Raw genomic sequence first — 121,896 nt, forward strand, 5'->3', positions numbered from 1 at the left:
TCAACTGTAATCCTGCCTCTTCAGGAGTCTCTGTGCTCAAAACAAAGCCTGTCTTACCAAAAGGCCATACAACTTTAAGCTCAAGCTAAATAATAAATCTTGTTTCCAAAAGCTGTTTTTGTTTTCATTTTTGGAAGCTAGTAGGAGCATTGATTTTTCACATCCACAGAAATCATGATGTCTGGATGCTTGGATTCTTCTCCCCCGAGTTATGGATGTGATTCCAAATAAGATGTCTTGTTTGAATTTCCACAAGAAGGAGATATTTGGAAGCACAGAGACAGGGAGCACTAGGCATTCAGAGTGCATTATATTGTTCCATATTGCTTTCATCTCCATAACATTTTAAGTTTTAAGTTGAAGACTCAAATATATATATATGGGCTGGGGATGTAACTCAGTGGTTGGTCCAGCACCTATCTAGCATGCACAAGTTCTTGGGTTCAATCCTCACAGCACACAAAAATAAAATAATGAGATGAAAAAACAGTTTGGGTTGACTATGCCACAAGACAATGCACAATGCCTTTAACTTTTTTCTAAAACTTTTCTTTAATTTTTCCTCACGTTTTTTTACCCACAAAAGAGATGCAGGTACTTTAAGAGTGTATTTCTGGAAAACTACATTTGAGCTGCAGCCAAGACGAAGGCATTGCTAAGGGACTCCGTTACCCTGGGATACTAATTAACTCCAAATATTGCATATAAATTAAGCCAGCAGCTACTGAAAGAAACAGCTTACAGAAGAGAAAAAAATTAAAGATGTTTAAAAGACTAATATTGTCTTTGACTATAGGAAAAGACATCAGGAGTAAGGAAGAGTCACTTTTCTCTTCACCCCAGCCTTCTATTCTTCTTCTAGTAGCTTCCATCTTTTCTCTTGACTTTGGTTTTCCTTTCTCCACTACGGCAGGTGTTACACATTGGACAGCATGACTAAGAAAAGGTCTCTTCCCAGAGGGCCCTTCTTTCTCTTGTCTCTCTTTCTTATGGTAAAAATGATTAATGTGAGCTCTGCCTCTTAAAATTTTAAGTGCACAATACAGTATATTGTAAACTATAGGCACTATATTACAGGTCTCTAGAAGCTATTTATTTTGCACAATTTAAACTTTATACCACCTAACTAACACCTCCCCATTTTTCCCTCCCCCAGTTCCTGGCTACCGCTGTTCTACCTCTGCTTCTATGAGTTTGAATATTTTAGATATCTCATATAATTAGAATCATGCAGTATTTATCCTGTGACTAGCTTATTTCACCTAGCATGCTGTTCTCTAAGTTCATCCACATTATTAATAGTTTTCCTTCCTTTAAGACTAAATCATAGTCAATTTATATCTATACCACCTTTCCTTTATCCAGATGTTTAAACCAGTTGGTACAGAAATCTACTATGATATAGGTCAGTTCTTATTTTAATAGATGGGTGTCCCAAAAAGGGCTGCAGAGACACTTCTGCTTCTGCCTACACTCGCATGAATGTCATCCTCATGGAAAAACAAAACTAAGTGTCTATTATTGTGACTTCATTATACTAGAGTTTGAACATTCAACAAGTTAACGCTACAGATTGAGTAGTCCCAGACATTAGTGACCATCAGTGTCACCCATGTGTTGTTGCTAAATTAAGTAAAACTATTGCATATTTGCTATAAATAAGAATACAGACAGCAATGCCCCCCATGCCTACTTACTCAACCTGAGGAACACTTACAATAAGAGGTTGCTTTCAGAAAAAGAGAACATCCCTTCTGCAATATCAGGATGGCTCTGCTCATGAAATTACAAATCACTTTTAAGTGTCATGGTTCTGAATGATATTTTTTAAAATCCAACCTTTAGCACTCTGTCAATGGCTAACTTCTATTTGTTTCTACAAAACTTTTCATTTCTATCAGTTTCACACATTGGCTTACCTCTCTGGACAAAAAGTTGAAATTACTGAAGGAAGCCTTCTTGTGAACCATTTATCATTCAAGAATGGATTCTAGGAAATTTTTTGCTATTAGTTCCTTAGTGATGATACTTAAATTTATATGGAAGGAAAGAACTTGTGTAAAAGAGAAATTAGTAAGGCATCATTCATCAATCATTCAACAAAGACAGAAGCACAAATGCTCCTTCACCAAGCAGCTATTTCCTTACACTCTGGGTTTTAAAGAAGGATTCTACAATGTTACTGTTCCCTCTGAAGTATGTAAAAAGAGCACATGTCACATGGTTTTAAGTCCAAGAAAATTCTCATGCTGATTCTTCCTGGATATAACTTTGGATAACTGGTTCACGTCTCTGCTTCAGTTCCATCTTTGGTCAAATGAAAACAGTAGCTTTGTGGAATGCCTGTAACTAGCTTGACATAGTAGAACAGGCTCATTGAATACAACCAAGTTCTCCATAGTAATATTACTGTTACTAACCTTTATCCTTCCATGAAATGAGTCAATCTCTACCCCAAAATTCAACTAACTACAAGTCCCAAATGCCCAAATTCAAATAGGGTAATTTTAATATCCTATTTTTGGTATAGGGTAGGGAATCATATTCCAAAGGAAATGAAAAATGATCTGAACAGTTATTTTATCATTCCCATGATGAGATGTCCTGAGAGAAGCTGGTTTCCCATGAGTTCCATTGTATACCAGGGATCTGGGTGCTGGGCCTGCTTTTACCACAGAATGTATGTTTTTCTAATAAGGCCAAAAAGTACCAATGGTGGTCCACTCTCTCCATGGCCAATACCACAGATGTGGAAAAGAAATACTCTGAATTATTCATAGTAGCAGTCATGCAAGCACAGAGCCAAATGGCAGAGATTTCTTCCTCATTTCTTTTTGGCAAAGTCAAATAGTACACAAAAAGAATATCTCATAATGATAAACATGTAAGATGTTCTTGGACTTAATGACACTATTTAAGAGAGCAAACATACATTAAAAGTCAATTTAATGTATTACTTCTGGTGCATTTTTTTTCCTTGCCAAGAATAAGAATAAAACAGAAGATGAAAACAATAAAACTAGGAAACTGGAGTACACAAAGCTAGATACGTACAAATCTACATGTACTCCTAATGGGCTGAGATCTTATTCATTCTCAGCTGACGCTGGTTTTGATACAAATGCAGGATGTACCATAGCCCCCAAGCCTACAATCTCAGGTAGGCAGAGTGTGATTATGAGAAGTTATTCTTTGTTAAGATTTCAATTTCAAAGTCGAGCATGCCTTGGTGGCTACAATCATCACACTTAATGCAAGTAATCCAAGTCAAGGAAAAGACAGTGGAAAAATACAAAATATTTACCCTACCTAATCCAGCTATTTCTACTGAACAACATTATGCTGTGTATTTATAAATTGTAGCCCATTGTTACAGGAAGTTCACTACAGAATAACCAAACACTGTGTGTTACATTTAGTTTACAGCATGCCTTTTCTGCTCAGTGCAAGAAAAATCTACTACCCAGCAGGTACTAGAACTGACAGCCTGATAGCAGCAATGCAATAAGAAGTTGTTGTTTTTCCTTCTCCTCCTCCTCCTCCTCCTCCTCCTCCTCCTCCTTCTTCTTCTTCTTCTTTTTTCCCCCAAAATAAAAATAAAATTACAACATCATTGAATGTCCCAATTAAACCCAAGTCCAATTCAAAATTCATCTTCAGAGCTGTCAGCTAAGAGCATTACTCGATCTTGCATGCTGTTGAATTCTCTCTGCTAGAGAAAGAAAACAGAAACACATTAAACTCTTTCTGCCACAGAACAAAGCTGAGAAACAGACCCACTTTAAAAGACACACTAACCAATGAAGCGAGGCAGCAGCTGCAGCAGCTAATCCAAATCACTGGGCACGTCAACACCGTTCATCAACACCATTCGTGCACCATTAAACCCTATGTACTTTATTAAGCAAATTAGATAAGCAAAGAATGTTCTGAAACTGATTAGGTTTTGCTCTCGTTGGTTCCATACCTTTCTTTTATGCCTTTTGAAGCCATTTCTCCTTTGGCGATTCATAACCTTAATGCTGTAGAGTGCCCCCAAGATGAACAAGGCTCCAGCTATCCCCACCCCTACAGGAACCAGCATTCCAGACATGTAGCCAGCCTGCGTAGAAAAAGAAACACACATCAGGATGCTGAACAGACCACGGCCCTGGGTTCCTCATTTCTGCTGATGGCAGCAGGATTTTAGAGGCTTTGAGTTCTCTGCTCCGTTATCAAATAAAACAGAATCTAGGGGGAAAAAAGTGCTTTCTAAAGAGAAGGCAACAGAGAGAGGTATGACTATTTGGGGATATTTCAAATAGTTAGAAGTGAAGTATTGAAATCAGTCAGCCAGATCTAGTGGCCCCTCCAGCCATGTGCTTATGCACATTTGTCAACATCAATGACAGAAATATAATTTGTATTAAAGATGGATAAAGGGAGCTTCTGAGAATGCCAGGACTATTAAAATGCTATAAATTGGAAACAGCCTGAGTGGAGCTTCAAGGGGGTTGGAGTGTCCTCTGGAATACTGTGTTCCTTGGAGGGTAAAAGAAGGGCCTTGGCAGCAATGATATTCTTTCTCTCTCTCTCCCTCCCTCCCTCCCTCCCTTCGCATTACAGCAAGAAAGGAAAGCTCAAAGTGCTTGTAAGTGAGCAGAATGTGAGAGTGGCTGGAAACAACAGGGAAGAAAAGAACCTGCCGAGGAAAGGAGGGGTGTGAGATGTTACAGAAAAGGCAAAAAGGGACGAGGAGAAAGCATGTACGTAAGATGGATGGATTCACTTCTATGAATGGGATAATCTGCCCAGTGGACAAGACTGATGCACAGGGTGGGGAGAGAATTCTGAGTGTTCCCAGCCCCAGAGAAAGGCAGTGGCAGAAGGGGCACAAAGATCCCTGCCAACAGCATTGACACCTCCAAAAGATCCTGGAGGTATCAAACCTATGCATGTCCCAAGACCATCAAGAGTTACTCTAGATACTTTGGTTCTAAAAGAACAGAGAGATCCCCATATATCCCTGGGCTTGAGTAAATAGCTCAGGATCCACCCATGCTCAGGGCAAGCCCATCATAATACAGAGGACCCCTGCATGATGGCCAATAAAACACCCATGGGCTACGGGTATGTACTAACCTACAGAGCCTTCATGGGAAAACCCAGATGTGAGTTTGTTTCCCTAGAAGCCTATCTAAACAAAATATATAAGTAAATTTTTTTGCTGGGCACAGTGGAACATGCCTATAATCCCAACAGCTCGGGAGGCTAAGGCAAGAGATCTAGAGCTCAAAGCCAGCATCAGCAACTTAGCAAGGCACTAAATAACTCAGTGAGACCCTGTCTCTAAATAAAATACAATATAGGGCTGGGGATGTGGCTCAGTGATTGAGTGCCTCTTAGTTCAATCCATGGTACCCCCCAAAATTTTTTTTTAAACTAAAATAAGTACTTTAGGTAAGTCTTACGTGGAGGAGGGGGATATATTCAATTATCTATTTCTTTAATTTTTAATATAGCACAAACTATTTTTATTATCTTTCAGTATAAGCAAAAAACAGAGAGATGCACAGAATAAAATTTTCCTAAAGGACTGGTCTGTGCCATTGGGACCCTTTCCTAACATTTCTAGCTACGAATCCAAGGTAGACAAGCGCCTCTTCTTGTGCTCAGCCAATTCCCTCACTGGTTCTGCCTTTCAAAGTCTTAAGTTAGGACAAAATATGGAAATTTTTCCATTAATTTGAGAACAATAGCATTTTTTCACCAGCATACTAAGTATCTTTCCTCAAGAAACAAAGCCCAGTCAGTTTTCAACAAATTAATATGCTTTGTAGAAGCCCAAACTTTTTCCAAAATTCTTCCAGATCCGCTTAAGGCTTATTTAAAACACTCTGTAATTTTCCATGTAGGAAAACACTGGACAAAAGAAAACTTGGGGTGCTCTCACCAGAAATGTGAGAAACCCAGTCGACTAGACTTTTCAGGGCTATGCATTCAGAGAACGATATTCGGCTTTTTGGAAGGTCAACTTGAGCAACCCCTGCATGGGTCTCCACCAGCTATGGAACTTAACCCCACTCCACCAACATGAACACTCCAAAACACACCACTCCTTATTCTTATTGACACATTTGGACTTCTTGTTTCTAGAGTTTTAAATCATGCAGATTCTACAAGAATTCACTGAATCTCTCTTTTTTGTACTCCCTGCTTTATTTTTCTTTTTTTCTTTTCTGGTAACATCTGCCTTGCTTTCAAATGACAAGAAAATTACAAGATGGAAGCAAAGCAATCCATTGTCTTCAAATATAATTCAAGTGTTTTTTGAAAACTAATAAGAGGAAGCAAGCTCTTCTTTTAGAATTGCCTCTGATTTTATTTCTTTAAAAATGAAGATTAATAAGATGGCATATACACATGTTTTAAGTTATAAATTGTGACTAGTACCTTCTGTTTGTTCAAAATTATTAGATGTGTATGCGACTCCAGAAATGACACCCTGGGAGGGATGCAATTCCTCGGAGGGATTATTTCAACCAAGAAGGCATCACCTGAATCTAATCACAAGAAAAACAGCCAATAAACCTAAAATGAAGAATATTCTATTTTTTTTAAAAAAGGACTGTTCTTTTAAAATACCAGAATCATGAAAGATAAAATATGTCTACAAAATGTTTCAGATGAAAGAAAACTAAAGAAACATGACAATTAAATATGTTATATAATCCAAGACTAAATCTTGTACTGGAGGAGAAAAAAATGCTTTCATACAGGCATTTAGAATCTATTGAAAAAACTGAAATGTAGATGCCAGATGACATATAAGTACTATATCACTGACACAGGGAATGAAGCTAATAACCGAGCTAAGATTGACTAGCAAAATATTTCTATTCTTAGGAACTGAGGTATTTAATAGTAAATAGATCATGATATAAGTAACTTGTCCTTAAATGGTTCACAAAAAAGGGTGTGGGTGCCACAGGTGATAAATCAAATGTGGAAAATATCAACAATAGGTGTACCTAAATAAAAGGTGGTAGGGATGTTCTTTGTACTATTCTTCCTCTTGTAGCTTGCCCACAAATTTTAAATTATTTCCAAATCAAGTTTAAATTATTTTAAGTAGATTATAGTCAAAATATGACTAGAAATACTTGTTTTTATTTATTTGGCTTTGGGATTTGGGGTTTCTTATTTGAAGTTTATGAGAAAAGCATCCTCCCTTCTTAGGCAAATAGATTTGTTGAGGAATTTCCATTGTCAAGAAAGCTCTAAGAAAACCAGATGATACATGGTACTGCTGTGTCTAGCCTGCTAGATTGGGACAGTGCCCTTAGGATTTGGATGCAACTGTGGTTCTCCAACTTGAGCATGCAGTAGCATCACCTGTCAGACTTGCTAAAACACAGATTGTTGGGCCCTATTCCCAGGATTTCTGACATAGAGGGTCTAGGGTGGGTCTGAGAATTTGCATATCTAAGAAGCTCCCACATGATGCTGGTGCCACTGGTCCAGACCACACAGAAGAATCACTGCTCTGAAGTCTCATCTGGGACGTTCATCTTCTGAATGCCTTTCTAAAGCTAGAAGAAACAGAACGGTCTTGGTGACATCCACAACAGGGCTGATATTTATTACACAATTAAAATAGATATTGCGTCTTCAGTTTTGAAAATGCCATTTATATGTTGAAAAGATACATCAATAGGTAGCCAAGGTAGATTTGTCTAACGAGCATCATTAACTTGGATATTTAACCCAAAAGGTTAAGGTTATTGAGTGTTATTGTCCCTCGATGTTCATTTTTCTTCTTCTATCCCTATAAGGTTTCCAATTTGGGACTTGGTACAAAATAAAGATACTGTTCTTTGGCTTCCATGAAGCTTGGTATGGCCAGGTGATAAACTTCACCAAGAAGATATGTTCATGGCATGGGCAAATTCCAAGACATGTTCTTTTAAAAGGGAGCTGAATTCCATCTAGAGACAAGATGTTGCTGAAGGAAACAAAGACATTGGAAGGGTTGGCCTCAATTCCCATGCAAATTTTTTAGCCTGATACACAAATAAATGTCAACCACTTCTTTCTATTATCAATGGACATTTTTGGTGGTATTGTGGGAACTGGATTAGGGTTTCCCTCTTGGCACCAGAAGCACTGGGGCTAGTGTTTTGTTTTGGTTTAGATAGCCTTGTGTAGAAGTAACTCTTCTAAAGAGAACAATGCTTATTTGTACATTCTAGAATGTTCCAGATCCACTAAAAAAAAAAAAAAAAAAAAAAAAAAGACCGATGTTCTAGTGAATTTAGACTCATTGAATTCTGGCCCTCAATGCTCATACCCTAATTTGTAACCATAGGGCTCTATTTTCCTGAAATGCTGAAAAATACAGCATTTACTTCATTGTCAGTGTTTCCTAATGAGACTGGTTACATCAACTGTGGCTCATTCTCACTGTGCAACAAAGCACATCTGTCACTAATGATGTAGTCAGAAATACTTGATTGCATGGGATATATACAATGAACTCATTGCAAGTTAAAACTATAAAGATTAGAAAACTGTATGTACAGCATGTTGTAAAAAGAACACACACACAAATGTATTTAAAAATGTCTGGAGGAATATAGCAAAATGTTAATAAATAATGATCATCTTAAAGTAGTATTCTCTTTTATTTTCCTTCTCTTAAAATTTCTAAAATAACATGTTATTTTTTTAATATTTTTGGATATTGATGGAACTGTATTCTATTCATTTATTTATATGTGGTGCTGAGAATCAAACCCAGTGCCTCACACATGCTAGGCAAGCACTCTACCATTGAGCCACAACCCCAGTCCCATAAGCATGTTATTTTAATGTAAAAACTTTGTAATATAAATTTTTAAAGGAGGGAAGACCCTTTATCCACCGTCCTTTAAGAATGACAGAGAGCCTTAATTTGTCCTTTTAAGAAGGAAGGAGTAAGTTGGGCCCAGTGGTACCCACCTGTAATCGCAGCAGAGGATGAAGTAGGAGATCAAGAGTTCAAAGCCAGCCTCAGCAAAATCGAGGCATTAAGTAACTCAGTGAGACCTTATATCTAATAAAATACAAAACAAGGCTGGGATGTGGCTCAGTGGTCTAGTGCCCCTGAGTTCAATTCCCGGTTCAAAAAAAAAAAAAGAAGTAGTATTGTTAACCTCCCTTTTTTCTTTTTATTTCTAGCTAGAATATGTACATAGCCAAATTGGAACTGCCACCCAAGAACATAAGGTGACCTTGGGAATGAAGGTCAGAAACAGTGAAGCATCAGACAGCAGCAGCTTGAGTCCCTGTTGCTATGTCAATCCAAATTTAACCTTTGATTATTATCTCCAGATTAATAAATAAGAAACAAACATCTGTCTTGGCTAAGCTGTTGTCCTAACTCATAGCTGATCTAAGTCCTAAATAATATGGAAAGACTAAACAACAACAAAAGGGGCAATTCAGAACTTTTGAAAACACCACCCTTTCTAGAGCCCAGTTAACTAATAGAGAATCAATACTGGAACAATTGATAAAGCTTAAACAAGAGGGTGTTCTGGCTTGGCTGAAGAGCCAAGTTAAATACATAGTTTAGAATTCAGTTCTAAGGAATTCTGAGACTTTCATTAAAGAGATAATAGTTATGCCCTCAAATTCTGCAGATGATGACTTAGAAGACTTTTGTGGATGGTAGATGAAGAAGGGAGGAAGGAGATGCATACATTGTATATACATATGAATGGACACATCAGATAAGCAATGAATATTTCAAGTATGTAAGACAGAGGGATATGGGGAAGATCAGAATGAGTCCATCCAAAAAGAAATAAAAAGAGAAAGATACAGACATTAAATATGACCACCATTGTTGGAGGCTTAAATTTTCTTCTTCCAATTTTTTAAATTAAGACATAATAAAGAAATGCTAGAGAATAAATTGAAGAGAGCTGGAGAAACTTCAAAATAAGCCAGAAAACAAGGGGCCACATATCAAATTGTTTCTCTTGATGAAAAGGGTCAGCAAGAAAGTGCCAGTCTTTGGAGTCAAGATAAGAATAAAGGGTTCATAGGAAGAAACAATAGAAACTTTATCTCTAAAGTTGCATAGATTTTGAAAGTTAAATACACACACACACACACACACACACACACACACACACACGCGCGTATTAAATTTTGCAATATCAAATTTCAAAGTGGGTTACATACCAAAATTAATTTCTTGGTTGTTTGTTTTGTTTTGTTTTTGTTTTTATTTGCTTGGTCCCTACCCCTGCCACCATACTCAGGAATTGAATCTAGGGGTACTTAACACTAAGCCACATCCCCAGCCCTTTTTAAATTTTTTTTTTTTTTTGAGACAGGGTCTCACTAACTCACTTAGAGCCTCACTAAGTTGCTGAGACTGGCTTTTGTCCTTTTTTATAGCTCCGAGGGATATTTTCTATAGAAAAAAACTGGTATTTGGATTCCTAGCCTGTTTACTAGTCTTTGAATCATATTTCCCCCTGAACAATAACAAGAAGTGCTACCAATATAAATATGTCCAATTCTACACTTTTGAATTTTTCTTCACCCAAATCATGCTCAGTCTGTACAACTGGATCCATTACAAATAATAAACTGGTCTCCCCTAATCTCAGCAGCCTTAAAGTTTTCAACATCATTTTTAACATAAACAAACACATAACAGTCTCACCTCAAAAGCTATGTATATGTAAATTATACTGAAAAACAGAAACATAATAGTGAGAATTAACCTAGTTATATCATTTTAATCGCAACTGAATATTTTTTCTCCTTTAACATTGAGTATAGCAAAATAAATAGCAGAATTTAAATATGGGGAAATGAATCAAATAATAAAAATATATGAAATGCCACAAATGAAAATATATTGAGACTAGAGAACTGGAGGTAACTCAATATCTGATATTGTAAGGATTTCCATTTAACCAAAACCCCCAGTTAAGTCTGAGCTGGGCTATGATAATAGAATCTGACAGAGGCTACACCAAGGAATTCAAGACTCTATCAATATTTTTATGAGCAATTCCAGTTTAAAATTAAGAAGTAATCAAAAGTGAAAACTTGGAGAGCATTGAAAATCAAAAGAAAATGAAAATATGAACCTGGAAAGAAGTTTAATATTGTCAATCTCCATGTCAGCAGAATTGATACAAGGTAGGAAAATATTTTTCCATAGTTGGCCATCCAGACAGGTCAGCTTATTAACACTTGATGAGAAGCAGCACTATAATAAACTACACATACAAAGTAGATTCTTGTCACGTCACACTGGGACAGTAAAGGCCAAACCAAATTGGATTACATTGCTGAAACTCCCTAGAAGAAACTCTACCTGGATTATGTCAAGAATATTATTCAGCTGAACATACAAACCAAGGTATATTCTTATCCCCTTATAAAGACACCTTCAAAGACTAAGGTGTCTCCTGTGTTCTACAGGAAGGAAACTGAAGGAAGGTTCTTTCCTGCTGGGTACCTGGAGGAGGCCTTGTATCTCTGGAATCAAATAAGGAAGCTCTCAGATCTTTTGTTTCACAAAACCTTGTGCCCTTCTAGATAAGTCAAGAAAGAAGAGATTTTTCTTACCTTATCTTTTAGTTTCTCCATCCAGCTTCTCACTAGGAAAAAATAAGAGATTAAAATGTTACTGGCTGTCTTTTACTTAGATTTCATAGTATTCAGTTAATTGGACACACTGAAGGGATTTGGGGTCTAAAATACAATATGTCAACAATAGTAACATAATGACAATAATGGTCTTATTTTTATGCCCACTTATTTAGAAATACAGCAGAGAAAACAACCCTTCAGTCATTATTAAGTGAACAAAGATTTTTGCTTGCTAAATAGTTTTTCTAGTATTAATGACTACTTTGAGTTTGGGGATGTCTGGAGAAAGAGAAAGGAAGTCACCTTTACAGTATCACGTTCACTTTTTTCTCTGACAATTTTCCTTTAGCCTTATTTCTTATCTTTCTTTGTTTTTAAGCTCTAAGATAATGTGGCACTTGGATCAATGTCAGAGAACAGAAGATATGGGACAACCAGGGTGGCCTGGCTGTGGCTCCAAAGAGTCAAAACTACAGTCGCAGTTGAAGATGCAAGAATCTGATCAAAGGCAAGAACAAGAAGTATTTCTGAAACACATGCAGCTTGTGAACTGTACCATGCTATGGCAACATAACCACTATGACTAATAAGAATAATAATCAAGTAATATTTATGAAAGCCAACTGGAAAGAACTGCATCAACTATGAAATTATACGCAGATCATAATTACAATATGGATCATAATTACAAAATATGGATGCCAAAAGTAGAAAGAAGCACCGATCAAAATAAAGACGTGTTGAAACAGCCATGTTAAGGGTGGTTTGAGGTGGAAACCTTTTAAACTTAATTGCCTTCAATATTAAAATAATGTTCCAACACTGAATAAATGTTCATTTTTTGAAATATTTTTATTAGCAAGGATTCATTTTTAAAGCATCAAAAAAGAGGAAAAAGACAAACACATCTTCATTTTTACCTTTATTATCAAGAAAGAGAATTTAGTTTAAAATTTTTTCAGATATCCTTGAACTTTCTTTCATCTCTGGGACCTTTCCTTATAGAACCAGATAGTAAATACCTTAGGTTTTATGTGCATATCGTCTGTCACAACTACTCAGTTCTGTTGCTGTAGTATGAAAGCAGACATAGATGTTATATAAATAAATGGGTCTGGCTATGTTCCAGTAAACTTTATTTATAGATAATGAAATTCAAATTTCATGTAATTTTTATCTGTCATGAACATTTTTCTTTGGTTTTTCTCAACCCTATTAAAATGTAAAAAGCTCTCTTTGCTCACCAACCATATAAAACAGTAGACAAGCTAGAGTTGCCCATGGATCATCATTTGCTGGCCGTGGCATAGACATAGTCAACTGAAGAAGCTGGCATCTCCATTTACAATGTGACTCCAGTAATATCACATCTGACACTACTTACAGCAGCTGACTCGTGTATACGGCTTTGTACCTTACCGTCTATCGCATCATTTGACCAGCAAACTGACAAGCATGAGAGTCAGGTAAGACTATGCTCAGGGAAAATAAGTGGAAATTGAGGCTCAGAAAAGCTAAGAGAATCATACACAGTTATTGTTTTAGACACCTTTGCATCGCTGTGATTAAATACCTGACAAGAACTACTGAAAAGAGGAAAAATTTATTTCAACTCCTGGAATCAGAGGTCTCATTCTATATGCGGCAGACTCCATTGCTCTGGGCCCAAGGTGAGGCAGAACATGGGGGCGGGGGGCATGGCAGAGAGAACTGTCTCCTCAAGGCAGCAAGGAAACAGAGAGAGAGAGGTGGGAAGGGGCCACGAGGAAGAGCACCCTCCCAGGGCACACCCCCAGGGACCTACCTCCTCCAGCCATACCCACCTGCCTACAGTAACCCCAGTCGGACCATTCAAACTGATCAGGTTACAGCTTTCAATCTAACAATTTTACCTCTGAATAGTCCTGTATTAACACACGAGCTCTTGGGGGATACCTTATACCAAATCATAACAGTTACCCAGTGAATAGTCACTGAAACTCAAGCCTGACTTAACAATCCAGGAGCAAGACTTCCCTACTACCCATTCCTTTGGGTGCTAACATCACTCTTGCCCGCTCTCAGTTTGAAAATGTGGACAAACCTTTGGCTCTTCCCCTTCCCCCCGTTCTTGGCTTCAATCTCTCTGGTAAAGGTCCTGGTCAAGACCTCTCAGCCTTTTCCTTCCCTCACAACTCCACAGGTCACAACTGGGATTCAGACAAAGAGGACGGTGATCAATCAGGATCAGATCAGGGTCATGGGAAGGACAGAAGGAGCAAGTCCCTGGAGATTCCTGGAGTGGGTCCAAGAAGAAATGAAGCCCACCACTGATTCACTGAATGACTTTGGAGGAACCAGTGAACTTGTGGACCCTTAGCTTCCTCACATACGAAATGGAGATGGCAACAGATGTCTTGAAACATTGTTGTGAAAATCAAAAATAACGTGCAAACTTTAGTACAGAACTTGACACAGAATGGTAGGAAAACAAAAATAAGAATTCTAGGGCAGGAAGGAAAGAAGAAAGACATATTAGTATTAGGTTAATATACCTCAGTTATGCCCAAGACATATTTAAATTCAAACAAGAGGATATTTCCAATTCATTCAGCCATTCAACAAATACTTGTTATGCACAATGTGTTCGACCAGGCACTGTGCTCTACCCTGGATCAGTAGAAATTAAGGGACCTAGTTCCAGGGAGGAAAGGGTTAGGCCATCAAGTCAGTGATGAGAGTGGATGACAAGAAGAAACGAAGGAACTGAAAGAGTGAGGGATAGAGCAAGAAAGACAACTATTGGGATTCAAGGCAGAACCCCAACCTCAAGCAAGATGTTTGGGATCAGGGAGTAGGGTGGTTATTACAAAGGGAAGGTGAGAGCAGGCTTGCTGGTATGAGCATGTGCTGATGTGGAGGAGCCAAGCTGGGGCAGGCTGACTCACTACAAGGATAGAGTAGGACAAGGGTGCCCAGAGAAGAGCAAAGGAGGCACAGATAATCAGGGTCTGGGCTCATCAAAACAGGCCTGTCCTGGAAACTGCCCATATTCAGCTTCTTAGAGTCAATTTCATGGAGTCTTGCTTTGGATGATTCTCTAAGGAAATAATTCTCCACTGGGGACAAGAAGGCACATCAGAACAGGAAGTTCCTAGGTGTCCAGGTAATTTGAAAGAGGATGTTCAATGGATCTAATTCTGTAATTTGTAATAGAGAAAAAGAAAAACCAGGCAAAATCTTCTTGGCTGGCGAGAGGGGTAAAGCACAGAGGATAGTGAGCAAGTATTTTCATAGATATGGATCTAAAAAGATTGAGAAGCACAATTCTTAGAATATGATTAGAGAAATGACTAATTAGAGATTAGAGATTGGTTGTATTTCCCCAACTAAGAATGTGAGGCCCCTGGGACCATGCCTTGCCCTTCTCGGGTATCTTCCAGGGTCCTCAGCATAATATGGATACTCAAGTGCTTAATAAACATTTTTTCTTTTTTCAACAATATTAATCGCTTTTAAGTGAGTTCACAATATTTGTGTAATCATGATATCTTTCATAAGGATTCTGTAAACTGTCTACAGCAAAATGTGCAAGGCAGAATAAAAATTAAGCTTAAAAAATGATCATTTTAAACTTAAGGAATATAAATTGATGAAGGAGTACAAAGGCAAGGAGAGAGAAAGTCGGGAAAAAAAGAAGAGAAAATCAGAAAGAAAAATGTTCAATTAAAAGACAATTATTTATAAAGAGGAGAGCCAACAACTGTGTTTTGCTTTTTAAAAAGAGTAAAAAACATCACATGGGTGAAAAGAGTATAAATTGAAATAGCTTTTTAGAGATGTGAAAGTAAGGGGAAGATTTGCAATCAATATCATAAAAGACTTTTACAAAGTTTATATATATTTATTTAAAGCTCCTGTTATAAGTGAATCTCAAACAATCAATCATGGGTATGCACAAAAATTTTGTTTAAATGATATTCACTGCAAGTTTTATAGTAGGAAGGAGAATATAAACAAATGATATCAATATCCAACAACAGAGGATTAGTTTAAAAACTCAAGGGGAAACAAAACCTTAGGCTATGAAATAGCCTAAGAGTGAAATAGTATATGAAAATAAAATTATTTTGAAGTTGATCATGGGGTTGGGAATGTAGCTCACTGACAGAGGGCTTATCTAGCATGTGGGAGACTTTGGGCTCAATCCCTAGCACAGAAAAAAAAATGAAGAAGCTGGTCAGGAATACTATAGATGTGATTCCCAAAAAATCAACTTCTATGACAAAACAAGAAAAGAAAACAAAATTATTTCAAAATAATTAAGAGCCCAAGTTTGTAGATAAAACTGTGTGGGTTGGGCTGTGGCTTAGTGGTAGAGTATGTGTGCTTGGTACATGTGAAGTCCTGGGTAAAATTCCCAGCACAAAAAAAAAAAAGTTATGTGTATAATTAGAATAATGCACTTCAAACTATTAACTGAATTAAATAACAGTAGTAGAATTATGAGTGATTTTTCTTTCATCCCTTATATTTTTAGGATGTGCCAAATTACATATGATTTCTTACTATTTTTAAATTAAGAGGAACACATTTCTTTAAAACTCACAAAATTCTGTAAAATTCTGCAAACTGAAGTTAGTAGTAGACTGCTGATAGAGAGGAACACAAGAAATTGAGCCCTTTCCACTTGGCTAATTCCTTAGCCCACAGCTATAGATTCTAATCCCACTGGTTCTGGCTTATTTTCTTTCTTGAAATTTTATCTAATGCAAATTCAAAAAGACCAATATAATGAGGTCTCTGGCCTCCTTCAAATAGGGAAGTTACACTGAAAAAAAGGTAGGCACCGATAAAGGTTACACTCAACAAGTCCAAAGCTAATATCACGCTCAGTGGTGAAGTGAAGGCTTTTCCTCTAAGATTAAGCAAGAGTAAGACGAGGGTGCCCACTCTTGCCCTTTCTATTCTACTTAGTACTGGAAGTCCTAGCCAGAATAATTAGGCAAAAAAAAAAAGAAATTAAAAATATGCATCTTGGAAAGAAATAAGTCAAATGGGAAAATAATAAGTTTAAAATACATTATCCTATCTATAGAAAATCCTAAAAATTCCACACCAAAAAAAAATCCTTAGAACTTATAAATGGATTCAGTAAAGTTACAAGATAAAAAAAATCAACATTTAAAAATCCATAGCATTGCTACATGGTAACCAAAAACTACCTGAAAAAGAAATCAAAGGAACAATCCCATTTACAATAGCTATAAAAAAATAAAAAAATACTTAGGAATAAATTTAACCTAGGAGGTAAAAGTTCTGTTTACTGAAAGAAATGAGAGAAGACACAAATAAATGGAAAGATATCCTGTATTAGTGGGTTGGAAGAATTTTAATATTGCTATAATGTTCAAACAGCCCAAAGTAATCCATAGATTCACTGCAATCACTATCAAAATTCCAATAACAATGTTCACAGACATAGAAAAAGAATCATAAAAGAATACAAAGACCCTGAATAACTAAAGCAATCTTGAGCAAAAATAACAAACCCAGAGGGATCACACTATCTGACTTCAAAATATGCTACATTCATAGTGATCAGAACAGCATAGTAGTGACATTAAAACAGACCCAAGGGACAACAGGACAAACAAGAGAGCACATAAAACAGTCCACACATATTTGGTCAACTGATTTTCAACAAAAGTGCCAAGAACACACAATGGGAGTAAGGATAGTCTCTTCAAAAAAAATGGCATTGGGAAAACAGTATATCCCCATGTAGAAAAATGAAATTAGACTCTCTTCTAACACTAATTCAAAATGGGTTAAAGACTTAATCATTTGACCCAGTTATCCCACTCCTTGGTTTATACCCAAAGGACTTAAAAATCAGCATACTGTAGCGATGCAGCCACATGTATGTTTATAGCAGCTCAATTCACAATAGCCAAGCTATGGAACCAATCTAGGTGCCCTTCAACAGATGAATGGATAAAGAAAATGTAGTATATATACACAATGGACTATTACTCAGCTATAAAGAAGAATGAAATTATGGCATTTGCCAGTAAATGGATGGAAGTGGAAAGTATCAAGCTAAGTGAAATAAGCTAGTCCCAAAAAACCAAAGGCCAAATGTTCTCTCTGATACATGGATCTAACCCACAACAAGGGAGGGTAGGAAGAGGAAAAATAGAAAGAAGTTCATTGGTTTAGACAAAGGGGAATGAAGGGAAAGGAGTGCAGATGGGAGTAGGAAAAATAGTAGAATGAATCAGACACAAATTTCCTATCCTCATATATGAATACACAACCAGTGTAATTCCACATCATGTACAACCACAAGAACGGGATCCTAAGTGGAATGGGTTTTACTCCATGTTATGTTTAATGTGCCAAAATAAACTCTACTGTTATTTATATCTAAAAACAATAAATAATAAAAAACTTTAAAAGACTTAAACTTAAGACTTAAATTGTAAAACTACTGGAATAAAAAACAAAGGGGGAAAGCTTAATGACACTGTGCTGGGCAATGAATTATTTTTTTAAATATGACTCCAAAAAGCATAAGTAACAAAAGCAAAAACAGACTAATGAGATTCTACCAAACTCTAAAGTTTCTGTACAGCCAAGGAAACAGCTAACAGAGTAAAAAAGACAATCTAGAGAAAGGGAGAAAACATTTGTAAAACATTTATCTAGTAAAGGGTAAATATCTAAAACATATAAGAAGCTCAACTCAAGAGCAAGAACATAAATAACCCAACCTAAAAATGGACAAAAGACCTGAATAGACATTTCTCAAAAGAAAACATACATAGGCCAACAGGTATATGGAGAAAAAATGTTCAACATCACTAATTTCATTAGTCCATTACTTTACCAGTTCCTATAACAAAATGTCTGAGGCTGGTAGCTTAGGTAGAGAAGGGGGAAGCAGGGAGAGAAGGGTGTGTGTGTGTGTGTGTGTGTGTGTGTGTGTGTGTGTGTGTGTCTTATATGTCTATCTCAATCAAAGAGAATAAACAGGATTTTTGAGGTCCATTTTAGCCCACAAATTTTTCTGACTCAGTCCTACTTGCCAGGGTTGCAGCACACAGATCAGCACTGGGCACCAATCCATTGAATGGCAGAAGTCCTGGGGGAGACTCAAAACTCAGGATGAACAACACTGAAGATACTGAGCATGGGGTCAGAGACACAGTGCTGCTGTCAACAAGAAGACAGTGCAAAAACAGGAAGAGATTCCGAAGGAGATGATCGGAAGGTTTATTTCAAATACGTGGAGTTTAAAGAACCTGCACTATATCCTTATAAGTGTGTTTGTTGGTGGCTTAGATGTGGATATGAAGAAACATAGGCTGAAGACTAAGGTTTAAGAGTCACCTGCATATTGATGGAAACTGAAGTTTCCATCAGTCACCCTAGTATGCAAAGTGTATATTAGCTAGGATTCTCCAGAGAAGCAAAACCAACAGGTTACACACAAACAAAGAGGGATGGAAAGTTGTGAGGGATTGGCTTACCTGATTCTGAAGGCAGAGACATCCCAAGATCTGTCATCTGCAAGCTGGAGACCCAGGAGAACCAATGGTTTAAATCCAGTCTAGTCCAAAGACCTAAGAACCAGGAGGTTCCATGGTATAGTTCAGTCTGAAAACCCCTACAGGCTTGGGTCCCAGGAAAAGCTTGCAGTCTGCTGGGCAGGAGAAATTCCCCCTTACTCAGCACTTTTGTGCTATCCGGGCTTTCAACAGATTGGATCAGAGCCACCCACTTTAGGGAGAGCAATCTGATTCACCCAGTTTATGATTTGAATATTAATCTTATCCAAAAACACCCTAACAGAAAGTCCCAGAATAATGCTTAAATGTCTGAGTACTCTGTGGCCCAGTCAAGCTGACACATAAAATTAATCATCCATCACACAGTGAGACTGCAGACGGTCAAGGTCATGATCCTAAGGAATCTCAACATGTAAAGGCTAAGCAGAAGAGAAAGGGCCAGATGAGACCAGGAAGAAATAGTCAGAGAGATGCAGAACCCTGTACTGTTTACATGAAATAACCCAGCAGAGTTCATTTCAAATATTTATGAAGATGTTTTCATATCTCATTGATGAAATGAAAGACAAATAGGTTACAGGCAGCAGAAGCAGACATCTTTGAGGGTGCCATTACTCTGGCAACCCCATCAGGCAAACACACCAGCTTTCCTCACTCCTGAAGGGCATCCTCATTCTCAAGAGAATCTTCAGTCATATCGAGTCCCAGAAATAATCCACTCAATGTTGCCCCCTTTATTGGTTTTCCCAAATAATCCCTTGCAGCCAAACTCTGTCTCAGGAAGTCCTTTTAGGGAGAACTCAAACCAAGACAATAGTCTAATTCTGCCACCATATAGGCAGGCTAGCCTATAATGAATTTCATCCATTTGTGCATTAATACAAACTATTAAAGTGAAAAGAACAGAGGTAAGGAAAGCAGGCATGCTGGCCAAGTTCAAGGTAGTGGCCATCTCCATGTATCTAAATTAATTCCAACTGAAAATCCTCAGGCTACTCGTATTTTTAAAATATATCCTTTCCATGTAGCATTGCGTAAAATATACTTCATAGTTAGGTTCATTTAGCTCACGTTCAATTTTGCAAGGGTTATAAATATAGTCTTTTTAATCAAATTTTCAATATCACATCTTTCAATGACGGAGGAAACTTCATTTTTATCTTGGTCCATGGAAAGGTGTATATTCTGCCTAAATTAAAAATGAAGTATCAGAAATAGTTCTTTGTTCAAAGCATATGTAACTAAATTCCAATTAGAGTCATTTCTACAGTGTCAAGAAATAAATGAAGACCAGCTCTTTTTCTTCCTTGTTATTTAACCGTAAGTGACCTTTCTAATGCAAGAAACAAATAAAGCTTTTTCCAACTTACATAACACACCAAAGAATAAAACTACCAAGTTTTAAGTAGTACATGCATGTTTTTTAGAAAACATTGAGTTTATATAGCTGTGAGTTGTTCTCTAATGATGCTAAATTTACCTGCTTTAAAAATCACACCAAACCACTTTCTATAATCATTTGCTCTTCACATAATTACAGAACAGCAAAATGCCGATGAATAGAGGGACCTATTTCTTTGCATAGGGCTAAGTGAGCACTAATTGTGCATCCAAGAAGCAATTAATTCTGAAGGCCCTGAACTGATATTTACAGGAAAGGTTGCAAAGAGCCCAGATACCCTAATCTCTGCTTTCAAGTAATATTAGGAATGTCTGTCTTTACTGCAAGCTGAAGAATGATACTGGGCACCTACAAGAAACAGGCAGAGAAAATGTCTTACAAGCAACAGCATGTCCTGCCAGCATCACTTATTAATGCTACTGGTACTGACAAACTATAAGGCATATTGTCACAACTCTTGTGATGAGCAGGCTGCCACAAACTTCATATGGAAATAATATGATACACAAATAAAAAAGGAAGTATCCCTTGGTGTGTCTTCCTATCTCTTCCCAAAAGAGAGTCATACAACATTGCTTATTGCTTACTCTGTTTACCAGAGGATTCTGTCTTTTGGAGGAGGATGGGTGCTGGTAATTTAACCCAGTGGTGCTTTACCACTAAGCTACATCCCCAGACTTTTATTTATTTATTTATTTATTCGTTCATTCATTCATTCATTTATTTTTACTGTGAGACAGAGTCTTGCTAAATTGCTGAGGCTAGCCTCAAACTTACAATCCTCCTACCTCAGCCTTTAGCATCACTGAGATTATAGATATATGCCATCACAGGCAACTTGCCTAAGATATTCTGAAAGCTCTAATGAGCATTGGGGTTTCAAATCTTTTCACCACGGAACAGAAGAGGGATATTCAAAAACTTGAAATTCTCCTTCTCAGGAGATCTCACTTCACATTTGCACTACCTGATCTTCAGTCCATTAGAAAAAAGAGAAAATACTCAGGCTTACGTGTTTTTATTTATTCATTTATTTATTTGAATTGACATATAATAACTGTATATTGTTATGGTTTGGATGTAAGCTGTCCCCCAAAAGCTCCCATGTGAGACAAACACCCCATATCCATATTCAGATAAGGATTTAGCAACCATAAAGTCCATCAACCCTACAGATAGTCCCTCTCATTCTCAATTTTATGTAAACTGATCAACCACTTTAGCTTCAAGACAGGGGCCCCAAACCCTTCTTCCCTATCTGAATTTGGGGTTCCCACTGATAAAAGCCAGAGCTTATCACAGGACTGAGGTCAAGAAAAGACAGGCTAGTGACTCTATTTTTTTAATCATATATTTCTTATTCTAATTTGTTACATATGACAGCAGAATGCATTACAACTCATATTATACATATAGAGCACAATTTTTCATATCTGGTTATACACAAAGTAGAGTCACACCATTCATGTCTTCATACATGTACTTAGGGTAATGATATCCATCTCATTCCACCATCCTTCCTACCCACATGGCCCCTTCCATTTCCCTCCCTCCCCTCTGCTCTATCTAGAGTTCATCTAATCCTTCCAAGCTCCTCCCCACTAACCACATTATGAATCAGCATCCTTATATAAAAGAAAACATTTGGCACTTGGTTTTTTTGTTTGGCTAACTTCACATAGCATTATATTCTCCAGCTCCACTCATTTACCTACAAATGCCATAATATTATTCTCTTTTAATGCTGTATAGAATTACATTGTGTATATATACCACATTTTCTCTATCCATTCATCAACTGAAGGACATCTAGGTTGGTTCCACAATTTGGGTATTGTGAATTGTGCTGCTATAAACATTGATATGGCTGTGTCCCTGTAGTATGCTGTTTTTAAGTCCTTTGGGTATAGACCAAGGAGTGGGATAGCTGGGTGGTCCATTCCAAGTTTTCCAAGTAATCTCCATACCACTTTCCATATTGGCAGCACCATTTTTCAGTTCCACCAGCAATGTATGAGTGTGCCTTTTTCCCCACATTCTCGTCAACACTTATTGTTTGTATTCTCAATAACTGCCTTTCTGACTGGAGTGAGATGAACTTAGGAGTAGTTTTGATTTGCATTTCTCTAATTGCTAGAGATGTTGAACACTTTTTCATATATTTGTTGATTGATTGTATATCCTCTTCTGAGAAGTGTCTGTTCAGTTCCTTGGCCCATTTATTGATTGGGTTATTTGATTTTTTGGTGTTAAGATTTTTTAGTTCTTCATATATCCTAGAGATTAGTGCTGTATCTGATGTACCTGTGGTAAAAATTTGCTCCCAAAATGTAGACTCTCAATTTACCTCACTGATGTTTCTTTTGCTGAGAAGAGGCTTTTTAGTTTAAATCCATCCCATTTATTGACAAATCCTCTAAAAGGGAAATAAGGAAACTACCCCATTTACAATAGCCTCAAAAAAAATAATAAAATACTTGAGAATCAACTTAATGAAAGAGGTGAAAGTCCTCTACAATGAAAACTACAGAACGCTACAGAAAGAGATTAAAGAAGACCTTAGAAGATAGAAAGATCTCCCTTGTTCTTGGATAGGCAGAATAAGTATTGTCCAAAAGTGACCTTGTTTTTTTTTTTTTAAGAGAGTGAGAGAGGAGAGAGTGAGAGAGGAGAGAGAGAGAGAATTTTTAATATTTATTTTTTAGTTCTCGGCGGACACAACATCTTTGTTGGTATGTGGTGCTGAGGATCGAACCCGGGCCGCGCGCATACCAGGCGAGCGCGCTACCGCTTGAGCCACATCCCCAGCCCCAAAAGTGACCTTGTTTTTGCCGGTGGCCCTTATTCAGAGTTTCTGACATTATTCTACTTAATGAAATGAAGTTCACACTTCCCTTGTGCTCTGACACAGTCAACAGATGAAATCAATTAGAAGTGGAGCACTGAATGAGTACTAAAGTGGTTTTCAAGGCAGCTTCGGAGTTTGTTTGCCAAAGTTCCACTTACCTGTTCAAAAGTCTTCACTCCCAAAATAATGGGCAAATACCAAGCTGTACCCTCAAGAGAAATTAAAGTAAATCTTTGGCTAAGAACACCTGAGCATTGATGATTAGAAAGTAGAAAGTTTCAGTTACAAAAGACAAATAAGTTCTAAAGAACTTCCATTACAGCAGAGTGCTTCTAGCTAACAATATTAAACATTTAAAATTCATTAAAAAGTATATTTTTAGGTGTACCACTTGATGTTTTGATGTATGTATACATTCTGAAATGACTGCCATAAGCCAATTAATGTCATTAACATACCTATATGATTATCATTGTGTATGCATGTGTATTGAGAAGATTTAGGTTCTGTTCATTAAGAAAGCAGATCTTATATTCTTACCACAAAACATAATCATAATATTAAAGGGGATGGGAGAGAATTTTAGGAGGAGATGGATTTGTTTATATGATAGTCATTATGGTTTCATAGAATTGTTTACATTAAATGTTTACAGATTTTAATATGTAAAACAACAACAACAACACCTGAGCATTACAGTCAATATACTTGTTATGGTGTGGATATAGAAAAGTCCCCCTGAAAAATCTCATATTTTGGAAACATGATCCCCATTACAAAAAGGTTCACAGGTTGGGCTTTCAAGCAATAATGAGATCTGTAACATCAGTGGATTAATCCATTTGGTGGATTAATAATTTGAATGGAGTACTGGGTGGTAACCGGAGACAGGTCAGGCACAACTAGAGGAAGTAGTTCACTGCAGGTGTGTCCTAGGGGATTATATCTTGTCTCTGGCTCCTTGCATGTCCTTTCTTCTTTCTGTCTCTCTCCCCCTCTCTCCTTCCCAGCTTCTGTGAGCTGAGCAGCTTTTCTCCACCATGCTCTTCCGCCATGATGTTCTGCCTCACTTCAGGCCCAGATTAATGGAGTTGGCCAGCCACAGACTGCACCTCTGAAACCATGAGCCCAAAATAAACTTTTCCTCTTTTTCTAAACTGTTCTGATCAGGTATTTAGGTCACCATGGTAAAAAGTTAACAAAATACTCAAGGGAAGAACTACTTCTGCCATCTAAACCAATTACCTGAAAGTTTGCTTGAGTGCTTGACCCTGAGGGAAAAGCCTGCCAGACTACTACAGAGAACAGGTGAATAATCCCACATTTTAATTCCTTAAACAAGCTTTTCACATGCTCCCTGGTAGTAGCTGTTTGATACTGAGGAGTAGAGACAATTTCAATTTCCTTATTTCTTGGTCACTTCAAGCATACTTCCACTTTGCCAGGTTCTTGAGAAGCTACCCTCCTATTTCTTACGTTTATTTAGTTTCCCTTCCATTTATTTTCTCCAGTGATCTGTAATTTTTCCTGAGAACTTATATTTTCAATGGAGGTGGGGTTTTTGCTTAGATATCTTGTACACTCTGAATTACATAAGGGGCACTTCAAACGAACAGTTACTAATTTGCTTGTGCTGAGCCCACCAGGACTTTCACCGTCTGGAACAGGATCACATGCTCATTTCTGAGCAGGGAATTCTTGCATCATGAAGACAAGCCTAGGGCTTCAGTGTCTCTTTTTCACTCCCACTCAGAAGGTATTTCCACTGATATTTCTCTGGTTTTGTATGTGTTGGGTATTACTTTTCTAGACCCCCTTTCACTGAGGAGCAGTTTTTCCAGAATGCCTTCTTCATGCATGGGTTTCAGTTCCTGACTCTTGCCCTCCACCGGCCCAAGGCCATGTCTCTTGAGCCCATGTTGGTGTTAAACTTCACCCCTCATCCCAACATCTGTATTGGGTCCATTGTGCCCTCTCCCAGACACCATGCATCAGCTCAAGAGGCTACTGCTTGGGCTTCATGTTGCCTCTCTGGCAATAACAGACTTCCTTTCAAGATCATTTGTATATTTGAAAATTTTGTTATCATTTTCCAGCATTTCTCCATATTTGTAGTGGGAGGTAGAAGTGCATACTCAGTCCACCACTCTGCTGGAACTATAAACCCAAGTTAAACTTCTAACCAGCTATTTTTTATTTACTGAGGTAAAATTCATATAATATGAAATTGACCATTTTAAAGTGTACAATCAATGACATTTAGCACATTCAAAACATTATGCAACCATTACTTCTAACTAGTTCCAAAATATTTTTATCAAACCAAAAGGAAACACCATACCCACCAGCAATCACTCTCCACTCTCACCTTTCCCCAGTGCCTGGAAATCACTATCTTGCTTTCTGTCTCTATGGATTTATCTATTCTGAAAAGTCATATAAATTAAATTATAAAACATGTGACCTTTTATGTCTGGCTTCCTTCACTTAGCATAATATTTTCATGGTTCACCCACCTTGTTGCATTTAAACAAATGTCCGATGAGTATATAAAAACATGCTGAACATCATCTATTATTAGAGAAATGCAAATCAAACCAAAGTGACATACCACTTCACACCCACTAGGAGGGTCATTTTTTAAAAAGAACAGAAAAAACTACAAAGTGAGGATGTAGAGAAATTAGAACACTCATATGTGGCTGGTGGAAATGTAAATGAATACAACCACGGTGGAAAATAATTTGGCAGCTCCTCAAAAGTTCAACATAAAACTGGGCTGGGGGACTGGGTATGTGGCTCAAGCGGTAGCGTGCTTGCCTGGCATGCGTGCAGCCCGGGTTCGATCCTCAGCACCACATACAAACAAAGATGTTGTGTCCGCCGAGAACTAAAAAATAAATATTAAAATTCTCTCTCTCTCTCTCTCTCTCTCTCTCTCTCTCTCTCTCTCTCTCTCTTTCTCTCAAAAAAAAAAAAACTATCATAACGTAGCAATTCTACTGTTAGGCATGTACCCAAAAGAACTGAACAGGTCCTCAAATACTTATACCAAATATTAATAGCAGTATTATTCACAGTAGCCAAAAGGAAGAAACAACCCAAATTTCCATCCATTGATGAAGAGATAGAGAGAGACATAGACATACAGCAGAGCACTAATCAGCCATAAAAAGAAATGAGCCACCAATATATGCTACAACATAGATTAACCTTGAAAATATTATCCTAAGTGAAAGACAGAGTGCTAAGTGACATTAGATGGGATGAAGAATTACGTGGGCCCTCCTGGGAGCTGCATAGGTGTCACTGGGTGGGAAAGAGTAGACTCATATTCCATTTGCACTCATATTCCAATTGCAAATGGAAAACTGAATTCCATACTCAACTGGTCATGCCTCAGTCTCCACATCCCACCCACCTGCTGTGCTCCCTGTACAGCTAATCCCACTGCTCAACATCACAGCCAAGTCAGCCTGCTACATGGCTGGAGAATGCAAGTGCTCTGATAAAGTGTTTTTTTCTCTGGAGCAATTATAAAAAGTCAACTGCTAGTCAAAAATTTAAAAGAGGAACCAAAAGCAAAGTTATACATACATTTCTCTTTTTTTCCAATTTGTTTTTTGTGATAAAACATACAAAACATAAAATTTACCATCATAACAGCTTTAAAAAGTGTACGGTTCAGTGGAATTAACACATTCATAATGTTGTTAACCATGCCACCTTCCATCTCCAGAACTCTTTCCCATTTTGTAAAATGGAAACTCTTTACTCACTAAACAGCAACTCTCCATTCTCCCTCCTCCCATTCCTGGGAAAACACCATTCTGTTCTCCGCCGCAATAATATTGACTACTCCAAGTATCTCATATTAGTGGAATCATACAGTATTTCTCTTTTCATGACTGCCTTATTTCACTTAGCATAATATCTTCAAGACATATCCATGTTGTAGCGTATGTCAGTATCTCCTCCCCTTTTTAAAGTTGAATAATATTTTACTGTATGTATATACTCCATTTTGCTTATTCATTCATCCATCGGTGGACACTGGGATTGCTGCCACAAATTAACTATATGGTGAATAATACCACCAGAAAGCACTAGCATCAAATATCTCTTCATGACCTGACTTTCAAATCTTTAGGGTATATACCCAGAAATGGAACCAGGTTTCATATCTGATTTGTTTCCACTCAATTAGAAGAAAAATTCAACAATGCAACCAACGCTTACTGAGCCTCTAATAGGTTATCAGGTACTGTGTTAGAAAATATCTATAAAGCCTTAAATATTTATGAATTAAAATGAATACTACAGTTATGTTTGAAAGGAAGGAAGAGAAATTGAATTGTATTTTTTTCCAGCAGACATAATTAAATCCCAAAACTCTAAGCATCGATTAGACACTAGAAATAAAATCTGATTATCCCACAGACCTATTTTCATAGAAACATTTTTTATGAATTGCCCAACTGTGCATGTGGCCCTGAGGTAGCCGCCAACCGAAACAGATTTGTTTTTACCCAGTAACAAACAAACCTTGAACCTATTTATAAGTTTCCTGTGAAGAAGCAGCCAGAGATTTTTCATTTAGCTGGCAATATAACCACCTACATTATTAATGATAAGCTCATTTTCTTCTTAATGTAGAAGGCTAAAGGCCATTAGCACTGTCGTCGGGGAGCCGCTCTGGAAATACTTGCCCTTAAGTCCTGAGCAAGAGATACTGAACCATTATTGCGCCCCTGCAATAACTTGGGCTTTACCTCCACTCTTGGATAGTGAGGTGTGACTCCAGGAGTAGGTGGAGTTGAGTTACACTCATTTGTTCCTTTGTAATCCTATCCCTTGCCTCATTTGAATGGCTTCTCCCCAATAAAACCAGGTTCAAGGCATGTTATTGCCTGTCTTGCCTCCTTTATGGGAGCTGGGTCAGAGGAGATGTCACAGAACCCATAGAAAAAGGTATTTCTCTGTCTCTGTGATTATTTTGTGCCAGCCCAGTTCACCTGGAGTGACCCTGACTGGTTTAGCTGTGTGTCAGGACACACTGTATCAAGTTACAAATGTACACTAAGAGAACCCAACCAAAAAGCCACTTCCTCCATGGTTCAATATTATAGAGAAATATTCTTCCAAGATCTGTGTGAGATTTTATGTTTATACAGGGGTATTTGAGGTAGACGTCAACAAACCACAGCTCCTACGAACATTTCAACTCTGAGAAAGATGTTTGCAAAAGTTTAATGCAAATTATGACAGACTTATACACTGAAATGCAGGACTCACTCACTCACAGAGGGAGAGGAAAAACAAAAAAACTACCTCCAATAGAAATCAGACAAAAATAACAAAGAGCTCCTGCTGTTGTTTTCTCCTACCTGGAGCTTCCTAACTAGGCTTCATCATTTTTCACCTTAGTACCATGTAGTGTTATGTTTATATTTAAAGGCAATCTGATCACATCACTTCCTGCTTAAAATCCCTTCAAAAGCTTCCCATTGACCTTAGAGAAAGGTCTCAACTACTTCACTTGATTTGCAAGGAAGTCCCTGCATGCTTGCAGTTCTTAAAATGAGCTCTGTCAGAGCTGGGGCTGTAGCTCAGTGGTAGAGCGCTTGCTTTGCACATGTGAGGCACTGGGTTCTATCCTCAGCACCACATAAAAATAAATAAAGATAATGTGTCCATTTACAGCTAAAAAAAATATTTTTTAAAAAAAATGAGCTATGTCTTACCTCTAAACCTTCACACTAATTCTATCTTCTGTCACCCACCCCCTGTTCTCCCAACTCACTCCTACTTCTCCCCACCCACCTCCTAGATCCATCACTGTATCTGTGCAGTATCCACACCATGCTTCCCTGGGACTGTACCAGGCAGTGACTGAGCATGGCAGGGCACTGTGCAAGCCCATTCCCTTGGCTGAAGAACTCAATCAACCTGGACAAAACGTTCTCAGAACTGAACTATCGTCTGAGACTTTTCCAACTGTGTGAGAAATGGGCAAGTTGTCAGAAGCAAAATGGACTCATTCATGTCAACGGTAACAAAAAACAAAAAAACCCACCAGGAGGATAAGTTGAGGAGGTTGTAAAGGAAGGGTTCTTGCGTATTGATTGCCTGTTAGTAACAATCATAACAGGCTGCCAGAGCCACAGGCTTGCACAAAGGCCACCACAATCTTACGCAAGGACACAAGGACACCTTCCCAGAAACTATCCATTCATCCCTGGACTGAGGTCACTCTTGTTATCTGTGGCCAAAGATTATTGTTTCAAAATAGCTGATGTAATTTTCCTTGTTTTTGTCTTGCTTCTCAGAGGAACGGATCTAATACAATCCCTTTTAATCAAAGACAGAGGGAAGCTTATTGACCTGATTATTCTGAAGATGCGTATAACATACCACATTTAGGTTACCAACATTCACCATCGGATTTCAGAAAAGGGCTTTGCAGTGTATTTTGCTGTGTTGGTGGTGGTCATGGCTGTTGTTTGGGGGTTGTTTGTTGTTTGTTTGTTTTTGAGACGGAGTCCTCAGTACATTTGCCCAGACCAGTCTCAAACTCGTGAGGGATCCTTCTCACCTCAGCGTTGCAAGTAGCTGGGACGACATATGTGCACCACCATGGCTTTTTAGAGAATTTTTTTTTTTTTAAATCTTTCCCATTAACTCTTTGTTAACTAAAGGAAGGTCCAAAAATGGTTAAGGCCAAGGATTAGGCTCCCTGAACAGATAACAATGGTTTGTAAAACTGAAAGAAGAGACTGAGACTCCAGCCAGCACAAAGACTGTTTAAGCAACATGATCTGAAGGATGCACAGTCACCCTATCAGAATATCCTACTTCTCACTCCTTAGAGCCCCTTGGACTCATTGCCACCACGGCTTATGAAATGAACGTGTAAGAACCTGTCCTATGCAACAGAGAAGGAGCAACATACCAGGTGGCTAGGTGCAGCAGCCCTGCAGAGATGACACTGAGAGAATGGGGACTGTGACAAGCACAATTTAAGGCGGGGAGAGGGAAAAAGACTCTTTACAGCACAGAGCACTTCCCCTCCCCACTCTCCACTCTCCCCACAAGGGATTTCAGGTATAATAACAACATTTTCAACATTTTTAAAGTAAGACTACAATCAAAATGGGGAATAAGAACAGCAATAATAGAAGTGTAAATAAGTACAGAAGAATCATATAAGAAATAAGCACCCACAGCAAAGTTTCTAAAGCTCACCAGAGTCAATAGGACTAATGGGGAAAAAATGTGCTCTTGTACCCCAAGTTGAAACTTGGAACACATTTTTTCCACCAGGACCTCCTCTGACACATTGGTTAAATTGCACAGAACCTTTTGTAGAAATTCTACTTAGGGTACTTTTTGAGCTAAATCAGTTGCTAAGGGCTGCCCCAGAAACCTCACCATGATATATAACATAGTATCTAAGGGGTAATATCCTCTGTGTTTCAGATCAGTTTTGGGGGAAAAAAATATTCAGAAATATAAAACCATTCTTGTTTTCTTCTAAAGTAAAAAATAAATATGGTGAGGCTGGGGCAGGGGCTCAGTGGTAGTGCACTTGCCTAGATGTGTGAGGCACTGGGCTCCATTCTCAGCACCACATATAAATAAATAAATAATAAAGGTCTATCAACAACTAAAAAAATTTTTTTAAAAAAAGAATGAATGAATTCCATGCCCAACACTGGAATAACTTGTTCCACTCATTTGTTATAAAAGAAAGAAAGAAACATGGTAGTATGGGTTGGATTGTGTCTCCCAAAAAATACATTGATGTCCTGACCACCCGCACCTCAGAATGGGACTTAGTTGGAATCAGGGTGGTTTCAGTTAAATTAAAATTAAGTCATCCTGGGGTAGGATGGGTTCTTGATCCAATATGACAGATGTCCACATAAGAACAGAAAGACACAGAGAATACCACATGAAACACAGACACACAGGGAGAAAACAGACTTGTGGCGAGGAAGGTAGAGATAGGTGCCAGTCATCTACATGGAGTACCAAGGACTGCCAGAAACAGCCAGAAGTTAAGAAAAAAAATCATGAAATATATACTTCCTCAGGGCCATAAGAGAACCAACTCTGCTGATTCCTTGACTTTTACTTTTGGCCACGAGAACTGTGAAGGAATAAATTTCTGATTTTAAGCCACCTAGGACTGGGGATGTGGCTCAGTGGTAAAGCACTTGTCTAGCCACCTGGCTTGTGATATTTGGTTATGGAAGCCCAAGGAAAGTAATACAATGAGCACAGGGCCCCTTACCATGGGACCCAGACTTCCTGCCTCTGTTAAAACCAAGTGCCTGGTTTATAAATTGCATGGCAATGTGCCAGGTTTCACAGGGCTTGACTCCATGCCAGAGATGGATGGACACCTTTGCTACCACATCCCTGGTCGCAGAAATCAACCTGCTGATACACTGTAATGACCTGAGCCACCTCAATGTTCCTATGGAACAATTTGTATGCTGAGATGGTCTAGTCCAATTCTGGCCTCATGTATTACATTTAAATTGCACTTTTCTTCCAAGAACACTTATAAAAATTGTCTCATTAGTTCTCTCTCCTCCTTCGTGTAGCAAGAAATGGACAAGTACTATTAGCTCAATTTTGAAGATGAAGACATGAATCCTAAGATGCCAGGACTATGAAGAACATATCAAGAGTTTGTCTCCAAAGAGGCCCAAACCTGTAGCTGAGCAAGATCACTTTAGCAACTCAGTAAAAATAGAAGCAAAGGCCTAGCTCAGTAGCTCCAGGGTAGAACCCAAGAGTCTACATTTTTAACAAAGTCCCACAAGGAATTTTTTTATAAACTGAATAGCACATTCACAAACTGGCATTTGAGAACCACAGGATGGTTTAGTCTTTCTCAAGTTTGAGAAATACATAGACAGACCCTTTATACAAGCTACAAAGTCTTATGGCCCTCTACTACTAACAAATTATTTTTATTATAATGTTACCTAAATAAATACTACCCTAAGCCTAGATTTTTTTAAAACCACCAATCCTGATAACTCTTTTATATGACAATAAAACAATTGCATAAATTAAGTAGAAGCCAAATAAACTTCAAATTTATTACAGGACACTGTCATTATGTGGCTCCTGTGCTGATGGCTGCAGAACTGGTCTCTGACAGTGTAGAGCCTCAGACCACAGGTGCTGGAGAAGACCCCACTCCTCTCTCCAAGAATCACAGCTAGGCCTGCCTCCACACTGCCTGCCTCGATGGCATGGCCTTCACTGCATAAGAATGCCATCATTAACACAATGCAAATGCAAGTTTGCTCATCACAAGGTACGCTCAGCTATAAAGAGTCAGCTAAATGATCTAAAATAAGCTTATCCTGATGTGTTAACATTTTCATCCAAATGTGAGCACAAGATCTAAAATTTCTCACAGTAAACTTGTGTATCCCCTTTTCATAAACATTGATCTCATCCATCTGCCTTATTTCAGACAGAGACAGAATTCAGCGGGTATGGGTTTTAATTTCTTGTAATGGTTAACACAAATAATGCTACATAGAGTACTGTGTAGCAGACATACTGTCCTACACTCTTCACCTGGATGAACCTGTTTACCCTTCATATCAACCACATAAGGTAGGTCTAACCGTTGCTTCCATCATACAGATCACAGCCATGGGGCAAGAGAGGTCAAGCAACTTACCCAAGATCACAGAGCTTGTAAGGGGCAGATGTGGCCCTTGAACCTAGGAAGACTGACTCCAGAGCTTGTGCTCTTGACTACATATAGTTTGGGGTGGGGAGTTATATGCATTAAGATTAATGGTGGTGTTTGACTTGCCTCTACTCCAACAAGTAGGAATCTGAGGCAAAGGATCCAGGCTGCCATTAGCTGCAATGATTAGAACCTTGGGTGAACAGTGGAAGGTGACACTACATACAAATAGGGAGAAAGATCCCTGGGGACTCACCAAGGACCCAAGTAAAAAAGCCAGGGGACACACCCAATCAGGCATCCATCCAGAAAAGCTAAATAAAATGAAGAATCTAGATAGATGTCCAGAGAAGAAAACAAGGAATCTAGATGTGTGAGCAGGTCTGAAGCAGAGTGAGGCAGAACTTAGAATTATTCTCTAGGCAGAAAAGGAAAATTCCTGCAGGTTTCAGTCTGACAAGGAGGAAGCTATTAAAGTTACCAGTTTAGCTCCAGTAGAATCCTGCAAAAAGGAACTTGAGTCAGCTGACTGTGAACTTGCCCGTGTTGCCCAAGAGGACCCTTCCCAAGAGAGATAAAGGTGACAGTAGGCTTTCTGCAGAGTTATAGTCACAAAAGCTCGTAACACAAAAAAAAAACAAAAAACAAGGCTCTCTTCTCAAAGATAATTGCCACTTTCATCTTGTCATCTCCCAGGCATATAGTGAACTTTACTAACTTACATGTTCTTCTTCCATTCTAAAAATATGAAGGCATCAAGCTGCATCAAGTTGATCCAGACTCAATCACAGATGAAGCAGGAAGATTAAATGGCTGTGTTGCTTTGATGAATGGCATGTTTTAAAAAAAAAAAAAAAAAAAAAAAAAAAAAACCCTTTTTGGACATAAAATTATCAAGAGGCTGACAAAAGTTAAAACTGGGTTTGTGTGGTGATAGGAGACAGTCCTGTAATACTGACCAGTATAGCTTCTTTTGCCCTTCAAATCACCGGATGTTCACCTTGGCAGTCAGCACTTAATGCCTGTCTGCTTCTGGAGAGAGCTGGGCACTTTTTCTAATAGAAAGGCAATTTTTTTTTAAGAGAACAACAACAAAATAACAACATCAATGAAGAAGAGAGAAAAACATTCAAATGCAGCTTGAAAATGCTTTGTGCCCATATCTAAACCTTTGATTTCATAAATAAGAAAATCAATCCACTGAACTTTTTGATCAAAATAGCATTAAGCCTCACTGATGAGAGGGAAAGAAACTTAAGCAAAATCAAAGAAAAACTGTGCTACAGAGAATATATGATCTTTCACTGCTGCAAGATATGCTTGCTTCTGAATTATGAAAAATGTCATAATCATAGATACTGAGTTTTCTATTGTTTTATAAGAACCTCTCTCCTCCTATCAGCAGTAGTTTCACAGATGCTAGTTTGGGCACCAAGAGCAGGCAGCATAAAACTTAGGTTATAAAGTAGAAGCAAAGAGACAGACCCAGAAGAATCAGATGTTTTGAACCTGGTCGGTCTACATTAAGTTCTCTGTGGTGATTCAAGTCAATCATTGGGTAAACTTCCTCAGTGACCAGACCCTTGCTGGAAAACAGATACAGAGATGATGAAGACCCAGTTCTTGCCTTCAAGGCAAAGTCCTGGTGAGAATTAATAAAAGACAAAGTGGTGAAGCACCCATGATGACAAAGGTGGCCATCACAAAATAAAATTAATGAAGACATTAATTAAGAAGGACTTTTACCCGGGCTGGGGTTGTGGCTCAGCTGTAAAGCTCTCATTTAGCACGTGTGAAGCCCTAGGTTCGATCCTCAGCACCACATAAAAATAAATAAATAAAGTTATTGTGTCCAACTACAATTAAAAAAAAAAAAAACAATGCATTTTATCTGATCATAATGGAATGAAACTGGAAATCAATGATAAAAGAAGGAAGGGAAAATCCTACATCACATGGAAAATGAACAATATGTTACTGAATGATCAATGGGTTACAGAAGACATAAAGGAGGAAATAAAAAAGTTCTTAGAGACAAATGAAAATACAGACACAACATATCGGAATCTATGGGACAGGACACAATGAAAGCAGTTTTAAGAGGGAAATTCATCGCCTGGAGGTCATTCCTCAAAAAAAGAAAAAACCAACAAATAAATGAGCTCACACTTCATCTCAAAGCCCTAGAAAAGGAAGAGCAAAACAACAGCAAATGTAGCAGAAGGCAAGAAATAATTAAAATCAGAGCGGAAATCAATGAAATTGAAACAAAAGAAATTATTGAAAAAATTAACAAAACTAAAAGTTGGTTCTTCGAAAAAATAAATAGGATTGACAGACCTTTAGCCATGCTAACGAAGAGAAGAAGAGAGAGAACTCAAATTACTAACATACGGGATGAAAAAGGCAATATCACAACAGATACTACAGAAATACAGAAGACAATTAGAAATTACTTTGAAAACCTATATTCCAATAAAATAGAAGATAGTGAAGACATCGATAAATTTCTTAAGTCATATGATTTGCCCAGACTGAGTCAGGAGGATACACACAATTTGAACAGACCAATATCAATGGATAAAATTGAAGAAGCAATCAAAAGACTACCAACCAAGAAAAGCCCAGGACTGGATGGGTATACAGCGGAGTTTTACAAAACCTTTAAAGAAGAATTAATACCAATACTTTTCAAGTTATTTCAGGAAATAGAAAAAGAGGGAGCTCTTCCAAATTCATTCTATGAGGCCAACATCACCCTGATTCCCAAACCAGACAAAGACACTTCAGAGAAAGAAAACTACAGACCAATATCTCTAATGAACTTGGATGCAAAAATTCTCAATAAAATCCTGGCGAATCGAATACAAAAACACATCAAAAAAATTGTGCACCATGATCAAGTAGGATTCATCCCTGGGATGCAAGGATGGTTCAATATACGGAAATCAATAAATGTTATTCCCCACATCAATAGACTTAAAGATAAGAACCATATGATCATCTCCATAGACGCAGAGAAAGCATTCGACAAAGTACAGCATCCCTTTATGTTCAAAACACTAGAAAAACTAGGGATAACAGGAACTTACCTTGACATTGTAAAAGCTATCTATGCTAAGCATCAGGCTAGCATCATTCTGAATGGACAAAAGTTGAAGGCATTCCCTCTAAAATCTGGAACAAGACAGGGATGCCCTCTATCACCACTTCTATTTCATTTAGTCCATGAAATACTAGCCAGAGCAATTAGACAGACAAAAGAAATTAAAGGCATAAAAATAGGAAAAGAAGAACTTAAATTATCACTATTTGCGGACGACATGATTCTATACCTAGAAGACCCAAAAGGGTCTACAAAGAAACTACTAGAACTAATAAATGATTTCAGCAAAGTGGCAGGATATAAAATCAACACGCATAAATCAAAGGCATTTCTGTATATCAGCGACAAAACTTCTGAAACGGAAATGAGGAAAAACACTCCATTCACAATATCCTCAAAAAAAATAAAATACTTGGGAATCAACCTAACAAAAGACGTGAAAGATTTATACAATGAAAACTACAGAACCCTAAAGAGAGAAGTAGAAGAAGATCTTAGAAGATGGAAAAATATACCCTGTTCATGGATAGGCAGAACTAACATCATCAAAATGGCAATATTACCAAAAGTTCTCTATAGGTTTAATGCAATGCCAATCAAAATCCCAATGGCATTTCTTGTAGAAATAGATAAAGCAATCATGAAATTCATATGGAAAAATAAAAGACCCAGAATAGCAAAAGCAATTCTAAGCAGGAAGTGTGAATCAGGCGGTATAGCGATACCAGATTTCAAACTGTATTACAGAGCAATAGTGACAAAAACAGCATGGTACTGGTACCAAAACAGGCGGGTGGACCAATGGTATAGAATAGAGGACACAGAGACTAATCCACAAAGTTACAACTATCTTATATTTGATAAAGGGGCTAAAAGCATGCAATGGAGGAAGGATAGCATCTTCAACAAATGGTGTTGGGAAAACTGGAAATCCATATGCAACAAAATGAAACTGAATCCCCTCCTCTTGCCATGCACAAAAGTCAACTCAAAGTGGATCAAGGAGCTAGATATCAAATCAGAGACTCTGCGTCTGATAGAAGAAAAAGTTGGCTCCGATCTACATATTGTGGGGTCGGGCTCCAAATTCCTTAATAGGACACCCATAGCACAAGAGTTAATAACAAGAATCAACAAATGGGACTTACTTAAACTAAAAAGTTTTTTCTCAGCAAGAGAAACAATAAGAGAGGTAAATAGGGAGCCTACATCCTGGGAACAAATTTTTACTCCTCACACTTCAGATAGAGCCCTAATATCCAGAGTATACAAAGAACTCAAAAAATTAGACAATAAGATAACAAATAACCCAATCAACAAATGGGCCAAGGACCTGAACAGACACTTCTCAGAGGAGGACATACAATCAATCAACAAGTACATGAAAAAATGCTCACCATCTCTAGCAGTCAGAGAAATGCAAATCAAAACCACCCTAAGATACCATCTCACTCCAGTAAGATTGGCAGCCACTATGAAGTCAAACAACAACAAGTGCTGGAGAGGTTGTGGAGAAAAGGGTACACTTGTACATTGCTGGTGGGACTGAAAATTGGTGAGGCCAATTTGGAAAGCAGTTTGGAGATTCCTGGGAAAGCTGGGAATGGAACCACCATTTGACCCTACTATTGCCCTTCTCAGACTATTCCCTGAAGACCTTAAAAGAGCATGCTACAGGGATACTGCCACATCGATGTTCATAGCAGCACAATTCACAATAGCTAGACTGTGGAACCAACCCAGATGCCCTTCAATAGATGAATGTATAAAAAAAAATGTGGCATTTATACACCATGGAATATTACGCAGCACTAAAAAATGACAAAATCATGGAATTTGCAGGGAAATGGATGGCATTAGAGCAGATTATGCTTAGTGAAGCTAGCCAATCCCTAAAAAACAAATACCAAATGTCTTCTTTGATATAATGAGAGCAACTGTGAACAGAGTAGGGAGGAAGAGCAGGAAGAAAACATTAACTTTAAACAGAGACATGAGATGGGAGGGAAAGAGAGAGAAAAGGGAAATTGCATGGAAATGAAGGGAGACCCTCATTGCTATACAAAATTACATATAAGAGGTTGTGAGGGGAATGGGAAAATAAACAAGGAGAGAAATGAATTACAGTAGATGGGGTAGAGAGAGAAGATGTGAGGGAAGCGGAGGGGGGATAGTAGGGGATAGGAAAGGTAGCAGAATACAACAGTTACTAATAGGGCATTATGTAAAATTGTGGATGTGTAACCGACGTGATTCTGCAATTTGCATTTGGGGTAAAATTGGGAGTTCATAACCCACTTCAATCTAATGTATGAAATATGATATGTCAAGAGCTTTGTAATGTTGTGAACAACCAATAAAAAAATTTAAAAAAAAAACACTTGGGCAGAGATATTAATAACCTAGAGGGTGCTGGAGAGTAAGCTCTCCTTTCTAACAATACAGGCATGCCCACCGAGGCTCAGAAAAAGAGCAAGTCTTCTTTAATAAGTCTCAAGTGTTGGATCCTGATCCCAAATGCTATTTTGTTCCTCCTATGATTCAATGTTCCTAAAGCTCACAGCACGAATGATCTATCCAGAAGCATTTTGGTAAAAGGTAAAGGACTTTCCTCCATGTAGGTTCTCATATAGAGAATCGAAATAATGGAGTCAAGCCTGGATTTCTAGTAATTTGTCTACTGTGCACCACTCAGGTCCACTGTGACTGTTATGATTTGGATAATAAGTGTTTCCCAAAAGCTTCTAGGCCAAGCAGAAATGTTCAAATGTGAAATGAGTGGCTCGTGAGACCTGTAACCTAATCAATCAGTCCTAGTTTGAATGGACTGACAGGTGGTAACTGTAGGCAGAGGCAGCGAGGCTGAAGGAGTGAGTCTCTGGAGGAGTGTCCTGGAAAGGTACATCTTCCCTGCTTCTGCCCTCCCCCTCCCTCCCTCCCTCCCCCCCCTCTCCCTCCCTCCCCCCCTCCTCTCTCTCTCTCCCCCCATCCTGGCTGCCATGAGCTGAGCAGCTTTCCTCCACCATGCCCTTCTACCACGGTATTCTGCCTCACTGTGCTTTTATATTTCAGGTTAAAAACACATCATACTTACTATCTTAACCATTTTTAAATGTACCATTCAATAATATTGAACATATTCATATTATTGTGTAGCAAAAGATCTCAGGAACTTTTTTATCTTATTATTGAATATCACTAAACAAATCTCCAATTTCTCCTACCCCTAGTTGCTGGCCAACACCTTTCCTTATTTGCAAGGAGGGGAGTGTCTGCCATTAAGCTCCTCCACATCCTAATGACACCAATCTTATGTGACATTATGTCACAAATAGGAATGAAAAGAAATGAAAGTTATGGTAGGTAATTTTTAAAATATTCCTTAATTGTTATTCTTTTTGCACTTTAAAGTCAGACATAATTTCTTTCAGGAATGCAACTCTCTGATCAGACACCCAAATAACATCTAAAAATTGATTTGGGGAAGGGGGTTATTGAATATGTATTTAGTCCTATGTTCCTGCCAGTGACCACCAGCAATGTAATATCTGTGACAACTTTGTAGGTAAAAATGTGGCTTGAAGAGAAGGACTGAAGGATGATGGTGAAACTGACCAAGTCAATTTCTAGGTCCAGTTGATGATTTCAGAAAATATCAAATTCTTCAAACAATATCTCCACAGGAAATAAATTCATATACTCTCAGCAACTTCAAGATGCCTGGGATGGGCCAGGCCAGAAAATCTTGACAAATGTCACAAATCTTTGACCTAAGAGCCACTCTTAGAAAGGGTTGCACTCATTCTAATGTCCACACATCATAGAATGCCACTGGCCAAGCCAAGACTCCTGAATGTCCCACTTATTCAACTTCCAGCCCAGCTAAAACTACAACAGGGATGGTTCTGTCAAAGAAAACAAGTACTTGATACAGCTACAAAATAAGCAATGTGCTCATACACAGAAACTTCACAGAGTAGAGATCACTCTTCAGCCTCTCTGGAACTTTTGATAAAATGGGTCATCATTTGTGACACTAAACCATCCTTGTCCTTTTTAGTCCAGGGAATGATCTCTGGATTTAACTTCTATTTCTTCAAGCTCAGAGGTGTTTATGAACTCCCTCTCTTGGCTGCAGGTTCCTCCAGACTCCATTCTGGGTCTCCAAACTTCACTGTACTTCAGAGGTACAAGGTGACAGTGGCCTACTGCTTCCGCCAACTGAATTTCATCTAGCACTCTTTAAAAGATATTTTAGGCTTGCTTATCTAGTCAACAGCTCAAAATTAAACACTCAAAAGAAAGAGAGATAATTTTAGCATATTCTAAGCCTGGATGTTGGGAACAATTTTAACCTCACTATTCTGTTCCAGGCTACCACAAAGTTCTGATAAATTACCCAAAGGTCCTCTGCTTCCTGAACTTCCCCGATTCCCTGCCCTAATTGCTCTGACCTTACTCCAATCCCTGATCCTCCCTTACCTGTATTAATCCAGGATTGGTAACCTCTCTCTAGCCCAGAATCCAAGGCTCCTCTTCTTCATCTGGAACCACCTGAAATTTTCCACCTACCCAGACACAAACCCCAAGCTCCAGTGAGACCAGGGACTATGCCCACTGCACTCCCACAGCTGTTCCTCTCATTCTCATTTCCTCCACCACTCCTTTACTCATTATTGCACCACCTGACATGTACTGCATGCTTACTGGGTACCGGTTCTGTGCTAAGCATTTCACACTCATCTTGTGCAGTCTTGCCATCAACTCATTTACAACTGTCTTGCTGTCACTGTTTTACTATGGGGGAAGCTGAAATAGTGTGGGTTCCTGGGGCATTTCTGCAAATACTTGATCTGAGCTGTCTCTTGCATTCAGAGCACTTTATCAAAGCATGTTCAGCTCTGTTTGTTTGTCTGCCTCTCAGGTATATTCTCTCAGCCAACCACATCCGCCATCTTGAAACTCTCCTTTCCATTGGCTCTGGTGACACCAGACTTCCCTCACCTTCCTGGCTGTTCCTCCTCAGCCTTCTTTGGGGATCTGGCCGCTTCTCTACTTCACCTCAGAATTACTAAAGTTCCTCAGGGTCCAGTTCCAGGTCTTATCCTTCTCCCTCTAAACCTCCCCAGATATTATCATTTATTTCCACAGCATTGGTTACCATTCCATGCTAATGACCACAAAACCAACAGCTCCAATCCTGCCTTTCCCCTAAGCTCCAGACATGTCTCTCCTTCAGCATCTCTCAGCTACCTCAAACTCAACACACCTTTAGTTGAATTCAGGATCCCTCCCTCACCCCGCCCCTATTTTTACCCAACTCAAGTTCTAGCCTTTCTTTCCTCATCTCAAAAAACACCACCAATCCCCAGCTGCATCAGCCAGAAACCTCAAAGTCACCTCTAACACTTCCCTTCTCTCCCTTCCAGATCCAATTAGCCACCCAGACTTTTTGATTCTACCTCTTAAATTCCTCTTGAATCCATCTACTTTTCTCCCTGTCCCAATAAATGCCATCTTTCCTATTGTCCAGTGTACTGAGACAAGCTCCTTTCCCCTGGCTTCCCTGCATCTGTTCACTCAATTTCCACTCTTTATATAGCATCTTTACAAAACAGCTTGCAGCCAGAATGCTCCTTGAAAACTCAAATAGCACATCAGAACATGTGCTATTCGGGCTAGGGATGTGGCCCAGTGGTAGAGCACTTCCCCAGCACAACCTTAACACTTTCTTCCACACCACAAAAAAAAAAAAAAAAAAAGGAGTGGGGAGGGACTTTATGCTATCTTATCCTATTCCACAGCATCAACCCAGATGCTATTTCATGGTATTCCACTACTCATGACAGAAAGTTCCAAATCCATAACTTGCACAGCCAAGTGTTGCAAAGTGTGGTCCCTATTGGTTTCACAGTCTCCATGTCACTTCCTGTTGGCTCCAAATATCATGGCCTTCTTTGAAGTCCTCAAATGCTTCTTTCTTCCCCGAGTTTTTACACATCTGTTCCTTTTGCCTGGAATCCTCCCTCCTCAGCTCAGGCTGCCTCTTCCCTACACATCTCAGTTCACAAACACATGCCCCAGGGAAGCCATCTCTGATCCTCATCAGGACAGGATCCCTGCTATAAGATCTCTGGCCACCCTACTTTTTTCCTTTCTGTACTTATCAGAACTACAATTTAAAGACTGGTGAATGCTTCATTAATGCCTGTTCCCTTCTCTCCCACTAAGATGTAGCATCCCAATCACTATGTCTCGGAGCATATGCAATTTTGTCTCTAGCACTGTGTGATTCTCACCCAAGTTTCTGTAACTTTTGTTAATGAAGAATATTTACATGTGCTGTAGATTGCATCAATCCCATCTCCATCCTGTTGTGACAGCCATGCATGTGTCTATATGTCATGTTTTTTCATTTCTCTATACTACATAGTGTTTATAAAATGTTATCATATGCTGAATTTTAAGCTCTGGAGAGCCAAAAAGAATTTGCTTCTTTAAGTAGAGTTAGGATGTTGAGAAACCAAGCCATAGTGCTGTCACTACCTTTCAAAAACCTATGCAGGCTTTATGCCACTATTCCCCTTTTACAGGCAAGCAAACTAAGATACAGAAAAGCAAAATAACTTGCACAGCAAATGGGGAAGCCATAAATCAAACCCTGATATGTCGAACTCAGAACTCCAGGTGAGATAAGAGCTTACAAATGAAAACAAAGCCAGTCTGTGGCTCCATCCTGATATGGAGGATGGAACCAAGCAAGTTTGCTATAAAATGACCACATACCCCTCCATTTCACTTCTCCATGGTGATTGGGAGCATGTAGATGGTATGGCATTACCAAAACCACTTTCCATTCCTCTCGATTCCTATGTTGGCACACTGAATGAGAAATGCTTTGAAACCATATTGAAATACACAATAAAGAGCTAGACACCTGCAAGTTCATACCTTTATGACTTCCTGACTACATAACACCCAAGGACATTCTTTTTCCTAAAGCAAGTATATGGAAACGTGACTTGCTGGTAAAACTCATAATGCCTGTCGTCTTCCATAGAATGTGTATGTGATGATTTGAACACAAAACACTGCACTGAAAATTGAGATACAAAATAGAATTTTTCATGCTGTACCACTTAAGTCCTTTAATATTGTAAGGTTTTGGTCCAAGGCAACCAAATATGTTCATTATTTCTACTTGTCCTGGATCAGACATGGAGTCACACTTTGCCTTGGGCCAGGACAATAAAGGCATAGAACATGCTGCCCCTGCTAAGAAGACAGAGTGATATAAGGCTTCATGACTTCACTCTAAGCGGTGACAGAGCTGTCATGAGTCCTGAGGAATGTTCAAGCCATGTGGTAATGCCTACTTTCATAGTCTTCACCCGAGACAGCAAAATAAAGCACTAAGAAAAAATATTTCCAATTCAATCCTATATGGGGCCACATTTCCTCCTGTGCATTGGTTCTGATAGAGAAAGCCACAAGATATGCCCCAGGCCACAAAGAGGTATGTATCCTCTCCCTTCTGCTTGTATCAAAACAGCATTTCAATCATTCCTTTATCAAATAGTTTTAAAGATTTATGAAGTACATAAAAGTGTGCTAAATTCATGGGAGAAGATGAAATAAAATAAACGGGGCTCTTTTCTGGGTTTCAGAATCTTATAATCTTAAAAGGATCATGTATGCAAATAACTTTAATATGAAGCAACATAATCACCTCATATTTTAATTAACTAGTAGCAGAACATCTCTAAAAGGTCATGTTAATGAGGAACATTCTTTATAACACTGCTCAAAACTTGGTCCATAGATCAGCAGCATCAGGCATCATCTGGAAACCTGTTAAATGCAAAATTTCAGTCACCACTCCTCACCTACTAACTTAGAATCCGCGTTTTAATCGGATCCCAAATGATTCAAATGCTCAATAAAGTTTAGAGAAGCACTGCTCTGCATTATTTGGTACTCAGTCACTGCCCACCAGTAACAAACTTGATGCAAGCCGACTTCAAAATAGGAACTCAGATTTTTATAAAAATAAATGCTTAATATGCTGTTTTTAAAGTGAGTCTCTGAGGGATTTGTTTTAGGATTTAATGTGCAAAATATAATTCAAAAGCTCAACAAATACATGGACCTGCATTTTAATATCCTGTAAGTACTCAGACCCTTGCCTGAAATGCTAAAGGATTTTAAAATACAGTGCTATTCATAGAGGTGAGAATATTTTCATTTAAAGCTTAGTACGTATTAAGTTGACCTTGCAGAAGCTACTGGAGGAGATGGAAACTTTTGTTCAGAATTTAACTTGATGATAAAAAAAAAAAAACTTGTAGAGTGAATGTCACCAGAAGGAACTAAGATGGGATTCCTTCCAGCCTAAGAGCTGCTGAGTCATAGAATAATGAAATGTGAGCACAGAAAAGACCTTAGAGGTTATTTTCTCAGTTCTGCTTCACTCCCAAGAAAATCATTCCACAGTACTTTGTATCTAGGGTATCTTTTGCCAATGAGCTCCAAACGATTCACATTTATCAATCAACCAATCAAGCAACCTATGGATATTATTTGGGCTTCTGATAGCTGCAAATGTTGTGATATACTTGTTTCTTTACAAACCTCGTAGTTTAATGAAGTGAAATAAAATTCCCAGGAAATAAAGTAGTATTAGTAATGTCCCAAGAGAAACTTTAGGAGAAAGAAAACCTTGAGATGAGGTGGTCAGGGAGGGCTGGGAGTTTGGCTGTCCCACAGCTTCCTTCATTCTAAGGAAAATGTGGCGCAAGGAGGGAGGTGCTTTTGCCATCATCATGATGTGAGTCTCTGGCTAAACTAGAATCAGAAAGCAGGGTCCTGCGTGATTGTTTCTACCCTGCCACACGGCCCCCTGTCAGTGCCAGCTTTCTAGAGTTAGGCTCAAAAGCAAATTCTGCCAGTTGTCCACTGAAACCCATCCTCCCCTTCTTCTACAGCAGCAGAACCAGGTTCTGGTCATATGTTGCCCACCTGAACTAGTTTGCTTTTCATTTGTAGTTTGGTGTGCAAATCAAGTTGTCACCAGTAAAACTGAAGTGATTAGTGACCTCAGAGCCATGCCTTAAGAAAACGGGTATGTCTCCTTCACTCCCTTTCCCCTTCCAACAATCTGCACCCCTGACATCAACAATGCCCCAGTGAAGAGCAGAACAATGTAAGAAGGACCCTGGATCCCTCAATGGAGCAGAGCCACCTACCAACCTGGAATGCTTACCTTAGACATCTACATGAAAAAGAAACAAACTCGTCAAGGGTCTCAAACCAATAGCGTGGATGACCGATATAATATAAGCAAAGTGGGGTTAAATAAATTCTCTGAGAGATGTAATAAGAAGGCTCATGCATTCCTACTTTATAAGAAGTATCACTCTGCATTGACTCCTTTACCTACCTCAGTGCCTTGTACGTATGAGTGGAAACCAACTTTTATTGGGCACTTAGGTGCCAATTTGTTAAGCAACTTACATACACATTAAATTATTTAATCCTCACAAGAATTCTATGAACTATTATCTTAATTTGCAGATGAGAAAAGAATGAAGCTTAGAAGGATAAATTGATTAAATCATATAATTAGTGTTGAGTAGAATTCAAACCTAGGTCTGATGGCTCTAATGCCAGTGGTCTTTTATAAAATGCATATTCCATTATGTGTGTGTGTGTGTGTGTGTGTGTGTGTGTGTGTGTGTTGAATAGGGATCAAGTGAATGAAGCAAGTGGGGTGGTTAGATGTGATGACCAGCACCCTGACCAGAGACAAAAAAAACTAGGACTCTCACAGGTTATATAACAACTCTGGGAAGCTATTTAGCTTCTCAAGGCCTATGTGTCTTCCAGAGTAAAATGGGTTACCTGAACCAGATGATTTTAAAAGGCACAGCTCTAACAGTCTGCAGCAAAGGTACAAAGACCCAGCTGTACTCACTCTCTGCCACTTTTTCAACCACTCTTTTACCCTCAAATCAGTCAAAGGGAAGACCTTGTTAGGGAAATAAGGATTGTTCTGCATTGAAGGAAGAGCATAGTACAGAAGTTCAAACACAACATAAAACAACCATCGTACATCCCCAAATTCAAAAGCATTGAGTTCCAGAGTGACAGGCTAATTACCATTTCTCCTGTTCTAATCTAATTCTTTATTTTGCTTCAATAAAATAAGACAGAATGAAAAGGTAGAAAAGTCAGCTCTTTTTTATATCATTCTTCATTGCAAGCTTGCTAATATTAAAGCAGTCAAATTTTAAAAGTAAGTACACCAATGCTACATCATAAGTCACAGTAAGGAAAGAAGGGTGTTAGGAAGTGTCTTAGGGATACAAGAAAGAGGAGGCTGATTCCTATAGCAGAAATCTTTCAATGTTGAGTAATGATGAACAAAGGTAGGGTAGAGAGTTGAACATATGATCTGTCTTAGAGACACAAAGAACCTGTAGGGTGAAAGAAATCATCATAAGAGCCACATTAACACAGGTCAAGGCTGAGCATCTCCAAAACCAGTAGAACACTGCGTGAAGTATTTAAATGGCCTTTCTGGTGTTTTGTGTCTCCCAAGGTACATATAAACCTAAAGTCACACTCTTAGTGGATATGCCAAATGCCAGATGCTAGGCCACTTTGCCAAACGCTTTGCCCAACCCTAGACAGTGGTACCACTGTAGAAAGGGGGCAAAACGTCAGAAGAGACCGGAAAAGGATACTAAATCTCATCACACAATGAGCTCTAATTTTAAAATTAACGTTTACGACCAGGCTTTTGCATTAAGTATGCATTCCCATGATCTAGGGAATGTAGATTCAAAATGCCTATTCGGCAGCTGCCTGCAGATACGGTTCCAAATGGACTATTGGAAATAGCTCAAGTAATGCTTTACACTAATCATCTCAAAAGAACCCTATAAATACCAATTTGCATCACATCGCTCATCAAAAAATATACCACTGAAAACCCTCTGAAGCAATAACTCTCTACATAGGGCATTTATGGGGAATTAATGAACAACTGGAGTCCATGGACTTTGACCAAAGCCAGCAGTTATTAAAGCACAGGAAAAATTTTTATACTCTGGTTCATTTTTCCAAAGGTAGCATCCTTTGATGTGTACAGAATATAAAACTCTAGAGGCATCACCATATGTGAGCTCCCTGGTATTTCTGAACAGACTGGTGGACTCTCTTGTGACTATAGCTCCAGATTCCAAGCAATTGAAAAGCTAAGTAATAGGATCTGTCAGGGGGATGTTTACAGGGGTAAGCCATGTTGTCAACACAGAGAAAATAAAGTGAGATTCAGACAAAACGAAAAATAAACCCACCCTCTAACCTGCAAAAAAAGGAAAAGTGCTTTCAATATCTTCATATTAAATCAACTGAAGACTTGTTTACAGACTCTAACAATGGTTGATTTTAATCATTATTGAATTTGGTTTTGAATCTTATTAACATGAGGACAATTTCTTAACTTCCACTTTTCCCCAGCTATAGTTTATTCTCTCTCTCATTTGCCTGCCTACATGGAAAAAAAAAAGTGAGTAATTTATCTCTAGACGCTCCTAAACAGGGTAGTAAAAGTAGCATTAATGAGTCAGCTTTGCTGTTGTTTCCTCATAACTCTTTGTCACAAGTGGAGAATAGCTTGCTCTTCACTTTGTGCCCCGCTGCATTAACACGTCTCTTTAACACCATGGAAACTTGTGGAAGGCAATCTGTTCCCGATTCTAATATACAATTTATACCATCAGCCAAAACTGTTTAAGATCCAGTATGGGTATCAAGATTTTGAAAATCTCTTGAACCCTTTATCACTAATAATTTTCCAAAACTAGTTGGGATCCTGGATGCTGCAGCATCTGTGAGTCCTAGATCCAGATATTGCTGATAAACTAGGAATCTATGACATGGATCTTGCAGATTATCACTAGAGAACTGGGCTCACTGAATCTCTGTTGAGATATGTAAAACTAAGACAACCACAAGGAGTATTTCTAAATCAGTATTATTTACAAAATACCTCTGGCTGGAAAAGGCCACTACTCTTCAGAGGCAATCAAAACCAGAGGGAAAGGGTATCTCTGAGATGCTTGGATTGGCATAGGGCTTTTCACACAGTAGGTACAGTGACTGCACATATGGAAGATGTTTTCATGGTTCCCAAACTGCCTCTGTGTGTTTCTCTAATGTTCACGAACTATAATGAACTTAGTATCTGTTGGAGGCATCCACCCTGTCACTCATCTCTCTGGGTCTCCCCAGCGAGGATCACTGATGCATCCTTGGTCTACCTTAGTTCTCAAGCTAATGGTGACAGAGGCAGCCTGTAATAATAGTCCCTGCCTGAGCCCCCTGGTTCAGTTCAGTAAGGCTTAGAATTAAATCACATCCCAGATTCTATGTTGGGCTACCACCCCATGAGGCTTCTTCTTACCTAGCCTGTCCAGAGCCTGCTTAGGGAAGAGTCCACCCCATCATTCTAACCCTTGAACCCAAGGCCTGTGATGGTTCAGTCCAGAGGAGCCAGATTCTACTCAATTGCCCCCTCTAGGACCAGAGACTTGAAACCTCAGTTCACTGGTCAGTTCTTGAAAGTCTACCTGGTTTATGCCAGTTCCTCCTCCAGGGTGTGACTATGGAACCCCACCCACCAGAATCCAAATCCCATACCTATAACTGATGTCATGGGTTCTAGAGGGAGGATTTTTAAAGATAAAGATGGGAAAGATGATTTACATGCTCTCTTACAATAACATTTTACTAAATATCAGTAGGCGGGACGTGGTCCTTTCCAAATAAGCAGAAAATTTGATTATCTGCATCCCAAGAAAGGCTTGCCAGGCCAGGCACATAATTTTTTCACATTCTGCTTTGATCTAATAAGGTGGAGCAGGATACAGTTTCAGGGCTTTTGCCAGGAACATTCTGGTACTGTCATCCATCACAACTTCTCTAGCTCACATCTGCCCTGATCAATAAGAAGGCAAAATCAATGCCCATGTCAAGCTGCTCCTTTAACTCTCAATCACACACACTGACAGAGGCAAACAGTTACACAAATACTAAAACTAACAAACAGAAACTTTCCACTTGACTGCAATTTGATCTGATTTTTTATTTATATTTTTCTTGGGCAATTTTAAAAATTAGTTCGTAATCTCTTCTTTTATATCAAATGGAAGTAATAGTACAGAGAACTAGCTTGAAAATAGCCAGATTTGCAACAAAAAAAAAAAAAGAGAGAACCAACCTAAAAGTGATGTAGATAATGCAAACATTTTTATCTAAGAATTAGCTATACTTCATAGGAACAATAGGTGGATCCAACACTCCAAGTATTGGCATTAAAATTTTGCCTTAAATAACTCCACCACAAGATTATCATATTAAAAAATTGCCACTTACAATATTTATAAATTCGGTAACTTTCCCCAAAATGTTAGTTTAATTATTACCCATCCCTCTTTACCCAGTTTAGCAATATTATCCTAAACATGCAAATTTAGCCAAACTTGAAATAGAAACACCTAGAAAGCATGAGCAGACAGTAGTTGTTAAAGCATTTCTAATGCATGATTCACCCCTGTTCCTTAAATTCTCAATCACTGGATTCGCTACAGGTCTGGAAGCAGAGAACGACTTTCAGTTGAAGAAGAAAACAACATTACCAAGGACTCAGGATGTTCTTAAAACACACACACAACTATTTATACAAATGGATGCTGTTCTATTTCAATACAAAAGTCTATGACTATTCTAATAATATTGATAATACTCAAAACTTTTTGAAAAACTCCTTTCCTGCAATTACCACCAGAATGTGTAAATTTTTTTTTTAAATTCATTCATTAGATTACATAAAAACTCATAAGAATTTATCAAATTATTTTTAGTACCTGCCTTGTATGTGATATTTTTCTGTATGTCATTAATTTTTTGAAAGATTCAAAAATAATTCTGAGCAAAATTAGATAAATGATACCATTGAGGAAGCAGGGTAATGATATTTGGGATAAAAATAGTGTTTCACAAAACATACATTCTTAGCTAGAACACAATTCATTCATCATATATCAAATACAACCCGAACACAGTTCATTCATCATGCATCAAATACAGCCCCTCCATGTTTTCAGAATTTCTTCAGAGTAAGTCCGGCTGACATTGAACACTGTAGGATGATTCCTAGTAAACAATACCATTGATTTAAGAAAATCCACCTGCAAGTGTTGCCCGTTTGTGTGATTGCAGCCTTTCTATTCCCAAGAGCCCCAACCCTCCAGGAGGCTCTTCAAATCATCCATGTAGGTTAAGCCCACCAGGTATCACCATTTATTGTCTTCCCCAGAGACCATCGCTTTTTTTTTTCCAGTTTCCTTTGAAAAATTGTGAGTCTCTGTGGTTCTATATATCATTGTAAACAAGAGACAGCACCGAGCTCCTCTTGCTCACATTTTCCTAATTTGCTCTTTTTTATAAGGTTAATTTTAATTTACACATTAGAGTTACGCATACTTATGGGGCATAATGTGATGTTCCAACACATGAATATGATCAGGTGAATTAGGATCCATCACCTCAAATATTTATCATTTCTTTGTGGTATTCATTTCTTTGAGAACATTCAAAATCCTCTCTTGTAGCAATGATTTATTGTTAACTGTAGTTATCTTACTGTGGTATAGAACATCCTAATGTACTTTTTAATGTAGGATACAAATGCCAGTTCTGTGAACAGATATGAGTAACTGGTGATCCATTTAGGGAGCAATATGGATCCATGTTATCCCTACTCCCTTATATCATGCCCTCCAATAATCCCCTCCTCTTGAGAGTAGACAGGATCAGTGATTTGCCTCTAGCCAACAGAATATGGCAAAGATGATGAAATATCACCTCCATGACTATGTTGCATTAGACTGTGATGTCGGCCTTGCCAAAGACTCTCTTGCTCTCTTCAATGAATCAAGCAGCTATGTGGTGAGCTGCCTTATGCTAGGGCCCACATGGCAAGGAACTGAAGGTAGCCTCCAGCCAACAGGAACCTGATACCCTTAGTCCCACCGCCTGGCAAGAAACTGATTCTGCCAATGACTATGTGAGGTTGGAGGCAGATCCTCTCCACTCAAGTCCTGGGATGAGCCTCAGGATGAACCTCAAAGCTGAGATCCTGAAGGAGAGGATGAGGGTAAACTATATCCTTAATATGATTTCATTTCCAGAGGGTTTTTTTTTTGTCATGTTATCAGTCTGCTTGCTCATTTACTTTCCATAAAATGATCACTAATTATTGGAAACTCCCAGTACAATTTTACAACTCTGTACATTTAGTAGTCAGTCCCAGTAATGGTATCTCTGCATGGTATCTCATACATGTTTATACGGGTATAAACATGTCACATCAAAGATATATTCACGTATACTGCACATTCACACACCAGTTTAGAAAGCCAAGCCAATTGTAAACAGTTACTAAGCGAGTAAGAGAGACTCCAGAATAGATAAATCCACAGAATGCAATCTAGTGGCTTCCAGAGTTGGTACAGGGAAGGATGGGGAGTGACTTCCTAACAGGTATGGGTTTCCTTTGTGATGATGTGAACACCTTAGAACTAGATAAAGTGGCCGTAACAAAACATTGTGCATATATTAAATGCCACTGATTGGACATTTTCAATTGGCTAAATTTTTTGTCAGGTAAACTTTATCTCTATAAAAAAATTAATGTAAAAGAATGAGAGTAAACAGGGAGAAGTAGGCACCAGGAAGACATGAAGGCTCTGAAGAGTTCAGAGTAATATTTCTAAACTATAAGGGAACCATAAAGGAAGTTGAGTCTGGCAACATTTTCATAAGGAAAATCAAAGACAACCATATGCTAGTACATACTACTTCCAAGACCCATGTTTCAAGAAGGTCACTGATTATAAAATTTACCATCAATATGAAATTTATATTATGTTACATTATAATTACATTAAAATCACACACTGACTGCAAGGCGTATCCATGGTTTTAGAAACATTAAAATACAAAAATCACTTGTATTTGAATCCAAGGAAAACACTATCACAAATAAAATAAGCACGGCTACTAAGAATGTAGCAGGTACATTTTACTTGACTCATCTACTGTGAAACTTACAGTGTGGCTGATACAAAATGGAAGGAATATAATGTGAACTAGGGGAAAATGAGTAGGAAAAAAAAAGACTGGGAACTAAAGACTATTTGTTTCCTGCGGGTAGAAGGATTGTGAATGAATTTTCCCATCTTCTTCAGACACCCTTGAACCCTGGCAGTATGGGGTTTCCTCTCCTCTCACCGGCTTAGTGCTTTCCCATCTTCCCTGGGAAGGAAGAGGCTCTTCTAGCCTCAGATATCAACACTGTGCTGTGAGAGGTGAACACTACAGCAATGGAGAGGTTTACCTGTCTAGGTAGACACTTTGGTCCTGAAACCTTCATTCACTTATTCAACAAAACTTTACTGCGGCTCTGTTACATAGCAAGGCCTTGTTCTAAACCCCCAAAGAGACAACTTCGAATACACAAAGTCTCTGCGCTCGTGGAGCTTCTGATCCAGAGGGGAAGAAAGGAGCTGCTCAATTAAGAAATGAAAAACAGGGCTTTGTGGATAGTTCATAAGACCATGGGGTGAGGCTGGAGCTCCCATGGTTAAGTGGTACAAGAGGAGCAGGAGAAAGAAATCAAGAAAGAAGAACTGAAGGCAAATGGTAGCCAAATGCCTGGACCATTCCCTGGCCTCTGAGTGACTTTGTGGTCTGTTCCACATAAGACCTACCCAGCTGTCCTAGGCATAATGCCAGGATTATACACTTTATACATTTTATACATTTTTGTTGTTGTTGTTGTTTTGAGTGTATACTGCTTCATAGCCAGAATAAATAAATAAACAAAATTGGGGAAATTGACTAATAACAGCTGCACTATTTATTCCCTTTAGCCAAAAGCAAGTGTTTTTAGGAGGAAACCAGTCATTGTGGGCAAAAATAATCGCCTTATGAAAAATATATATAATATTTTAAAATTCCAAGGAAAGCTGAAATTTCACTTCAAGGAAAAGAGACAGAAAGAATAAGTAACAGAGAGTACCACATTTTTCTTTGGACAATGCTAGCTTTTTCTGAATGTTAATGGGTGGTATGCTATCAAAACATCATTCAAGAATCCCAAATGCTTTGTTTTCTTTCTTCTTTTTTTTTTTCTATTCAGGATGATAGTAGATGTGACACAGGAAGCAAGAATATGAGGCAAGCAGATACTGAAAAAAAAAAGATATTATAAAAGCTTTTAGTTGTTTTTATTATTCACATTCCTGAAAATGGCTGTCTTAAAATGGATTATAAGTCAACTTTCCACATTTAAAAATGATGGAGTGGATTATCAGTAAATCCCTCCCCCCACACACCCCACAAAAAAGCTTTAGCTGCTGATGTCTTTGCATTAAAGGACGCATTAATGTTTGCACTTTAAACTATCCATATTGACTACTTCTCACCGACTAGAGGAATTGCTTACACTTGAGGCATACTGTAGTCATGAAAGATGCTTCTCTCCACTTCTTGAAACACCACAGCACCATACCTGTCACAATTAGATAGAATCAGTCTTGTGGTGCTCAGCTGAAACGAAGACATTTTGCTGGCCTTAATGATGCCTGTCTGACAATGAATCCATCAGGGAGTAAGCCTAATGATTTGTTATTGAGGGACAAAGAAATGGATTGTAGATTTCAGAGAACTAAGAAAAGAGACAAGTTATGTTGAGCAATCTACCCTTGTTTCTCAGCCAGCAAGCAAAAATGTTACAAGGGAAGTGTTCCAACTCTTAAATTTGAAGCAATATAGTCAAAATAAAGTTATCAACTTTCACATCTTAAAAAGACTCCTAAAGATCTAGTCCAAAGATTCCCCTGGGCATCAGTTCAGAACACACTTGAAGATATCAAAGACTCACCTGGAAGATAAACACTCCAGTTGAAACCCAAGTTTCTTTCTTCCACAATTACTGACATTTCCACTGTTATGAAAAATATTGCAATAATCCTGTTTATCCATACATGACTGCAGCATATATTTGTCCATTTATTTTACAGTCCTTTACAACTGTTTACTGAGCCCCTAAAATGTGCTATAAATGATGAGAGGTCATAGGGAACACAAAGCTAAGTAAGGCATGAATTCCCTGCCTTCCTGTAGCTCACAAGCTTATAACAAAGGAAGATATTGAAAATTACAACACTGCAAGCAAAGGACTGTAGAAATGTAAACAGGGAAGTAATCAACTCATAAAAATTCTCCCAAATTAGATGACCTTTGCATCAGGTATATAAGCATGAGCAGGTGTTCCACAGACAGGCAAGGGAGAAGGGGGAAAGGTAATTCCAGACAGAGACCTAGACAGGCAAATCTTGGCCACAAACAACACTCGGGATGGGAAATGCATTCCACAATCCATGCTTGGGATGGGAAGAGTACCGTATGACAGAGATACAAAGTGCACACAGAGCAGGAGAGGAGAGAGCAGAAAGTAAGATATACAGGAAGGTGGATTTGAAGCCAAAATATGCACAACTTCAAAGCCATATGAAGGAAATTCATTTTGTCCTATAAATAAAGGAGGTGGTGGGGCTGGAGATGTGGCTCAAGTGGTAGCGCGCTCGCCTGCCATACATGAGGCACTGGGTTCGATCCTCAGCACCACATAAAAATAAAATAAAGATATTGTGTCCACCTAAAACTAAAAAATAAATATAAATAAATAAATGAGGTGGTCAACACAAGTTTTAATTTAAAGGGGGGCCACCCTGTCCTATTGGAATTGATGTCTCTCAGCACCTCTTCACACTATGAATACTGATTGCGTCAAGTTTCTGCTCCTCAACAGACATAATCAGATTTCTGTTTCAGAAAGATATCTCTAAAGACAGTATGAAGAAAAAACTAAAAGTGGAAGAGACTACAAGAAAGAAGCCCAGTAAAGAAGCTCTTGCAATATCTAGGCAAGATCGAGGCTAGCCTAGGGCAGGAAGGAGAGCAAAGAAGGGCAAGTTCAGTAGTCTCAGAGGAGACAGAATGCGTGGGACTTAGCTGCTGACTGGATATGGAAATTCAGTGAAACCCAGAGGAATTAGATATGACACCCAGATTTCTAACTGAGACAATGAGTGTTACCAAACAGCTTAGTGCTCTTATCAGCTCAAAGAGGAGGAGGAAATTAATAGGATCTAGAACACAGGTGGAACGGTTGACTTAGACAGGTGTGTTAGGTCACCTATCTGTAAGCCAAAAAGGAAGGCGAACCCAGAAACACAGGAGCTAAGTGCAGAGAAAATTAAAGGGGTTTCTACATGCTGGACACAGATCATCCCAATGCTCCTTTATGTAAACGAAAACCACTAAAGGCTTCAAGGGATTCAGCAAGTTACTTAACACCACAGGGTAGTTAACCGCAAAGTCAGAGAGGTCAAGAAGTTTTCCCTAGGGTTCCTCCATGTTACAATGCTTCTTTTCGCAAATTAGAGCAGCACCTAACACTTCCAATTTTCTGAGCACAGACGTGGAAGGAGAAATATGTTCATGAATTAACAGACACTGTGCAGTTAAGCCATTTGGTTTTCTGAATATCTAGCTCTTGGCAATTTATTTTGTAACCTGGTACATGTAAATATTTATTTTCTTTATTCCAAGGAAAATAGCTGGAAAGATCATACTAACCTTGAGACCATGGTTTTTATAGTGAAATAAATAAATGATCTTTCCATGAATTAAATAGAGGCAAAAATAGAACTCAAGAGTTAAGTTTTAAAATAAAATGATAACAGTCATAATAATATAAGGAATTTATTTTTGGAATGTCTTAACTGAAAAAAAGAAACAAAGAAAGTTGTTACTGAGTCACCAGAATGTCTTTCTGCTATCTATACAATACACATTTTTTGATCTCCTAAAAGATAGGCATTTAGATGTTCTAACTTGGTTTACTCATCCAAAATAATCAATATTTGGAATTATTTAATAAATTGAATTTAGGGTTTCAAAAGATAATAAATGATTCACTGGAGATACAGAAAACTCTGAACAGAATAACTTCATGTTTCTTAACATATATTTCTTTATTATCTGCTTAAAATATCCAAGTTCTAAAGCAATGGCCAGTCCTTTCCTGCCAGCCAGGTCACCTGCTTCCAGTTGTGTTTCAGGCTGACTTTGAGTCCCTGATGGAACCTGCAGTGTTTTTTGTTTTGTTTTAATCTGAACACCTCAGTGATGAGTGAATATAAAAACAAAGGAAAAACAGGCTGCTTCCAACATTCAATTTTATCAAAAAGTCTTTGTCAAAGTATTTCTCATATAAAAGACCGAAATCGGTTTTCATTATCTCAAGAAAGAGGTAATTAGACAGTAATATAAACCATGATTAGTTTTTTAGCTACTTCCAACTATCTAAGTAATACCAAGAGGAGGGTATTCGTTATGCAACTCAAATAGTGCTGATGACAAAGGAGATCAATTGTACCCGGACAAGAAGCAGTGAGAACTTAAGTGAACTGAAGGAATCCTGACCCCATAATTCCAATTGTGCCTTGATACATGACGAGGGCACCGTCTCAAACACCATTTTATCTAAGAGATCATCCCTGACCCCTCGAATCCGTCAGGTCCCTTGTCATCTTCTATTTCATCTAGTACATTCCCTAGGTGTATACCAATCTCTCTGTAATTACTTCTCTTTGAGGTATCACCTCTTTCATTGCTGGTCTCCCCATCAGAGAGGAAACTCCAAAAGACACACTGTCTCTACTGGTCATTACTATAAACCCAAAGCCTGGCAAGTGCCTCAAACACTGTTAGATGGCTGGTAAGCATTTATTGAATGCATCATTTGAAGAATGAACGGATGGATGAAATGGGATGGTTTTCCAGAATTGGCTTTTTTTTTCCCTGAAAAGACTTGTCTATTATTATAACTATGTTGTTTGCTTGTTTTTGAAGTAAATAATAGTAAGAAGGATTTGAGCCGGAGGAGGGGAAGAAATCTAGAGGACCAATGGGTCATTTTAAGCTCCTGGTGTTCCTTCCTTTTTCCTCCACTGGAGCTTTCCGGGGGTTTTAGTTGGCTGCAGCGACACCTACTGCTGAGCTGGAGGAAGTGCCACCTTTTCACTTGCTGGTTGCAGATGCGACCTGAAACAAGACCCCAGGGTGCTCAGAAATCACCTGGTCACTACCCATGATTCTTACAGCTATCTCAATTTTACAGAGAGAATACTTCAGTGTTCATTTCATTAGAATATTCCACAGCAAGTTAGGGACAGAGCCTTAAATAACAACTCCTGGCTACAGTGCCCCGACTTGGAGCCTTGCTGAATGATGATAGGGGATAACGATCACATCAACTTGCCTTGCTAGAGGAATGCACTAGTCAGTAATGCAGCTCCTTTTTATCAGAATATCACCACTATGACTAAATTTGACTTCGTGATATTCCCACCTCTTTGGGAACTCGCCCCATAAAAATGTGGCAACTGCAAACTAAACAAATAGTGAGAAGAATAAAAAATGAAAAAAGAACAAGAAACCTAGAATAGTGTAAGAAAACATCTTATGACATTTTGCCAAAATAATACAACACTGTTTGTTTGCTAGTACCCCTCATTCACTTGAGTAGTCACTCGGGCTGGAGGTGTAGCTCAGTGGCAGGGCATTTGCCTGGCATGTGTGAGGCCCTGGGTTCCATTACCAGAAAGAAGGAGTAGGGAAAGGGAGCAGCAGAGGCAGAGGAAAAAGGAAAGAGAAGGAGAAGTCATCACCCTGCATTAGCCACATCACTGAAGCCAATTAAAGCCAATTTTCTGGTCATGCTGTAGAGTGTAAAAGTTCCTAAAGGCAACATTGATTGTGATTACAAACACACCCCAAGCTACTGTTGCCTGTCAGGTTGTTTTGTCATTAATACCCATTCTGGTGTGTTAACATTCATGTTTAATGCCTTGGAATTCTGAAGCAGTTATTGTCCTAACAAACAATCCACTGATACTTCCTCCCAGCTCTCACTGCTTTATCAGAAGAAATGGGCTCATTTACTTCATCAGAAAAAGAAAGAAAGAAAGAAAGAAAATCTTTCCAAAGCTGCAATCTATGTTTAAACAGACATTTGGTTCAATTTTTGTTTAGAAGACATAATGCTGTGATTATTACTAGATCAATGGAATTTTCTGTTTCAGTTGATCAAAAACAAAAGATGTTAAAAACGAAGAAAACAACCTGGAAGCCCCAATCTCCTGTTTCTGCTTGCTGGCCATGACCTTGGAGCAAGTTATAAACCACCTTGAGCCTCATTTTCCTCAGCAGCAAAATGGGAACACTAATTACTCTTTCCTTATCTCAATGTTAGGCTTGTTGAGGAAACAAAGAAAGTAATATGAGTTAAAACACTTAGTGAATTACAAAAGGATCAGACAAATTTTAAAAAGTATTATTTCAAAATCAAACCAGTAAGGGGGGGTTATTATAGTTGCATCTCTGTTGATAAATCAAGAAGCACAATATTTAAAAGGTTAAGTTCAAGACACAGCAATAGAAATGCAGAGTTGAAGAATGCAGAGAAACTGGACCTGATTGTGACTTAAACTTTTGCTTCAGATGAAACATCTGTCGGGGTTTAATGGGGGAACAACCTACATCTCCCAACTGGCAGGTCATGCTCACTTCAGACACTATGATCCACCCCAGTGAGGGAGGGCTTCCACCCTACTCAGTGTGGGTTTTCTCTGTTCTGGAATATGGTCATATGCCATTTCTGCACACTTCAAACTGCTCAGAGGTGCAGTTAGAAATCTTGAAATAAAATCTTCAGGGAAAGAGCAATAAATCACAGATTATTTCAACTGGAGAGGAAAAAAACTTTGGAAAATCCATAGTAGAATGGCTACAGATGTCATTCAATTCCACTGAAGACCAAAACGTGAAGGAAAGCAGTAGTGTGCTAGTAAATACTTAGCAAAAAGCTCTCCTGTGGAAAGGTGTAACGGTGTGTGTGTGTGCATACCTGCACATGCATTCTTGTGTATGTCACATATATTACTGATAAAAGATATTGTAACATACAATGTGCAAGCAACAACAATTTCGATACTCTTTACTGCAAATTCCATAAAGCCAACTGATTTTCACAGAATGCTCTCATTGGTCTTTGATAAATTTCCTATCTATAACTAATACAGCTGCAATTCATCTGTAATTTGAAAAGCAGAGCTGTATCCCAATCACTACCTCTTCCAATAAATTTACTAATATTAAATCTCACATGTGATCCACTAACGTATTCTTTATTCTGATACAAAGCATGATTATTAAACTGAAGACCCTCCCAGTCTCACTACTAGACATAACACAATTTTTTGTTGTTTAATTGGCATTAAGATTTTCTCCATCACCTTGAGTATATACAACCAATCAAACAGTAAATTAAGCCCTGATTTGTAGTAGTTACACATTTCTGTTGTGTTAATACTCCCACCATGACTAATTTCCAGCTATCAAAATATATTAAAATAATTATAAGTAAAGAGTTTTGAGAGTGTTTGTATTTTTAATATAGTTTATTTAGTTTGTAAATTAATATAATTTGACTTTTAATAATAGCTGTATTTAACAACAGGCTTTTAAAATTGGCTCTTGCAATTCTATTATGTGCTGGCTTCAGCACAGTACTAGAAAGAACTCGCAAAACTATAAGAGGGATTTGGGTTCATATATTAAGAGCAGTATTTTCACGATTTAATAAACATGGGTTGAAATCTGACATTAACTGAATATGTGATCTCAAGCTTCAATTCCATTTGTAAAATGGAGAAAATATCAGCCATATCTTAGCATTACTGTGAGGCTAAAACCAGGTTTTCCATGTTATCATCATAGTTAATACCTGGTACATATTAAACACAAAAGAGGAAACATATATTTTAAAGTTTGTGTTATCATTTTCATTGTTATTGAAAATTTTATTCTTTATTAAGCAGTGTAATGAGTTTCCAGGGCATCAGTTCAAATCCTCTCCTCCTAACTTTATGGAAATGGAAGAGATACCCAAAGCCTGGAAGACATTGAAAGAAGTCAGGGGTTGAGTATCCTCCTAGGTCTTAGAGTCATTATCATGAGTTTTTCCCGAATCACCTGATATCTATTTTGATTTAAAGCCATTCAACCATCCTGTTCCTTCCTATTAGTTCATTGACCATTTTCACTTCAAAAAGGAACTCTAATTTATACCTGTTTTTAAAACCAGAAGAAAAAAATCCAGAATTGACTTACTACAGCAGCAGATCCCAAACTTGCTTAAGACGGTCATCCATATCTTAGAGAAAATCAGCTGATCTACTCAAACACGCTGAATTGTACATTTTACAGCAGTGAATATTATGATATACAAACTCTAGCTCAGTAAGACAGTTTCCTTTTAAAAGAAGAAAAAAAAAGAGAACAATGCTTTGGAAAATGGAAGAGGGACAAAAGTGGTCTTGGGGGCCCAAACCTGGAGGGGCTGAGATGGAGGAGGGTTGACAATGGGACTCTGGACATTTGAAAGCTGGTCCTCATAAGACTAACAAAAAAAGGACAAGGGCCACCACCTGTTAAGAGTGGACCTGTTGAGTTAGGAGTGTAACTCAGTGGTAGAGCACTTACCCAACATGTACAAGGTCCCAGGTTCAATCCTCAGAACCCTGACACCACTAAATAAATAAATAAATAAAAGAAATGGAGTAGATCTGGCAAAGGGGAACTTGAAGCAGTTCTTGGGTACCCACAGTTATTTGGGAGCGAGTAGCTGCTGACTGCCTGCTGACTTGCTGTCCTGCCAAAAGTCCCATTGTTGAACTCAGGATTGGGCCACTGGATCCTCCGAACAAGGGCCACTGAACTTTATTTACCCCAATTCCCCACCCTCTGTCCAAAACCAGCAGCAGTGATGTCTGTCCACGTTGTCATGCTTGGTCCCCTCAGAATATCCTACTGGGCTCTGCATACCACAGCCAATGCCCCCAGACTAGTCTTAAGCCCAGTGAGGGGCCACAGACACCTGGATGTAATGTTCATTTTTGGCCATGCAGGGCCAAGGGAGGCTGAAAAAAAACAGTGAAGGCCCCTGATTTGAATATTCTAAAGAGTGAGAACTGATACAGCCACATCTCAGATAAAGTGAGAAATTAAACAGGTCAAGGGCAAGAATGAATACAGTGGCCTCCAAGAATACTCTGTATGGGTAAATGCTGTTTTCCTAACTTACAGAAAAGGAAATGAGGCTCAGAGACATTCAACTACATTCAGAAGTTCCCTGAGCTAACAAGTGATATAACCAGGATTCGAGTCCATGTTTTCTTGACTCCGCTGCTCCCGTCTGCACTGCCTCCTCCTGAAACTCAAATTTCTCCCAAAACCACATTAGTACTTAAAATTCCACCTGTTGCTTCCCTATCAGGCCCATCTGTAGTTGTATTATCAGAACAGAAACTACCAGTCATGAGTCATGAATCCACTTTGAGGTAATGAGTAGAGACTGTACTCTTCTTTTAGCTTTCTGATTCTTGCTTTGCATTCCAGAGTGGTTTAGCCAGCTTTTTCACTGCTGTGACTAAAAGTTCTGACCAGAACAACTTTAAGGGAGGGAAAGTTTATTTGGGAGCTCACAGTTTCAGAGGCTCAACCCACAGACAGCAGACTCCATTCCTCAGGATTTGAGGTAAGGTTGAACACCATGGCAGAAGAGTATGGCAAAGGGAAGCAGCTCATATGATGATCAGAAAGCAGAGAAAGAGAGAGAGAGAGAAAGAGAGAGAGAGAGAGCTCTCCACTTAATAAATTCAAATATGTACCCCAAAGCCACAACCCCAATGTCCCACCTCCTCCAGCCACATCCCACCTGCCTTCAGTTACCACTCAATCCCATCCAGGGATTAATTCACTGAGTGGGTTAAGGCTCTCATAACCCAATCATTTCTTATCTGAACCTTCTTGCATTGTCTCACACATGAGCTTTTGAGGGACACCTCACATCCAAACCATAACACAGAGGAATGGTTACGTAAAACCATGGCTACATTCCTGCCTGCCCTAGGCTAAAATGGATATCACCTCCTACAGTTCACCTGCCAATTCTACCTTGATTACATCTTTAGTTCCTCTCATGTCCTTGATCTTCAGAAATTAAAGCCATGATCAGGGCAAGGTAAGAAGGAGCTGCATGGGAGCTGCACTGGTCCATGGCTGGTGTTTTTATCACAGTTGCGTGTGGCCACTGGGAACAACATGGGTCCTGCACCAGTTTAGTGATCATATCTTCCAAAGAATTGCTCATATCCCCACATGCCAAGAATTAGGGCACCTCACTTCTGATTCTATGTTCACCCTCATCTAATGCTTTCTCTCTGGTCTCAACCTATAAGACCATGTGCTATTTCTGAGATGCAGCCACTGCCGCAAAAATGTCCTTGGTAGCACATCTGCCACACTGGAACAAAGACACCCTTCAACAGGGATTTTTATCTCCTCTAACAGCTTCCTGTAATTATTCTACATGTTCAAACAACAAAATATAGAAGTCATCTAGTGGGGTAGGGGAAGAACCTTAGAGGCTAAAATGTAAAAAGTAGTCAACAGCCTTCTCCATGGCATGAAGAAGTAATATCAGAAAAGTGAAAAACATTCATCAATTATTTGTGTCATCTCAATGTCAGACAATTAGCATAAATCTCCTCACACTGAACTAGGCACATTGGGAAAAAAAGAAGGAAATGCAAAGATTTTTAAATAGAGCTTATTTAAAAATCTTATTATTGTCGGATTTTTAAATAGAGCTTACGACAGAGTCACATCCCAACAAACCCACCAAAAATGGAAAATATCATGAGTTGAAAATCCACTGAATCCACCTAACCGACAAAACAACCTAGCACAATGACACAGCACACTGCAGAGTTTCCCTCATGATCCTGAGGCTGACTAGTAGCTGCGGCCACTGCCACTGGCCAGCATCAGAAGGGAGTAAGGTACCTCCTATCAGTAGCCCGGAAAAAGATCAAACTTCAGAATTCCAAGTATGTTTCTGCTGAATGAGCATTGTCCTCACACCACTGGAAAGTCAAAAAATCTTAAGCAGTCAGAAGTCAGGAACCGTGTGTGGTTTGGCCATTACATTCCCAAGAACGTGCTAAGTTTTCAATTTTACTTTTGGAAGTAGATTCTTTTTTCTTAAGTACAATCTCCCTGGGAACTCCCACTATATAAAATCTGCTTGAGGAAGTACTGGGTAAAGGAATGGAGACCCAGCAGCTTGCCCTGCTCCTATCCAACAATGGCTCTTTGCCCCTCTCTGCCTGGTAAAATCTACCTAACCTTTAAGGTCTTGGGTGGGCTTCTGCTTCACTCTGTACTTATATCTCTTGTACATTGCACTTGTAACAGCTGCTACATTACAGGAGTAGACAGGGTCCTGTAGGATGTGCAATAACTGCCCTTTTTCAAGTTAGGGAAACTGAGGCTCAGAGAATTTTAAAACTGACTAAGGGTCAATGGCAGTAAAGCAAAGGTTTGAGTTCAGGACTTTCTGACTCCAGATTCTGGGCTCTCAGGTGCCATCCTACATGTTGTTTCTAATGCTTTTCCTCAGTTGAAATTACCTCAGTTTTCCTCAGCTGAAATTACCAATTCACCCTTGGGTACTCTCAGAACATTGTTTTTTCAAGGCATATATCACATCCTGCTTCATATTATAGATTTTTTCCCCATGACTCATAAACTCCTGGAGAGTGGGCTCTGTGCTCTGTTCATCACTCGTGATCTAACAATAATTTATAAATAGCTGAGTTTTTCCCAGTTTCCTGGGGTTGGTCTTCCTTGAGGAAGCACACCTGGGTGCAGACCCCAGAAAATGCTAAGGGCTCACAAGTTTTCAGGTAAGCCATATTTACCACCTCACCACCTGCCTCCACCACCTGCCTTTCCACAGTCCAGGTGGGATAGAGTGACTAATTCTCACAGAATTTAAGGAGAAGAAAAATGAATCCACTCCAAGCTGAAGACGTCTGGGTAGCCTTCCCCAAGTTCTCTCTGTCTCCTACCTCCTGGCTGAATGCAGAGGAAGTAGCCAGGTTGCAGAGACCCAAAAAGATGGTAGAGATACTTGGTGGAAGGATAAGTCAGGGACAGAAGATTGCAAAGAGGGCAAGAAATAAATCTATTAAACCACAAAGACTTAGGAATTATTTGTTATAGCAACTAGCCTGCCCTGACAGATACATTCTGACTTATTCAAAGTATATTACTCAACTTTTTTAGTTAGTAAGCTATTCTTTCACAATATAAATGCTTCCAAACAAATTCAGACCATAATATATTCTTACTTTAGCATGTAAGAAAAAAAAATGAACTTTGGAATAAAGAAAAGAGATTACTGAATATCCTTTCAATAGAGTGCTGGAGAATTATCTAACTCCATTAGGACTCTGCAACTGTCATTGTTTTTGAACTATGTGACAGCTCTTCAAGTTGCAGATAACTGATAGCAGAACACTAATTCTCTGGACAAGCAAATTCAATATCCAGTGGAAGGACAGTCCTTGCCCTTTGGGGAAAAAAGTTAGCCTTGCATCCATCTATAAATTCATTTCAACCATTCTTGACTCCACATAAATTTATGTCTCTTTGATGTCTCCTCTGAACCAGCTGGGGTCAACTGGTTCCTTCATTAATCAATGAGTTGGAAAAAAATCTTTAACACGTGTTCATGTTACATTGGTATGAGACTCATGATTGTATCTTCTTTTAAAATTCATCTTTTAACAGCATGAATTATTGATGGTCCCTCAAAAAGTCATTAAATCAAGATCTTAAAGAATGAGCATTTTGATACAGTGAGAGAGATTAAGGGTGAATCCTCTTCAGATCCCAGGCAGTCCTGGGTAAGTATGACGAAGGTTCTGAAGAATGAAGCCAGTGGCACATATCTGTAATTCCAGCGACTCAGGGGACTGAGATAGAAGGATCACGAGTTTGAAGCCAACCTCAGCAACTCAGTGAGACCCTGTCTCAAAATAAAAAGGCTTCGGATGTAGCTCAGTGGTAAGTTCCCTGAGTTCAATCCCCAGTACAAAATAAAATAAAGAATGCAAAGGGACAAGGATAATGGAGGAAAAGAACAAAGGAAAGATGGCATGGTTCCACTGAAAACAGACTTTCCAGAATCAGAATTTTTCCTGTGGTTTTCCCCTTCTCCATTTTATTAGTGGATAACCTCCTCTGTGGTTTCCGTGGCTCAGCCGGAACAGTCAGACTCTGCACCTAACTCTGTGCATGGCCCATCTGCTGCCCATGTGGCAGGGCTCAGAATCTCAAGGCTTGGTCCTGTGGGATGCACAATACTTTATCAGGCTGGGGGTAAACAAACACAGGTGGTAGTTCACCCAGTGCCCAGGGCTGATTTCTCATCAAACCTTCTGCAATTGTAAGTTGCTGACATTACTTTTGTGTTTACCCCCAAGGATTCATCAAATCCATCCTGTTCCAAATAGTTGCTAACTCTCTTTCAAGAAAAGCAGCTTGAAAAATTCAAATCCCATTACTTCAGAAAGATTTCTGCCCTGTGGGAAAACTTAAGAGATGGAAGGTATAAATCAAAATCTCCTTGGTTGTAAGCACTCTTGCATTTTAAGTTTCCTCCCTTGGTCTTGATAATCTGTGCATTTGTAAGCTATTTTTAAAGATTTTTCACATGAACCAAACTGGTACCCTTTGTTGATCACAGATCTATATTTCGTGCTAACAACAATAACAACTAAAAAAGCAGATGGGCTCTGAGTTGGAAAAGCTGAATCCTGTGGTTATTAATTTTCAAATGCTGAAATGAAATGAACAAGTTCATTGGCTGACTTCAACCTCACCAGATCACTGAGCTTGGCTCTAAGGCTTTAGCATCCTTTCTTGTGGTGTTAATTGGAAATAGAGGAAATTACTTAGTTCCTCTAAGATCTGAATTGCATAAGTGAAGTGCATTCTTTCTCTGATCCAGGCTAAGTAAACCAAATATTATTTGGGAAACTAAAGATTCTTAATACAGTGGACCCACAACATTTCATTAATCACCTTAATTAGCATCATGTAATCTCAAATGACAGGTAAGGACACTGTTTCAACTACTTTCTCAATTTTGACTTAACACAATGGAAAGCTTTTTAACATCTTTGTTTGTTTACCTTGTATTTTAAAGAGAATAATTTGTACTTAGTTTTTTTTTCCTTTTCTGAAAATTGTCCCACTTCTCCTAATATTTCTTCTTGTTTAATTGCCAGAAGAGCCTACTAGATGTTTTCACATTTCAATAATTGCCCAACTGATCTTACAAGTGCATCCTGATGACAAAGAAATTAGTTCACAGCACTCTCCGTAGGTGTAATGTACCATATTAAAGTTTTTATTAACTGTAGCTGATGAAGAGATTATTTTCTGGCTTAATTCCAAGACTCCTGTTGTAGCTCTCCAAAGAAAAAGCAACTGCTGATTTTCACATAAAAAAAATGCATTTTTACAATTCTCTAGTTCAATATAATTTAATTATGAAAATACAGATAAGGGCTTCAGCTTCTAGAAAACATCAAATATGTTATTTCATATAGACCGTTAAAAGAAATAAAACCAAGATGCATGTTTTGGAGAAGAGATATTTGGATTTAAATTTCCAGAGAGATTTTCCTGATAAGCAAGTCCAAATTTATTTTTAGGAAAACTCTGATACAAAAAAACAATAACTAAAACTAAAAACTAAAAAAAAAAAAAAAAAAGAACCAATATCTAGAGACGGGTTGTAGCTCAGTGGCAGAGCACTTGCCTAGCATGTGTGAGGCACTGGGTTCGATCCTTAGCACCACATAAAAATAAACAAATAAAATAAAGGTATGCTGTCCATCTATAACAACAAAACACTTTTTTAAGAACCAATGACTAGAAACTCCTATAAGAAGATACAAAAAGAGAAAATTTCTCAAACCAGGACCCTAAAGCACTTCTGCTGTGGCTGGAAGTGAGATACAAAAAGCCAACATGGTTCTCTGAATTAGAGAAGCAATGAGCCAGTGCTAGAGAAAACCAGCTTTAATAAATGCCTCCCTTCTGTTGAGGTGATGCTATGGCTGTTTCCATTCTTTGATAGGAGAGATCAAAGGCCTTGTCTCTATAAAGTCACCTAATTAACCATCTGGGATTTTTGAACACAATCTGTCCCTCTGAGAATGAAATCTTCTGATTTTTTCATCTTGGACTCAGGCTAAGATAATGAAAGTAGCTGGCTCTACACTTCCAAAATCTGATCATTTCTACAGTATAGAATCTCTCAAAGTTCAGTCTAAAAAAAATCTAAAATGTTAGATTATATTCTGGAAAAATCTAGCCTCAAAATGCTCTCCAAGTTGTGCTCCATTTGTGCACAACATGTCAAAATGCATTCTGCTGTCATGTATAACTAATTACAACAAATAAAAAATGCTATCCAAGATTTATGACTTGAAGCATGTTATAATTAGTGGTAGTAGATGTTAAAAGCACTGTTAGTTGAGTGCTGTAGAGAAAACCAGAGAAAGTTAAAAGCAGGTAAGTTTCTGCTGACACAGGACACTTAGGCTCTGTGTCAGTTATAAGATTGTGAAAAATCCTGAATATCTGATCATTTACCATTTTAATCGTGAAAAATTCTGAATATCTGATCATTTACCATTTTTTCACAAATCAAACTGGTGTCATCTATGACACCATATCACCCCCCAGGTGGCCATTCAGGAAAGATGCAGTGAAGCATCTCTCCAACGCCCCCCCCCCCCCCGTTAAGAAAATGAACCCAAAGTCGTTGGATTTTAGATGTTTCAGGCCCAGAATAGCCACCAGTTGGATGAGAACCCCTTCTTAACCAATCATCAGCACTCAGTGCTGGGTACTAGGTGCTGTGATGTTCCCAAAAATACAAGGAGCAAGACGAAATAGTGCAGTGAATGGAAGTTAAATAATACTGACAATCACTTCTGGAGGACTCAGTGTGATTTAGGGGTTCCAGGGAAGGTCTCAGCCCCAGATCCGGATGTAGATAGATGAAAAAGGAAAAAGGGTATTCCAAGAAAGAAGAGTTCGTGAGAGGGGAAAATGTGGAGCTGGGAATGTCCAGCACAGGTTCTGTTGATAATGACCATGGCCCAATAAAGGCAGAGGTCTGACAACAACTGAGAGAAACAAGGCAGGAAAATATGGAGGTCTTGGCATATATCAGTAGTATATAAAAGAGATAAAGATGCTTTAAGAAATACTCTGATCTTTGAACTGCTAAATCCCCAAGTTACCTGATCTATATCTCTGATTCCTTGCTTGAACATTGAATCTCTCCTTTGCTTTTGATGTAGTGTTTTACTTTGTACCCTAAACCCTTTGAATTTCAAAAAGAGCTCTGGCATGCTTGAGCCAGCTGACCATTGCTTCAGAGGCTCATAAAGAACCTGCTGCTATAGTACTGTTATTGTAAACCATGAGAGTCAGGAGTCCCATTGGTCCAAAGGGCATTATTTTAATAACCAAGCCCCATTTCCTTCAAGATCCACACCTGAGGAAGCTGGTTGAATGCTCTGGATTCACCACATTGTGCAGGCCGGTCATTGTGGCCGCCACCACACCACAGCAGCACTCAACTATTTTGTGGATTGTCCCCATTCGCATTTGAGACTTCAAATTAACTTTGGGTTCATTTTCTCAAAAGAAAACTTAAGGAGGAGAAGAGGGAACTGGTGGTATTTCACAGCTTGATTTGGGCAAAGGGAAGAGCGTTTGTGTTAACGATCTGAGTTATGCCTCTGATTTTGGGAATCAATGAATTCCAAGTTCTGTCTGCCTGAGATTCTTGGTGAGAAAGTCCTACCAAAGAGTTATGAAAAATCAAGTGTCAGAGACTGGGATTGTGGCTCAGTGGTAGGGCGCTCGCCTAGCTTGTTCAAGGTGCTGGGTTCAATCCTCAGCACCACATAAAAATAAATAAATAAAATAAAGGTATTGTGTCCAACTTAACTTAAAAAAAAAAAAAGACCAAGTGTCAGGGGTCTAGGGTTGTAGCTCAGTGGTAGAGCACTTGCCTTGCACGTGTGAGCACTGGGTTCAATCCTCAGCACCACATAATAGAACAAATAAATAAAGTTATTAATTCCAACTACAACTAAAAATATTTTTTTAAAAAAATCAAGTATCAGCCTTCAAAAAGAAAAATTCAGCACAACCCACAAAATTATCCATGCCATCAATTCTTTCCTCTTTCCAAACACTATAACATGTTCTGTGTTGAAGGAAAACTGTAGTTTGATTATAACCAATATCCTGAAGTGGTCATCAGAAGTCTTGTGAATATTAAAATGCAAAAAAGGAATAGAGGGCATTAAGTCTGTGTATATTTGCCTTGGTTTTCTTTGGGCTTGGCCTGCTGGCTCACACACACTTGCTTGTACACTTCCCCTCCCCCTCTCCCCTTCCCCCTTTCTCTCTGCCTCTCAGTCTCTGTCTCTTTCTGACTTTCAGTTCTAACAAACCTCTCTGTTTGTAGTTCTCAGTACACACCTGTGAGCACAGTTGGGAATAAGCAGCAGGAAGGCCATTCATTTTGTGTATCTACCCTATTTATAACCTACCTCATGCTAAAGAGAAGACTTAGAGCTTTGAACAAAAATAGCTACAACACAACAGGATAAAAATAAAGAAATGGAAAACTTATAAAATAGTGTGTTGAAACCCTGAGTTTATTGAATCTTTTACCACAGACATACTGATGGATTTTCTCCCCTAGAAATCCCCAATTACTACTAATCTACAAGTAACCCACAGTTTAGATGGAAAGATTTATGAAGAAACATTATCTTGGATTTAAAAGGCACCCTTCTCTACAGACCTAGTTTCCCTTGTGTGTTCATCCTCATGAAACTGTGAGAGGCAATGATAATTATGTCTACTTTCAACTCTGGCACCAGCGTATCTTGCCTAATGTGAAAAAAAAGATTTCTGCACCCGAGTCTTCTGCTTCTCCCATTAGAAAAAAAAAATAATTCAATTCTTTCCAAAGCAAGAGTAAAAGGTGGTTGGGGATGTGGCTCAAGTGGTAGCGTGCTCGTCTGGCATGCGTGAGGCACTGGGTTCGATCCTCAGCACCACATAAAAATAAAGATATTGTGTCCACCTAAAAAAACTAAAAAATAGATATATTTTTAAAAAAAGAAAGAAAGAGTAAAAGGCATTGCCCTCTAATCCAGAAATCTAGATGAGCACCATCTCCAGGTCAGGAAGGACAACCAGGCATCTGGCAGATGCCTACCCAAGGAAACTAATATTCTCATCCCCCACACAAATGCTTGGGTACAAACCTCCACAGTTCACTTTGAGGGGTCTATAATGTGATCTGAGAAAATTAAAGCCTGAATATTGACTTAAGTTTGATATTTATGTGACTGGAATTTTTTAAGATATGCTTATCAAATGATCATTAAAAGCAATATAAGTCTTTAGTATTAGGGATTCCATTCATAGTATACACAAACACTTCTAAATTTTCTTCTCCTATCCCCTACATGAACAGAAGCTACCTCCCCCACCAAGCGGATAATCAGTATATTTCCTCTAAAACAATTATCCTGCAGGGGTAGAAACCAGCTATCAGTATCTTTTACAGCTCTTCAGGTGAGTCCAACATGCAGCCAAGACTGACAACCACTGGTTTGGAAGCTTTGGCCAGTGAGCCACTTCTCCTTGTGCCAGTAAAACTAGACTAAGGTTCTTTTCCTCCCTCTATTCCACATACATATTTAATTAAGTTAGTCCTGGCAGCCTCTTGAACAACCTTTGAAGTCCCAGTTCAACACATCCAAAATTATGGGCTTGATCTGGAATGGCCCCAAAGCCTCATATGTTTGGGGTGGTGGGGGGGGCGCCTTTGGGAAGTGATTAGGTCATGAGAGATCTGATGTCATCCGTGGATTACTCCACTGATGGCTGAATGGACTACTGGGGGGCGAAGCCTCATAAGAGGAAATAGGGATTTATCTTCTCCCCAGGCCCTCGGTGCCCTCTCTTCAGTTGCTCAGCTGCCATGGCCTTCCACCACGATGGTCTGTCTCTCCTCAGACCCAAAGCAGTGGAGCTGGCTGACCACGGACTAAATCCTCCGATATTGTGAGCCAAAATAAATTTTTTCTCCTCTAGATTGTTCTTGTCAGGTATTTTGGTAACAGCAACAAGAAGCTGACTAACACAATATGATACATCAAAATACACTGGCATGTGCTGCAGTGAGGAGTTGTTTCAAACCTCACACTTCCCACTCTCTTTTGAAAAGCCTCTTTTCCTTGCTGCTGCAGCTCATGTTGCACTATGTTAAAGTATTCAGTTTTAGCTACATGTTCAATGTTTTGAACTAATAAGATGGAGAAGAATGAGAAGGAGAATGATGGCATATTCTAGGGTAAGACTCTGATTTCTACAGTCATGTCCCCATTTTGGGTGCAGTTCATTCCACCTTGCTAATAATTCAAAACACATTTATCTTATGTTCTTCTCCCTTTCTGCTTGCTAAATTCTCAGGTAACGAAGCTGATGAATTAATTGCTTGTAGAGTATTAACAAATGATAATACCTTAATGAGTTATCCTACCCAGAAAGCAGTTCTGTATTTCTCCAAGACTATATTATTGCAATCAAAAGACATATTATTGCAATCCAAACTAAGGCTCTAATATTGGAGTGTAGGCACCATGTTAACACAGGAAGGGTGATATAAATTAGGGGATCAGACAATGTACCCCTAAAGTCACACCTCACAGATGGCTTTCCCACTGCAAACCCAGCTTCAAAGGGATGACTGACCTCCTTGCTGTGAAATTGCTCAGCCACTAACTTCACATCTATGGAACTACTCCCTGCTCCATGGAAATTGATGACATATGGCAGTATGTCACCCTTTCACTATTTCCCTGACATACAGCACTTTGTAGGTACTTGTATTAATCAGCTTTGCATTGCTGTGAGCAAAATACCTGATATAAACAACTTAGAAGAGGAAAGGTTTATTTTTTTTTCTTTTTTTTATTGGTTGTTCACAACATTACAAAGCTCTTGACATATCATTTCATACATTAGATTGAAGTGGGTTATGAACCCCCAATTTTACCCCAAATGCAGATTGCAGAATCACGTCGGTTACACATCCACAATTTTACATAATGCCCTATTAGTAATTGTTGTATTCTGCTGGAAAGGTTTATTTTGCTCACAGTTTTAGAGATTCAGTTGATGATCAGCTGGCTCCAATGCAAAAACATCACAGCAGAAGGGCATGGTAGAGGAAAGCTACTCAGCTCATGGCATCTGGGAAGCAAAGAGAGAGAGAGAGAGAAAGGATCTGGGGAAGAGACAAACCCTTCCAGGGCTTGTCCCCAATGATCCATTTCTTCCAACTAGGTCCCACCCACTCTCAGGAGTCCATGTTGCTGCCAATGGACTAATCCATCAAAATAAGAACCTTCATGATCCAATCACTACCCAAAAGCACCACCTCTGTACACATGAGACTTGGGGAAAATTCCAGATCAAAAACCAAAACAGTGCTTAAGGAATGTCTGGTAAAAATAAATAAATTAAAAAGGTACACAAATACTCTTCACCCTTCTATTTGTCCATAAATATCTCTAGATAATTAACTGAATATTTATCATTTATCATATAAGACTTCCAGAAAAAAAAATCCATTTCCTTAATCAAGTACCCATTCCAATGTGACAAGTAGGCTTTCTAAAAAAAGTGAAGACAGCTATAAATCTGCACTTAGCTGATGGCTTTTGGAAGTCTTATCTCTCTAGAACATCAACAAACTCTAAAGTAACCTAAAATTGTTACTGACATCTTTTTGAGAAAAACAATGAAATAATGTCACCGTCAAGCTCCCATTAAGAAAACCTATTTAAAACACAGGTAATAGTTTAAATAAAGATTGTTTACAGGATAGAGGAGACATAGACAAGTATCTATTACAAGAGAAGAAAACACACAAAACTCACTGATGAAGGTGATGATTGACACCCACCCCCATCCATTCCATCAATGGTGGTTGGGAAATGGGCATGTGGTCTGATCCCCATCAGTTAGGGGAAAGACAAATTCTACTGGAAAATCCTTAGAAAGACTTTCTCTCCCTTAAGCAAGAAGCACAGTGAAAAGGCAGTTGTCTTCTATCTGGGGACAATGTCTTGTTGGTGTGAAACTGAGCTCTCTGCCTCCAAAGCAAGTGTATGTCACAGTGTGGAAAACAGACGTTCAGAGAATTCTAGGCTGTGAATCTACTGCTTACTGCCTTGCTTTAGAAAGCCATCTACATTTTCTACCCTTGTTACTTAACAGGAAGTGAGACTATAATCTATTCAAAGAGTTTGCATTATATTTTTAGTCAATCCCAACTACCCGTCTCAATCTGTTCACTTAAAAATATATATGTGTGTTTAACATTTGCTTTGGTATATCATTCATGTTGTAAAAAATAAATATGGTGATCTATAAATAAAATAATCCATTTAAAAATAGACTGAAGCAGACAGCCTTAAAGTATTATTATAATAAATTAGGATTACTTTTTTAAAAGGGCCTCAGTGTTTGCATTTTTACTGATCCATTTTTAAAATAGATTTAATTTTACAATATTCACAAAAGTATGCACCTTATTAAATAATTTACTGAAATCTGTATTAGTTTCCATTTGCTGCTGTAACAAACCATAAACTTAGTGACTTAAAACACCACAAATTTATTATCTCACAGTTCTGAAATTCCAAAATCTGAAATAGGTTTCCCAGTTCTAAAACTAATGTTGGCAGCACTGCATTCTTTCCAAGGAGTCTAGAAGAAAATCTGTTTCCTTCCCTTTTCCAGATTCTAGTGGCTCCCAGCTTTCCTTGGCTCCTGGCCCCATCACTCCAACATTTGCTTTTGTCATCACATCTCCTTCCGTGACTCTGACTCTCCTTCCTCCATCTTATGAGGACTTGAAGATTACACTGGACCCACTCAGATAATCCAGGATCTTCTTCCCATCCCTGCCTCAAGAATCTTAACTTTATCACATCAGCACACTCCTTTTGCCATGTACGGTAACATATTCACAGGTTCCAGAGAGCACAACATAGACATCCTAGGAAAGCCATTATTCTAGTACCACAAAATCCACCACAAATAGGGACCTGACCTGAAAATATTTAGGAAACTGGATCAATTAATATTATCCCAGAAGCTGGTACTGGCCTTTGAGTTAGGAGGTAAAACCTTGCCCCTCCAAGAAAAAGGTGGGACTTAAAAAAATCTTGAGCCTTAGACACTCCTCAAAATACAATCTTCCCCAGTGGGAAAAATACCAGGTTGAATTGATTCTTGTTTTGGTTTCCACAAAACCCATAAGGCTAAAAACAGGGTGGAAGAACGAGTTTATTGGGAAAAGAAGAGTAAAAAGTAAGAGACACCTAGGGAAATAGTAAAGTATTATAATAATAAGGGGGGGAAAAGCCTTAGCACCTGCAGGAATCACTTTTAAAAGCATATCAAGCCACCAATTGGAATCACTAATTTATGAAATGTTAGCTGTGTATAGGGGTTGGAATCCAGAAGAAGGACAGGAGACAACAGAATGATTTGTCCTGAGCTTTAAGCCTACCACATCTTAAAATTTAACTGCTATTAAGTAAAAATTTGAATAACTCAAGTGGTTCATCAATAGGTGAATAGATAAAACAAAATGTGGTCTATCCATACAACTAAGTAACACCCAGCTATGACAAGGAACAAATTACTGATCCATACAAAACAGCTGAATCTCAAAGTCACTGTGCTAAGTGAAAGAAGCCAGACACAAAAATCTATATACCATATGATTCCATTTATATAAAATTCTAGAAAATGCAAACTAATCTATAGTGTCAAAAGTAGACTTGGGGCTGAGGGCTAAAGGAGGTGCTGCAGAGGGCATGAGTAATCACTGGGATGAGATGACGGGAACATTCTGCATGTGATTGTGAAGTTGATGTGTGGCTGACAACTGTCAAAACTCATTGACTTGTACCCTTTAGATGGGTGCAGCTTATGGTTTGCAGTATATACCTTGATGATTCCTTAAAAATCCGACTCCTATTCAGTAATAAATTTGTGTTAAAGATCATTATAAGGCCACAACCCATAATCATTGCAACTTCAGACTGAAGCCTCTCTACATTTTTCTTCTTCGCAGTTCCTCCAATTACTTACATTTATTCATGGACAGCAAGCCAACTTCATAAGTGAGGAAACATTTCCTTGACCACAACCAATAGTAGGTGCCATATGAACTCCCTCCTTCTGTAGGAAGGTAACCTCTCTCACTCCCTTCCCTAGCAAAGCACTAGAGTCCTGAAAATTCATCCTTCCATGATAAAAAGACTGTTACAGTATACATGATAGCGTCACTTTATGTGTAGATTTTTTCTTTGTTTTTAACCTGTACTGTAATAAGTTATCTTTGTATTTTGTATTTTTTCCCATTCATTTAAAACCTGCCAGAGTAGGACAGGAGTATTTCATACTAAATATTTGTCCACTTGTTCACAGACCTATGTTCATATTATTTTGTGTTTATTTTATAATATTTTGGTACCACAACATTTTCATACCTCTATTAACTTTTAACAGTTTTATTTGACATATTTTAGAGTCAATATGTATTGCCCAAATCTGCTGCATTTATTCAGAAAACAGTTCAGCAGATATCGTATGCACAGCAATAATACCTTCTACCTGTCCACTGGACACTAACCCTTCAGTATCCCCTCTCCTTGCAAAGTCTCAGACCCACATTCAAATTTTCACTGAAGTAGCCCCCAAAACAATCATATGATTCTTCAACTTAATGTCTGCCAGGCTGAAGGTATAAACAGGCCCAGCTGTTTAAAAACTAAGAAGGGGATTTTTTTAAAGAGGTCGCTTCTCATCGGGTCAAGAGAGTGGGCCTTATAAAGCACTGTGGGACACGCCTGTAATCCCAGTGACTCGGGAGATTTAGGCAGAGGGATTGCAAGTTCAAGGGCAGCCTCAACAACTTAGCAAGGCCCTAGCAAATTAGCAAGACCCTAACTCTAAATTTAAAAAAAATTAAGGCCTGGGGATGTTGCTCAGTGGTAAAACATCTCTGGGATCAATCCCCAGTGCCAAAAAGAAGAGGAGGGAGGAAGGAGACTGACTCTCTCATTCGGAGGTTAATAGTGTCTATTCCTGACCCAAAAAAAAAAAAAAAAAAAAAGAATAGACTGGGGAGCTTCCCTGTTGCAGGAAGGGAGTGACAGGCAGGGATGCAGTCTGCATTCTCTGAGTGTCTTGTGGAAAACATGAACCATGCATTGGAAAGAGTAAGCACAGGGATATCTGGACTCTCAGCTGATGAGAGGAGACTGTGTTGGACAATAAACAGAAAAGCTGTAGGACAACCCCAATGCTCACATCCTGGCAGAGGAAGAATGTCCCCTGAGGAAAAAATTCTGAAAGGACAGAAGGTGACAAAGCACATTTGCTTTCTGACTCCCATGCATTTGTGCTCTTGCTCAACATTGGTTGCGCGCTTTTCCTCCCTACTTGCAAGTCTTCCTAAAATGCTTGCAGCTGAGAAGGAAAAAATGGGATTCCTTCCCAAAATCAGATAACTGTTCTCATCAGGGACAGTTGGAATCTGCTATTTATAAACATAAATTTCTTAAAGAAATAACTGACTTTTCCCCCAAAATGAACTACTCATAAACAGAAAAATAATTTTGCTCCATGACAGATGCCAAAGATAGAAAGTTGTCACCTTAGAACAGTAAAGGAGGAAGAAGGAAGGAGAGGGAAATACATGACTCTTACCCAGGCCTTGATTCTGCTGTTCCCACTCAATGGCATCGGGCACCTGGTAGGTGGCTCCCTCCAAAGGGTCCATGTTTCCCTGCTCTAAGCCAGGTTCCTGGGATGTGATGCCAGGGAGAGTGAAACTCGGCACCTCAGAGTCGCCATCAAAGCTCTCATCCAGGGAGTCTGCATCTTTATCCTCCTCATCCTCTTCCTCATCTTCCTCTTCTTCCTCTTCATCTTCCTCATCCTCTTCATCCTCATCTTCTTCTCCCTCTGGGCAAAATAGAAATCAAAGGGAAACATGAAAATATACAATGAGCATGTTCTCAAAACACACAGATCTTTTCAGCTGATCCAAACACTACCCAAAACTCATACTGAGTCTTTGAATATCAATTTTTATAGCCAGTCAGATGATGTGAGCTTTGCAGGATTATGCACCCACCATATACCTTTTATTTTATTTCACTGTAGTACTGGGGATTGAACTGCTTGGTGCATGCTAGGCTAGTGCTCTACCACTGAGCTATATCCCCAACCCTATACACCACACATTTTTTAAAAACCATATTATGTCAGATAAATATCATGCATCATGCTTACTGAGAGTCAAAGTTCAGGTACTATTAGTTGTTATTGAAGTAATTTATATTTACAGGGGTAAGAAACATCCCATTTCTGTATTCCAGAGGTCATGAAAGGTGTAGGTTAGAAATTAACACAGAAATACCAACAGAACTTAAAAAACAGTTGTTCCCATCCCTCAGCTCTCAAAATATTAAAGAGGTGAATTCATTATATTGGCATTTCCTTCTATTCTTTCACATCAGAGAACATATCTCACAACAATGTAAAGTGAGAGAGGCACCAAAATCCGCTCTTGGGTCCTATTCTCCCTGAGGAGGAGTAACCCAAGAAAACAACTGCATCCACATTCTCAATCCCACTCTACAGGAAACTGGAAAACAGGATATGTACCAAGGAGAGTCAGAAAAGCAATATGTGGAAAAAAATTGTCATTATCACCATCATCAGAGTTAACATCTATAACTTGTCATTTTCAGTGCTTCAAGTTAAATGGGTTTAAGGAATATAAGATCACAAGTTTGTATTGTTTTACCTATTTCAATTTTCTAGGAATACTCCAACTCCCCCAACCATGGATGCATCCCAAAGCCCAGAGAGTTCACTGAAGGCCTTTCTTTCCATCTCTTCCATTAGGGGTCCACACAGTGGTTACTCAACAGGGAACAGGGAGCAGAAACAACCAAAGCAACTCAAGAATTCTGAGACTTTCTTTTGTTCCAAACAACCTTCTTCACACATACCCATCATCCTGTATCATTTAGAGGTTTTGTGACTTTTAAAAAATATTAGCTCCTGTCAGGGGTTTAGACCAGAGGTAGAGTGCTTGCCTAGCATGTGCAAGGCTTTGAGTTTAATCCCCAGAAATGCAAAAAAGAAAAAAAAATAACTCTTGTCTTTTTTTATTCTTATAGGGCCTTTAATGTTGTAGGGTTTAATAACTGTCACTATTCCAAAAATTAAACACATTTTTACTGTGCACCTAATGGGTGTTATTCCAGGAACAATGAATAAAGCAATAAAGTTTCTAACTTCACAGAGCTGATATGCCACTTGGGGAGACATACAGCAAACAAGTAGATATAAATAAACTGTCAAGAAAAAAGAAAATGCCAGGTGCTCTTATTTTTAGATGGACAGATTAAGGAAAACTTTTCTGATAAAGTAAAATTCGAACAGAGACCATACCAAAATAATGAATTCTCTTGTTTAATTGAGGTCAATGTCTACAAGGAAAGTATTCACAGCAGATGAACAGCAAGAACAAAAGTCTTGTGGCAAATATGCATGGCAAGGAAGACTGAACTGGGGACAGGGACAGACAGAATATGGAAATGCAATAAGAGGGAATACGTATGGACCAGATCTAAATTATACGTTTTAAAAATGACTCTGGCTACAAGGTGGAGAATTATCCATAACAGAGCAAGAGACAGAGCAGTAAGACCCATTAGGAGGAGGTTAGGAGGTTAGTGTGAGCTACCATCTCCTGCTTAACACTTAGGGAGCAGGTGTTGGTTCTCGCACTAGGGTACAGTCCAGGAAGGGATTCAAAGTGGTCAGACCTAGAATGTAATTTGAAGGTGGAGCCTTGCTGATAATTATAATGTGAAGTGCACATTTCTGAAAATGGAAATTAAATGATAATAAGAAGGATCAAGAATTTTTATTTGAGATAGATTGTGTAATGGCCATGCCTATGATATCCACATGGAATGCTGGAAGTCATTGAGAAAGTCACAGCTAAAGATAAAGTTTGGAAGTCAACAAGTCACATACAATATCTCAAGTCTTGAGACTGGTGGAAATCATCAAGAGGGCAAGTATGGACAGAAAGGGCAGTAGACCTGCCCAAGCTCTGGGCAATCTACCATTTAGAGGTTAGCCAGTCAAGGGGGATTCCACAAAGGAGTCAAAGAAGTGACCACAAACATAGGAGAAAAACCAAGAAGAGTGTCATGTGCAGTAAGGTAAAAGAATAAAGCATTTCCAAGGGGCTGAATAAGACTGCAAATGTCCCTCTGGCTTTGCCATCAGAAGGGTATTAGTGACTCACCAAAGGTTTCCCCCATGGAAGGATCGGGACAAAAGCCAGGTTGGAGTGGTTCAAAAGAAAACTAGAAACGAACCAACTATAGAAAATTATTTCCAGAAATTTGGCTGAAAAAGAACAGGAATATTAGGGTATACCTGAAGAGAAATATGGGGTAAAAGGTAAGTTTCTATAAAAAAATAGAAGACACTAGAACTTGATTGTAAGTTGATGGATATGATCCAGGAGAGAAGGGTAATGATGATGCAAGAAAGAGAGGAGAAGAAGCCAGAGCCATATTCTGGGAGACATGGTATCATATAGCAGTGACATCCAGACTGTGGAGCCACATGAACTTATTGTGGCTATAATTTTGGACAAGTTTCTGAATTTGGCTGCACCTCAGCTTCTTCTTGTGTAACAATGGTATTATTCCTATCATTATCATCCCAGGGCTGTTCTAAGGATTTCATTAGTTAATATAGAAAGTACTTAGAACGAAGCCTAGCATGTAGTGGTCGCTATGTAAGGTTAGCTTCTTTACTCTGACAGGGCACGGGATCCAGGGCACAGGTTGGCACAGATACATCCACCACCACTACAGGAGGAAGGGCAGAGAAAGCAGGCACAGGTGCAGGCAGTGGGTAGATTTGGTGGTAGGAATATGTCCAAGTAATCTTCATATTTCTCATGTTCTCAAACAAGAAACTGGATAGGAAAAGAGAAATGTCAGTGGTTTGCGGTGAAAGGAGAAAGCGCGAAATAGCATCTTGCAGAATGGGCAAGCAAATTCTCAGGGGAAATGTGGTGAGCCCTATGAGATGTGTCATCATAAATTTAAAGTGAGACCCATTAGGACGGTTGTGTTTTTCCCCAGCCACAATCAGCTGCTTGGGTGTAGACATGGGTGGAGAGTTGAGTAGGCAGAGAGATTTAACCAGCAGCTGGTTTTACTGGAATGGAGAGAGGATAAGAAGGATGCTGATTCTGGAAGAAGTGGTAACTATAAACGTAGACCATGGACTTCAACTAAAAAGAAGCTGAGGAGGAGATTGCATAGAGAAAAAGTGATGGGGCAAGAGGATTATAGAGAAAACCATCAGGGATCATCCAAATTATTTGAGGACTCTGCTGATCTTCCTCCCACAGATGAGAATTTACCATAAGCTGAAAAGATCAGTACTTTAATTTTTGAAGCATTATAAAGTCACTCTTAGTTTCCTTTCCTTCCCACAAAGCTAAGAAATCAGAAATGATAGAATTAACTGTGACAATTGATAATGATCCTCAAGGTTCACTATTCCCTGATGACTACCACCTGCCAAGGACAACTTCAACTTGGACTTCAACATCTTCAGTTAATTCTTCCTCTTTAAAGTATAGAACTGTAAAGAACAAAAGGGACTGTATCCTTACCTCAACTTTTTTGTTCCAGAGAGAGGGTTGCATCTGAACATACCTAGGCCAACAAGAAGGTCTCTACGTTCAGGATGTAATTTGGAGGACATTGCTGGGCTCAACATGCCTCCTACACCCTCCTGCACTCACCCACCATGGTACAGCCTTCCTTCCTTCCCTGCCCCGAAATGCCCAACAAGAGATAGCTTCCAGTGAGTCCGACAATAAAACCCAGGTGCACTCTCTCCAGTGCTATCTTACTGAGTAACACACAGCTGATACCACTGGACAGTAAGGAAGAACTGATTTACATGGGAGATGAGAAAGGAAAGCCTTGCCTGGTACGATCAAGCTCATCCTTTTGCATGAAGCAACTTAGAAGATTAACTATTTGTACTTAAAATATCGGTAAAAATAACAGAGCACACACAAAGATAGCTGTAAAAAAGGAAGTGTCGGGAAAAATAAATTAAAAGGAAGTGTCAGTAAAATAGGAAGATGAGCCTTATAGGAATCAGATTGCTGTTTTAGTCTACCTTTATTTCTTTTCTGCCAGAAAAATATTCTTTTTTTTTAACAATCACTTTGTAGCCATTAAACATCTTTAGTCATATATTACCTTGCTTCAAATACCAATGGAACACTGACTACTATTACAGACCCAAAACACCTTTTCTAATACTAGGAAAATAATGTCTTTTATAGCAGCTTGACCCAAGAAAAGTGGGAAATTATTGAGTAAAGGAAGGATAGTCTTATATTCTGTGGTATTACCAACGACTAGTAAATTGCCTGGCAGTCGTCAGTATTCAAGAAGCATTTGTTGAGTGAATGAATAAATGGATAAAATAAGATATATGCAGTTTTTGTAAAACCCAGCTCTCAGGAAACACAGAGTAACAATTAACAAACAAGCAGTAACACATTACTTTGCAGTTCATGCGACAAAAATGTAAGACCAACAGGTGTAAAACAAACCAGAGTGCTATGTGTTCATCTTCTGTTCATTGGAACTTAAGAGAAAGGCAGATCTTCCAAGGAGTACACCCAAGAGAAACAACATCATAAACACCTCTGAACACAAAGGGCAATGCTATGCCATAAATGTTCAGCAAACAAAATTGTGCCAAAAACAGTAACAAGATCCCTGATCTAAAATTCTAAAATTGAAGGAAGAGATCATTCAAATGACACTGGAAGGTCATAAAGGTTATAGATTAAGTCTTTCTGAATTTCAAATTTTTTAAAAAATAAATCCCCATTTTATTTTTGTTTATCTGAATTTCAAATAAGCACGTGGGTAAAGGTAAACATACACACGTGTGTATGCACACACACACACACACACACACAAATTATTCCCTACAAAGATGGCACAAGAAAAAATATTGAATGTCTACAAAGAAACATGAAAAACAGATACATCTCGCATACCAACATCAGTTAACAAGGTTCAAAGACTTAAAGTTGTATTTGTCCTGAGAGTCCCTAAAAATGACTGCACCCTAAGAAGGGCAAGTTCAGAGAGTTTAGTGGGAGAAGTTCCTTCCGGTCATGTCACCTGGAATGGGAAGCACATCCTCAGAACTGACATGTCTTTTTCCTAGGTTGATTGGATGCTTATTACTGCATAACACCACACAATGGAACTGGCATCGTTCAGAGGGCATGATGGCATCTGAGTAACCATCTCTCTGGGTGGGCAAAATCCTCCCACCAAACTGCACTGTTCTCACACCCAAACACATGACATACGCTGCCCAAGTTCCCTTTTCACTCCTGTTGAACCAGCATCCCCTCAAAAACTCAGGGGGTCCCATTGAATTCAGAATGAACAGTCAGCACTGGCCAAGCTTCGTTGCCACGGAACCAATGGATTTTCCTGTAGCATCCTCACCAAGATCAAGATCTTGGTGTCTTGATCTTGGTGAGGATGCTACAGGAAAAATCCATTCAACCTGATGCTCTTGCTAGTATGTCCACTGTCAAGAATTCTGATACCTATGAGCTTGGGTTGTGGCTCAGTGGTAGAGCACTCGCCTGGCATGTGCGAGGCCTTGGGTTCGATCTTCAGCACCACATAAAAATAAATAAATAAAAACAAAGGTATTGCGACCATCTGCAACTAAAAAATAAATATTAGAAAAAAAAAGAATTCTGATACCTAGCCAGGTGCAGAGGCACACATCTGTAATCCCAGCACATCTGGAGGCTGAAGCAGGAAGATCACAAGTTCAAAGCCAGCCTCAGTGACTCAGGGAGACTCTAAGTAACTTAGTGAGACCCTGTGTCAAAATAAAAAATAAAAAGGGCCAAGGTATGGCTGAGAGGTACAGCACCCCTGGATGAAATCCCCACTACTAAAAAAAAAATTCTGACACCTAATTTAATAGTGAAACACCTAATTTAGGTATCAGAATGCTCAGACAGTAGACAGCTCAGCATGCAACAGAGACTACAGAGACTAAAACATGGCTCCATTCCAGATTGTTGTGCTTGCTGTGAACTGAAACAGTTAAAAATGAAAGGGTAAAATATTAAACAGCAATGTCAGGTTCAAGTGCCATGTGGCTAAGAGAGGCTTGGCGATATTAAGAGGAATAACCAGAGCTCAAACAGAGAAATGTCCTGCTGCAAGTGACAGGAATAAAAATGTGTCTAGACTGTACGCTAAGCCAATTTCATCTGCCTGGCCTCTCTCTGACAGAATCTCTTTAAAAGCTGCATCATAACTCACAACAATGCTCTGTGAGTACTTACTGGGGCTTTTCTTCTGAAGAGCTCAAAAGCTTTGCAGGCATTATCCTTCAAATGTACATTGTTAGCTAAACAGGGAACAAGTTTTTGAGCTTTGTTTTACTCACAGGCTACTTAGCTAGTCAAATAACTACCTTGTGTGCTCAAATAATATCATAGTAAATCTTAACATGAGCTTGTTTAAACCCAAGATTTTTGCTTCTCTATGTCAAACCCATTTTCTTTCTTTCTCCTTCCCTTTTTTTTTTTTTTTTTTTGGTCCCAGGTATTGAACCCAAAGACATTTATTTATTTATTTATTTACTTACTTACTTACTTACTTACTTATGAGATGGTCTTACTAAATTGCTAAGGCTGCCTTTGAACTGAAGATCCCCCTGCCTCAGCCTCCCAAGCTGCTGAGGTTACAGGCTGCACCAGTGCTTCTGGCACAGGTCCAATTTCTTTATTCCATGTAAACATTTCTGCCTAAGACTAACAAAAACCAAGTTTCAATTTCATTAAGAATAGGTTGCTGAAAGGTAGCAGAATACAACAATTACTAATAGGGCATTATGTAAAATTGTGGATGTGTAACCGACGTGATTCTGCAATCTGCATTTGGGGTAAAATTGGGGGTTCATAACCCACTTCAATCTAATATATGAAATATGATATGTCAAGAGCTTTGCAATGTTGTGAACAACCAATAAAAAAAATACAACTGTAAAAAAAAAAAAAGAATAGGTTGCTACAAAATCTATTTTTGGTTTCATAGGCAGGACCTACCTATGGCGTTCAGTTTTCTAACTGCATTTTTATAATGGCTTAGACATTTTTAGATCTCTAGAAGGTAGACAGACAAATAGACAGCATTTCCAGGCTGTTCAAATGTGTCAAAGGCGGAAAGAATCCTTAAAATGTGTCATCCTGACAATGGGAGGAGTAAGATCTAGAACGGTGACACGTGTTTCCCAGGATGCTCCACCTATCCTTGGCTTACAGAACAGCATCTCACCTGTATACGCACCTTCTTAGAGTGGCAATGATCATTTGAAATGCTCGCCGTTTGCCTATTTATTTATTCATTAGTTTTATGAGTCAAATCTCTCTTTTCAGACCTTTTTCTTCCCTTTCCTAAAACTGAACCTAAGGTAAACAATGCATGTGGAAGAATACCCTGAAAAGAAACAGTAGCTTTCTTGGACACAGACTGAGCATGTCCTCGCCTCCCGCTCTCCCTATGAAGGACCTGACCCTCACACATGCTGGTGGTATTTTTCTAAAAGACCCTGTGCTGGCCCGTGGGAACCCCTATCGCTTTTCTTTCTTCCTTTCTTTCTTTTTAACTTGGTCATCAAACTGAATGCAAAACTAGGAGGAAAAAATTAACCTGTTCTGAGGATATGAAGCAACTCTCCAGCAGATGGCTCTCCAGGACCAGAAGGTGCTGAAGAACCACAGAAATTTCAGAACACAAAATGCAATAGTTTACAATGTTAGGCAGACTCAGAACTTACAGAATTCCATACTTTCAAAATCTGAAATGTTCCTGCCAAGTGTATTTACACTTTTATTTTGCAATGTTAGAAAAATTCAAGAGAATACATATTTATATGTACATATGAATTTTGAAGCTTAATAACATAAATATTAATATAAATAGCATATACATATGCACTCAACAATATTTATATTATTAAGATTCATAATATAATGAACCCTGGAGAACTCAACATTCCATTTAAGAACTAGAATGCAATTAACATTGCTACATCTCTGTATGTTCCTTTCTTAACTTCCTTCTTCCCTTAAATGCCATTTGAAATTACTGAATATGTTGGGACTCTTCAATTGTAATTCTACCACTGCATTTCTTTATTCTTTTTTTCACCTATTACTTTTAAATTTTTCCCATGCATATTTAAAACTAAATTTAATCACTATCTTACCAGTCATTAAAAATGTTTTCAGAATACTTGAATTTGGATTATTTTAAATAGTCCAGGCTGGCCTTGAAATTGTAATCCTCATGCCTCAGCCTCCCAAGTTGCTGGGATCATAGGTGTGCACCGTCACACCCAGCTTAATTTTTTTATTGGCATATAAAATATAAATTAAAAGTTAACAAATCACAAGTGTATAGCTTAATTAACTACTACAAAGTGAACAGATGAATACATCCACCATCCAGATTTTAAAAGAAACATCCCATTGTCCCAGAAGCCCCCTTCCTACTTCCCTTGCTTTTCCAAATGTAACCATTATCCTGACTTCTAATGCCATCGATTAGATTTCCTAGTGTTTGAAATTTACATAAATGGAACCATACAGTATATGTTTCTTCGTGTCTAGCTTCTTTCACTATGAGAGTCACCCACATTGTTTCATGCAGCAATCATTCATTCATTCCTGAGTGGCATAGAATATTTCATTGTATTAACATACCACTACTTTATCTATCCATTCTGCTGGTGATGGTTATTGAGAGTATTTCCAAGTTTTCACTTTTTCCAATAATGTTGCTGTACATCCTTTGAGGACTTGGTTTTGCATTTCTGATGATTTATTTCTCTGGGGTGGTACATGTTGTGCTTCCTGTGTCTGTGAGTTCCTGTTTTGTTTCAGTTCTGGAAAAACGTTCAGTCTTTAGCACAACACATCTTCTCTCTCTTCTGTCCTTTATTCCTTCTCACACTGGGACCTTGATGAGGCACACAGGTGAGTTCTCACTCTGTTCTCCACATAGCTTAGCTTTCCTTTCATATCAAACTTGTCTCTATGCTGCATTCTCCATAATGTCTTCAAATTGATCCTCCAGTTCATTAATTCTCTTTTTCTGTTGTATTTAACTCATCATTTAAGTGTTTGTTTTCAGCAGTTATGTTTATATTTCTAAATGTCTTATTTGTTTATTATTTAAAATCTTCTGGGTCATTTTTTAAAATCTCTTATTACTTGTTCATGTTTATGATTTCATTTTTCGTTTCTTGAGACCTCTTTCATAAGGTTATTTTATATTCTATGTCTGGTAATTTTAGTATCTAAGGTCCTGGGTAAAAAAGGCCAACGGATCATTTGTCATTTCGCTGACTCTCAGTTGTGGGGGTTTGTTTCCTTATTAATTTGTTGACTTTTTATTACAAATTTCACAGTTGCTTGATTTTAATCTGTGGAAAACCTATGGATCTTCAGTGGGCATGCTTTTTTTCTGGAGATTTTATATTTTTCCTCCCCAAAACCAAGCTAACAAGTACATCTACGCATTAATACATCTTTTCTCACTACTTGTAATTTCATCTATGCATTAATGTGTCTTTTACCCAAGATCTGGTTATTTGCTATGTTACAGTCCATCAGAATTTTCTGTCTGAAGTTGAAATTCAAATTATGTACCTTTTTGTTGTTGTTGTTGTTTCCTTTTTGTTTCATTTTGGTTTTTTGATGATACTAGGGATTGAACCCAGGCCTTGTACATGCTAGGCAAGAACTCTATCACTGAGCACTTCCCCAGCCCTCAGATAATGTACTTTTCAAAAGTATCTCTATTATATTCATTTGAAGTAAGTCCAACAAGTTGAGTAAGAGTTTTATTTGTTTTTCAAATTTTCCAATTTCAAATATTCATAAGAGCAACTATAACCAGGGGCCTTTTAAAATTAGATAAAATCTCAAATGATATTATTCATTAAATATAACCTTCTTCAAACATTTATGTTAGTTTCTTCAGTTCTCTCTTAAATATTTATCACCATAATTTTTAAATCTCCCATATAAATCTATGCCATTTTCTGAAAAATTTTTCTAAAGTTCAAACTTCCCAGTAACTGTAGCATAAAATGTAATAATTTAAAATGTCCTCAAATCTAACCTTTAACAATATTGAAAACATACATTAATGACAAAATAAAATGGTTTGAGGCAAGAGCATCCGTCTGCTTCAAATATCAGTTGTAAAATGTACTAGATTCAGATAGATATTAAAATATTTTCTTATTTCATTTAACATTACCTTCTTTTATATGAGTATTTTGCTCTTGATAATGTCATCTCTCTATCTGGGTAACAAGCTAAGAATCACAGTCCACACAACTACACTCACATTTCCTACTCACTACCTAATCCCCTTGACCTCATATAATTGCATGTTCTCCATTATCTTCAATAAATCCTTCCCCTAATTAAACTGAGTTATCCTAATAGAGTCCTCCAACAATAATAAGCTAGAGTCTAACTCCTGCTCATTAAACAATTCACTTTCGATTCAGATAACGGCTGCTGAAATATTTCCCTCTGGAAAATGAGACTAGGGCAATACTATTCTATCTCTCAAGTGTGCTATACAGAGAAACTAAGAGCTATATTAATATTGCATCTATAAATTCTGAGATATCTGAAATAAAACCCTTCTTTTCAGCAATTTTGTAGCCCTAAAGGAACATCTGCTTTAAGCAAACATACGAAGCTTGTATATAAAAACCCACATACCCTCAAAAGATAAATTATAGATTGGTTAGGTTGATTATTGATTTTGCAAAAATACGTATAAAAGTAGATTTTCCCTTCATGTAAAACGTGACTTGACTTAACCAAACTGAGGGTTAATTTTTGGAAATATATGTGTTTGGTTTTTTTGTTTGTTTGTTTGTTTGTTTGTTTGTTTTTTTATCATGCCTGTGTGCCTTTAGCTCCTTGAAAGCAGAGATTTGGTCTTATTCATCTTTGGACCCACCCGCTCATGACCAAGCATTGTGCCTTGCCTGAAATAACCACTCGATACATTGATTAAACAAAAATAAACTCAACAGTATTTTAATTATCTTCCTCTCCAAAATAAGCATTAATGCCTTTATAGGTCTCAAATACAATTTTATTAATTTAAATTACATAAATGTTTCAAATGAGTATATCAACTTTTAAAAGGAAAAAAAGAAAAACGCACCTACATGTTTTTGTCATAGTAGCCTAATGACTTCAGGGGGAATGTCCCTTGTACAAAATTTGCTTCTATAACTTTTATTTTTCTTTTTCATTTGTTGTTGTTATTGTTTTGTTTTGGGGGATTTTTTGTTTTTTTGCCCCCCCCCCCCCATCCAACCCAGGGCAAGCACTAGGCGTGCCAAACAGTCTATTGAGCTATTGTGGGAAGCTCCCTGACTGGGTGTGAGGCACTCAGGCCAGCAGTGTCAGAGTTTTATCCTCACCCTTTCTAGGTGTGAGAGCCTGTCCGGGTGGGGATGTGATTGACCACTGACCCTGAAACCAATCACTGACCCTGACCTTGCAATGCTGTCTCTTTTCACATAAAAAACCTTCATTGGATGGAATTTTCCCCTGAATTTTTTGTTCCCCAATAAAAGCCCACTCTCTGGCGTGCTCTCTCTCTCTCCTGCTGGTCTCTTGTGTAAACCTCGCTCGAGGCAGGAGCCGGGAAGGGCTGTCTCTGAGCTGGGCAAGAAAAAGGTAAATTGAGTTTATGTGTCTTTATTTTGATCTCACTAGTTAATTTCTATGTTCAGAACCTATAGTATGAAGCTAGTGTGCTGGTCGCGCAGCAGAAGCTATATACCCCCAGCCCTTTTTTATATTAAGACAAGGTCTAAATTGCCTAGGCTGTCCTGGAATGTATGATCCTCCTGCCCTTCAGCACCCTGAGTCACTGAGATCAACATGCCCAGATCCTCACACCCATGACACTTTCAGAGAAAGATCTCCCTTAACCTACTTTTCCTTTCTTTCCCTCTCTCCCACTCTAGCTTCCCAAGGTGGGTCTAAAGCATACTTAAGTTTACTGAGTTCCTCTTACCTAACTGAGTGCAGATGTCAGTATGGATTTCTGTGAGAAATAAATGAAATAATATAGAGGCCAGGCATGGTGATGCAAATCTGGAATCCTAGTGGCTCAGGAGGCTGAGGCAGGAAGATCACAAGTTCAAAGCCAGCTCAGCAACTCAGTGAGGCTCTAAGTAACTCAGCAAGACCCTGTCTCTAAATAAAATATTAAAAGGGCCAGGGATGTGGCTCAGTGGTTTGAGAACCCCTGGCTTCAATCCCCAGTACAGAAAGAAAGAAAGAAAGAAAGAAAGAAAGAAAGAAAGAAAGAAAGAAAGAGTGGGTTAATATAGAACCCTTCAATATTTCCCAAGAAATCGAAGCAAAATGTTATGGAATTACTAGTAGATTGTGATTGAGAACAGCTGCTTCATTCACATAAAAAGTACTCAATTTCAGGCCCACAAAAGCACTAAATTTAACAACAAGCAAGGCAAGGCAAGCAGGAGGCACATCAATTAAATGAGACTATGGTTGTAAAACCAGGCACTTAACCATGGATCATCATATACCCAACCCCTCACATCAACAGGCCAAGGTGCACATGACTAAGAAGAAAGATCCAATCCTGTTCTTCAGCAAGTTGTAGAGAATTCAGTTAAGAGGTTACAAATTGATGGTCAATGTCTGGGAAGGCAGGTTCATTTGGGGTATGCAGAGTAATAAAAATAAAATAGAATAAGTAAACTCTGGAACTGATTCACAATACTTTTAAAAATATCAAAATATTCTACATGAAAATCAGAAGGCTCAGCTTATCTTGGAAAAGACTCAGAGACCTGGAATCACTGAGCTCAGATTCTCCTCCTGGCAACAATACAAACAGAACCTGTCTGGCTCAGAAGGGGCGTGAGCTCTCTCGGGCAGTACCCCCTACTGTCTTCTGCACCTTCCTCCTTACTTGCTAACATTATCTACCCAGCCTCTGGCCCATGGTTGCAAGGAGAGGATGTATTTCATTACAACAATCAATACCTAGTAGCACATGATAAATGATGTATAATATTAAGGAAATGGAGTCAGCAATCATAAAACTAAGTCACATTATGTATTTACTCCATGTCAAAAACTGCTAAGATGGGAGAAATGGAGGAACTTCGGATAGGGCAAAGGGGAAAGAGGGGAAAGGAGGGGATATGGGGTAGGAAAGATGGTGGAATGAGACCGACATCGTTACCCTAGATACGTGTATGAAGACACGAATGGTGTAACTCTACTTTGTGTACAACCAGAGAAATGAAAAATTGTGCTCCATTTGTGTGCTATGAACTGAAATGCATTCTGCTGTCATGTATAACAAATTGGAACTAATTATTTTTTTAAAAAACTGTGCTAAGAACATTATATACAAGATCTCATTAAATACAATAAGCCAAGAGATAAAAACATCAATCAATCTGCCTTATAGATGTAAAAAAATTAGGTCTAAAGATGCTAAATGTTGAGTCAATATTCACTTGAGACCAGAAGCAAAGTTATCTCCCACTCGTACCTGCATGATGGGTAGTCTGAGAGCTTCATAGAGAAGTTTGAGCTGGACTGTTTCTTTCTCCTTCTGGTTCCCCTAATTTTAACTCCATTGACCTTTGTTTATGGAACATCATAGCTCTCAGTATTATCTGCTATAGAACACGACAGAATGACCCATTATTATAGATATATTTCTTGTGTGGTGAGAACAGTGTTGTACTGATTAGAAATAAATCAGGCTTCTAACAGGGATGGAACTTCCTCTGAAGGGTGGGATTTATGTGGTGTTAATCATGGCAGTCAGCAGATGCTCACTTGCCTAGGGATTAAAGGTGTGTCCAATCTGGAAAGAGGACAGACAGTATGTACAGAGGGATGGGCATTTGCTATTTGGTGGTGGACACTGGGAGAAATTTACATCTTGTTCTTCCTTTTCTATGTGATGAGGAAAAAATAAGAAATTACCTTACATACAGGAATTGAGCCAAGAGCTAAGATGCCAGAAAACCTGGCAAGTTGCCTGAAAAATTGGCCCAGTGCTTTGGGACTAGAGTAAAAAAAAAAAAAAAAAAAAAAAACATTCTCAGAGAGAGCACAGAACAGGTCAGGACCCAGGAGCCTAGGAGCTTGTTAGTTAGCCCCAAGATCAGAGAGAAATTTGTTCCTGGTGAATATAGACAAACACAGTGCAATTGATACCTCCTTGCCTTATTTTATGCCTTTTTAGACATATAATTGTACTCCAAAGCAATAAAATTCTCATTTTTTCACCAGTAAAAGAATATTTACATATGTTTATTCTCATATTGAAAACAATCATGCCTTGAAAAATGCTTATTTTTCTTCAAACATAAAATACCTTCAAAATCTCTGCAATCCATTTTATACTTCTATATTTGCTTCAACAACTGCACAAAAATCACCACATGCAGAAAGCCCTGCTTTGAACTGCCCCCACAGGGACTCTCAACCCTTGAGTATGAGCCTAGATTAGTCATTTGGAACTAATGCTTTTGCCTGGGATCTGAACAACCCTCTCCAGAGAAACAGTATGGTTTCTTATACATCAGAGCTCTGTTGACCTGAGGCACCTGGTTGCCTCTTCTACACTGAAAAGCAGTTGTTCCTGTTAATAAAAGCTATTCTTCAAGAATAACTCATTGATTAAAAAAAAAAAAGAATAATTCATTGGGCTGGGGTTGTAGCTCAGTAGTAGAGCAATTGCCTAGTATGTGAGGCACTGGGTTCGATCCCCAGCACCACATGAAAATAAATAAAACAAACAAAGGTATTGTGTCTGTACAGCTAAAAAAATTTTAAAAAAATAATTCATTTAGCCAGGTGCAGTGGGGCACACCTGTCATCCCAGCAGCTTCAGAGGCTGAGAAAGAAGAATCACGAGTTCAAAGCCAGCCTCAGGCTGGGAGGTGGCCCAATGATCGAGTGCCCCTGAGTTCAATCCCTGGTACCACACCTTAAAAAGAATAATATAAGCAACCAGATAAATTAGAAAAAACTTGCTTGATTATATGTCTCTGAAATAATCCATCACTAGTGTGGTAGGTGTTACCTATTTACCATCTTTTACAATTTTTTCTTATTTTTGTCACCATTTATTCTTCTATAAATATCAATAAGTGATGAATATGTATCTATAGATAAAGATACACACACATACAAATTTACCTATAGAAACACCCCTGATAAATACTTACACACACGTGCACAAGCAGATACATCTACTCCGTGTTTCTCTAAGCTGGCTCAAGTCTCTCTCCCAGCTCTAAATGTCCTCTTTATGTGCTTTTTCATAATACTTTCGCCTTCCACCTTGCATTTTTATTTATGTATCTATCTTACCTCTTCTAAAACCTGTAATTCCTAAAGCCAAGATCCACTCCTAATTATTCTTGGCATTATTCTAACCACCAAATACTTGGTAAGTGCACCCATGAATAAATAAATAAAAACATAGAATATATGCAAAGCTAAATTCTGTTGTCATCGTGAGCCACTATGTATAATTTTATGAGGGTTTAAGGGTGACTTTACTGAGCAGTACTGATCAGGGCTAGAAAGGCACCAAGAGAAAAAAAATGGGGAACCAACTCTACAACAATGTTAACTTAATTGTGATGCTACTAATAATTGAATTTCCTATGATAAGAAAGGTTGCCAGAAAAAAATCAGTGAATGTCAGCTTCGAGAGCAGAATTTGTGAACACAGCTTTATGGCAATACATCACAATCTTGATTTTAAATATTTTTGAAACACTGCTGGCCCTGTGAATATTTTTAGCAAATGTGATGAGCACTCTGAGTGCTAAGGAATCTACTGAACTAACTAACCTACAGAGCACACAGGTGCTTAAAGATGAAGCTCCGTCATAAATTCAAAAGAAAGCACAACAATGTCAGGACAAGACAATCAAGTGTCACCGCACAAATCAGTCAATAACCAAAATCACCAGCAATTTTCTGTTTCATAATTGGTCATATGTGTCACTTGAAAATCATGCATAGATGAAAACAAGAAAAAAATATCTGATCCCTTCCTAACATATTGGACAGTAAGTATTAAGTGTTTTGTGTTTCCATGTTAACAGAGTTATCAACTTTTAAAATTTAATCCCCATTATCCCCACAAAACAGACATCTGGAGGTGGGGTATGTCAGAATATAAATCAACATTAAAATCAAAGAATATATTCCACTATACTCTTTCCACATTTTCCCCACTTGTATATCATTTAAAGGGTTCTGTAATTGAAACAGAAGTAAACCAGAAGGCTGGGGATTATAGCTCAGTTGGTTCAGTGTTTGCTTCACATGCCCAAGGCCCTGGGTTCAATCCCCAGCACCAAAAATAAATAAATAAATAAATCAGAAAGCAAAGCTTTTTCAAGAACAAAGTCAAAACTTGTGCCCATTCTCAACATAATTAAACACTCTTAACCTCACACAACAGAATCAAAAGGAACAAGGAACAGTGCAAGTTTATCACACAGTACATGGATTTCAACATTGAATACACATCACAGCCACCAAAGTAAATCTCATAAACTTGGCTTTATAAAAAGGGCCTCAAGGGGATGGGACTTTTGAAACAGGGGAGGGAATGGGAATAGTTTGGGATAATCACATGGGCCTCAACACCCAACACTTATACTCACAGAAAGATAGTAAATAGAACCAATCAGACCAAGGAGTCATGGTTTCTGAAACACTCGAATTTCCTCTTCTCTTGTAACAGAACAATAAACAAACCAGAGTCATCCTAAGAGAGTACAATCAAATTCATCTTCCTGTATATTTTTTCAGCACCATGGCGAGCACCAGGTGGTTTTCGCTTTCCAGATATTAAGACAGGGGTGAGGGGGAAGATCAAAGACTTAAGCATAAAACTGAGAAATCTCTGTTTGTACTCCTATCTCCCACACATTCTTAGAAACCTACTACCTGGTGCAAATAGATCCCCATTAGATTTTTCTGAATATTGAATTGTTTGGGTTTTTTGGTTTGGAGTTTGGGGGACTATTTTGTTCTATTTTGCTTTGCTTTTTGCTGTGCTGAGATTCAAACCCAGGGATCTATGCATGCTAGGCAAGCATTCTGCCACTAAGCTACATCCCTGAACCCTGATATCCTTTTTCCTATAGGATTATTGTTAAAATTTTATAGCACAGATGAATTTCCATCTTCCATGGGAGTATACAAAAAAAAAAAAAAACAGAACAAATAGATAACCTCTGTTGGATTTCTAATACACAGAAAGTGAAACTTCTTTAAACAAAAGATATTGTTAAGCCCTATTCCACTTGATATTAGTATTAAAATACTTTATAGACAGTTAACCAAAAAAAAAGAAGAAGAAAGTGTGTTCCAACTATGTTTCAAAAGTAATCTAATGCCTGGTGCACTGGTGACAGCCTGTAATCCCAGCAGCTCGGGAGGCTAAGGCAGTAGAATGGCAAGTTCAAAGCCAGTCTTAGCAAAAGTGAAGCACTAAGCAACTCAGTGAGACTGTCTCTACATAAAAATACAAAATAGGGCTGGAGATGTGGCTCAGTGGTCCAGTGCCCCTGAGTTCCATCCCTGGTACCCAAAAGAAAAGTAATCTGAAATTTTAAATTGGCATTTTGTCCAGAGAATGACAAGAGAAGGAAATTCAACAAGAGAAGGAAATCAACTTATAGAGAGATTATGCCTAAAAGTTAGTTTATTCATTTATAAACAAATAAATAAATACATGTATAAAATTTGACATTACCCCATTTTGAATAAAAAAATAGAGCACTGATGACATGTTTGTATTTCAAAAATGATTAATACAGACCTAGTAGAATGCATTTTCCATTGTCTTGAAAATATTTATTCATACAATGAAGTAAAATGTTTCAGGCAGGGTGAAAAATAAACCATTATCCCTTCAAAAATCAAACTACATTTTTGCTGACAAGGTAAAAAACGTGATGAAATATGCACAAGGTGACACACACTTACAGAGGCTGTCTTCAGTGACTAATAAATGTAAAACACACCCAAACCTCTCCCACTCTACCAATTCACAGCACTCAGGTGGGTGTTCCAAAGGCAGAGCACATCTACCTTCAAAAACAGCTGGCAAACTCTTTGGAACCCTGTTATGTGTTGAATTGCACCCCCAAAAAAGATGTGCTCAAGTCCTGACCAGTTATAGCTGTGAACTGACCTTATTTGAAAATAGGGTCTTGGCAGATGTAATCAAGTTAAGATAAAGTCATTAGGGTGGACAGTAATCCAATGACTGATGTTCTTATAAAAACTAGGGAAACTAGAACACAGACCCAGAGAGGAGATGGCTGTGGAAAGAGACAGGGTTATGCTGACACAAGATATGGAACATCTGGAGCTGCCAGAAGCTAGAAGAGACAAGGGCATATCCAACCCTAGAGGTTTTGGAGGGAGCATAGCCCTGCCTATCCCTAGATTCAGGAGTCTCCAGCCTTCAGACCTGCCCAAGAATAAATTTCTGTAATTTTTAATTTTTTTTATTGCAGGGGGGCACATTACTAGGGGACACTCGGGGACACTCAACCACTGATCCACATCTCCAGCCCTATTTTTAATTTTATTTAGAGACAGGGTCTCACTGAGTTGCTTAGCGCCTCACTATTGCTGAGACTGACTTTGAAACTCGCAATCCCCCTGCCTCAGCCTCCCAAGCCGCTGGGATTACAGGTATGCACTAACACGCCCAGCAATTTCTTTTATTTTAAACCATCCTGTTTGTGCACTTTGTTATGGCAGCCCTGGGAAATTAATCTACCCTTTCAGTCATCATGTTGGAGAGATGGAAAGAAGACAGGGCAGCAAGTAGTTATAATTTTTAGACTGATTTGGACTGTTAATTTTATCTAGAGGATAAACAGGACAGTGGATTCAGAAATTTCCACAAAGGTTCTCTGTCCATGGGTGTCTGGTATCTAACAAGGGCATGTCCCCTTCCATATCCCATTGAGAAAAAATACTTCATTCGCTGAAGAAATGTTCCTGCCCCCTAGTGGGAAGGAAGACATTAAGATAACATATAAAGAGATTAATGACATAATAAAACACACATCTTAAATGAAAGACTTCTATGTCCTTTGTCAACACATCACAGAGATTAAAACTTGAAAGGCAACTAAAGATAACTTGACATAAGTAATATTTTGTTCTGGATAAAAATAAACTCTCTTCCTCTGGATATAATCCTACAGTAGATTAAAATGCTTAAGCCCCTTGGTGCTGAGGATGTGGCTCAGTGGTACACTGCTTGCCTAGCTTGCTTCAGGTCCTGGGTTTAATTCCAAGTACAGCAAAAAATAAATGCTTCAAGCAATCAACACCTCAAACTGTATTTATAACCCTGGACTAAGTGAAAAAAATACCAGTGTACAGTAGGGTTATCTGTTTAAATAAGTGCACTCTCTTCAGCTTTCCAAGCATTAGATTCACCAGCAAAAATTAATTGTGATAATATTAATACAGACTAATTAAGCATAAATTGCACACCCTGTACACCATTTAGAGAAAATTGTGTGCTCTTTCCAAACGTTAAGCCCCACAATGTAGCAGTAAGAATAACTTTTAACCAAAAATGTCTTTCAGAAGCCTTGACAAGGATCATAATTTAGATAAAAAACTGACAAAATATGTTCTCAAAAAGAAGTTGAAATGGAACTGTGTAGAAGAAAAGAACTAAAGCCCCAGGACATCTTAGGCACACCAGGAAAATTCTAACATATTTCAATACAACTGCCATCATCTACTAAATTTAGAAAATCACTGCAGTTTCACAAGTATAGATTATTCACAAATATAATTTTTCCCTGTGATTTAATGAGCTCTGCCAACTAGAGCTGTCATCTTTAACTCAGGTTAATTTGAGGAAACCTGCTTTTTCCAGATGGCATCAAGGAGAGCAGACAGATATATGACACACTAAAATCAAAGTCAGATGGTATTTATCTTCATGTGGAGTGCAAGAGGCATTAGCCTCTGAGCCCGTTTTGGTCCATTTCTTAACTGAGTATTCTACAGTGGAATTCTCCACGCTTTTCTTAAAATGTCATATTTCTCTGTGAGCACATTACCAGTATTACCCTGAAAATCTGCAACAAAGTCTCCTGCAAACCTTAGCTAAGCCACCTTTCCCACAGTAGATAACACATACATATGTGTCATTACTACATCAAACATGTGGTTAATTTAGTGCCCTAGAGCTTACCTAACTAGTTTACCTATATGACAGTTCTCTGGGCATTTTACAACTCCAGCCAGGTATTGTTCACCTATCAAAATGCTGATTACAGTAATTACATCACTATGGTTTATATTTCTAATCTTGTGTGGTTGATGTGCTGTGTTCCAACTATCTTTTTCATGCTCAAACCCAAAGTCTTGGAAAGTGTAATTTGGCATGAAGTTCTCAGTCTTAGTACATCAAAAGCCTGCCTATTGGAGAAATAGGAGAATTGTTGTAGTATAGGTCTGGAATGTCCCCCAGCGTCTCATGTACTGCTGGGCGTGGTGGCTTACACCTATATCCCCAGAAAGCTGAGGCAAGAGGATTGCAAGTTTGAGGCCAGCCTAGAAAACTCAGTGAGATCTGTCTCAAAATAAAAAATAAAAACAGCCAGGGATGTAGCTCAGTGGTAGAAGCATCCCTGGTTTAAATCCCCAGAGACAAAAAAGAAAAAAAAAAGTTCATGAATTAAAAGTCTAGTCCCCAACTGCTGGGGCTATTGGGAGATATTGGAAACTTTAAGAGGTGGGGTCTAGTTGGAGGAATAGGTCACTGTGGCATGTCCTTGAAGGGTGTATCGTGTCCCTCCCCTCCCTCTCTTTTTCTCTTTCTGCTTCACAACTAACAAGAGATAAGCAGCTCTGCTCTGTCATGTGCTCCCCGCCATGATGTTCTCCCTCATCACAGGCCCATAGCAATTTGGCCAAGAGACCTCAGACTGAAATCTCTAAAACCATGAGCCAAAATAAACATTTATTTCTCTAAGTGGATTTTCTTGGGAATATTATCACAAAGATAGAAAGCTGACTAATACAAGAATATCCTTACCTATGAGGGCATAACCCAGCATCAACAGAACAATGTTGTTAAAAAACAACAGATAGGGGCTGGGGTTGTGGCTCAGTGATAGAGCACTTGCCTGGCATGTGTGAGGCACTGGGTCCAATTCTCAGCACCACATATAAATAAATAAATAAAGGGTCCATCAACAACTAAAAATAAATAAATAAATAACACATAATCTTTAAAAAATATAGACAATAAAATTTCTATCCAAGGACATTTAGTGAGGGAATTCATCTTTTCCATTTAAACCAAGTATTCTTAATCCTGCCTAAAAATTGGATTCTTCTCAGGTACTCTTTTTAAATGTTGATGCCAGATCCTACCCTATACCAATTTAACCTGAATCACTGTGAGAGACACTCAAGCATTGACATTTATGAAAAGCCTCCAAGGTAATTCTAATGTTCAACAACAGTTGTGAATCACTGATGTATACCTGAGATTGTAAACTTGTTCTGTAAAGAGCTATATTTTAAATGTTTTGGGCTTTCTGGGCCATTTAGTCTCTATAACAACTTCTCAATTCTGCTGCCATGATACAAAGTAGCCATAGACAACACATAAATAAATGAGCCTCACTGTGTTCTAATACAGCCTTACTTATTTATGAATATCAAAATTTGAATTTTATATAACTTTTACATGTCACAAAATATTCTTCTTATTTTGATATTTTTTTCAATCATTTAAATATTTTTTAAACCATTCTTTGCTTACAGACCATACAAAAGCAGATAACAGGCCAGATTTGGCTAGGCCAGATTTGGCTAGGCCAGAGTCTACCAACTCCTGATCTGCCCTGCCAGCTGAATACACTTCTACTTAATCTTTTCTCAAAAACATTTCCTCAGATTCTCACTCAATCCACCCTGAGAAAGATTCCATTCAAAGCAGGGATACCTTCAGATTCAAGTTGGTCCAGGCCATATGAGGCAGCTGTATTAGTGCCACTCACGGATGGAACTGTTCTCTCAGATGATGCCTCCAAAGCAGGAAACGTTGGAGAAATGCTGGGCGCTTCCACCATTATTCCAGGGGGTGTCACCAGAGAGTCCAAAACTAGTGCCAGATCCTCACTCGGCCCAGTGACTGTGTCTGTTAGGTCTGCCAAACACAAGAGATAGGACTTGACCCACAAGATGATCATCATGCATTATGGAAAATGTAAACATGTGCTTTCACCTTTTAGGCAAGAAATGATTAACAAAACCAATATCTCACACACAGTAAGTTCAGTATTTAGACCAGCTCCCCCTACCATTTCATATAAATCCTACTGTCCACAGCAAACACTTTATCATCCAGGATAATACATTGCCTCAAATCAAAACTTCGTTTTTAAATTTTAAATCTTTCATCTATTCTATTGCAGGATTGTGCACAATCTATTACCAAAGGCAGAAAATTTAACAGAAATGTATTAAGATACACGATTGGATGAATAAACTGATAGATTTCCATGGTGGGATGTTATCCGACCTTGAAGAAAAGAACTGCAAGAAGAAGATATTAGTCACAGAATATTAAGTAAAAACTGTGAGCCCCAAAAGTTCATCTGTAGAACAATTTTCTCTTATAAACTTAAAAGCAAATTTTTTTTCTAAAAATTATGCTGGATGTGGGGGTGCATACCTGTAATCCCAACAACTCAGGAAGCTGTGGCAAGAGGATCACAAGTTCAGGGCCAGCCTCAGCAATTTAGCAAGACTTTACCTCCAAATGAAGAATAAAAATGGCTGGGTTCAATCCCCAGCACCACACACACACAAAAAAAAAAAAAATGCTGGGGATGTAGCTTAATGGTAAAGTGCCTCAGGGTTTAATCCCCAGTACCAAAAATAAATAAATAAACAATTTCTAAGATGTTTAAATGTTTACTTATAGAAGTAAATATAGATGCAATAAAATTGGGGGTGAGGGGAGAGAGTGGGGGCAATTATGAAAACAAGATTCAGGAAGACAGTTACCAGCCAGGAGAAGAACAAGTTGAGATGCAAAGAGTCATGGGGTTCCATGTAGATTATTGTCAAAGCCTTAGTTTTTTCATTTTGTTTTATTTGCTTGCAGGTTGTCAACGAGTAGGAAGTAGGATTAAAATTATTTATTACATTGTTAAAAATAGCGCAATAAATACTTAAAAGTAAGCCTTACTTGGACCAATAATGAGGCAGAGATCCATAAATGACAATTTTAAAATAATAATCATTGGGCTAGGGATATAGCTGAGTTGATAGAATGCTTGCCTCGCATACATAAGGCCCTGAGTTCAATCCTCAGCACCATAAAAATAAATAAATAAATAAAATAACTGTTAAAATTTCCAAATGATTCTGATAATCAGCCAGATTTGAAAACTTCATTGCCCTTAAGAGATGAGAGCAGGGGCTGGGGTTGTAGCTCAGCAGTAGAGCGTTCACCTAGCACATGTGAGGCCCTGGGTTCAGTCCTCAGCACCACATAAAAATAAATAAATAGAGGTACTGTGTCCACCTACAACTAAAAAATAAATATTAAACAAAAGAGAGAGAGAGAGAGAGAGAGAGAGAGAGAGAGAGAGCGCATTTGGGAGCCTGCTATACAGAAAGCACTTTGTACACATTATTTCAAATCTATCAAATAACCTATAAGTAGGCACTATTGAGAAATGAACAAAACAGTTCTTACAGAAGTTAAGAAACTGGCTTGAGTCCACAAATGCTAGTGACAGTCACACCCAGGTCCTTGCTGTTTTCACCTTCCCCACCCTGGCTCCTAACAGCAGCCTTGTAGAAGAAGGAGACAGTTGTCAAGAGATCCAGCCTTCCAGGGACCCAGAGGTAAGCCACCAGGAGATTTTACTTGGAAATGAGCCCTCTGTTTTCTAGGCTGTGCCATATCTCTGCAAATAAAAAAAGTTCACCCACCTTTCCAGGTGGGGTGTATGCATATATGCTGGTGATAGAGTCAGCTGCCACATTCTGTTCCTTGTCACTTACCTTCTGCAGCAGGGGTAACTTTGGGAGACCAAGGGATGGCTGTGGTTGACACTGTAGTGGCCAGAGGCTCCCATTGTCTGGACAGCTGAGTAACACCAGGTACATCAGAGGCAAGAAGGGGGGACTCCTTGCCTTCCTCAGTCTCTTCACTGTCTCTGGTCACCTGCTCTTGTGTCACCAGGGATAAAGTGGCTTCTGGTTCTTGAGTAGCTGTTGTCATCTCTTGAGTGACAATGTCTTAAAAGGGGAAAAATATTTAAAAATAGACTAAATTTCCATACCTTAAGCTCACTATCTAATTAATAAATTAGGGGGCAGGGAGACAGATAGCTATTTCATAATTTGGAAAAATAAGGGAGAATTCATAAATAAAAGACCAATGAATGAATGTTGTCACTGCTGCTGCTTTCAGGAGTTGTGAATCAATTAAAGAAGAGATAGAGAAATTAATGTGAAAAACTACAATAAAATCCAAAACAAAGCAGGAAAATCAACAGCTGTGCTCCCTCCCAGCCACACTGGAATATTAACATAATTGTTTTTTTAAGAAACAAATTATACAGAACTAAGTTATGCTAAAAAATTCTCAGAAGCATTTGTGTATATTAATTTTCACATTTGCATTTCTGAAGAGGAAAGGGAAGTCAGCCTTTTAAAATAAAGGAATAATATTACAATAACTCATGTTTATTGAGTTTCTGTTATGAGCCACACACACAGTAATAAGTGCAAGGTGTGCATTGTCTTATGTTTTCCTCCCATTTGTACTAAGGGGAGGTGTATATAACACTATTCTCTGGAAACTGTAATAACATAGGTCAAAACATGGGCCAGTCAGTTTACCTAGGTCTGAATTCTCACTCAGTCACTTACTAGCTGTGATCCTAATCACATACTTAACATCTCGACCTTGAGTTTACTCAACTGTAAAGTGAGAATAACAACAGTATCTATCTCATAGAGTTGTTACAAAGATTAAATTAGATTTAATCTTTGTAAAAGATTAAATCTTTGTAAAACACAAGAATGTCAAAATGCATAGCATCTTAACAAGCAACAAAAAATTATTTATTCAATAAATACCATCTAAATTGCCCCAATTTACAGAACAACTTAAGTTTGAAAAACCTAAGGAAGCTGCCTGCAGTTACACAGCCAGCCCTCTTAACCACTGTGTGAATTATGCCCAAGGAATGAAATGGAGTGGTCACTGCAGAATATTTGTCTTTGCTTTTAGATTCAAAAAGGGAATGAAACAGAGATATAGAATGAGCCATTATCTGTCACAGGTCCACCTTCTTTACAATGTTGCATTTTCCTTAAATACATAATTAAAGACTATCTATAAGGACAAAGACTTGCCATCTTCTTAGGGAGGGTCTATGCTGGAAATTTCAACTACTTAGCATCTACTTAATTTCTAATTGTCTTAATTTCTTATTGTCTCTTTCTTAAAATACTTGTTCTAAATAAATAGCATATAAACAAGTTCAATAAGTTGTACATGAAAAAACAACATTATAGGTGTAGCCAAAGAAAGTTTTCATTAATGACATCATGCTATAACTCATTACCTTAATTTAAAAAAAAAAAATAAACAATTTATTTGCTTTAAAACAGTGTATGCTTTTTGGTAAAAGTCCTTCCTTTCCTTCCAATTTGGACTATTTTTTCTTTTGAATTCTAGATATTTTTACTCTTGATAGAACTGATTATGGAATAAGGGAATTGAGTTAGCTCTTATTTGAGTTTTGAATCTGCTCTTTATACCATTGTTTAAGATGTTTCCTTCTTCTCTCTTTTTCTACTAAGACTGTGCATCTCCTGACAGCCAGGAGTCATTGCCCTTTGGTATCTCCAGCACCTAGGACAATGCTCTGTTTGCCACAAAAAAAACAATAATACAGTTTTGTCAATTTAAGTAGCATGTGTTCTCCCCATCGTCCTCAATTTTGAATGCATAATGAACATTTTGGAGAACATGTAAAAAATACATCTAAAGCCTATGTTCATAATTGTTTTTCATTTTGTTTTGTTTTGTTTTGTTTTATTGTTTTTGTTTTGGGTACTAGAGATTGAACCCAGGGGCACTCAACCACTGAGCCACATCCCCAGCCCATGTTTTCATATATTTTATTTAGAGATAGGGTCTCACTAAGTTGCTTAAGTCCTCACTAAGTTGCAGAGGCCGGCTTTGAACTCATGATCCTCCAGCCTTAGCCTCACAAGCCAATAGGATTACAGGCATTGTAGCACCATGCCTGGCTCTATGTTCATAGTTTTATGGAAGAACAAGAATATCAAAATGCATAGCATCTTAACAAGCAACAACTGCTGAAGAAGAGAACCAGAAATAGGAATGGAACTTTCAACGGTAATAGGAATTTCTCAACATCTCCCACTCTTCCTACTTACTGTAGAGAAAAAAAGAATATAATACTCACTATAGAATATTTTTTAAACCTTATCTCCTGTTGAACCAGCTGAATCTGAGGACTGACTATAATCCCAAAGTACTCATCTCTTAATCATGTCCAAAACACCAAGGAATCATTGCATACCCTGAAAAAGATAATGTCCTCAGTGGTCTTTGGGCCCTAAAGTGATCGGCATTTGGATTATTTCCTTCAGAAAAAAAAAAACACAATATTCAGAAAACAGAAAAAAAAATTGGTTATTCTATAACTACTGCTGTGTATAATAGCAACTTTCATATTCTCTAACTCTGCGACACCAAGAAAATTAAGGGAATTGACTGTTCCTCTCTCTACAAAGAACACGGAAAAACTATTTGATTTGGACAAGATAAGCAATCAAATATAATGATCCCAGTCTGAATGGGTCTCTATTTATCTAGCCATTGAACTTATGCTTATTGAACACCTACAATTGGCCAAGTATCATGCTCTGCTCTGGGAATAAAAAAAAAAAAGTTGCCTGTTAAAAGGTTGTAGTTAAGTGAAGTGGTTATAACCAAGGAACATATTCAATAACCAAAATAATCAGATAATTATCAAATCCATTTTACTTTTTAGCCTCTATCTACAGAAGCTAATACAAGACTGGTACATAAGAATCATGGATTCAGTTGCACAATGTATAATCTGGGGCTGATTTAATGCTCCAGAAACATCTTATACATGTTACAGATAATTAATGTTCTTGTTCAGTCATATCTAATATCTTCATAGTTATGTGAACCCAACTGTCTTAACATCACTAAAAAGTCTATTTACAAGACATTTTTTGGAAGTTTCTATGAAAACTTATAGTACACCAGTTCTTCCAGTCTTGAAAAAAATGAATTAGAAAAATAAAATTAAATCTTCCTTTTATCACTTATCAAATGATCTATCATTTTAATTAAATCCCAATAACACTTTATAAAACATATTATAAATTTGATATTTTCCACTAACTGAGCTACTTGGCTCAAGTAAAACATTGTACATGTTCAAAAATAATTTGAAATAGCAAATGCATTCGATGCTAAGCTTCTCCTTCCCAACACTATTACCTGACTAATTACACATAATAAAAGAAAAACATTGCCCATCAAAAACAAACATAAGGCTTGTCAGCTTGTCATATTCACAGATGAAAAGGCCAAGAAAAAGTAGGAAATGTGGAATCAAGTCAGCAGATGATCCATGTGCCCCCACCCCACTTATTTCTGGATGATTTATTTGTGGGTAAATAAAGTCACAGGACTCATATGGTTAAAACTATGAGATAAATACTTACCTAAAGATTTTTTGTAAGAAATATCAGAGATGCAAATACATTTTACAACAATGAGTACATAAATATCTACATTATTACACTATTTAAGTATATAGTTAACATTTTCACATTTTCTTGTATATTTATACATTTCACTGTAAAATGTTGGGAAACTATCCATCTATATCAGGGTTTCTCAATCTCAATGCTATGAATATATTGCCTTGAATGCTTCCTTATTGAGGGTGGGGTGGGGGTGCTGTACTAAAGGATGTTTCTGCAACAACTTTGACCTCTATCTGCTAAACGCTAGTAGCAACCCTCAGTTATAAAAACTAAAAAAGTCTCCAAACATTGCTAAATGTCCCATTGGGCAGGAAGTAGGGGTGGGGGGTGGGCAAAGTTATCCCCAGTTACAGACCCCTTGTCTGTCTATATGCAGGGGTTATAGTTTGGTGTAATCTCCACCACATTGATTTGATGTGAATACTTTAGCTATTCATTAAAACTTTAATAATCTATTTCTAAATTGCCATTAAAAATAAAACCAGGGCTGGGGTTGTGGCTCAGCAGTAGAACGCTCGCCTAGCACATGAAAGGCCCTGGGTTCTATCCTCAGCACCACAAAAAATAAAATAAAATAAAGGTATTGTGTCCAACTACAACAACAAAAATAAATAAATATTTAAAAAAATAAAACCAAATTGAAAGATTTCCAAATTAAACAAAGTTTGTTTGTTTCTTTTTCTTTCTTTCTTTTACCTTTCAATGCATTTCCCAACAGCTGATATGCCTCAGACTCATATTCTGAGATGGACACAGTAGTCTCTGACAAAAACATGGCACTGTTTTCCTTGGTGGATTCCTCCAAACCTCCCATATTTTGGAACATGTGCACAGAGAAAACTTCGGAATCTTCCATCAGACCTATGGGAGTGAAGGAACTTTGATGGATGAAGGTGGGTGACTTCTTCTCCCCCTGCGCTATTAGCAGGGCTGTGCCCATGTCTGTTTCCTCTTCAGGCAGCCCCGGAGACACTTCTGCAGCCTCTGTCAAGGGCTGACCCTCTTCCATCCCCTCCTGGCTCTCTGTCTGCAAGGGCTCCATTCTCACCTGAGTGTCTGTATTGTCTTCCAGCATTGGGGTCCGTATCTGGCTTACACTCTCCAGCTTGGTATCATCCCACTCATCACTTAAGATAGAGGCAGCTGGAACAGCTCTGCTGACACTTTCTGTGACTTCTGGGGCTCCCAGCAGGCTATCCGTTTCTGAACCAACACTCAGGGCATACTCAGAAGTCACCAGCAAGTGCTCTGTGGCAGTAGCCTGGGTATGATCAGCTGTCTTCTGCAGGAGCTTCTCCCCATCCAGCAGAAGGCTTCCAGACTCAGCACCAGGAAAAGAAGTGGTTCTCTGATCCATGTCTGCTTCAAATTTCTCTGTCCTTGGATTGGTGGTTAGCATTTCTTTAGCATTCTTAAGGGATGAAGGTGAATCCCCGAGACTAACTCCATCCTGATTTTCAGTTGCAAACAGTTGATGGTTCACATATTTCACAAAACCTGGTGTTGCTTCTGTGGTCCCTTCTGCAATGGGCTGAATGCTGGTACTGCTAAAGGGTTCCTCCTTCTTGCCAGTATTCAGTGAAGCAGTCTCAGTGATAGGGACAGTTAACATGATCTTGGAAAGTCTGCTTTCAGGAGACATTTTCTCCGGCTGGCTGGAACCAAACACTTGGTCACCTGCTGGGACCACTGGTTCAGTGACAATGGAAAGACCAGGGCTGTCAGGCTGCTGGAGTCCAGTTCCTGTGGGATGGGTTTCCTTGTTAAATAAGAGTACTTCATTTACTGGCACTGCTGATGGTCCTGTTGACATTACCATTTGATCTTCTTCAGAGAACACCAGTTGAGGAGTCTGTTTCGGAGTAATGGAGGTGTTTTCTAGGTCATCTGTGTTCATCCTCTCAGGCTGCCATTCTTCTGCACGAACATGTACCAACTCCCTTCTTTCCATTTTGGGGAAGGCCAGACATTGTGTGGCAAAGTTGAGAAAAAGAAGGCTACAGAAAGCCAGAAAAATGCTCAGTACAATTGGTCTGCTCATAGTGAAAGAGAAATGTGCCTTAAATTAGTAGAGTTGACAATTCCAGTAATTGAGTCCTGCAGAAAAATAAAGCATATCAAACTGTCATATAAATATATTTTGTAAATAAGTCCCTTTAACTTAAACCATAAGTAAAATAATGCTTAACTTCACACACAGAGTAGGTATGTAAGAGAGGGCTGTTCTATTTCTTTGTACCCTTGGGACATGGATAACCCAGTTCATTTTTCCCTGCTGAATTCTGTAGCTCATTTAACTTGAAGCTCCCTAGAAAAAAGTACACACAGTTCAAGTATTAAGTTCATTGTTTCTCAAACACCTACTTGAAATAAACTACCCTTGAAGTCACATTTGCAATATCTTATCCTAATCCTCTAATAATCATGTAGTCAAATGACTCAGAAACAGCAATATGTCCAGGATGTATAAAGTAGATGTTACACATTCATTCATAGAAATTTTTAAGTGTTGCCATTGTTGGAATGTTTGTGTCTCCCACCTCAAATTAATATGGTGAAATTTAATCATCTTTGAGAAGTCCTAAGATCACGAAGACAGCCCTGATGAATGGCCCTGGTGCCACTACAAAAGAGTCTCCAGTCACCCCCTCGCCTCTTCCCCCATGTGAAAACACATGAAAAGGTACCTTCAATGGGCCAGTCCCTCTACCTGGACATCAAACCTGCTGGTGCTTTGATCTTGAACTTCACAGCCTCCCAAACTATGAGAAATCAGTTTGAGGCTTGGGGTTTTGTTTTGATGCTGGGAATTGAATATAAGCTCCCCAGCTTATGGTATTTTGTTATAGCAGTACAAATGGGCTAAGACAAGTATGTTTTAAAACCTGTAAAATATCATCATAAAAAGCTAGATTTTAGTTGCTTTCAAGAATTTAAAGAAACATTTAGATGATTTTCAATTAAAATACCCTTAAAATGCTAAATCATTTCTTGTTCTCTGAAACAACTATAAAAATTATGGCAAAAAGTTCATATTTCAAAATTTGTAAGGAAGAAAAAAATACAATAAATAAGCAATATAAATAAATGTATTTTTAGAAAAAATACATTTTAAAATTAGCCATCTTACTGAATAACCATTACTGCAAGATGTACTGTATTCTTTCAAATAAACTATTCATATTCTTGCTACAACTAAAACTATCTTCAAACTGCTAATTTCCCCCCAAAACCAAGGGTTCTCATTCTTGTCATCTATTTTTGCTGAGTAGGGCCCCTTCTCTTCCCATCATTGGAAAATTCTCAAATGTTGATCCCCCAGCATGACAAAAAGGAAAAAAGAAAAAAAAAAAAAACTCAAAGATATTGCAGGTTTTCTAGAAAAGTAAACCTAAGAATTGAAATTCTGAAGTAAAAACCTTGTCTTTACAAAAGCTACACTTTCCTTTCTTTCATGTCTAATCATTAAACTCTCTAAGTTAAGCTCATGATGTGCACTTGTGAAAGACATTCACATTTTCATGTGCCTTTTCCCCTTTAGAATTTCAAAGCTTTCTCACGTTATCCCATTTAGTCTGAAAGGTCCTTTTAAGATGGAAAAAAAGGTCAAGTGCTCAGGGCATGATCTAGACAGAAAAGACCAAAAGAAGGCAGAATATATATATATATATATATATATATATATATATATATATATATATATATATATGAAAAAAGGAATCCATGAATTCAGACCTGAGCTTCTGCAACCAACCACCTGAATAGCCATCTGGGAGCCCCAGGTCTTCTAGCACCAACAAGCTTTCTTGAGAGATCTTTAGCCAGAACCACCCAGCTAAGCTACTCTCAAATTCCTGATGCACAGAAATGGTATGAAAGGATGAAGAGTTGTTGCTTATGTCACTAAATTTAGGGATGGTTTGCCATACAGAAATCTTGAATCCAGTGTTTGGGGGAAATATGGGAAAAGACTTGATTCTAATGTATGAAATATGATTTGTCAAGAGCTTTGTAATGTTGTGAACATCCAATAAAAAATAAATAAATAAATAAATTTAAAAAAAATAAAATTAATTAATTCAAAAAAAATAATAAATAAAAGGAAAAGCTTATCAAGGATCATAAAGTCAACAATAAAAGAAAATTGAAGCCAGAGGTGACTAGGAGAAACAGAATCCAGAGGTGGTAAGAAGGATGCTGTTTCTCCAGATATAGAATAGGGGTTTGAAACAATTTTACTTTGTATACAGAGAGCTAGGATTTTTTTTTTTTTTTTTGGCATGGGGGATTGAACCCAGAGGATTTTTTTTTAACCACTGAATTACATTCCCAGCCCTTTATATTTTTTTCATTTTGAAATAGGGTCTCACTAAGTTGCTTAGGATTTCTCTAAGCTGCGGAGGTTGGCCTCGAACTTCAATCCCTGTGCCTCAGCCTCCCAAACCGCTGTGATTACAGACATGCACCCCGATGCCCGGTGCTAGTATCATTTTAAAAGGAGAAAATATGGGAAAAAATAATTGAGAAAGAAGGAATAGCATGTGCCAAGGCAAGTCAGTATATTTTAGATGAGCCAGAAGGCATCTCAGTTCATAGTCAGGTAACAGATCTCTGTAGTGTTTGGCGCACTGCCTTTACTTTTCTTCCTTAAAAGGAAAACATTTGAGAGAGCTGTGAAGCATGTGTGTTCACAGCAAAGGAAATTACACCTTTGAATGTCTGTACAGAAAAGTTGAACTATGGTACTGTACAGTCCATTTCAATCCGGCGCAGTGACGCACACCTGTAATCCCAGCTACTTGGGAGGCTGAATAGGAAGATGGCAAGTTCAAGACCAGCCTGGGTGATTTAGCAAAAGCCTCAGCAACTTAGTGGGTCCAGTCTCAAAATAAAAAATACAAAGGCCTAGGGATACAAATAAGTGATAAAGTGCCCATAGATTCAATCCCATTACCAAAAAAAAAAAAACAAAAAACAAAAAAACTCTCTAGTTAATTTTAGCTCTATTGAGACATCTTTTTGTTTCTGAACAAATACTTTGCTCATTCAATAAAATCTTGCTAAACATCCCAAAACATCACAGGTGTGGCCTAAAAGTTTGTTCAACATGATACTGGGATTCTGTATAAAAACCTGAAAAGGGGGCTGGGGTTGTGGCTCAGTGGTAGAGCACTTGCCTAGCATGTGTGAGACACTGGGTTCAATTCTCAGCATGGCATATAAATAAATAAAATAAAGATCCATTGACAGCTAAATAATATTAAAAAAAAACTGAAAAAAAACAGATAATCATGAAGTTTAGATGAACATAGACTGGCATCAGAACAATGATTTCTGAATTTTAGCCTTCTTGTTTTAAAAACTTGCCATATGTGATCCTGGACAAGTAACTTCAGCTTCTCCTCCAAAAACAACCAGGAGCTAAGCAAAAAAATATTTGAAACCTCCTCTACCTTCATGATTCTATTTTCATAGCTATATGACATAAAATGGAAATACAAATATTTCCCCAATTCTGCCATCCAGGAGGTAAGACAACCACATGACTGAGCAGGTGGTGCACATTTTATGTTTTGCAGTCATATGGGCTGAGAGAAGAATTTTATGAATAAATCAGATTGAGGGAAAAGGGAACAAAGAATAAGCTTTAATATAGCCCCAATTGCCTTTCCAGAAGAGAATTTTTCTTCAAGGTCTTATTGTCATCTACATCTTGAGTTTCAGGAGTTTTATGTAAAGGGAATTCTGCCATGGCTCTAAAAGACTTTCCTTCTGTGATTAAGTGCTGGCCACCTGCTTTCTAAATCCAATTACAGCGGAAAAAGTGAGGGTGAACCACAAGCCTTTTCTAGCTATGTATTGAGGCCATATGCTGCTTCTCCCCACTATTCAAAGCATTGCCTGAACTTTAAAAGGAGAAAAGACAGCCTGTAGGAACGGCAGAAAGAGACACATCTGCAACTCAGATAAATTGGCAGATGACCTTCAAGCTCCAGGTCTTTCTTCATCTTTCGAGGCCCAGTGCAAGTTCGCCTAGCCACTTTCATGAGTTTGGAATCCCACAATAGAAACTGCATGACATTAGAAAACAAATAGGAAAAGAATGACCATTGTCAATTCAGTGACAATAAACCTCAACCTAAATAACCATCTGCAACCATATTTTTCTTTTTTGCAGAATGCTTAAACCTTATGTGGCCAAGTGCCCAGCACAGAGGAAATGCTTAGTAAATATTGGCTGAACAAACAGATGAATGTCTAGAGCCCGCTTCGCTGCGAGAGGTGGAAAGAGGGAAGATTTCATTGCTTATTTGAATTCTGTGTCTTAAATTAACTTAGTCATAAGAATATTTAACAAGCAAACAAAAAGAACACTTTTCTTTCTTTTCCTTCATGCTGTGTCTTTGGATGCTGCTTTCTCTTCCCTCTCTCTGTCAAGGCAAATTAATTCAGATAAATAAACTCAAACCAAGTTTCTGATAGTGGATATTAGCTTCAAATAGCTTTTAAAAGCATCCCCTTCAGAGCAAGTCAGTAGCACTGTGTCTGTCATTCACTATCAAGGTATCCTAATGGCTTGGCAGGCCTTGAACAATTTATTGCATTTTGCCACCAGTGGGCAGATAAGCTCTCTGTCAAGCGTTATCTTTGACAATCTTAAACAGATACAGTCCAGAGTCTGTTTCTTTGTCAAGTCCAGGCATATTCAAGTTTCAAAGACAAATGAAAGACAACATTAAAAAAAAATACAGTTTTAGCCTTGGACTTATTCAGATTTTCTAAATACTTGATCAGTGTTTTTCCAACTGAAATGGATAACGCTATATCAGTGTGCTACCAAACTGAAGACACAAAGGGGAAAACAGCATGTTGAACCATTCTCATCACTGATGACAAAGCTACTCTCTCCAAGGTAAACAGAATTTCATGTATAATATATAAGGCACATGAATACTGCCTTAAGAGTTCTCAGGATGCAGGAGGGCTGTACAGTAAACTGGTGACAATCTGCTTTTCCTTTCTTATGATAAAACAAATATTGTAAATAGCTGCTGTGGGGTGAGGAAAGATACCTAATCTGATTTTCATTGTTAGGAAAGATAGTAGGGATGAATGCAAGCTTTGCTACCTTCAAATATTTGAGGCCATCTTCTCCTTCTCCACGCAATTCAAAGCAAAGCCTGAACTGTAAAAGAACTAGAAAAGACAGTCTGTAGGGACAGCAGTAGAAACACATCTACAACTCTGATATACTGACAGATGACCTTCAAGTTCCAGCTCTTTCTTCTTCTTTCAGAGACAGCATCGACTTGAATGCCACCTCAAACATAACCATCTTCTTCATCTGAACTTTGCTGTCAGCTTGAACTCCTCTTTTACATTTTCGATTCACAACTTATGTGAGTCCTTCCCCCATAATGTCTCTTGGAATCATCCCCTTCCAGTCACCTCATTGGATTGTCATTAACTTAATTGCATCTTAATGGGTGACTGTGTCCACACTCTATCCTCTCTTACCCATTTTATACAGTCCAGATGGTTTATTCTTCAGAATAAAAATGACAATAATCAATCAAAATGACTACCCTTTGACAGATGCCATGGGCCAAGTGTTAGACCTGACTATGGAAATCATTTAATCCTTACAACAACCTGATAAGGTAGGTACTACCATGATCCCCCATTTTTTTAGATGATAAATCTGCAGGCACAGAGCATAATTCACTTAAGTGATAGCGTCTGTTTTTGATCTTTTGGATTCCATCAGACTTCAAGGTCCCTGCTTTTACCACCTCAACTCACTGCCTTCCCAAAACACATCATATAATATCCCCAAACTTACAATTCCCAAATACCATATCTATTAAATAAATTTCACACCACCAGTGCCAAGTACAAGTACCATCCCCAGCCAGGTACAGTCCCCTCTTAAATGCCACACTCAGTTCAGGCTCCTAAACTTTGCTCATACCACTACATTAGCCCCAACACCCCTTTTTCTTCTTTACCTCGAATATGCAAACCCTTGCCCCCAACAGAACTGCTGTCACAAAAATGCCCGGTGCATTCTCTTCCCACCTTCTCCCCGCTCCTTTACCACAAATCATCAAGTCTTGTCACCTCAAATAAGATTGTGTTCCTTCCACATAAACACCCGTCTCTGAGCTTCCTCTGTTAGCTCTATAATTATTAACAATGGTAGGTAGAGAGAAGAGGTATTCAATAAATATTTGCTGGCCTAGTGAATATAAATAATCATTAAAGGATGGGAAAACAAGTGTTTTATGGTAAGACTGTCAATAACATTTCATGGTCTAACCTTCTATAACTGTTTCGTTCAACACATGATTGATTTTGGTTATTTATTGAATGTATCATTTTAATAACAGCAATAATTTGTATATTCTAATTTTCTGCTGTATTTTAGGTTTTCAGAGTTTACTTCTCTCTCACACACACACAACACACACACACACACACACACACACACAATAGATCAGCAGTCTCAGGCAACAAGTCTCAGAGCTTCAGATGAACTTGCTTTTCAATTACCACCACACCTTTCAAAACCCAATCAGAGATTCTTTGACGAGGAAAAAGAACACTCCTCTCCTTGGCTGGTGTCTTAATAATCTTTCCCATTTGTCCTTTTCTTGATTCTCAATGATCCCTTTGTCACTGCCGTATCTTGTCTTGTTTTAATCCTAAGATTCTCATTGCCAATACTATTCCATTTGTCTAAACCTGAACTTATCAAGACTGTAAACCCTATAAACCCAGCTGTGGCACATGGCATTAAGACACCACTCTCTGATTCACCACGCTATTGACAACTGTCACTGGTCTATTATAATGGCTCTAAGATCTGGGCTGCAACCATCCTTCACTATAAATTAAATAGCTGGAATGACAGATGATCCTTTCAGCAGCATTTTCCATCACAGTGGAAGAGGGAAAATGGAGTAACCACAAAGAAAATATGGTCCCTCAGGAGGAAAGCAGAGAAGTATGCTTGGTTCAACACCAACAAAGTGCTTTCCCCTCCCTACAGATCACAGCTAAGTTCTCCATATTGTGCCCACCAGCTTTAGTCTCTATAGTTTAACTATGTAAATAAATGAAGGTGTCCATGCTTAATCACCCCTACAACATTATCCTCTCTGTGTCAAAAGAAGCAGGACTTGAAGGTATTAAAAAAAAATAGGCTTCAAGTTCCAGCTCTACCTTAGGCAAATCACTAAAGCTCAATTTTCTTGTGACAAAAATAGAGATAATAATGCTCATGCTAAACAATAATAATAATGCTCATTCTATTTTCTTCAAAGAGTTAAGGGCAAAACAAAAAAATTAGAATAGACATGAAAGCAGTTTGAAAAAAATAAGTGTGCAATATTAACCATGTTACTGTGGTGCTGATATGCATGCCCCTCAAAATACAGAAATGTGAGCATAACATAAAATGTGATTCCATAACGTCAGTCCCAAATGGAATATCCATTTTTCCACTAGATATTTCCATAGAGCTTCCCTTTTCAGCTTTTCACATAGATGAAGTGACCTAAGAGTCTTTGGTGTCTACAGAATCCTGTCCTGATTGAGATTGATCAGTAAACTGCTATCTATCCACCACAGAGTTCTTTTCAATGACCCAATTTGACACTTTATTTTTGTTCTTTGTGGTTCACAAACCTCATTTGCTTGGCAAGATCTCTAAGCACTAGTTGGCATTTAAAGGGAAGCTGAAACTAGATTCATATACTTTTCTTATAATTTCCAAGTAAACACAATAGAGAAAAAATAGAATTGACCAACATGTTAGAGAATGAATTTTTATCTTACAGATTAAACTCAGATGTCCTCTCATCAGCCTACTTACTTATGTGAAAATAAATAAAATTTGATTAACAAAAATATAATGCCATACACAACTTTTCAAGCAAACATCTTCTGAATAAAGAGTGAAGGACACCTTTAAAGAGTAAAATTTTCCCATAACATACAAGCCCAGATTTTTCATTTTGGTTCTGTAATACCAAATTATGATACTACAAAAATCTATCAGGAAACACGGGGAATACATGGTAAGAAGCCTTCCCTGAAAACAAAGACAAATCCACGTCTCCCTAATTGGCTCTGTTGCTGTGGCTACCTTAGACTTGGTGAGCCTTGGGAGTTTTGTGTATTAAAAAAAAAAAAAAAAAGCAATCAATATCAAGTCTGCTTCATGAGAGCTTGGCTTATTATTACGGCAAATATAACAAACCCTACTTTAATCAGAAGAGCAAGTCTGGCTACCCTTAAATGTCTACTAGGTTTAAAAAATAGTGCAATATTCTGATACTGTGAACCCTCACCGGTTTCGAGTCTTTTGATAGATGTTCAAGTAGGGTTCTGCCGGCAAGTGTGTAGAAAGAAGCCAGCCAGTGACTTGAAGATGCTTGGCTGAAGGAGACTCCTAGCAGCCCAACAGTCTCACTTATGATCAAGGAAATCCACAAAAAGAAGGGGAAGGCATGCAAATTCTACCACGCAACTTGCTCCTCAGAGAAGAATCCTTCAGAGCAGTTCTATGAATGGTTTTGTGAGCCACTCCTCATTCCCCGATACGTTTCAAACTAAAACTTCCAAAGAAAGAAGGCAGACACTTAAAAGCAACCTTCTCTGTTTTCTTGCACATTTGTTCTGCACTGAAATTAGGTACCAAGATCCCGACAGATGCTAAGAGTCGGCTTGGAAATGCAAAAAGAGTTTCTCATCTTGGAGAACCCCAAACTCTAGAGGGTCCTATGTTTGACTGCTTTCTTCGCTAACCAGTGTTCTACATGTTTGGAATCTGTACAGGTCGGGTCCTGTAAGTGACCTAGACGCACATGTGATATCTGGTCATCTCCGGGCAGCACCTCTCAACCATTCCAGAGTCTCAAGAGGCAGAGACTCCTCTCCTCCAAGTCTAACCCTCAGGCCCCCTTCTTAATTAAGTGACCTTTCCAGGGAGCATCCTCCAGCCGTGTACTAACGGAGGATCGGTGGTGATTGAGCAAGGAAGCTCCATGACATCCCTGCACTAAACACTCAACTGTTTGTTTTCTGCAAAGTGGCAGGGCATATTTCACATTTCGGTGGCCACCACAGCCCCCAATCCTTCCTCGAGTTGGGCTCTGAGTGGCACAGGCTACACTGAGATCGATGCTTTGAAAGGCGTAAACCGTAGTCTTCGAGAACTTCCAACGAGGTAGAATTGCGAGGGGAGGGAGAGAGAGAGAGAGAGAGAAGAGGGGGAAAGCCCACACAAAAGCAGCCAGTCTGTAAGCTCCGCCAGCACAAAGGCCCGTTCGCTGGTGCGCAGCCGGGAGGCTGGGCTGGAGCAAGGAGTGCGGTGAGTCCTCCGAGGCCTGCACGCCGCGCCCAACGCACTTGGAGCTGCCCCCTAGCACCCAGTGGCCCGGCACCGCGTTCCGGCAGGGGCGCAGGGCGCACGCCTGGCGCGCCTCGGCTGCACAACTCCCGGGGCTACACCGCTCCCAGAGCGACCCCGCGCCGCCCCAGGCTCCGGTTCAGCTCGATCCCTGCCCCGGCGCCACGTCTGCAGTCGCGGCTTCCCGAGTGGCACGAGCCGGGCCCGTCCTCACCTGTGCGCTTTCAGCCAAGCAGCGCGCGGAGGAGAGCGGCGGCGCTGGCGCTCTGCATCCCCGCCGCGGCCCCTGCAGCGGCGGCGACTCCCTCCGCTGTCTGGGACGCCAGGGGGAGGGCGTTTCGCTTCGTTGCTTATTCATAAGGCCGCGGCTACGGCTGGGGATTGGGCGGCGGATAGGTGTGCCCGCCCCAGCTCTGCTAGCTGTGACACCCGATGCTGTCGCCCCACGCCCCTCCGGCGCCCACTTCCCCGCCTCCGTTCCCTCGCGGGGGCGGCTCAGGCTCTGGTCCCCGCGCCAGGACTCCTCCGGAGACCCCCTACCCAGACTGCGAACGGGCTTCTCCAGGTACCTACAGGAAAAAACACAACATTTTCTCAAGAACCCGAATTTCTCTGGCCCTTGATTAAGGCAAGAGGCGCAAATGGGAGGCTATAGAACGTTCTTTGCAAGAACTGTGTGTCTTAGTCATGCCCCTTGAAGTAACTCTACACGAAATGTTCCCTTCTCGATCACTCAAAGAAAAAGTTGAAAGCAGGTGCTAATAAGAAGTAGGGTTTATTGAGCCACTACTCCTACCAGGCACAAGACTAGGTGCTTCATTCATTACTGTTTAATCTGCACAAGTAAATATTGTAATACCCACTTAACAAGGGAGAAAGTTGAGGCTAAAGACGGTGTAATTTATTCAAGGTCTGATGGCAAGTGTGGTCACAGGCAATTCATGACCTCCATTCCTGAGTCTTACAGGACTCAATTTGCTTTTTCTATATCTCCTAATCACGAGGGCAAAGAGGTATTAGGAATTTAAAATAGCCCATTCTAGAACAACCCCACAGGGTTTTACATCATCTCTTGTCTTTATTAACTCACTGCTTTATAATGCCTTAGTCGCATATAGTTATTCGTAAACACTTTGAAGTCACAGATTTCTTGTTCATATTTGGCTCCTACAGTTAACGGTACACACGTATGCGCTATTATCCGTTCCACCTCTCTTCAGACTATATTAGTTTTCTTTATTTCCAGAAAGGAAGTCAGCAAAGAGTTTTGTTGAAGAATGTGTGATTGTAATTCAATCAAATCCATACAATGTGTTTTTATGTGTATTCAATGTAATAAGTAATACATTGCATTGAGACCAGGTCTTCCACCTGGGTACAATACCCAATTCTCACTCGACCTGATGAAGCTCTGTTTCAACATTTCGTTCTTTAAGTCAGTAGTCTGAAAATCACCCACATCATCTTGTAAAAATTGTGTTCTATAATATTGTGAGTTTTTCAGCGAGCCCACAAATTTGAGTGGATTTAACACAAATGCTGGTATATGATCATGCTAATAAAAACAATCTGAGTTCTGGATGCTAAGCCTAAAAGTTCAAGCAGAATAGGACAGACAGCCAAAGGAAGGGATTCCAGGTCCCATTGCATCTGGCTAGGGGCAGCACTACCCACAAATCTGAAGTATTCTGTTTCTTTGGTACCTTTCTGCCTCTGACATGATACTCAACTACAGAATACTACTCCTCAGACCTGCCTAACATTCAAGTTTTCTTCTCCAAGTGACCCTTCTCTCATAGTAAAATGTCTGTCTCCCATTTCCTCAATGCAAATTGTTTCAGCTATGCAGCAAAAGTAAAGAAATCGGATAGGAACTCATTTGTAATAGTCCTTTATCCTACCCCAAATTGTTATTCAACTTCATACTATTCTGGTTAATGATAATATGATCCATTCCACCCCCAACATATACACAACTTATAGATCAGGAAGAATTCTCTGAAAGTCAAATCAGTAAATTCAAATGTGGAGAATGTTATTAATTTTTCATGGGTAAAGCAAGAAAGTGTGTGTGTGTGTGTGTGTGTGTGTGTGTGTATCAAAAGCTTTATAACACCTAAAACTATTACCAGTCAATGTAATAGACAAGGAAGCTCAGGAAGGCAGTTTTGGGATTGCCACATTCGGCAAATAAAAATAGAGAATTTCCTATTAAATTTTGATTTTAGATAAACCACATGTCATTTTTAGCATAAGTGTAGCCCAAATATTGAATGGAACATTGGGATATACTTATGCTAAAAATTATATGTGGTTTATCTGAACTTCAGATGTAACTGGGTATCCTGCATTGTATTTGTTAGAGCTGTCAACATTGGGCTCTTGGTTAGTCCTGGTCAGTGAAAGCCTTTGTGCCAGAGAGGAATTGGTTGAAAGTAGCAAAGATCAGCATAAGCAACCCCAAGAACCAGGAAGGGACAGTGCCCATTCAAATACCACCCAGAGTGGATAAGTCTTGGTAATGCAGACTTGATGTCCATTGTGACACAGTCAACAAATGGGGTAGAAATACTTCACAGTATATCAACTAATTCTCTTTGGTCCAGTTCCCATGCACCAAACATCCAGTGTTTTGATTTCCAATATACATGGCCATGGGGCTCCGATGAAATGAGCATCCCTGTCTGCTCAACATCAGTATCTGCAGACCTGTGACTCTTCATTATGTGAGCTGGATTATGTGTCTGTTACTAACAGATCTGCTTCTGATGCCCCCCCCCCCAGATTGGGTTTCTGGTCTTATAAAGCTAAGATGGAGACCTTGAGTAGGGCCAGCTTCACCAAGGTACTTTATAAGGGTTCTTGAAAAATAGCTGGTAGGACTTCACCAAGCTCTATACTACTGTTTTGTTTTCCTTTTTAAAATATATTTTATTGGTGCATTATAGTTATATATGATAGTGGAATTTGTTGCTACATATTTGTACATGCACAATATAGCAATATAATTTGACAATCAATTTGTTTTCATTTGAAATTACACCAGAGTTAAGGGTTTAAGGCACTAGAACACTATAAAATGAAAGGTCCAGAAGGAAAAATCTTCCTGGAAGGCTGAGTTTACCTGGGATCTCTCCAAATGCCTCCCTCTCACTTTTTTAATACTTGTCTTTGTTGTCATTGTTTTATTTTTTAATTCTCTAAAGCTCCTTCCTTGGATTTTGTTGCTCTTATTGGCTTCCAAGGTATCCAACAAAGAGCTCAGCCGTGGAAGAAGGACAGCAGCTGCTAGGTAGAGTGGTGGGGGTCCTTTGCAAAAAATGGATAGTTAAACCCTCACTGTGAAAGATTATCTTTCCTTCCGATCTTCCTAAAAGTTTATTAATCTGAGATTTTCGGAGTCTTCCAATATTCTCTGCCCAATTATTCCCTGACTCCAATTCTCCAATGAGAATTCCCTGATTGCTTTTAATTTTTTAAGTTGAAATTACCAGGAGTGGACTTTAGCATTAAAAAAAAGTAGATTCTACTCACTCTGGGTATTCAATAAATATTTAATGGGGCTGAGGTTATGGCTTAGTGGTAAGAGTGCTTGCCTAGCATGTGTGAGGCACTGGGTTCAATCCTCAGCACCACATAAAAACAAATAAATAAATAAAGGTATTATGTTCATCTACAACTAAAAAATAATTTAAAAAATAAAAATTAAAATTAAAAAATAAATATTTAATGATTATGACAATGATGATGATGTAAATAATGGTGACGTTGTGTATATCTAAATAGAAAAAGATTTAAAAATGGTGATGATGTTAGAATCATTTTTATTCATTCTAATGGATGTTTTCATTGTATCCAAAACCCTTAGAACACTTGACATGATCTATTTTAGATGACTTAAGTGCTAATGAACTTGGCTTTTCACCTACAAAATTATGTCTTTGTTATGCAGTTTATTAGCTAAGCAGGTAAAATAAATCCCATAATAAAGTGGTTTTCCTTAAACAAGGCTTTGGAACAATAAATTTTTATACACTGCAGTTGCTTTTAACTTAACACAATAATCAACTATATTTATATATCTTTATTATTTAATTCTTAATACACAGCACCTGGATGAACCTTGTTGCTTCTCTGTTCTCTCCAAGAAAACTATTGTAATTACAGAAGTAGAATATGATATGCTTTACATTCTCTTCTTTAAAAATCGACTGCGTTCAATATTCTCTTATTAAGCATTAGATTTATTTAGGCCCTAACTTTTTGGTTCAGTTCTAAGAAATGGAATTTTGTCTGTTGCCTTGAAAAAGCAAGATAAGAGAGGAAAGACACTAAAACAGATACAGAGTGAAACAAAATTTCTGAAACAGTACAGCCATTTTAAAAGAAACTTTTTTAGATAAAGTAGAGGCTGACAACATTTTATAAAAGAAATCTTGTCCTTCATTTTTTAGCCACGAATAAATATGTCTTTGTGAGATGGCCTGTAAAAAATCATTTTTTAAAAGATTTAAACATCAAAAGTCTAATGTCTTCCATGGAATATGCTCTTTAATTCCAAGTAAATTGGTCATCAGGGGTAACTATATTGAAAATGGCATATATAACTCTAGAAAAGATACGGATTGCCTTTTACTTTATCAGACAAAAGAGTCTTCTATCCATCCTTGTTTTTTTTCTTTTTTAATGCCCACTGTTATATAAATCAATGACTCTTGTAGATGTTTAATCTTAAACAATGGGTGTGAGTTATGTATTACTGACATAATAG

At 38.5% G+C, this 121,896-nt stretch overlaps 1 protein-coding gene across 1 annotated transcript; it reads right to left on the reverse strand.

Moving 5' to 3' along the window:
• Window positions 1-3,601: 3,601 nt before the first annotated feature.
• Window positions 3,602-117,402, reverse strand: ARMH4 (armadillo like helical domain containing 4). Its single transcript, XM_081291387.1, has 8 exons — window positions 117,340-117,402; window positions 106,406-107,806; window positions 101,921-102,157; window positions 99,846-100,049; window positions 77,293-77,550; window positions 11,617-11,648; window positions 3,968-4,102; window positions 3,602-3,712 (listed from the first exon to the last, which is right to left on the reverse strand). The coding sequence occupies exons 2-8, from the start codon at window positions 107,748-107,750 to the stop codon at window positions 3,644-3,646; spliced, it is 2,280 nt and encodes a 759-aa protein (XP_081147513.1). The 5' UTR covers window positions 107,751-107,806; window positions 117,340-117,402; the 3' UTR covers window positions 3,602-3,643.
• Window positions 117,403-121,896: the final 4,494 nt, after the last annotated feature.

Source organism: Spermophilus citellus, assembly GCF_964194105.1.
Source record: "Spermophilus citellus genome assembly, chromosome: 4".
Lineage (NCBI taxonomy): Eukaryota > Metazoa > Chordata > Mammalia > Rodentia > Sciuridae > Spermophilus > Spermophilus citellus.

What these genes read in the sequence shown, in the direction of transcription:
- ARMH4 (XM_081291387.1), bottom strand. Translation starts at nt 107,750, where the DNA reads ATGAGCAGACCAATTGTACTGAGCATTTTTCTGGCTTTCTGTAGCCTT. An exon ending in GGACCAACTTGAATCTGAAG is followed by an intron (nt 77,551 to 99,845) that starts GTATCCCTGCTT and finishes TATTTTGCCCAG; the next exon opens with AGGGAGAAGAAGATGAGGAT. An exon ending in TGGAGAAACTAAAAGATAAG is followed by an intron (nt 4,103 to 11,616) that starts GTAAGAAAAATC and finishes TTTTCTACGCAG; the next exon opens with GCTGGCTACATGTCTGGAAT.